We start from the raw sequence: 127051 nt of genomic DNA, 5'->3' as shown, positions 1-127051 counted from the left end.
GTGGTCATTAAATTGTTCTTTCTGTAACACCCATCCAGCAACACGATTTGCTGATTTCCGATAAAAGCGCAGTCAGTCGGGCCGACCGGCGCTGTTAGAGAAAAGTAAACAGTTGCTTCGCAGGAGACTTCTACTTTTCAGTTGCACTAACGCTGTTGCAACTGTGACTCAGTGATGACATTCTACCATCTGCGCTCCCATTAGGTTTTGGAAATGTGACAGTGGCACAGAACCTTAACTCCTTCACTGCCATTCCCGAATTCATTCGGGAATTGAAATTATAACGTAGAGCGCCATTCCCAAATTTGTTCGGGTTTGGTTTGTTGTTGCAGAGGGATGCCGATAAAGCGCTGGTCAGACCTCTGGCAATGTTTTTCCCTCACATAAGGAGGTAGCATTTGCCTTTTGTACACTTGCACCTCATATTACTCCGGACCCATATAATTTGGGAATTAATCCTTTTTTTCTGATGAGAGAAGGAAGTCTAAGGTTTCTTACGCGATATTGAATGTTTATGTCGTCCTAAAACCTACTATTTTGTGGGTCCTGCAATTTGAGTGAAAATGACAAAAACCCTGGCACTGGGGTGAACACATTTTTGCACATTGTCTGGCAGTGAATGACTTAAAGATTCTCCGAGCAGGCAGGAAAAAAAGGTCAAGAAAAGCGTACTAGAACATCTGAACTTTATTTGGGATTCTTTAAAGCACGTCAAATAGTTGCAGATGTGCACTTAGTCTAATTGGACACGAGTTGAAATATGATTTCTTAATTCTGACGGCTATCGTCACAATCCTGTATAATAGGAGGGTGTGCACACATGTGCAACCACAGTGGTTTATTTTTTCTAACTCATTCACTGCTATTGACAAATCTATTCGAGAATTGTAAATATGACATAGAGCCCAAGTTTGTCCCAAATTTGTTTGGGTTTTGTTTTTTCTTGTTTGGGTGCCGATAAAGCGCTGGCCATAGCCTCTGGCAATGTTTTTTTTTTTCATTTCCACAAGGGGACAGCATTTCCCTTTTGTCCATTTTAGCCGTTTGTTCCAGCTTCTGCTTTTGTTAAAGCGCTATATAAGCCAATATGTATGTATTGCATTGTATTTTGGACAGCTGCCCTCATTTCAAGCTCATATAACTCAAGACCCATATAATTTAGGAATTAACTACTTTTTTCTGATGAAAGAAGAGTGTGTGGTTGGTTGCTAACACTGCATGACTGCAAAGTGTCCTTGAGAGTTTTGAAAGGCGCTTAGAAATTAAATGTATTATTATTATTATTGTCGTTGGCTACAAACAGTTGAGAACAATTGGATTTGAGCCAAAATGGTCTTTGTAAGATCGGATCACAATGTTTTTTTTTTTTTTCCCCGTATAAAAGTAGTCGTACGCCATACATTATTTGAAATGATTTAAAAAATACAGGGAAAACATATAAGTTGACAGGTATGTAAGATGCACTACGTCAGTCAACTGTGCAGGTGCAGTGAAAGATACTTGACAGATTAACGATGGACAGTAAAACAGTAAAAACTGCACACTGAAAATCCCTTTCAGGACGTGAAACAGATCCTTATACAGGTGTACGTTCTTTTAGGCGAAATGTTGGACACCTACATATACCTGTGTGTATGCTGCGTGAAGAATTTGTCGACATTTTTTGATGTGTTCATGAGTATAAATGCGCTACTTTGTGGTTATAGTGGCACGTTAGAGTCAACAACACAGAACATCTGTCAATTGGAAACATCACAGGGGACATTTTTTGTGTGTCTGTGTGTGTGTGCGTCAACCCCCAAAGGTACGTCACAATTGGAGTGTGTGTTGAGAGACACGGGAAGGTCATCTCATGTCCACGGCTCAGTGTAACAGCGCCTGGAGAGCGTGCACGAGCAGCCAAGCACCAGCAGTCTCCCAAGGACAACAAAGTGCTTATCCATCAGGAAAAAAAAGGTGGTGGCTTTTCTCTTATGTGAACACACACACATTTCTTTTTCAATGGTTTTGTGAGGTCCGGATAACTCCAGATAAAGAGTGAGGACCACCGTTGCTGAAAAGTTTAGAGAAGAACTAGTGTTACATTTGAACACTAAATGTCACCCCATTTCCCACTTCAACTTCTTTAAAAACAAAGCAATAAAAAGTTTACTTGAAACTGAAATCACAGCAGGAGTGAGGTTCCTGAATGGCTACATTCAAAGTCCTCACCCCTGTAGTGAATTTGGTTAAATATCATTTTACTTTTCGTGATATGAACGTTTTCCTCTCATTAAATACGCACACACACACACACACACACACACACACACACACACACACACACACACACACACACACACACACACGCACGCACGCACACATAAAGACACACAGCGAGTAAAAAGTGTGTGTATCCAAGTGAAATGAAAATACACACCAAAAATCATTTTGGGTGAATTTGTGAGGACCTCTCTGAAACTTTAACATGCATATATAGACCCGTAGAATGAAAAACTTGTGAGGACCGGCCAAAATGTCCTCACTTGTCAAAAATGCCCTCACTACGTATGGTATAAAATGTTAGTGGTCCTCGCAAGATTAGTCATACAAACACACGCACACACACACACACACACACACTATAATTTTAAAACTGTTGGGGTCGATTTACATTGCATGGTAGAAGTGACTCAAGTGGCACAATTTAGATAAGATAAGGACGAAAAAGTACTGTATTTTCCGGTGTATAAGGCGCATCCAAAAGCCTTGATTTTCTTCAAAAGATGACACTGCACCTTATATGTAGGTGTGCCTGTAACTGGCGGGTATCATGTCATTGGTTGCCATGACAACAAAAAATTTATTTGGACTTGTTCTGTAAAAGTGTTTAATGTTTCTATGCGAACCTTTCTGTGTGTTTTTCTTAAAATCGTTTTCAATACTTTATTTATAATGTTTTGTCATTATCGCTTCCGTGTCATGTGTTTCGATAAAAGCGAGTAAGGCGAGACAGACGGAATGAGACTAATGCTAGAGAGACAGAAGCAGAGCAACTGCTTGAGAGAGAACGACAGTCGAAAGTCTACGTCAACGTTGATCTACTTTCGATTAATACGGTGCACACAATACGTTATTAATTTGCTTATTGACTGAATGTTTTGTCGAACTTATTGTAATGTTGTCATTTTAATGTCCTTTATAGTTTTCATGGTGTTCCAAATGTTTCACAATAAACGTTGTGACATCAGTACGAAGTGTCATCTTTGACCGGGGTAGATACAGTGCCTTATATGCTGCTAGAGATTAGACAGAATAAGAAGTTATCATATTTAAAAGTTTCATGCTGTTATATGCTTAGTACATGTGTAACTCGAATACACAAGTGAAGCATAGACAACCTGGGGTCAATCTGAGGTCAACAGACACAGCTTGTTAAACTGTCATCTTCATCTAGGAGATCGAGCCTTGGACAGAATTTAGGACTTGGGAAACTCCTTTATCACCGAAGCAATTAACAACCTGAAACTCCTTCACAGGAAGAGCTCATTAGCCAGGTTACAAATTCATCAGTTTATGGAAGAGACAATGTTTTAGCGCTTACAGCTGTTCGCACTTAGAATGCCCAGGGGCGTGGTATTCTAATCAAGAAAACTGTTTTAATCATGTAGCACTTAACTTTGCATATACTCTCAATAAATGACTTGGCAGAAGGCTGCAGAATTCAGGCGTCTGTCATGAATGGCTGAGTCTCCTGCCGGCAGTAAAGAATATTTCTGAGTCCGAGCCTTCATCCACAATGTCCGATCGAACATCTCTGACAAATGCGCAGTAATATTGAGCCACAACAGGTCTCGCAACAACTGTCATCCACCACCAACTCCATTGTCCCCCCCACAGAAGAAGATGTGCTTAACCCCAGCCTCTACTGTAGCACCTTATAATGTGGTATGTCACATAATAATAATAATAATAATAATACATTTTATTTTAAGCGCCTTTCAAAGCTCTCAAGGACACTACAGTCAAGCATAGGTACTCTAATAAATAAAATACAATCACAAAATAGAATACAAGAAATAAAATACAATTATAAACAGAAACAAGAGAAAGAGCTACACAGAAAATGCAATTTTGAATAGGTGGGTTTTGAGATGGGATTTGAAGGCGGGAAGAGAATCGATGTTACGAATGTTGGGAGGAAGTGAGTTCCAGAGTTTGGAGGCAGAGCAGCTGAAAGCTCTGTCCCCCATCGTGCTGAGACGGGCAGGGGGTGGGAAACCTTTTTCATTCATTAAAGGTGCGCCTTATAGCCCGGTGAGCCTTATACAGTAAAGTCTCGTTATATCGATATCGGATATATCGATAGTCCCGGTTATATCGATACTATTTCTATGCATGCACTGAGAAAATTACATGCAAACAGGGTCGGATATATTGATAGTCCCGGTTATATCGATATTTTTTCGGACTCCCTTGAATATCGATATAACGAGACTTTACTGTATCTTGAAAAAGTTTGAAATTACACTAGTCACTGGGTGTGCGCCTCATCCTCCGGTGCCACCTCATACACCGGAATATATGGTAAATGTTTTTCTTTGAGATACAGCTTGTGCTGCCTCCCCCCACAAAAAAAGCTTCCACCTGGACAGGAAGATGTGTTATGAGTTATAATGCTAGTAATGCTAATTCTTTTGTGTTTTCTTTTTAATGTTTCACAGTGGTTAACTTTCATATGTTCACTAGCTAGCAGATTGGTTTGGTATATATTAGCTGTCTATTGGCTAGCTATCTGTTGGGTATCTAATACCTAGCTGGCTCGTTTAATATCTATTTGAGTAACCTCCGGGGTGAGTGAACGCTGGCGCGTGTGGCTGCCGCTGCTCACCCGCAGAAAAACTGATCCTGTGAGTGTAAAGTGACCTTGAGAGTTTTGAAAGGCGCTTATAAATCTTTTATTATTATATGTACAAGGGATCTGTAACGTTTTGGTTTGGACTGCTGGCACAACCATTCAGGGTCGGGTCATTGTGTGTTTCACCCTGTCAGGTTTGTTTCGTCTTGTCATGTTTTACTCATGGTTTTGTTTGCTACTTTGTACCTTCCTGTTCTGATGACTTTGTTATTTGAGCTTTTGTTCCTGCTAACTTTATTTATTACAATTTGTCAAATACAGCCTGCTCCTACCTCCTGCCTGCATTTTTGGGGTCCACCACCATCTTGCAAATCGTGACAGAGTGGGGGTCAACCAGAACAGATCGTTTCAGGCCACTCTAATGATCAAATCAAATGTATGCCATCTAAGCCGGCCTTGTCCGGAAAAGCTTGCATACCTCTGAAGCTTGCATACCTCTGAGTTTAAATGATACATACCCAACATCCGTTGGACTCCACTTTTTAGTCGGGGATGCATTAAACACTCCCATCTGTTACTTAATTTCATTATCTCGTAGAAAAGGTTGTAATTCAGTGCAGAACCTCGTTTAGTACAGTAAGTGGAGCTCTCCATGGCCTCCAACCCTCTTCATTCTCTCCTCTGCCATCGGTGCATCAGCTGTTGTTTCTAATTAGAAAAACGGTGTGTTTCTTATTATCGCGAGATGCTCCGAGCCACGTGTGTGTATGTGTGTGTACGTGTGCGTTTGTGCGTGTGTGTGTGTGTGTGTGTATCCAGTAGCTGCCAAACGCACCTTTTGTCTTTGCTGTTTGTCTCTTGTGACCCCTCATTATAAAAGAACCTTGCCTTGCTCCTTTTCTGGTCATTCTCTATTTCTCTCTTTCCGCTTCTGCCTCGCTGTCACTCATTATCCAAAGGCTTGAAGCAACCAGTCAGCCATATGAATGAAAACGAAACCTGACGGCTCACACACCCGTTAACTTGTATAAGTACATATCGGCTTGGCTCTTTGCGCTTTCAACTTTGACCTCAACCTTTTTAACGGTGTCGCTAATTAACCAAGGCGCTAGTATCCCTCGATCGGCCATATGTCTTTCAACAGTAGCCAAAATGGAACTGTATAGTGCCACTTAGCAGTTTTTTTTTGACGACGATACTAGTGCAGCGTGTTCTACCGGAAACAAATTCCTTGTGTGTTCTACATACTTGGCAATAAAGATGATTCTGATTCTAATTCTGATGTGAACACCATCTCAGGATTGTAGCTTCGCTCTGCCTTTACACTTTTTGACTGCATGCTGCAAGTGGTTTTCAGGAAATAATCATTAACCCATTCACTGTCATTCACCAATTTAATCCGGAATTGAAAATATGACATAGAGCACCATAATTTGTTTGGGTTTTGTTTTTCCTTGTTTGGGTGCCGATAAAGCATTGGCCAGACTTCTGGCAATGTTTTTTCCTTCCACAAGGGGGCAGAATTTTCCTTTTGTCCATGTTTGCGCTTTGTTACAGCCTCAGCTGTTATTAAAGTGCTATATAAATCAATATGTATGTATTGTATTGTATTTTGTACATACGCCCCCATTTCAAGCTCAGATAACTCCAAACCCATATAATTTAGGAATTAACTCTTTTTTTCTGTTGAAAAAAGAGAGTCTAAGGTTTCTGATGCCTCATTGAATGTTTATGTAGTCCTAAAACTCAATATTCTGTGGGTCCTTGAATTTGAGTGACAATGACAAAAACCCTGGCACTGGAATGGACACCTTTTTGCACGTCTGGCAGGGAATGAGTTAAGAGTGGCCAGGGCATGACCAAATACTGTATTTGTGTTTGCAGTTTTACATTTCCGTTAGATTTGGACTATGTCCAATTGTCACCCATCTTCACTCATTCACTGCCAGACAATATGCCAAAATGTTCCCACTGCAGTGCCAGGGGTTTTGTCATTTTCACTTAAATTGCAGGAACCACAGAATTTTGAGTTTTAGAACTACATAAATATTCAATACAGCATAAGAAAACTATGACTCTCTTATTTCATCAGAAAAAAAATGAGTTAGTTCCAAAGTTGGATGGATCTAGAGTTGTCTCAGCTTGAAATGAGGGCGGCTGTACAAAAGGCAAATGCTGCCCCCTCGTGGGTGAGAAATCCATTGCCAGAGGTCTGACCAGTGCTTTATCGGCAGCCCCCACAAGAAAAACCAAAACCCAAACAAATTCGGGAATGGCGCTCTACTTCACACTTTTCAATTCCCGAATAGATTCGGGAATGGCAATGAATGAGTTAACTTAATGTGACTAAGTAATGAAACCTATTGAATTTAGTTGACTGTTTCCTAAATTTACACTGTCAGAGATATTTTCACAGAAATCAATCTCAATATACATTTTATGATAATTTTATGATTTTATAAGGCTGTACATGTGCTCCTTCGTGACTCCTGTTTGAAAATATCTGAGGATTCCCTAATTGTGGTTGACGTGGACCGAGATCAGAATGTCTTGGGGCTCCCTATCCCCCACCAGTCGGCCAATAAAGCGGCGCCATTGTTTGGTCATCAAAATGGGTTTTTGCCAACCGTGTCTTCAGGTCCCCCTCACGTCAAGGCCATAAATCAACCTTTGCCCAGATTTCGTACCCTGTTGCAGCATCCCTGCCCAAGCGGTTGTGTAAGGTCCAATCACTCTTTAATTCACTTTGTACTCTGACAGAATCACTCGAGCAAAACTACGATTCAATTTACGGCCGCATGGGTTAACGAGATGATATGTTTTATTAAACAAGCGAGTCAGCATTCCTCTTAAACGTCCTTCCTACAGCCATGACAAGGCAATAATTCACCTTCTCCGTCCCAGAGGTCCCAGTTCCGAAAGCGTGCCAATTAGACGCCTCAACTGGCACTTAATTGCCACTCGGAAAAGGCTGATGGGCCATTAATTAGCAGGACATTAACGAGACTGATTATTCATTAACAGCAAAGCATATTAGAACAGATAAGAGGCGATTGTAATGGACTCTATTGGCGGAGAGAAAAGCAGTGGTTGTCTTCAGTAGTATTAGGTGACCTTCTATGGCACTCAAGTCCAGTATAATAGTGTTAGCAGTGAGCAGTAGAGGGGCGGGGGGGGGGGGGGGCAGGTGGTACTTCATGGTACTTAATTTCTATGTTCTCTTTGTTAAGCCCATATTCCATCTCCTCAGATGAACATTGGCATTATAAAATAGTACTTGAGTGGAGTAGAATTGGAATCAAGGGAAGAAGCCGTTTGAATGTCTGCTTGATTTGGTACGCATGGTTCGAAAGTGCTTACCTGAAAGGAATAGCTGGAAGAGGTTGTGGGCAGGATGCGAGTCATTGCATTGGTTCTTGCAGTGTGCAAGTCTTTAACTCACTCACTGCCAGTCACGAATTTATTCGGGAATTGAAAATATGACGTAGAGCGCAATTGCTGAATTTGTTCGAGTTTTGGATTGTCTTGCTGGGGTGCCGATAAAGTGCTGGCCAGAACTCAGGAAATGTTTTGTCCCTTTCACAAGGGGGCAGCATTTCCCCTTTTTCCATGTTCGCGCTTTGTTCCAGCTTCAGCTGATGTTAAAGCGCTATATAAACCAATATGTATGTATTGCATTGTATTTTGTACAGCCACCCCCATTTCAAGCTCATATAACTCCAGACCCATATAACTTGGGAATTAACTATTTTTTTTTAATAAGAGAGTCTAAGGTTTTGTAACGCTGTATTCTTTGATGATGTAGTGCTAAAACTCAATACAGGTATCATCCGACTTACGAAACGAGTTCCGTTCCAACCAAACGGTCGTAAGTCAAAATGGTCGTAAGTTGAAATCCATTCAAAATGTTGATAGAATAGAGCCTCTAAGTCAAAATGACTCACAAACTCCCCCTCTTAAAATGTTAAAAATAGGGTCTGGAGGTCATGGTCATAAGTATGGGTGGTTGTAAATCGAGCAGGTCGTAAATCAGATGTTACCTGTATTCTGTGGGTCCTGGAATTCAAGAGACAATGACAAAAACGCTAGCACTGGATTGGACACATTTTGCACATCGTCTGGCAGTGAATGAGTTAAAGATTCTCATAGCAGGCAGGGAAAAAAGTCAAGAAACGCCTACTACAACATCTAAAATTTATTTGGGATTATTTCAAGCACTTTGGCTAAGGCAGGACCAAATATTTGTTTTTGCAGTTATAATAATAATAATAATAATAATAATAATAATAATAAATTTCATTTCCAAGTGCCTTTCAAAACTCTCAAGGTCACTTTACAGTCACAGGATATGTTTTTCTGTGGGTGAGCAGTGGCAGCCACACGCACCAGCGTTCACTCAACCTGGAAGTAACTTAAATAGATAGAAAGCTATCTAATATATAGCTAATAGCTAGCCAGCTAGATAGCTAGCCAGATAGATAGCTAACAGCTAACTAGATAGCCAATATATAGCCAGCTAGACAGATAGAAAATAGATGGCCAGCTAGATAGTAAATAGCGAGCTAGCTAGCTAGCTATATAGACAGCTGGACAGCCAGATAATACTTATAATTATACAGACATATATACAGAATAATACAGATAATTTAACTGTCTGATGCAGTTGGATATTGTCCCTATGGCGACTTAAATGGTGCACCACATGGAACCTATTATTGCCCTTTGGAACACTTGTCAGGAGTGACGCAGAGTTGTGAACTTTACATACGACACTACCTCACTTTACATTCAGAAATTACATGTATAGTCTGTTGTCAATTGTATGTTTTTTTTAGCCACGTTAGCCAACTATTAGTGCCTTGCATGCTGGGTCCGAGAGGACATTAATTTCATCTGTGCTGTATGTCATGTATATTAGCATATTTGACAATAAAGCTGACTTTGACTTGGACTTGAAGTAAAACAGTGAGCTACGTTTCTGATTGTCTTGATCTATGGTGGCCAGGCTGCTGTCAGTCTTCTGTAGAGCTTGTCCCAGCAATCATCTGTTCTAACACCTCCGACTCCTCATTTCACGCTTCATTTACCATCCCTATGCCCTCAAAACACCAACTGAGTGCATGTTTGTATGTGAGGTCATTGTTTCCACTCCTCGCAGTGTTATTACCAAACAAAATCAAAAGCCTTTGCTTATATAAGCTAAATGAGAGAGCATCTTGTATCTCAAAAGAAGCAGTGTTGTTCTGCAAGGACAATGACACCATTGTCCCAACACGGTGACACAGACAAATTTGTTTTACTTGCAAAGCCAATGCAATTACTTCTCTAATGCAGAGAGTGTTATACATTGTATTAGGATGTCTAGTTGTAGTTACTGGAGATACAGTAGCTCATAAAGCCTCCACAGCATCAATATGAACATTCTCTACGGTAAGACAATGGATTTTACTGCAAAGCCTCTTCATTTTCACTGCGCACACCAACTTATTTTTGCAATATATTGATAGAAACACGAGTTGAGATAAATTTTTATGGATGAAAATGGCTTGAAGGGGAAAAAAAAAACATAATAAATTCATCCCTTACCTGACTTTGTTTTGCTCATCCGAGACTGGAAATGACATTTATAGCAGAAACCAAACTGGCGAGACGAGTTGGCGGTAACCTATCTTGTGGACACACACACGTACACGCGCACAACCGATGACATAAATTCACTCATGACACGTAATACCTTTTAAGCACAGAAACATTGAGTTGCTTCTGCTGCAGAAGCTTTCAATATACACACACATACACACACGTACACAGGATAGTAGGTAAGTATGAATAGATGGTGTGTCTGTGAACAACGAGATTGGTTCTATCTTACATGGAGAAGATTACTGGGTCATGTCCATTCTGTTAAAAATCATGATGCCCAATGGCACCTTACATGCTATAGACAGATAGCTAATCGACGGACGGATGGATGGATGGATGGATGGATGGATGGATGGATGGATGGATGGATGGATGGATGGATGGATGGATGGATCGATCAATTGGTTGTTTTGGGTGGTTTGGGTGGATGGATGGATCGATGAATGGATGAATGCATGGAAGGGTGGTGGGGAGAGAGAGATAGAGAGATTGCTAGCTAGTTATCAGGCTAAATATGCTTGAGAGAGAGAGAGGGGGGGGGGGGGGGCACTAGCTAGTTAGCAAGCTGAAAATGCTTGAGAGAGAGAAAGAGAGCTAGAGAGAGAGGGGGGGAGAAAGAGAAAGAGCATTAGCTAGTTACCAGGCTAAATATGCTTGAGAGGGTGAGAAAGAGAGAGAGAGAGAGAGAGAGAGAGAGAGAGAGAGAGAGAGAGAGAGAGAGAGAGAGAGAGAGAGGTTTGCAGACTAAATATGCCCGAGCGAGAGCGCTAGCTAGTTAGCAGGTTAAATATTCTTGCTACCTACTTAGTGCTGCCTACTTAGCATGCTTGAGAAAGAGAGAGATGAGGGAGCGAGAGAGAGGGAGAGAAAGAGAAAGAGAGAGAAATAGAAAGAAAGAGAGAGAATGGGGAGAAAGAGAAGGACAGAGAGTGGAGACACCAAATGTGATGGTGTTGTTGAAGGACAATCGTTGTCTATCAACATGAAAAATTACTTTTCTGGCCTTTCTGCATGGCCACAAGTGAGCGTGCACACTCACGCGCAAAAGTCAACCTGTCTTATTGGATCTTGAATGGGATTAGCAGGGTTTTATCCCTTCATGTGTAATGATATGTGAAAGACTTGATTATAGCTATCTGATGACACTTTGCGAGTTGACCTCCAAAGCCCAACAATAACAACTGCTCACCTTTCACATTGACTTTACAGCTTGATTGAATCTGCAATTCCTCCTCACTCATTTTTTTATAAGGAATATGTGCTCACCAGCACAATTTGCAATGATGTCCAATTTACCCATTAATGACCCGTTTGGAACAATACATTAAGAAAGCAAATAATGGTGCTCCACCAAGGTGCTTATGCGGGTTTTATCTGGGTACTCCGTGGTACGACTGTTTATTGAATATTCCTGTTTTCGTACGCATGCTGTGCGATTGGCTGGCAACTAGTTTAGGTCATACCTCAGATAATGGATGGATGGGTGGTTGGATGGGTGGATGGATATATATCAGGTCAGTATCTACTAGTTTGTGGATGAAATATATTGTTGTTAGCTATCTATTAGCTAGCTAGCTAGCTAGCTTTCTGTCTATATGAGTTACATATTATTGTTTTTATTATTAGCTATCTATTAGCTCGCTAGCTTTCTGTCTATTTGAGTTGCATATTATTGTTGCTATCTATTATGTAGCTAACTAGTTTTCTATCTATTTTAGTTACTTCCGGGTTGAGTGAACGCTAGCGCGTGTGGCTGCCGCTGCTCGCCCACTGAAAAACTGATCCTGTGACTGTAAAGTGACCTTGAGTGTTTTGAAAGGTGCTTAGCAATGTATTATTATTATTATTATTATTATTATTATTATTATTATTGTTATTATTATTGTATCTACTAGTTTGTGGATGACTTTTATTGTTGTTAGCTATCTATTAGCTAGCTAGCTTTCTATCTAGATGAGTTACGTATTATTGTTACTTTTCTTAGCTATCTATTGGCTAGATAGCTAGCTTTCTATCTAAGTTATGTACTATTGGTATTATTATTAGCTCTCTATTAACTAGATAACTAGTTTTCAATCTATTTGAGTTACTTCCGGGTTCAGTGAACACGCTGGCGCGTGTGGATGTCGCTGCTCACCGACAGAAAAACTGATCCTGTGACTGTAAAGTGACCTTGAGAGTGGTTTACAAATTATGGACACAATTTGTCCGGAGACGTCGGTTGTCCTTTAATTGTATCTTTCTTTGAGTTGTAAAGTGTCCTTGGGTGCTTTGAAAGGCAATTACATGTATTATTATTATTATTATTATTATTATTATTATTATTATTATTATTATTATTATATTATATTATATTATATTATATTATATTATATTATATTGACAGCTTCTTCCCCCAAGCCATTAACTCTTTGAACTCTTTCAACTCTTTCAACAGTAGCCAAAATGGAACTGTATAGTGCCACTTAGCAGTTTTATTATTATTATATATGTATTGCATTGTATTTTTTGACAGACACCCCCATTTCAATCTCAGTAAACTCCAGACACATATAATTTAGGAATGAACGTTTTTTTCTGATGAAAGAAGAGAGTCTAATGTTTCTAAAGCTGTATTGAATGTTTATGTAGTCCTAAAACTCAATATTCTGTGGGTTCTTGGAATTTGAGTGACAATGACAATAACCCTGGCAATGGAGTGGACTGTTGGTTGCAAACCGAACCATGACAGGCACAATTACAGTTTTCATTACCTTGACAAGGTGATTGGATAATGGCTGAAAAAAACCCGCCGTGTTATTTAAATTAGCCCCACTGTTATGTAACGGTGACCGTTTATGTACAGACACATTACAATAAGACAGAAAACTAAAAATTTACAGAAATATTGGATGAGCAGGCACTTCAAACTCTAAAACCAAGCACTTGAAAAGTCAATTTTCGACAACAATCCGTGCTGGATGTCAGCAAGGCCAAGTGAATAATCCGGCATTGCAACTGTAATTAAGAATAATATGCCCAGCTACATGTGAAAATAATCAGCTCCATGTTATACAAAGCCAAAGCAAAACCCCCTTACACTGTGTCAGCATTAGACAGCACAGACAGCATCTTCTCTCCCTCATTAGGCAACATAACGGTGACAAGAAAAGAGGGAAGACCGAGGAGCAAATGAGCAATGGAATCGCGCTCATTTGTATCATGTATCTCCCAAGACACATGTTCTCGACAATAAATTGTCCTCGACAAAAAATGATGAGAAGCTATTAGATTCGTAATGATGCTAGAAATATTACATTGTACAATAGCCTGCAAAATTGTGAATACAATTTCGTTGTCACTCACTTTTTTTATTTCTTGATATATCAACTTCAACAGTGGCATTTATATTGATTTTTCGGTAATACTGAGTGGTACTACAGCTGACAGTGACGTGCAGTTAGGGGAGGCAGGTGAGGCTGTGCCTCCTCGGCTGCAGAATAATAGAATTAGTGAGAGCAAGCTACAGTAAACAGTTAGCAAGTTAAGTGCAACCATCCAGTCATTTTTTGTGTTGCTTGGCCTTATTTTCAGAATGGAGGTGAAACAACGGTGAGGGAGTGAATCTCCTGGACAGCTTCTCAGCTTTTTGGCCCAGAAGGATCTCATTGAAACTATTCGTGAGGTGCCAAAGTTGCTCCTGCTCATGCTCACTGTTCCAGCTACTACAACATCAGTGGAGCGGTCATTCTCAGCACCGAAAACACTGCAAACATACAGTCGGAACAGGACTGATCAAGGACGACTTTCTTCACTGGCAGTGATCTCCATTGAGACAGAGAGACTTTTAAAACTGAAGAAAGACAAGGAAGGCTTCTACAAAAAAGTTATTGATGCTTTTCTTCAGAAGAAGCGGCGCATGGACTTCATTTACAAGTAAAGGTAACATGACAACGTTTTTTTAATTCTTTTTTCTGTGTATATAAAGAATGCTGACATGACATTTTAAACAAAACACGTGAACTGTTGCCAATCAAATGGTGAATAAGCTACTCTGTGGAGTTCATATGTTTGTAAATCTGACTGTGATGACGTCAGTGCCTCACCATCCATGAACCTCACCGCACGTCACTGCTACAGCATAAATTTGAACTATTACTGCCAATATGGTGATTTGCAGGTGTGACGAAAAAATGGCATCGGTGCCCGTGTGAATGTTGAATAAACGTATCTGTACCATCCCCTGGTGGTAATAAAGTGTAATTGCAAGGCTGAAAATTGCTATCAACACTGTTCAGCGGCTTCTCTGGTTACAATGCCGGAAGTTAAAATGCTCTATAAAGATAATAAAATAAAAGAATACTTACTTCGGTAGAAGTACAGAATCTGGTACAAATAGTCCTACAGTTTTATACACGTTAATTTAAGAAAAAAAATTGTCTTAAAAAAGTAAACAATATTAAATGTACCATCAATTATTAGATTAGATTAGCCTTTATTAGTCTCACAGTGGAGAAATTTACATTTCACAGTAGCAAAAACATAATAATACAGGACGTAAAAATATAGAATATGGTTCACATAGTACGACTGTTTCACACACCTTAAATTAAGACAAAATATATATTTAAAACAGTAAAAAAATAAATGTACCTTCAATTATTCGATTAGATTATCCTATATTTTTCTTTCGGTGGAGAAATTTACATTTCACAGCAGGGAAAAAAAATACATGGACGAAGTAAAAGTACAGAATCTGGTACAAATAGTACTACTGTTTAACACACTTTAAATTAAGAAAAAAAGATTTAAAATTGTAAAAAATATAAATTGTACCTTCAATTATTAAATTATATTATATTAGCCTTTATTTGTTTTACAGTGGAGAAATTTACTTTTCATTTTCACAGCACCAAAAATAAATACAGTATGAAATAAAAGTACAGAATCTGGTACAAATGTACAAATAGTACTACTGTTTCACACACCTCAAAGGACAACCGACGCCCCAGACAAGTTATGACCATAATTTGTAAAATCACTTGAAATGATTTATACTGAGCATATTTTACAAAGATTCCACCGCATATAGCTATATTTTACATTTTAAGACTCGCGCTCAATATTCAGGAAGTCTTGTTTTCGAGTTGGTGACGATTCCTGATGTGACGTCGCGTCAGGAACGCCCCTGACCGAGAAAAAGACACACAATGCATTTTGGGTACTTTGTTTGGTCTGAAAAATTTGTCTTGATGGCGAAATTAGAAGGAAAACACATCAGTAATGTGATGGTGAATCGTTGTGTGTTGCACCAAGACTACAATTTAATATTCGCTGACACAAATTCCCAGCAGACAAATCAGCGCATTTCCAACGGAGCTTGGGCGCCATCTTGCGCATTTTCTGGGACGCTACATTGGAGTCCTGACGGCTCGAATTGATACGGAAGGACTTCTTTAATCGATTGCAAACATTTATGCTTTCCTCTTCAGAACAATTTGAATCCTATTCATAACTGGCTGCGTAACATGAAAGCATCTTCTCTGAATATGAAGTATTATGGGGACCTGGGAAGGGAATATTCTCATTTTAATGGTTTCATATGGGAAATTAATTTTTGGGATACACACTTTTCGCCTTACACATTCTGTCTGGGAACCAATTAAGTTCGTAAGCCAAAGTATCACTGTGCGCTTTCTCTTCCTTATAGTATATATATATATATATATATATATGATGAGTATAGTTTTTGCTTTTTTTTTTTTGAATGTCGCTGTGCCGATGACCATTTTGTGTTTGGGATCCTTTTACTGAGTGAGTTGCTTGTTCTGTAGCCACAAAGGGACATAAGTCTTCTTGTGCCGGTCCCAATCCCGGATAAATACAGAGGGTTGTGTCAGGAAGGCCATCAGACGTAAAAGCTCGGCCAAAACAAACATGCGGATCAAACCTCTGAAGATGGAGGACACTGATTTTTCCTTGAAGGGAAAAGCCGAAAGGAAAAGAAAAACAGTATTTGTATACTGACAATTGCTCTTAAAAATAAATTTCATAGTTGTGATTATAGTTAGAGAAAGTAGAACTTCACTGTGTGACATTGAGAACTGTTCTTCATAATGACCTCTCTTGGGTAATAAACAGTATATATACAACACATTTAAAAAATCGGTTATGATGCAGCGCAATTGCACATCATTGCAAATTCCTCCGCGATTCTAATTCATCTGCTGTAATTTGTTAGCCACAAACCCCCAACGCAGCAACCTTAAAATGTGAACGCACGCATAGACGTGCTATTGGGTGGCAACCTGTCTCGCTCCTCATTAATCACCATGTTGAGGTTTTGATGCCACAGCAGGAACGAAAGTGCTGCTGGAACGTGAACAGATGTACTAGAGTGCCGCCATCAGCTTGGCTTGAGGGCTCACGGCAAAAAAAAAGACAATGACCACTGCTGCTGACAACTAATATTTCAAATTCATTAACTATGAGTCCAATAGGAGTCCCAAATGCTATAAAGTGTTGGTTTAGGGTGTACAATATACAAAACTAGATTGTTGGTGACTTTGTTAAATATTAACTAACTACAGTGATACCTCGGCTTCCGAACTTAATTGGTTCCCAGACAGTGTGGAAGGCGAAAAGTGTGTATCCCAAAAATTAATTTCCCATAGGAAACCATTAAAATGAGAATAATCAAAAAACAAAACATTGTTGTGAAGTATAAAGGATTTTTATTATTAAATTTTATATAAATCAACGAAGTACGTACCTACCACAAATCCTCCCTTGCTTAATTTATCATAAATATCCCTTGCTGAAGATTTTGCTCCAGTTGTCGTTTTGCACGAAGCAGGCTTCTGATTGGCCAAGCGAACGTTCGTTTGCCTTTTTGCATACTCAGCACGGCAGCCAATAAGAAGCCTGTTTCGCGTTTCGGACTATGCCGTGACTGTAAAGTGTACTTGAGAGTTTTGAAAGGCGCTTAGAAAGAGCAGTCCACGTGGCTTGTAGCTGTTTGCTTGTATGTTTGCTTTATTGAATAAAACAAACATTTGATTTGAAAAAAATATTTTTTTTTCTTGAAGAAGTTGCCAAGACATTTTGAAAGTTTTACGCCCAGCGTAAAAGTTGTACGCCCCGGGCCTCCGGGCAGACGTTATTTCAAACACTGCTATTAACCACATTTTTTATCTGTCTCACATAGCTCTGGTGAATGCACTGACAAAGCCTGCTCGGATGAGAAACAAAACATCTTCTCAGATGACCACAACAGTCCACTTGATGCCAATTCCATGGACGGACGATATAATGACCTGGAGGTGTGAAAATATTCACAGTCACATAAGGAATAAACCACTCTTAAAGGACAACCGACACCTCCGGACAACTTGTGTCCATAATTAGTAAAATCACTTCAAATGACTCCTAATAAGTGTATATTACAAGGCTATATTTTACGTTTTAAGACTCAAGTATAGTGCATATTCAGGAAGTCTTGTTTTTGAGTCGGTGACGATTCCTGACGTGATGTCACGTCAGGAACGCCCCTGACCGAGAAAGCGACACACAATGCATTTTGGGTACTTTGTTTGGTCTGAAACCTTCATGTTGATCCGTGTTAGAAGGAAAACCCAAATAATGCGAATCGTTGTGTGTTGCACCAATACTACTATTTGATACTAGTTGACAAAAATTCCCAGCAGATAAATCAGCCCATTTCCAACGGAGCTTGGGCACCATCTTGTGCATTTTCTGGGACGCTACATTGGAGTCCTGACAGCTCGAATTGATATGGAAGGACTTCTTTAATCGATTGCAAACATTTATGCTTTCTTCTTCAGAACTATTTGAATCATATTCATAACTGGATGAGTAACAAGAAAGCATCTTCTCCGAATCTGAATTGTTTTGATTCTAGAGCAAGGCAAGACGTCCTGGCGTGACGTCACGTACAAGGGGGCGGGGCCTTCTGAAACTCTCCATCTGCGTGGTCATTTTGAAGTAGTTTTGGGACACTTTAACTCATTTTTATTGGTGTTTTGCATTTTAGATGTTATAGATGTTTTAAAACGTTTTTCTGATGTCAGTTAGGAAACAAAAAAATGGTGTCGGATGTCCTTTAAAGCAGGTAAATGCGGAAAAACAAGCTAAAAAAACTCCTTTCCTCTTTTCCTTTCTGTGCTATTCACACACTTTATCACTCCTCTCGTTGGTCCTTTCTTAACCATCTTGGCTGTTTCCAAAAGCGTCCATTTACGACTTTGCTGTCAGGGTACGATACAGGTTGCCTTCCGTAGAGCCAGGTAGCCTGTGACGACATCCGTCGGGAGGAGGCGAATGTAGGAGAACTCTTCCGTGGATGTGAAGCGAAGTTTGGTCTGTGGGTCAGTGTAATTTGCCTATCAAAAAATGCAAAATAATATGTCATGTTTTTTCTAGGCTTAACTCACTCATTAATGAAAGTTACTCACGGGGAGTCCGGAGATGTCGGAGTATTTTTTGGATGGCTTCAGAGAGGGAGGAGCATCAATGCTGTAGTCTGTAAATATGGAAGGTAACAAACTTGATAAATTAATCGACAAACACGTCTTTTTTAATCAGTTGCGTAATTCACTGAACTCATTTTCACAGTGTTGAGGCCAAAATAGCCTCAACCAGCAGAGGGGCTCTTGATTCTGTCTCAGATACGTTTCCTTTCAAATATTGTATATTCTACTTATGCAGTGAATCTTAAACTGTGCTTAGCAAAATAACATTAAATACAATTTTAATGCACAGTTAAAAAATGTTGGTGTGCGTTGAAAGGTTTGAATGTGATCAAACAAGTCTGCGATGAACCATAATGACTCCAAAGCATCCTCAAAGTGCAATATTCTGGACTGCGCAATAGTATTACTATTACTTATTTGTGTGTTCAACATACTTGGCCAATGAAGTTGATTCTGATTCTGATCCCATGACCTTTTGGATCCGATTTGAATCAAGGCCTTATTGACTGGTGTTCAACGTGTTGAATACGTCTGTGTAAGCTCTCAGTCGTACAGGAGTGGTCCATCGATGAGAAGGTTTCTTCAGCCGTCATCTGTACAAAAGTGACTTTTGTACAGATGACGGCTGAAGAAACCTTCTCATCAACGTGTTGAATAATTAGTTTTTGTTTTGTTTTTTTGACTTCAAGATGGAGTGGCTGCCTTTCCAGCAGCTCCTGTGTTTTGTATTAAGTTTTTCTACTTCTTTCTTTCCTTTCCTCTTCCTTTCATAACTTTGCTGCTGTGTTACTTCCGGCAAGAGTGTACGCTGGCGCGAATGGCTGCCGCTGCTCACCCACACAAAAACAAAAGACGTTCTTATGCCGTGACTGTAAAGCATGGGTCTCAAACTCCGGTCCTCGAGGGACGCTTTCCTGCTTGTTTTTAATCTCTTCCTGCTGCAAATGATCAGCTCATCAGCAAGCCACGCAGAGGCCTGATAACAGCCTCGGTCATTTCAATCAAGTGTGTTGCAGCAGGGAAAGCGGCCCTCGAGGACCGGAGTTTGAAACCCATGCTGTAAAGTATCCTTGACAGTTTTGAATCAGAATTAGAAAACCTTTATTCATCCCACAATGGGGAAATTTGGAAAGGTGCTTAGAAATAAAATGTATTTTGTTATTATTATTATTAATAATAATAATAATATGTTTTCAGATCTGACTGTGCCGACAAGCAGTTGGTGCGTACATTCGTTTTGGACCGTAGTAAGGAACAAACATTCTCTTATTTGGGGGCTATTTTTATCAGGGCGTTTGTCAACTGTGTAGTTGTGTTCACGGTGCTCTGTGGGTGTTACTCTCTTATGTATGTTATTTATCTGGCTATCTAGATAGCAATCTAGCTGTGTACCTAGCTGACTACCTAGCTATCCATTTGCTGTCTATTAGCTAGACAGCTGGCTATCCAGCTGGGTACCTAGCTGGCTACCTAGCTTGCTACCTATCTAGTTATCTATTTGCTGTCTGTTGGCTAGCTAGCTGGCTGTCTGTTGGCTAGCTAACTAACTATTTATTAGCTAGCTAGCTTTCTATCTATTTGAGTTATTCCGGGTTGAGTGAACGCTGGCGTGTGTGGCTGCCGCTGCTCACCCATAGAAAAAAACTCATCCTGTGACTGTAAAGTGACCTTGAGAGTTTTGAAAGGCGCTTATAAATGAAATGTATTATTATTATTATTATTATTATAAAATATATGGAGTGTGAATTTACAGTATTATAAATATCACTATATGCAGAAATACCATAAAAAGTCCACATGTGTATCTGTTAAATAAGAGATTCATTTACAGTTTGGGTCATCAGGTTTCCAGGGTAAAGTCCGTTCCAAAACCGTAATTTGTTTGAGATTCTTCCAGGTTCTGTTCTTTTTGCCCGCTGCTGCTCCGCCAATCCCAGAGTGCTACCAAAATAGAGAGGAAACATTAACATTGTAAAATGAAGCCACACAAAAATCACACGGCTAGTTAATGACAACATCACACTCACTCACCATAAATGAGGGATCTTTAAACGGTGGTGGCTTGGCAGTGCTTTCTGTGCTGGTGCTGATGCTTGTTAATGGCGAGCTGTCTACCAGTCCAAACGTCTTCATGTCAGTAATAACTTCTCCTGCTGACATCTGATTGGAAAACAGAAAATTGTGGCTGTGAAATGTAAATGTATCCACTGTGAGACTAGTAAAGGGTAAACTAATCTAATCTAAAATGTGATGAGAGTTTCAGGTAAAAAGAGAGTCTGGGCATTGATTCACATGAAATTGTCAAAACAATTCGAATAGTTATTGGTCACTTTCGCTGTGTGTCCAGCTTAATTTAAGTATCACGTGAACAAACCCATCACATTTTGACTGAATTTTTCGCGAGAAGGGACATGTTTTATTTTTGTCTGATAAGCTATTTAAAAAATGCTCATGCAGTATATCAAAGTTAATGCGTTAAGCACCGCGCTGTGTATTTGAAAAATGAAACAACTTGACAGAACACCATAGACTTAGAAGCTGGTTTGTTCCTACCTGATTCTGCGTGAGTTGTGTCATTATAATAGGGGCTTTCTTTTTCTTGGTGCCACCGCTCGGCGGTTGAGCGGCAGACACCGCCGGGCTCCCGGGACGTTTCTTCCCCCGCAGAGAAGTAGGACCGGTGGCCAAATGATGGCTCTTGATTGTAATAGGGAGCTGAGATGCCATGTGTTGCGATACAGTCGGCTGAAATGCGGCGTTTTAACCCGGAGATGAAGATTAGCATTAGCATTAACGACCCAACAAACGGACGGACATGCGTCACCCGGATGTTGATACATTTTACTTCCCATGAAACGCATGTGGAGATTCGATTTTTGTTATATACGTACAGGTATAGTAATTTATTATTGTTAACTTAATTTTTCGGATAACCAGACAATTAACAAATATACTATTTATTCAAGTCATATAAAGAAAATAGTAAGTGATATTTGTGGTGGTACAATTGAATATAATTTAAAGGACAACCGACCCATTTTTTTAGTTTCCTAACTGACATCAGAAAAACGTTTTATAACATCTAAAATACTCAAAATGTGCAGGCTGGTATTTTTAGTCAAACGCAAAACACCAATAAAAATTACTTAAAGTTGCCCAAAACTGCCACGAATGAGCTAAAAACTGGAGAGACTGCGAAAGTCCGCACCCATGTTCGTGACGTCTCGTCGGGAAACTCCTTCACACACTGCCTTGCTCCAGAATCAAAACAATGGCTTCAGAGAGTTCAGATTCAGAAAAGATCATTTCTTGTTACTCATGCAGTTATGAATATGATTCAAATAGTTCTGAAGAGGAAAGCATAAGGGTTTGCGATCGATTAAAGAAGTCGAGGAAAGCATCGAAGAAATGTATTTAAGCACAAAAGTGAAATATCTGCAATTCCGTCCTAAAAAAATTATAAGAATACATTGTCACTTACCCCAAGGCATGCTCATTTACTCCAGTGCATGCAACCCTGTTACCGTAACCTTTTTTTGGATGGTACAAACACAATTAAATTGAAGTTGATGCTTTGTATTTAACATAAATTAAAAACAGAACAAAATGATTAGCAAGTTATGTTCAATCTATATTTAATTGAAATAGATTACTAACATAAGTCATTTACTGTTCTAACCTCTAAATAGCGGCTCTAAATAGCATGATACCAGTAATTGTTTTAGTAAATACCTAATACACATTCCCAATATGCTGCGACAGATTGTTGAACCTTTAAAAAAAAATATTGAAAACCTTGTTGATGAATATTGCAAAGAGCAGACATTTATCAGGAGCCGCCTGATTATTTTTTGCTATGTACTGCTGCCATCTACAGGATTGTATAACAGCATAAACACACACTGTCACATTTGTCAAAAATAATATTCTTTAAATTCAGTTTGGCTGATTCTGAAGGAATTCTTAAATATTATTTCTCTTCCACCAAAGATGTAGTAGATTTATAAATGACATTTCCAGCTAAAAAAATCACTGAACAAGGATGCAACGTTTGATGGCGCGTTTGTTATCTTTGCTCTGTGAGTGCACCCTCAATAAATAATACAAAAGGACACCTGGTGTCTTCTTGTAACCGCGCTGATAAAAGCTTCTCTGTAATTTGCAACCAATTTAGCTCCCATTTACACTCATTTGTAAATGTTACCTGCAGGACAAGTGCGCGGTACAGCAAGCTATGGATATTTTTAGGGGGGGGGCCTGTAAAACATTAAATGAGACAAGTTGATAAATTTTAAAAGAGCCATACCTTAATTGCATTTCCTCCAGTCGTGCTTATTGGTTTGAGTAGGAGACGGCGCCTTAGAGCAATATGCGGGCCACCTCTTGTCAATCTGGTCACTGGTAGTCCGCGAAGGCCTGTAAGGCCTTCTCTGCTGGCCAAAAAAAAGCTTCCTTTCATTGCCCTTCCCCTATTGCGCTGCTTCCAGACATGTATTTTTGTATTTAAGCATTTAACCAATCACATTTCAGCCATCATTTGTTATCAGGGTCAGAAAACTACCTGGACGCCTTCACAATCAGTTCTGCAGGCCCTGGAGCATAAAAAATATATATATGTAGTTGAAACTATTGCTTTAGCCAAACTGATTTCGAGTTAGCAAACAAACGTCTGCTTGCAGGTGCTGGAAACATCAGATTTTTCGCCAACTATGATTAGCTAGTCGCTATCCAAACATAGTATCACTAGCCACTAGTGATAAGAGCATACTGGCCAGAGCTAGCACACTGTATCTGTAGCGAGCTGCATGAGCAAATATTTTTTTGTGTTGATTTATCTCTATAAGCCTGCACTTGGGAAATGACCTGTCAAAATTCCAACTCCGCAGTTCGATGAACCATCACTTCCAAATTTAACACATCTTAAAGTGCTGTAAGAGCCTTTAACTGGGGGCTACTGGTGTCATTTGTATAAGTAAAAATACAGAAGAAAAAACCACAATTACTTTGAAGTTGCATGCAAATTGTGAATTCAAAGACATGTTGTCCTATTCATTTTTTAACGTGCTGCTGATGTCACTATGAATTATAAATGATGAATCGTTGGGCACAATTGAAAAACAAATGCTCATGCAATATGGATGTTGTTGAACTTTGACATGATATTGCAGATGTGTGTTATACAACAGAGACGGTGAGAAACAAACCTGCCATGATTGACTTGATCCTTATACCTTATGCATATACACAGTACAAGGCTAAAATCCTACGTCAAGTAATCCCAGTCGGCAAAGAGCATTAGGTGAGGATCAGTTCAAACAATCCCTTCCATATTACTGCGGCTAGACGACACTTGACAGTTTTAACTTTCACCGAATGCCATTCTAAGCTTCCCGTTGATCTTGTTCTTACAAAAGAAAGTCTTCAAAACAGAGTGACATACAACTCAGGCTGTTACAGATTCATTTAATAGCGCATTATCTAAAAGGTTTATAGCTTTTTCATGCTCCAGTGACTCAGGAGGGCAAACATCTAAGCTTGGCCCTAAAGCCACTTATTGATCTGTTTGCTGGCTGGTGCTGGATGCATGTCGATGTTTATAATGGGAATGGATAGCTCACACGCATGTCTGCGCATGGAGGCAGATAGCTTTCATTGAAATGTCAAGAGACTGTTTCAAATCTTTACCGCCCACCTCTATATAGGAGGCCTCTTTCTGATGCATAATTTTCATACTATGATCTTTTGGATGAACTGCAGTGTGAACTAGTCCTCGTTTAAAAAAGGGATTATGTACTTGTTTTGTTTTTGTATTTTTCTTTTCATAGGTTTGGGTCTGTTATTTCAAAACAAAAATACCAGTGATGGTATGTTGTGATTACCTAGAAATGTTGTAGAATTGATCATTTTAAAATGTGAACATTGACAAATTTATTTATGAAATGAAATGGTGTTTATATCAGTGGCGGAATGTCGAGGCCTGCAAAGCCTTTTCTGCTTGCCTAAAATATCTAAATCACAGACTGATGTTTACTATATTTTGTCCATGAATTCTTATTAGCTGATTCAATGCCATTCACAAAATTATTAGGGAATTGAAAATATGACATAGAGCGCCATTCCCGAATTTGTTCGGTTTTTTTTTCATGGCCTCTGGCAATGTATTTTCCCTTCCACGAGGGGGCAGCGTTTCCCCTTTTTTCCATATTAGCACTTTGTTCCAGCTTCAGCTGTTAAAGCGCCATATAAACCAATATGTATGTATTGCATTGAATTTTGGACAGCTACCCTCATTTCAAGCTCATATAACTCCAGACCCATATATAATAATAATAATAATAATAATACAGTACATTTCATTTATTAGCGCCTTTCAAACCTCTCAAGGTCACTTTACATTCACAGGATAAGTTTTTTTTCTGTGGGTGAGCAGCGGCAGCTACATGCGCCAGCGTTCACTCAACCCCGAAGTAACTCAAATAGATAGAAAGCTAGCTAGCTAACTAATGGAAAGCAAATAAATAGCGAATAGATAGCCAGCCAGCTAGACAGCTATCCATCTAGCTAATGGATAGCCAATAAATAGCTAATAGATAGCCAGATAGCCAACAGCCATTGGATGAACCATTATGTGTCTCAAAATTGAGTAATTTACATTTTAGGAATTACTGTAACTTTTTTTTTTTCTGGGGAAAAAGGGAGTCTCATGTTTCTAATGCTATATTGAATGTTTATGTACTGTAGTCTTAAAACTCAATATGCTGAGGCTCTTGGAATTTGAGTAAAAATCACAAGAACCCTGGCACTAGAGTGGACATATTTTGCATGTCTGGCAGTGAATGAGTTCCGAAAGATCAGATTAGCAAAAACTGCAAATAGTATTGCAATTTTATGAGGTTATTATTGATGCTTCGCCAATCATTTTCTGTGTTGTGTGAAAGAGCGACTTCTGACCTCATATCCTGAATCCATACGTTGATTATAAGAACTTGAACAGTTTAATGACAGTACTTATTCACAAAGTTACAGTAATTATTTTCTGGCTACCTGTACCCTCTAGTACAGTCCAAGACGTGTAGTAAATCACACCACACTTTTTTAGAGTGGCAGCTGTGGATTGATTCAGACGTAGCACGACTGAAAGCCTACGAGTGACATGCACAGCCCGTCACTGGTTGATATTCACCTATTTTATAAATATTGTGAGAAATCAATAAGATGATCAGTGCATTCACATTTCTTACTAACACTAATATCATTTAAGGAAAAATAATATTTCCGAAGCGTAACTCAAACTGGTAGGCCATGAAATGAATCAGTACCGCCAGAAGTGGCTCTCATTCATACCGTGTATAAGGATCAAATCAATCATGAAAGATTTGTTTCTTGCCATCTGGGTTGTAAAACACAGGCCAAAAAAAAAACCAATAACATTTATTATTCTTTGGTATACTTTCAAATCAAGAGCAAGATTTGTCCTTTTGAATTAGGATGACAACAAGAAAATGGTCCCGGTGCAAACATCTCACTACAGGAAACATTCTAAGCAGTCCCGAGTGCTGCTTTTCCACAGGTAATAAAGTAAGCTGACAAAAAGGCTGCGCCAGGAGTCAGGATGTTTGACACTCCCCAGTCGGGTGAACTGCTCATCATAAACACTTCATCTTCTTTGTGAAGGTGAAGCAAAGCCAGTTTTCCTCTAATAACTCTTTTATTATGTTTTTGTTTCCTTTTTGATAAAGCATTTTTAAAGCTCCAATAGCTGTCTGGTAAGCCTCCAGCACAAGCTGGGTGGGTTTTTATGAGGTTCGCGGCTTGTAGACTGTCATTCGTAAAGAAAAAAAAATGTTGAAATATGTGAAAAAGAACAATAATATTTAAAGGGAAGTTTTCAGTGTTAAAAGTGGTTTGCAAGATTCCAATGTAGCCTCGTGTCATTTATCACTCCCTTAAGTCACTGACCAAAGAGAAGGTTTCTTCTTCTTTATTTATTTGTCTGCGTATTTATTTATTTATTAGTTTATTTATTTGATTTATTTGTTTGTTTGTTGGTTAGTTAGTTTGTTTGTTTTACTTGGGTACAATTTGATCCGATACAGCAAAAATAATGGGCCGCCGACATTAAGAGGGAAGATATCCAACACGAACTAAACTCAGTTAAAATGTCCACTCAAGCGGACGGTTCACCCAATAGGTGCCATTGTTGCAGCAAAACCAGAATGGAATGAACCATGTTGAAACTTGGGCATTGTAACTCGACAAATCAACTCTGGAAAATGGATTTATATTAAATATTATCTAAAAGAAAGAAATTACATTTGTGAAATATGTTACATCTTGAAGAACACTGACTATGTTTATATTTCATTTTTAACAGTGGCAGGCCGTGCATGTCACACCTAGGCCTTCAATACTGCTACCTATGAATCAATCCACAGCTGCCACTGTAAAAACGTGTGGTGTGATTCACTACACACCCTGTACTGTGCTAGAGGGTACAGTGAGTCAGGAAATACTGATATTAAACTGGTCCAGTTTTTTCCATAAACGTGTGGATTATATGGGGTCAGAAGTCGTTCTTTCACACCAGGTCAGAAGTCGCTCTTTCACACCACGGAGAAGATGCTTGGCGAAGGATTGTGATGCATCAATAATTTGCTAGTCCGACCTTTCTTAATGATGTCCAACTTTTCTTGAAAAGTCAATCTTGAAAATGCAGTCAACAGTATATCTCCAATCAAATGCATTTCTTCTCCTCCTTCAGCCATGCATTGTGGGTTGACAAATCCGTTATTAAATCAACACAATATATTTGCTCATGCAGCTCGCAACTGATACAGTGTGCTAGCTGTGGTCAGTATGCACTTGTCACTTGCCGCGAGTGATAAGAGCAGTTTTCGCAAACTATGACATAGACCAGCGCCTGCAAGAAAGCGCTGGTATCCCTTTTGGGTTGCCAACTCGAAATCTGATTAGTTAAAGTAACAGTTTGATCAACACATTTGACGCGACAGGGCCCGCCGAACTAATTGTGAAGGCGTTCAGGTAGATTTCTAACCCTGGTAACAAGTGATGGCTGAAATGTGATTGGTTAAATGCTTAAATGCGTAAACACACGTCTGGGAGTAGCGCAACAGTAGAAAAGTAATGAAAGGAAGCCGAAAGACAATTTGGAATTATGTATTAAGAATTCATGGACAAAATAAAATGAATCAGTCTGTGATTCAGATACTTTTAGGCGAGCAGAGAAGGCTTTACAGCCCTTCACGGTCCGCCACTTTTTTGTATATGAACATGATTAAGAGGCTCAATTTGATTTCTTCCGGGTTGGTGGGGGGTTGTGAGGGGAACAATGATGCTGGATCTTGCGTTGGTTCCGCACATCATCATCACCAGCAGCAGCGATTTCGTTTATTTTCCCTTCCTTCCCTCACAAGGAACCGGCCAGCTCCCAGGCCACCGTGAGGGACGGCCCTCAGTCAGTCGTGGACTCCTCTTTTTCCTCTCACTCTGCCTCTCTCTCTCGCTATATCTCTCGCCCCCCCACTTTACCCCCTCACCCCTTGCTCGCCCGTCCGTCTCCCCCTCCATGGATGTCCCACCTCGTTACGGCTCTCGACGACCGACGCCGCCCGTGTAAATGTGCGTGACGACCCACGCCTTACGTTAAGCTTCTTTTTTTTCATGCGGTAACCGGTTGGTGTTCTACAGCAGAGAGGAGGAGGAGGAGCGCGCGCCCCCCTAGTCGTTAGCCGGAGAAGCTAACCGTGCTAGCTAACTTTAGCCGCGACACTTGGCACCCTTGTCGGGGAGTTTTGTGCCTTGCACGCTAACCTGGAGCGGGCTTGGGATGCCCCGTCACTTTTTTTAAATACAGGTAAGTGAGCAGTATTTATTTTCACTTCCGCGACCTTGCCGCTGCTCTTGCCACATCAAACATGCGCCCGGCGAACGTGATATATGTTCGTTGTCGAGGACGAGCGCTTATGGCAGCGGGCTTCTTATTGACAGAAGCACTGGAGTTAACGTCGGGAGGATGCGACCATCCTTAAAATGTAAATTGTCACTTTCCGTGAGTGGTATTGAGCCTGCATTTCCCGTGAGTCGACACTGAGGTTAAAAGAAAAAAACGATTTATCATGGCACATTCATTCTGGCATATCGCATACCATTTTGCTGTACCGAGGACAGTTTTATCATTGCACCACAGCCTCTATGAATGAGTATTTTGTGTACTATAGATTTGGTCTGTACCACTATCTGTAAATCTATACTGAGGGTAGATGATACAATCAGTTGACTACCCCTGTTCTCAACTTAATTACATTTCAGCAACAGCCACTTGGTGATTTTTATACTGTTTTGCGTGAAGAGAGAAGCCATTTAACAATGTTGACAGTCATGGGAAAATGGATTCCTCATCGTTGCAAATGAAAATGACAACATGTCATGTTCCTTAAAGCAGTGGTTCATAACCACTTAACCTCATGCACTTTTAGTCAAAGTATGAATCACTCATGCATGTAGATGATTCTCTAAGAATAGGATTTAACAGAACTAATTCTGTATGGAAAATCATTATACTTAGTAAAACTTTGTCAAATACCATTTTGAACGATTTAGCCATTGTCCTCTGTTGTGTCCGGAAAGGCATCCGACGTAAAAGCTTGGCCAAAACAAACGTGCGAAATAAACCTCTGAGATGGAGGACAGGGATTCGCTGTGGTGACTTTTGAAGGGTAAAGCCGAAAGGAAAAGAAGAAGACATTGTCTTCTGACACCACGGAGGTTGACCTATTAGGACATCCGCCCAACAGTTAACAGGTGCATTCGGCTCTCCCTGAGCAATGATGTTGTGATGTCGTTCCTCTAATCGACAGGCATAACCAATCAAACCGAAAGTAATGCTTACATTGAGCCTAAAATCAGTTTGTCATCTCTCGAGTCAAATGCTCAGCTGCTACTTTCAGAGCTACAGACCTCTCCCAATGTTAAGGATTTTACTGCGTGAATGTACGTGACTAAAACCTCATTCCACGGAGCATTGAAAGCTGCTGACTTAGAGGCCTGTGCTCCTCAGTTGGCGACGCCGTGATAATACGGTTTCATAAACTTGAGGAGGTGGGGCTGTTATGGCGGCGTCACCACTAGCTAACATAGCGACCCCTTACATCAAAACACCATGAGTAAAAAGTCCAAGCTTAGATGAATTGATGGACGTTCTTCTGTAATTCTACTTATGTCATAATATGATCACACAGCACAACATTAGTACTGCAGCACTGTGGTGAGTGAGATGGCCGCTTCAAATGTGAATATGCATCTTGGATTAACATTTTTTCTGTTGCAAAGTACTGCACTTCAAATGGGCGCTATGCGCAAAATAAAGGTCAAATAGTGTGAATACACCAAAACTTAATTTAAGCAATTTCTCCAAGGCTGTTAACAGAACCGTTAAGGGTGGAGCTTATCAATACTGCAGTTTTAAAAGAATTCAGTCTCTGGGCCAGTTTGGTGTAAGAGCTCAGTTCCCATCCTTAGCTACGCAGACACTTAGTTGGCGAAACTGCCTTAAAACAACAATGCCCAACCACTGTGCTATATTTAGCACATCAGTTTACTGTAAATTATCTTATGATGGGCCGCAAGATTCAATACTACATCCATGTAGTTGGTCCTAAAATTGTTTTCTGGATTTTAAGGTGCGCCTTCAACGAATTACATATTTAAAAACATTTTCCATACATACGGTGCACCGCATTATAAGGGGCACTTTCAATGAATGACATATTTTAAAATGTTTTCCATACATAAAGTGGATTATGACGCGCATGGTCATCTTATTTTTTTCTTTGTTAGGTGTGCCTTATAGTGCAGAAAATACGCTAATTTACTTTAATTACAAGTCCAAGATGGCGCCCGAGTAGGCAGCCTCAGCAAGTGCTCTCATGAGCCTTGCTTTTTTTGGTTGTTTTTGTCTTGTTTTGTGTTTTCTTTTGTCACTTTGTGTTGTTGTGCATCGTGTGGAACGCATACAGATTGTTTTTCAGCATTTTTGACCACGACATTCATCAAGGAGGAGACTGTGCTGAGCGGTTGCGCCTTTTCGGCAGCATGAATATGCCAGTACTGTTTTTGAATGGGAGGAATGTCGGAGCCATTCGACTGCCATCGCTGGACACCAAAGGGGCCATTGTGCTTTTTTGCGCCTGTAATGGGCAGCATCTTCACAGCCCCGCTTTGTTTAGCGGAAAGGTCAGTGCTGTTGGACAGTCTGCGGCTGGATGGATGTATGGCTTGAGGAACCCGCGATAAGAAGAAAGGAGCGTCAGCGCAGAGCGCCGATGTGTATGTGGAACTGTTGTGGCTTGGAATTGAAGCAGATTTATGTGGAACAGGAGATGTGAGACACTCTGTTTTCGTCAATGGATGCTACAGCTGCGTGTTTGCTTTCAACATTTAGCTTGTAGTCGACGTACACATTCCACCATGATGTCCCTGATCCACTGGTGGAAAGACGCTTTGATCCTCTCCTCTTTCATCTAGAACTGCTTCATGTCATCACAAAGAGGGTACAGCAAGTCCTGAAGAATGAATGTCTCTCTGTGTCTTTGTTTTGTCATATTGTCTCTATGCTGTCATATTATTTGTTATTTAGTTTTTTTTGTTCTTTTGACTTCAAGATGGCGCCCCGAGAGTGGCTGCCTTTCCAGCAGCTCATGTATTTTGTTTTTCTACTTCCATTCCTTTCATCACTTTGCTGCTGTAAAATGTAAATTTCTCCACTGTGGGACTAATAAAGGCAAATCCAATCCAATCCAATTAACACACAGCATCAGCGAGAGTGACATCAGGAACAGTTACTGGTCTTGAAATGAGTTTTTTGCAGTACCTCACATAAGTGAGTATACAGTTTCATTGGACAGCACATAATTATTGTTTTTTATTATCTGCATTCGCTCTGTTTTGTTTTTGTAAAAATCTGCGTTCGCTCTGTTTTTCAGAGCGCCCGAAACTTATGTGACAGCACGACTACCCGATTTAAGGAGGAAAGTATTCTTCTTTTTCTTTCGGCTTTTCCCTTCAAGGGGTCGCCACAGCAAATCAGTGTCCTCCATCTTTAGAGGTTTGATCCGCATGTTTGTTTTGGCCAAGCTTTTACGTTGGATGCCCTTCCTGACACAACCCTCTGTAGTTATCCGGGCTTGGGATCGGCACAAGAAGACTTATGTCCCTTTGTGGCTACAGAACAAGCAACTCACACAAGGAGGAAATGATTCATGTTCTTTATTTCAAGGCCATAGTAGATTCGACAGTGTGTTTCCTGTGCTGTGTGCGTGTTGAAAGTGTGTTCGGGCCTCAGCACATTCTCATGCTTCTGTTGTTGTTGCTTTTTTTCCTAAATCAGTCGTTTTGAACCAGTGTGACGCCAGAGATCATTTGGGTGCTGCAGGAGATGATTCAATTTCACTTCATTTGTTTATTACAAGTCTGTCTTTGTTCATTTATCTATATCGGCGATTTATTGTGACAGAGAGGGGCAGAGTGGCCATTTCTATGGAACATTAGTTTGTTTCTCTTTTTTTCTCCCCGAATAATAGGTGGCAGTCTTGGGCATGACTTTCCCCTTAACTCATTCACTGCTATACAATATGCAAAATGTGTCCACTCCAGTCCCAGGGTTTTTGTCATCTTCACTCAAATGGCAAGACCCACAGAATATTGAGTTTTAGGACTGCATAAACTTTCAATGGAGCTGAAGAAAACCTTAATAATAATAATAATAATAATTTCATTTATAAGCGGCTTTCAAAACTCTCACGGTCACTTTTCAATCACAGGATAAGTTTTTCTGTGCGTGAGAAGCGGTAGCCACACGCCCCAGCGTTCACTCAACCCAAAAGTAACTCAAATACATAGAAAGCTAGCCAGCCAACAGCTAGCCAATAGACAGCCAGCTAATAGATATCAAATAGATAGCCAGCTAGACAGCGAGCCATATAACTAATAGATAGCTATCCAGACTCTATTCTGTCATCAGAAGAAGAGGTAATTGCTAAGTTTGTATGTGTCTGGAGGTATCTGAGCTTGAAATGGGGGCGGCTGTACAAAATAAAATACACTCCATACATATTGATTTATATGGCGATTTAACAACAGCTGAAGCTGTAACAAAGCGATAACATGGAAAAAAGGCAAATGCTGCCCCCTTGTTCAATGGAGCGTAAGAAACCTTAGACACTCGTCAGGAAAAAAAGAGTTAATTCCGAAGTTATATATGTCTGGAGGTATCTGAGCTTAAAATGGGGACAGCTGTACAAAAGGCAAAATCTGCCCCCTCATGGGAGGGAAAAACATTGCTAGAGGTCTGACCAGTGCTTTATAGGCACCCCCCGCAAGAAAACAAAAAGCACATTTTAGAATGGCGCTCCATGTCATGCTTTTCAATTCTCGAATAAATTCGGGAATGGCAGCGAATGAGTTCATCTGTATCGGTGGAGCGAAATATGAGCAACGTCAATGTGTACATCTGAGCAAAGTTTTGTCATCCACTTCATCCAAGTTTTGTTCCATCTGTTGTGGCTTTGAGCTTGTCAGGAGCAATAGTTTGATTCTGGCACGTTTCTCTGGAGGGAGACAGCGAAATCGGCATTCTCGGCACTTTATGTGCTAGCGACGCTTGCTTTGGGATTGGGTTTCCACAGCCACCTGCAGCTAGCAGCACAGGAATGCCATTGTTCCAAACTTTGGGACTATAGCGGGATCAGAGCTATTTGCACGCACATAGTCGCACACACACAAATTCAAGAACACACACTTTGTTGCGACTGTAAGCTTCAGACTTGTTGGGGGGTAAATAAAAGATACAACAAGTGGCTGGAAATCAAATAAACTGTTTCTTGCTGTATGATTGATCATTTTTTGTAAAGTGTCCTTTTTTGAAAGGCGCTTGGAAATGAAATGTATTATTATTATTATTATTATTATTATTTTAGACATTTAAACAGCTTCTTCCCCCAAGCCATTAACTCTTTGAACTCTTTCAACAGTAGCCAAAATGGGGGGCCACTTAGCAGTTTTTTTGACCACGATACTAGTGCAGCGTGTTCTACCGGAAACAAATTCCTTGTGTGTTCTACATACTTGGCAATAAAGATGATTCTGATTCTGATTTAGACAAGGCAATTACGTGAAAGCCGTTTGGCTGTGCTTGTGTTTTTTTTTATTTCGTGTCAGTTTTAGTTGTGTTTGTTATATTTTATTGTTGTAGTCAACAACAACAAAAAATCTCTGACAAGTGAGTACAATATTTATTTATTTTCGCCCTATTTACCTCGACTAGTTCTGACATCAAAGTACCGTATTTTCCGGAGTATAAGGCACACCCAAAAGCCTTGATTATCTTCAAAAGATGACCCTGCCCTTATACGCAGGTGCGCCTTATACGTGAAGTATAATATTGAGCCACAACAGGTCTCGCAGGTCAAGCCACTCACTCCATCTCCCCCTTTGGAAGAAGTAGTGCGTAACCCCACCCTCTATTGCAACGCCTTATGATGTACTATGCCTTATAATTGGTAAAGTTTTATATAATTATATATTATATTTGGAAAACTTCATTCATTGAATGTGCGCCTTATAGTCCAATGTGCCTTATATATGGAAATAGTTGGAAAATACACCATTCATTGGGTGCAGCTTATACTCTGGTGCGCCTTATACACCGGAAAATCCGGAAATGTTTATTTTAGGAGGGTGGGCCTATGTATTGCTTTTTGCATACACACACCCATAATTGAGAATTAAGATTGTACAGTAAATGTCTATTCATCCTTGAATGTCTTGTCTTGACCCTCAGTCCAGGGGGCCGGGCCGTTATCGCTTTAACGTTGCCCTTTGGTACCTGACAAATCACAGTTCCATGATAAGAAATTCATAAAGCTTTGATTTGAACTAGTACAAATGCCATTGATTGATTGGTAATTAATCATAGTCATTTTATTTATTTATGTATTAATTTTATTTTTACAGGTGACATTCTTAAGTGTTTATATGGTACAGAGGAAATCTTAATTATACGATATGCGCAAATTACATTTCAGTTTATCAAATGAATGGTTTAAAGACCTGAAATTTTATAGACCGACGAAAAAAACACCACCACAGTGGCTTGTATCTGCAGTACTCACAGGAAATATGATAGGCCAAATTTGAACTCCTCTCTCATAGTGCGCAAACAACATGCCGGTGCAGAAGGAGGTGAAAAATGTTGGAGACCTTGTCACAACCTTGTTTGACTGATTAAAGAGCAACATTCATCACTTTTTATTTGTTTAGATGATTGGAAAGTGTGTGCCTGTAGCAAGCTTAAGCAAATAATGTGATTACATTGTCAGTGGAATAATTGTTGGCTTTGGATTTCCCCATTTGTCACTTTGTAATTAAAAAAGGGAAGTGTGACTCAATCGTTGGAACTTTTTTATGTGTTTAGCAAAATGGGAACTATGTGATACAATACATATTGATTTATATAGCTTATTTAACAACAGCTAAAGCTGTAACAAAGTGCTTAACATGGTCAGCTATCATAATAAAGCGGTCACAAATATAGTAGAAAGCACTAGGGAGTGAAACCAAGATCAAGTCGGAATCATGTTGAGTCAAATGGCAAAGATTACAGGTGAGTTTTGAGGCGGGTTTCAAAGATGGGCAGCGAGGGGGGGCTCGCCGAATGTTCCGTTTCAGGTCATTCCAGAGAGTGGGACCAGCAATCGAAGATGTTGAGCCTCCATTTAGTTTTTCGCACATCTACTGATGTCTGGTCAGCACACCTGAAGCATTGGGATGGTGTGTAGGGGTTGAGGAATGAGGCTGTTTAATGATTTGAAGACAAATAATAAGATCTTGAAAATAACTAAAATGTATACGGACCCAGTGAAGGGATGCCAGAGTAGGAGTCTCTTATGAGTATCAGTCAAGAAGCGAGCAGCAGCATTCTGGACCAGCTGGAGACGCTTCATGGAGGATTGTCTGACTCCAAAGTAAAGCACATTACAGTAATGAAGCCGAGATGTGACAAAGGCATGAATTACTGCTTCAAGGTGCACATAGACACAGTCAACGTGCATAATATACTTGTCATCAAAGTAATTGAATACTTTGCCATAAAGAACAGATAGTAGCATATCGTCTCCTGTGACTGTAAAGTGACCTTGAGAGTTTTGAAAGGCGCTTATAAATGAAATGTATTATTATTATTATTATTAATATTTCTTTCCCAAAAATGGTTGAATACGCTTGATACTAGCTGTTTTTAGTAACTCCTGTAAAATCTGTACTTATTTAGAGAAAGAACAATAATGTTACACTAGTCTCAGGTGTAATTTATTTGTACAACTGTCGGAAGGCAAAAATGGAGGGAAGTGGTGCAGCTATGGAAGGCAAAATTCTAACACCTCCCCAATGCATCTAGTGTGATTTTGTTCACAGAGTACCTACATTGGAGGTGCCTTGCATGCAGTATAGGAAGAAGGGCCCCTTTTCCCACAGAAGGGGAAAAAAATAAGTTTGAATATTGCTCTTCAATCTGGTGACGGTGCTTGTGCGCCCTGGCCATTAACTCATTCACTGGCAGACGATGTGCAAATATGTGTCCACTCCAGTGCCAGGGTTTTTGTCATTTTCACTCAAATTTCTAGACCCACAGTAGATTAACTTTTAGGACTACATAAACATTTAATGCAGCGTTAGAAACCTTAGACTCTTTCTGTCTGAAAGTTTATTTTGTCATCTGCAATGAAAGTGGGGGCGGTTGTACAAAAGGTAAATGTTGCAACATCGTGGGGGGGAAAAATTGCCGGAAGTCTGACCGTAGCTAGAAATGCACCCCCCAAAGAAAAAAACATAGCGAGTAATTAATTGCAGAACAGCGTCTAAACCTGTCATTGATACCGGAACAATGACAAAGGACAAAAACAGACTTTGGGATCGGGTTCATTGTTCGGCCACTGATGTTTAGTCATAAAATGTTTGGAACAGCAACGTGCGTGTGTGTGTGTGTGTGTGTGTGTGTGTGTGTGTGTGTGTGTGTGTGTGTGTGTCTCTGTGTGTGTTGTTTAATGAACTATGAGAACTGCATGTGATCCATGGGGATTGCTTTGATGCTCTTGCAATTATGTGCTAAAAAAGAATCAAGCCCTTTATTACGATGACTAATTGGCATTATGTTAGCGTTGCGTGGCATGCATCCCGTTTGTAGCGTGTGTGTACTTCTGGAAAAGTAGCGACAAAAAAGGGTTATTTGTGGTGTGTAGACTTGGCGTGAGAGTGGCCTTCGCAAGCTCTTGAGCTTGATCAGATAGTGGAACCATAAGGGTTGATCGTCTGATGAAGAGGAAAAAAAACATGCGGAAAAGATGGTGGCGAAAGATTGCTATCAACACCATTTAGTGCCAGCGTGTGTCGTTGTTCGCGTGTACGCCTGAAGTATTATTTGTACAGTATGTTTGTTTGCACACGTGTGTGTGAGTGTGTGTCCTCTGGTTTTCCTCTGAGTCACGTCAGGGCTACGGTTGCGTAAAAGTGGGTCAGCCAATGCCACCAGAGAGCATTTCCAGCTCCCTGTTTTTGGCTGAATCTCACTAAAGGCCAATATCAACATTTACCCCGCGAGTTATTTGTGCACACAGGCTGCTCATCACTATATGGTGTTTTGTTTATGCGTGTACAGTTTGCGCATGTGTATGTGCTATGATGCACTATTTTTGTTCCCCTCATTCAGTGATTGTGTCTCTGGTTACTCATTTGTTCTTTGAGACCTCAAGGGAGGTGTTACGGGAATTACCATTGTCTTAAAACCATAGACGGTCAAGGTAGAACTTGCCAAATGATAAGGAAAATGATGTCATTTTTTTCTCATCGAGTTGGAGATTTTCAAATCTTACCCTCAATTTACAGTATTTTCTGCAGTATAAAGCACACCTAAAAACAGATTTTTTCAAAAGCTGACCATGCGCCTCATAATCCGGTGTGCGTTATATATGGAAAATGTTTTAAAATATGCCATTCATTGAATGTGCCCCTTATAATAATGTGTGTGGTGTACCTTGTGTATGGAAAATCTTTTTAAATACAGCGATACCTCCGCTGACGAACACTTCAGCTCACGAACTATTCGCCTCACGATCATTAAATTCGCGAGCATATAGTCTCGGCTGACAAACTAGTTTTCGGCGGACGAACCAAACCACACGGTCGAACAGCGCCACGGTGGCTGGCGGAGTAGTTTTCGTCACCCCCTTTCTTTGAGTGCGGACATGGTTTGTTATTGAGTGTATGATGAGATTAGAGATATCTGTGACAGCGTACTTTTGCTATTATGGGACCGAAAAAGACTCCACCACAGGCTAGTGTTAAGCCGAAGAAGAAACGAAAGAAAATTACGGTCGAGCAGAAGAAGGACATCATCGAAAAACACGAATGAGGTGTGCGTTTGTGTGACTTAGCGTCCCAGTACCATTACGCTAAGTCGACCATTGCTACCATCCTTTTGAACAAGGAAGCTATTAAGAGCGTGTGTGTGGCTATGGGTGTTTCTGTGTTGTCTAAGCCAGTGGTCCCCAACCTTTTTTGCGCCATAGACCGGTTTAATGTCAGACAATATTTTCACGGACCGGTGGATAAAGAAACTTTCCAAAGACGTTTGTTTTTTACTCATTTTGCTAGCTTACGGTGGTCTAATTTTAGCGGTATGTATCATGTGAACTAGATAAGCATTTTGACGTGTGTCAAGAGTAAGTCATAGACGGATGTAATCTGGTAATTTTTCATTTTATGTAAATTGACCCACGGGGTTGGGGACCGCTGGTCTAAGCAACGGTCTCAGGCAATAGAAGAGGTTGAAAGCTTCTGTTCATTTGATTTAACAAAAAACAGCTAGCAGGGGACAGTGTGAGTGATGGTATTATCGCAGAGAAAGCACAGCAACTCATCAACCATCACAAAGGTAAATAAAACGACTTTATTATCCTATACCGTTTATTTTTTTAATTACAATACTATACCACATTTATTATACATAAAATAAGGTATATTTTGTGTAGTTTTAAGGCTTATTTAGTAGAAATCTATGTTTTATGGGGACCTGGGAACGGATTATTCTCATTTTAATGGTTTCTTATGGGAAATAATTGTTCGGAAGACAAACTTTTCACCTTACACACACTTTCTGGGAACCAATTATGTTCGTGAGCTGAGGTATCACTGTATGTCATTTGTTGAAGGTGCGCCTTATATTCCAGAAAATACGGTACTTTGTTTTCCTTACTTCGTAAGAACTTCAATGTGAACATGATTAACAGAAGAGACGAGGACACTCACGGTATGAATCACCAAATCTTTTTGCTGACCAGTTCCACGTAAAGACATATTTTGATGAACAAACTTGTTGTTTTCTGTCTGGCCAGCGTCCAAGTGGTCAAACGCCCTTCGCACGCTGCTGTGATAGCGTGACAGGTCGGCAATAAAAACAAAGACAAAGGCATTGATCCACTGCCAATCTGAGCTTTATTGACAAACTGATTAACAGTTGAATTAAATGCACATTAACCGGCTAAATATTGATGGCAGCCCACTTTTCAGGTCGCCACCGATCCATGCACAGCCCCATTGTTCGCTGGCTATTTCATTTGCTTACGATATCATCCGATGAGTGATAACTTGATTTCTTTTCCTCCCCATGACTTCATTGTAGAGGACTACGCATTACAGAGTATGACGCTGCAGGCAGCGAATGGAACATTTGAAGAGTGGGAACTAACGTGGACAACAGCTGCCTTGCGTCACACCCAATAACACTTTCCAGTCACATCCACTTTTCCCGCTTTGTGTATCGTTCAAGTGCATCTGTACATTGCTCGCAGCATCTGTTTAATTCTGGAGATAGCACACTAAAATCACGGTTTCAATCAGCACCCTTTTGACCCACTCGTCACGGCACAGTATGTAGAAATGTTCCGTTTTCTGGGAGAAACTGCAGTGTGACGCATACTTTTACACAGATGTCTCTGTTTACCTTGAATGGTCCTGGGCCCTTTTAAATAGCTCTCATTGGCACGGAGGTCGTCATTTATTTCCTAGGCACACCCATTCCCAACCACTTTTTGTCTAATCCGCCCACAGTGCACACCAGGAATTGTGATTTGACTGAATGTAATAACTTGAAAGTGGATTATTTTTATGGTTATCCCATTTTTTTGTAGAATTTTTCAATCAAATCAAAAATAAAAAGTTGTGTTAAAATATGTTCTGTAATTCATTTTAATTCATCTTTACCGTTACTTTGTGGTTTACGCAACAGATTTGGTATTTAACGCTGCTGTATTGAAACCTCTGCGGTCTCTATTTCCTCTGATTTGGAACTATTGACCTAGGGCTCAATTTAGGAAACAAAGTGTTGTAACCAAAGTGCTCACATAAATCTTCAAATTGAATGCAACTTGCCACAGGATAATGATTCACGGCCTCACCTGGTTACAACACTGGAAATAAACAGACTGCTCTGCAATGTACAAAAGTGTTTGTAAATGGCATGTATTTAATATCAGTTATTAAAGCAATGTTTCTCTCTTAAATTTTAAAAAGCAAACCTATTTTCAATGATGTCAACCAGAATAGAGCTGAAAGGTCTTGGGGCTTTAAGGTATGACACCAGAAAGCATGACACCAAGAAGCAAAAAGGCCTGAATCATATGACAGTGGGCCATCATTGGCAAACAGGGCACACCCACAAATAAATGTGTCCAAACGTTTGACGTATGTTGTCAATATGTTCTTATTTCAATTTATTCGTAACTAATTCGCCGCCATTCCCGAATTTATTCGGGAATTGAAAAGTGTGACGTGGAGCGCCATTCTTGAATTTGTTTGGGTTTTGGTTTTTCTTGCAGGGGGTGCAGATAAAGCACTGGTCATACCTCTGGCACTGATTTTCCCTTCCACAAGGGGCAGCATTTCCCTTTTTTGCATGTTAGCGCTTTGTTCCAGCTTCAGCTGTTGTTAAAGCGCTGTACAAATCAATTTGTATGTATTGTATTGTATTGTATTTTGTCAACCGCCCCATTTCAAGCTCAGATAACTCCAGACCCATATAACTTAGGAATTAAATGGTTTTTTTTCTGAAGGAAGAAGAGAGTATAAGGTTTCTTATGCTGAATTGGATGTTTATGTCGTTCTAAAACTCAATATTCAGTGGATCCTGCAGTTTGAGTGAAAATGACAAAAACCCTGGCACTGAAGTAGACACATTTTTGCACATGCCTGGCAGTGAATGAGCTAATCAGACACAGCATTTAAGGCCTAGTTATTTTTCATCTATTGTAACAGCAGTCCGTTGGTCGACTGGTTGGCACGTCAACCAATTCAGGGTGGCCCCCGCTAACTGCCCGAACACGACTGAAATAGGCTCCCTTGTGTGAATAAGCAGGTCAAAAAATGGATGGATGGATCTATTGCAACTGCAAAAGTCCTGACTGATGTTGTTTTCAGGCATTAAAGGAGGAACAGTGTGTGTAGCCGATCCAGATTACAAATCATGAGCACGATGAAGATAAACATTGGCCAGCACATGAATACGGTGTTGATTTCATATATGTAGCAAGCCTTGACTGATTGAGTTATTGGATGGATACAGTACTTCAGAGCCAACTCTTTAAAGGGCAGTGCTCCAGTTTGTCAAGCAAGGGCCAATGTCAAGGCCAGTGTCAAGAGTGCCGCCCGGGGCTGTATCGAAACTCACTTGTCGGCAGCAGTAGGACTTCTTTCAGTGTGGCAAGACTTAACAAACACACTCTGCTGCTTATCTGCACAGAAGCTAAATCTCAAAAAAAGCCCAAGGAGGATTTATTGAGATTTGGCTCTCAACTCTCACTTTCAACCTGAAAACCAATCTCGGTCGATGGATTTTAAACAGTCTGCTCACTTTTACCTTTATTCCATCTTTCCCAAATTGTATCATATGCTTTCTCAGTTTCCACAGCTGAACTAAACGTCCTGGATGTCATTCAAAATAGAGGTCATCGGTGCTGAGTTTATTGACGGGAACTTACTGTTTTTGTTCCTGAACATTTGATGAGATATTTCCAATCCGTTTGCTTCAACCCTGCTTAAACACTTCAATAAATTATTGCCAAATGCCTGTTGGAATACATCACGGTTGCCTTCAGTCACCGTCCTTGCTGATTTTTTTTGGCCTTAAAATTTCGACCATTGTGGGACGATTAAAGGCTTTCTGATTCTGATTCTTTGTAAAATAATTTAATTGAAAAAAAATATCTAGCTATGCGACCTCATACAGCTAAAACACTCAATTTGCCCAGCAAGGAGAAAGTGCATCCCCTTTGTTTACCTCTCCCAGGGTGATTCTAATTAGGCTTTGTAAACCCAAACAAATACTTTCTACTGTATAACCACTGTCCTCCAAGGTGCACGAGAGAGGCTTTTTAGATCCTCTTGTGTCTTTTTGTATCTTTAATCGGTTCCATTTGCCCGTGCTTTAAACAGTATATGTCAGCAGGATACTCGCATAAAGGAAACAGAGAAGGGGAGTGAATGAGAGTAGAGGAAAGCCTCCCCCGCTGTGGCAGCCGTGTGCTTTAAGCCACGCTCTCCTTGTCCAAATTTCAACTCTCCCTGTTGGGCCCTCGTTGGGCTTGTATTCATCTGTGGCTCTTATCTGCGAGCAGGCAGCTTCCCCGAGTGTGAGACTTTGCTTGAGTGGGCCGGTTGTGGTCCAGTCACACTGATAGCCGTATCAACTGTTACTTGAAGCTGATGGCTTACTAAACAGCAACAGCATTGTTTTTTTTTTGTGTGTGTGCGCGAGCATGCGTGTGCACTGAGTCATCAAACCCTGCAAAGTTTCAAATGCAGTCATTCCTTTGTTATAGCAATCAACCCTAAGTTTCCTCTAGTAGTGGTTCTCAACTTTGTTGGTAGTACTGAACCCCTTAACTCATTCACTGCCTGACAATGTGCAAAAATGTGTCCACTCCAGTGCCAAGGTTTTTGTCATTTTCACTCATATTGCAAAGAATATAGAGTATTAGGACGTCATAAACATTTGATTAGGCGTAAGAAATCTTAGTGTATCTTCATTCATCAGAAGAAAAGAGATAATTCCTAAATTATATAGGTCTGGAGTTATCTGAGCTGAAACTCAGATAACTGTGTGACTTAGCGTCCCACTACCAGGATCACCATTGCTACGTGTGGCTAAGGGTGTTTCTGTGTTGTCTAAGCAACGGTCTCAGGCAATAGAAGAGGTTGAAAAACTTCTGTTGATTTGGAATACCGAAAAGCAGCTAGCAGGTGACAGTGTGAGTGAGGGTATTATCGCCGAGAAAGCACAGAACTTCACTCGGTTATTATCAAGAGGCAACTACTCCAACGACCATTACAAAGGTAAATAAAACGACTTTATTATATAGTACAGATTATTTCTTTAATTACAATACAATAGCACATTTATTATACAAAAATAAGGTATATTTGAGTTGTTTTAAGCCTTATTTAGTCGAAAATTATGTTTTATGGGGACCTGGGAACGGATTTTTCTCATTTTTAATGGTTTCTTGTGGGAAATAAATATTCAGCAGACGAACTTTTCGTCTTACACACACTTTCTGGGAACCAATTAAGTTCGTGAGCTGAGGTATCACTGTAGTTTGTTTATTGCTGATTCCAAAGTCATATTGTATCGTTGAACAGTAGTTACGTAGTGTGTGCCACGGTAATATTGATCTCACGACCGTACTGCTTGAATGGATTATTGAAGATGTGCTGCTATCAAAGGGAACTTGCATGCATAACTCTTTGGCCTGTGATTGATTCTGCATTTTGCGACTGCTAATAGCCTATTGACTGTGAGATTTCTTTGCACGGTCGCTTAAATCGGATCATTTGAACTGGCCCGGCAGTGTAAGCGGGCATCAATGCAGACAGTTTAGGTTACATAACCATGCTTGACTCCCATAGACAGAGCGATACTGTAACATTTCTGCATTAGATGTGATGAGATGAAAAATGTTGGCCCCTGAAAGAACACAAGTGGCATTTGGAGCGCCTTTGAACTTAATATTACACAATGCTGTAGTGACTCAGCACACTCCAACCAGCAGTTTTTTTTCATGAAATGGGGTATGCAGCGCTTGACTGCTCGCATCTCAGATTGCCTTCCCTCGGGATATCGTGGTATTTTAAGTGTGGTTTTCTGACTGCTTTTGGAATGGATACTATCCCACCAACACATGACAACATCAGAGTATAAATACTTTGATTGTTCATCAACCTGGTTCAACACAATTACTTTTTTTGGTCATACATTTATAATGTCATCTTTCATCTGAATTAAGATCCCAGTATAAAACCAGAAGTCTGAATGGGAGAATCAATATGCCTTGGAGGAGTACAGATCTTGTGAAGATCCTGTGAATAAATTGTCTTTCATACTTACCTTCTACTGTATTTAACTAATTCACCGCCATCCCCAAATTTATTTGGGAATTGAAAATTCCGCTTTGTTCAGCGGAAATGTCGGTGCTGTTGGACAGTCTGCGGCTGGATGGATGCATGATTTGAGGAGCCCGCGATAAGAAGAAAGGAGCGTCAGCGCAGAGCGCCGATGCGGATGTGGGGCTGTCGCGGCTTGGAATTGAAGCGGATTTATGTGGGACAGGAGATGTGAGACAATCTATTTTCGTCAATGACAATGACAAAACCCTGGCACTAAAGTGGACGCATTTTTACACGTCTGGCAGTGAATGCGTGAAGAAAAAAACCCAAGCAACAACACAATCAAAAATTGACTCATATTTTACAAAAAATAAACTGCTTTCATATTTTGTTCTATTTTACTGTATTGTTGTTTATGCACATTATATTTTGCTATCTTCTAACTTGTTTTGTTATATATGGTGACACCTTATATATTTATACAGCACATGCGTAACATCATGCATTTCTTACACCTTCATACAGCTCATGCAATATCGTAAATTCCCACATAAGGAAATTCTGTTATAAGGAAAATTTTGGTACCGCAAATGCGATTCCTTATGAGACACTACTTCCTGTACATGAAGAATAGACTTGGACAAAAATAAAACACAAATAGCCTCTCTCTCTTTTTTTAAATGGTTGCATGTTCTGATTAAAGAAGAGAGTCTAAGATTTCTAACGCTGTATTGAATATTTGTGGTGTCCTGCCATCTTAAAGGGCAGCAACTGTAATGATATGAGCAAATCGTTTTTGCATGTTCTACTAGTGATGCCTGGCCTTAAATCAAAGGAGCATGCGCGCTGCTGCAAGTCAGTCTGATGAGAGCCTACGAGAGCCACACATGTCAATTGCCTTCTCCCTCCAACCAACACAGCCGTCCTAATAAAGAACCTCAACTCTATCCAGAAGTAATATCATTTACCAAACCCGCTTACACAAAGCAACACATGGTGTCAGAATTGGTCTGGAAGACAAGAGGACGATAAAAGGACTTGGAATGGAAGATTCCACGGAGGAAAGACTTTGAGCACAACCCACGGCAGGAAACAGCAGAAATGTAAGCTTTACGTCCACCCACAGCTCCGCAGCTAACAGGTAACGTGGCTGAAAATTGGAAGAGATTTAAGCAACGTTTTGAACTGTATTTGTCTGCAATTGGAGCTGATGAAAGCCATTCAAAGATGAAAGCATCCATGTTTTTGCACGTTGTGGGAGAGGAAGCTCTAGAGGTCTACAATAACTTCACATTTGATGCTGAGGATGACAAGATGAAGCTTTCAAAAATAATAGAAAAGTTTGAAGCTTACTGCATTCCGAAACGCAACATGACGTTTGAAAGGCACAGATTCTTCACATGTACAGACAGTTGGAGAAACTATTGACCAATATGCAAGTGAGCTGAGAAACAGATCAAAGACATGTGAGTTCGGTGGATTAACAGAATCACTGATTAAAGACAGAATGGTGTGTGGCATTACTGATAATAAACTGAGAGAAAGGCTACTCAGAGAATCAGATCTGGACCTGGAAAAAGCCTTAGCACTGTGTAGAGCCGCTGAGACTGTTAAGTCACAGGCTGAGTCCAAGATGGCGTATGGATCGTATGGAACGGATACGGATTGTTTTTCAGCGTTTTTGACCACGACATTCATCAAGGAGGAGGCTGTGCTGAGCGGTTGCGCCTTTTCGGCAGCATGAATATGCCAGTACTGTTTTTGAAAGGGAGGAATGTCGGTGCCATTCGACTGTCATCGCTGGACAGCTCTGGGGCCATTGTGGTTTTTGCGCCTGTAATGGGCAGCATCTTCACAGCCCCGCTTTGTTCAGTGGAAGGTCGGTGCTGTTGGACAGTGCGGCTGGATGGATACATGGCTTGAGGATCCCGCGATAAGAAGGAAGGAGCGTCAGCGCAGAGCGCCGATGCGTATATGGAACTGTCGCGGGATGGAATTGAAGCTGATTTATGGGGGACAGGAGATGTGAGACAATCTCTTTTCGTCAATGGATGCTACAGCTGCGTGTTTGCTTTCAACATTTAGCTTGTAGTCGACGTGCACATTCCACCATAATGTCCCTGATCCACTGGTGAAGAGACGCTTTGATCCTCTCCTCTTTCATCTGGAACTGCTTTACGTAACAAAGAGGGCACAGAAAGTGTGAATGAATGAATGAATGTCTCTCTGTGTCTTTGTGTTGTCATGTTATTTGTTATTTAGTTTTTTTTGTTCTTTTGACTTCAAGACGGTGAAGTCTTGAAGTTTATCACAAAACAATCAACATGATATATGAGCACTTGGAAGGAGTTGATACCTCGATGGATGACATCATTTACCGAACCCCCTTACACAAAGCAACACACACACAGCAACCATAACGTAAATTTCGCTGTTTTGCTCACACTTTCATCTCGGGAATATTTCCACCATGTTATCTTATGTTGCTCCATATGTTCTGATGCTGATTACCAAAACAGACGCCGAAATCATCATCCCTTCTGCTGCTTCTCTCACATGCTGTCTTCAGACAAGAACGGCCCGGTTTGCTTATCTTAACCGGATGTCAAATGAGTTTGTCATGTGACTGGAGGGATTCGCTGTGATGGGTGATGTAACATCCTCATGGCAACATTTGTCATTTCAAGCAATGAAATATATATATATATTATATATATATATATATATATATATATATATATATATATATATATATATATATTATATATATATATATATATATATTGGGGGTCTAGCGAAGGCGCTTTGCACACTTTTATTTCACCAAACGTGTTTACAATGTTTGTTTTGGACAAGCTGGAAAAAGAAAAAATTAAGTTCAAGAGTGTCACTTCTGCTTATACATATGAAAACGTCTTCCATTGCACTGAATTGCATGAAATGTTATTTTGAATCGCAAACTCTGTCCTTAATTGGAAATGTTACCGGGAGCGTTGGGCTCACAGCTTGGGGCAGTGGAAACTCTTGATCCTATTAACGCAACAACAGAGGAGAAATAGTAGCATGAATAAATTTCGAGTGAACTGGAACATCAGTACTGACACTAGAGGTGACCATTTAGGACAATGTACATTATTGATTGCCATAATCAACCATCTTGAATCTAACTGACAATAATAGGAATTATATTCTTGCGCTGTGTTGTTTGGAGCTGACCTGTTAAAAAAATATAAAAGTGAGATATGAATCTATTGTGTATTAGGGCATGATTTGATCAGTGGATCTTTTCAATCTTGTGAACATTTCTATCAATGGTGAGGAAATTACTTAGTTTATTTCAAATCTTGTGTTCTTGTGACAATTATTTTCTGACAGCTGTAAATGCACTTCAAGGCAAATGTTGTATTCGGCAGATAAAAATGCACGTGCAGCTGAATGTGTACCACAAACTGACAGTTGTGAGGTGGGCTGTCGGGGTGACGGAGGAATTCAAGGTGGAGGTGGATCTCCACCAAGGGTCAGCTCTGAGCCCCTTCTTATTCGCTATTGTGATGGACAGGCTGACAGACGATGTTAGACAAGAATCTCCTTGGTCCATGATGTTTTCAGATGACATTGTGATCTGTAGCGAGAGCAGGGAACAGGTAGGGGAATAACTAGAGATGTGAAAGTATGCCCGGGAAAGGAAGATCAGTCGTAGCAAGACGGAATGTATGTGTGTGATTGAGAGGGATCTAAGTACAAGAGTGATGATACAGGGAGAAGAGATAAAGAAGGTGGAGGATTTTAAGTACTTGAGGTCAACTGTCCAGAGCAATGGAGAGTGTGCAAAAGAGGTGAATAAATATTTCCAGGCAGCCTGGAACGGCTGAAGAAAAATGGCAGGTGTGATAGAAGGGTTTCAGCTAGGATGAAAGGAAAAGTGTATAAAATGGCGGTGAGACCAGCCATAATGTTTGGACTGGAGACAGTGCCACTGAAGAAAAGACAGTAAGCAGAGCTGGAGGTAGCGGAGATGAAGATGTTGAGATTTTCTTTGGGAGTGACCAGGTTGGATAGGATCAGGAATGAGTATATCGAAGGGACAACTCATATTAGATGCTTTGGAGAGAAAGTCAGAGAGGCCAGAATGAGATGGTTTGGACATGTTCAGAGGACAGAGAGTGACTGTATCGGGAGAAGGATGCTGAGTCTTGAACTGCCAGGCAGGAGACAGAGAAGAAGACCAAAGTGGAGGTTCATGGATGTTGTCAAAGAGGACATGAAGGTACCTGGTGTGAGAGAAGAGGATGCACAAAACCGAGTTCGATGGAGGATCATTGGATCCATTACTACGTAGGCCTATCCTGACATACACCCAATTAATTGAGTGCATTTCATCCAGGACAGTGAAGCCTACAGAACCAAATATAGTCTTTCCTCCTTTGGCAAGGGTGAGAGTGCGATGACATGGACGAAGCTTGGCATTGGGCCAAGTCTACGCAGTACGAGAAGTCAGAGCACGCAGTCAGAAGTGGTCTAGTGGCCTGCTGCTCTTTGTCCTGTATTTTCAACCCTACGTCAACAGGAAACGGTTATCTCTCTCTCCGTTACTCCTTCCCTGCAGCGGTCATTTTGGGTCTGTCTTGGTCATTGTTTGTTCCTCTTCCTTTCCTCGCCTCCCCCATGCGAGCACATAGAATATGCACAATACAGAACCTCTGTGATGCACCCACAAATTGAAACCGGCGGTCGAAATTGCAATGCGAGAAACTAAATATTGTATATACAGTAAAGTCTCGTTATATCGATATCGGATATATCGATAGTCCCGGTTATATCGATACTATTTCTATGCACGCACAGAGAAAATTACATGCAAACAGGTTCGGATATATCGATAGTCCCGGTTATATCGATATTTTTTCGGACTCCCTTGAATATCGATATAACGAGACTTTACTGTATGTGTGTGTATATATATATATATATATATATATATATATATATATATATATATATATATATATATATATATATATATATATATATATATATATATATATATTGGGGGTCTAGCGAAGGCGCTTTGCACACTTTTATTTCACCAAACGTGTTTACAATGTTTGTTTTGGACAAGCTGGAAAAAGAAAAATTTAAGTTCAAGAGTGTCACTTCTGCTTATACATATAAAAACGTCTTCCATTGCACTGAATTGCATGAAATGTTATTTTGAATCGCAAACTCTGTCCTTAATTGGAAATGTTACCGGGAGCGTTGGGCTCACAGCTTGGGGCAGTGGAAACTCTTGATCCTATTAACGCAACAACAGAGGAGAAATAGTAGCATGAATAAATTTCGAGTGAACTGGAACATCAGTACTGACACTAGAGGTGACCATTTAGGACAATGTACATTATTGATTGCCATAATCAACCATCTTGAATCTAACTGACAATAATAGGAATTATATTCTTGCGCTGTGTTGTTTTGGAGCTGACCTGTTAAAAAAATATAAAAGTGAGATATGAATCTATTGTGTATTAGGGCATGATTTGATCAGTGGATCTTTTCAATCTTGTGAACATTTCTATCAATGGTGAGGAAATTACTTAGTTTATTTCAAATCTTGTGTTCTTGTGACAATTATTTTCTGACAGCTGTAAATGCACTTCAAGGCAAATGTTGTATTCGGCAGATAAAAATGCACGTGCAGCTGAATGTGTACCACAAACTGACAGTTGTGAGGTGGGCTGTCGGGGTGACGGAGGAATTCAAGGTGGAGGTGGATCTCCACCAAGGGTCAGCTCTGAGCCCCTTCTTATTCGCTATTGTGATGGACAGGCTGACAGACGATGTTAGACAAGAATCTCCTTGGTCCATGATGTTTTCAGATGACATTGTGATCTGTAGCGAGAGCAGGGAACAGGTAGGGGAATAACTAGAGATGTGAAAGTATGCCCGGGAAAGGAAGATCAGTCGTAGCAAGACGGAATGTATGTGTGTGAATGAGAGGGATCTAAGTACAAGAGTGATGATACAGGGAGAAGAGATAAAGAAGGTGGAGGATTTTAAGTACTTGAGGTCAACTGTCCAGAGCAATGGAGAGTGTGCAAAAGAGATGAAGAAATATTTCCAGGCAGCCTGGAACGGCTGAAGAAAAATGGCAGGTGTGATAGAAGGGTTTCAGCTAGGATGAAAGGAAAAGTGTATAAAATGGCGGTGAGACCAGCCATAATGTTTGGACTGCAGACAGTGCCACTGAAGAAAAGACAGTAAGCAGAGCTGGAGGTAGCGGAGATGAAGATGTTGAGATTTTCTTTGGGAGTGACCAGGTTGGATAGGATCAGGAATGAGTATATCGAAGGGACAACTCATATTAGATGCTTTGGAGAGAAAGTCAGAGAGGCCAGAATGAGATGGTTTGGACATGTTCAGAGGACAGAGAGTGACTGTATCGGGAGAAGGATGCTGAGTCTTGAACTGCCAGGCAGGAGACAGAGAAGAAGACCAAAGTGGAGGTTCATGGAGGTTGTCAAAGAGGAGATGAAAGTACCTGGTGTGAGAGAAGAGGATGCACAAAACCGAGTTCGATGGAGGATCATTGGATCCATTACTACGTAGGCCTATCCTGACATACACCCAATTAATTGAGTGCATTTCATCCAGGACAGTGAAGCCTACAGAACCAAATATAGTCTTTCCTCCTTTGGCAAGGGTGAGAGTGCGATGACATGGACGAAGCTTGGCATTGGGCCAAGTCTACGCAGTACGAGAAGTCAGAGCACGCAGTCAGAAGTGGTCTAGTGGCCTGCTGCTCTTTGTCCTGTATTTTCAACCCTACGTCAACAGGAAACGGTTATCTCTCTCTCCGTTACTCCTTCCCTGCAGCGGTCATTTTGGGTCTGTCTTGGTCATTGTTTGTTCCTCTTCCTTTCCTCGCCTCCCCCATGCGAGCACATAGAATATGCACAATAAATAACATCTCCCACACGTTCCAATGCACGTCACCTACAGAGAAGCACACCAGGTTGTGGCCCTTTTCATCCAGTAACAGTGAGTCAAAGTAGCACCGCAAAGCATGGTCGAGCATCACATTTTACGCTATTCCTCAAATTCCACTTTTTCTATATCCCTCCAGAACTGTCAAGTTCTCGTTACACTTACCTCTAATATATTTGGTGTCATTTATATACATAGATATACTTTTTTTTTTTACCCTTCACCGCTCTCTTATTGCATAGAGTTTGTGTTCTAGAGAGTTCATCTCCTGTTGGCAGCATGCCCTGGTCGTCCTTTCACACGTCAGTAAAGCGGCAACTTGAATGCGGAGGCCCGTATTAAAGAGGCACGGCCACATGACACTTTGTTGTTGTGAATACAAATATGATGTGTGATGTCTCACACTGTTACAGCGTATGTTACACATAGAATCACATAACACTTAGAAAAACCCAGACACAAAACACTCATACGCACATCAGGGTAGTTACTAAACTCGGGCAAGATCCCGTGGCCCTTTCTTTCAGTTCTGTCCAAATTAGTTGTTTCTCTGTTTGTAAAGGGTCCCACGGGACACAACCACCCAAGATATAATCCATGTATAGTATTCTATTTTATTTGATGTGTTTTAAAGATTTTGTTCATGTCAATGCTTTTGGGGTCATCACTAATATGAACCACTGTCACCGTTTGCTAGCTCGACTTAAACTGCCCGATAGACAAGGAGTCACCACAGTCTTGTAACTGAGCTACTTCTAGGCTACGAAAGGGCTATGAGTTTAATACCCACATAATGTATTTTTTTTCTGGAATACCAAAGGTATTATGACACACTAGGTTATTATTATTCAGGGGTGTCAGTCATTTTTTTTTACTGCTGGTCACATTGTAGTAACTGTTTGCTTTCGAGGGCCATTATGAATTTGGGGAAGACATGTTTAACCCATTCACTGCCAGACAATGTGCAAAAATGTGTCCAGTCCAGTGTCAGGGTGTTTGTCATTTTCACTCAAATTGTTTTAGGAGTACCTAAACATTCATTGCAACGTAAGAAACCTTAGACACACTTCTTTCATCAGAAAAAAATAGTTAATTCCTTAGTTATATGGGACTGGAGTTATCTGACCTTGAAATGGGGGTGAGGGCAAATGCTGTCCCCTCATAGGAGGGAAAAACAGAAGTCTGACCAGCGCTTTATCTGCACCCTCCCGCAATACAAACCAAAACCCGAACAAATTCGGGAATGCCAGTGAATGAGTGAATCCCCTCCACATATTACATATAGAGCGCACAATAAATTTATGACTAGCTAGTTTTTCAAATCTGAAGTCAAGAATAATGATTGTGATTTTGGTTTACATACGACAATTCGAAATTTTGGTTTGGACCTTTGCAGGCATCCTGGCACTTGACATGCCTGATTTGTTTTTACGGGCCGAATGAAATGATGTGGCGGGCCAGATTTGGCCCCCGGTCCTTGACACTGTCAAAGTCAAGGACCGGGGGACAAATCTGTTATTGATATTCATTAATGTGGAGACATTCATCTTGTTCATGATTTCTCTGAACAATTCAGAATCATTAATATCAAAATGCAACTGTCTGTCTGCAAAGAGATGGCAGGATGAGGCTCTACAACAGGGGTGTCAAAGTGGGCCGGACCATTAAAATGATACCATACATGCTATAAATAATCAAAATATCATGTATTTCATGAGTTTTGGTGTATTCTGCCATGGTATTCCTCATCAGGCTAATACCAGCATTAGCGTGTGGCTTGTCGGGACATACAAGTTCAGCTGCCTTCAACATGCATCATTTAACAAAGTTGCTGTAGGAATACGGCTATGATGCTAATGCTATTTGGCTAGCAATTAGATAGTTGGATTTTACACTGAATTATATACTATTAGCTGGCCATTAGCTGTCTAGCTGGCTGGCTGTTAGCTGGTTAGCTCTTGGCTATCTGGCTATCTATTAGCTATTTATTAGCTAACTAGCTTTCCATCTATTTGAGTTACTTCCGGGTTGAGTGAAAACTGGCGCGTATGGCTGCCGCTGCTCACCCAACGTATCCTGTGACTGGAAAGTGACCTTGAGAGTTTTGAAAGGGGCTTATGAAATGAAATGTATTATTATTATTATTATTATTTTACTGCTGCTTCACTGACTTCTCGGCTCTGCCTGAAAGTTGACTGCTGTTTTCTCAGAACTGCCGGCAATTCATCCAACTTGGCTCTTCTCAGTTGTCCTTGCAAGCACTCATACTTTTCTCTGTCATGAGTCTGACATTTTGGCTAATGAGGGTGTTGAAACCACGGTTGAAAAAAAACCACCACAGTTTTTCTTCTACGTTGATCGAAACAGCACCACTCTGCCCCCTAGTGGAAAAATCATTGAATTGCATCTCATTAAAATATGAATTCCATGTTGTTTGTGCATTTCTTCCACTTTTAACTGATCTTGCGGGCCTGATCAAATCTCCTTGGGGGCCGGTTGCGGCCCGTGGGACGTATGTTTGACACCACTTCTCTACAAGTTCACCTTCATCCTTGGCATCACTAATAGTGATTGCATCTAAACATTCTAGCTGCACAAGTCAGTTCAGCGAAATATTTTTCAGGTTAGTTTAGTCACCGAAATGCGTATATTTTTTTCATCTCAGTCCCAGATGCTTTAGCCTGCTAGGCAGCCAGTTAAATCCAGATGGGCCGTTTAGGTCTCATTACACTGGAAGAAACCCTCTGCTCTGCCATTATGTTTTTGCATTATTATCTTATCATGTTTACAGCATTTGTGTGCTTATCCTCATCGCGTGTCTCCCTTTTTTTGTTATTTTCCTGCATGTCGCACACTATTGCAGTCTTGGACTGACAGATCTTGCGCTGTAGTTTGATCTGCAGTGCGTGTCTGATGGGTATTTATAGAGGTGCTTGCTTGTCATGCTTCAGATTTGCACACGGGTGACTAAAAATGTATATCATCCTTTGTGGAGGCCTAAACCGTGTAAGACAAAATCAAAAGATGTGCAATTGGGATTCAGTTAGGAGGGGACAGACAGACACAGACAGACGCCTTTGGTGTCATTGCAGCACAGCCCACCAATATATCTGGCAGGAAGAGATTTATGATATCATGCTTCTTGTGGTATAACATCCAGGACGGCAATATAATGCCCCGGTAGGCCAGAATGATCACTTGGATTTAAAGTAGGCCAAGAACTAGATTGAACGCTCGCACGCATGCCTGCCGATGCCCACTCTGACTCACTCTCATCTACGGTCTCTCTGGATTTTTCAAAAATAGACATTAAATCCGATGAAATGAGCAGCACTGAGTTGTCAATCTCTCGGGTGCGCCATCTGCGTCACATCAAGACACTGTGTTTATGCGTGACCTTCGGGTCTACTTACAAGGACAACTGCTGATTGATTTCTGATAATCTAGATATGAACACCGGTTGTTAATGATTGACGTTTGCAGACGTTTCAAGGTCCACTTTCCATTCGCCGAATGATGATACAATTCCACTGATAAGGGAAGTGTCGCAGCAAATATGCGTTGCAACACTGGCAGTTGAAGAGTTGACAGTTCAGAGTATTCTGAAAGCACGACCAGGAAATCTGTTTCAGGTTGTAGGGTAGGGCATCTTCACTCTGGTCTTCCTGTGTATGTCGTGACTTTACATCCCTTGAGGGGAAAATTGAGAATTTTGGACTTTTTCCTGGCTTTGTACAGTGATTCTTTTTAATACACTGATCGGGACGTGGACTTATTTCTGAATATTGTCATATTTTGTGTCATTTTTTATTTTTAAAATCATTTTTTTGTAATTTACGGTGATTTATGTAGCTCACCAAATGACTGAGACTCGTCCAATGAACCTAAACTGGACGGTCAGCATTCATACTCCCTTAGTTGCCCCAAACCTGTTGAACAAGTTCTGTTCTTAAACCGCGAACGCTATATAGGCAAAACCCATTTCTATGAGCACATTGTTCCTCTTGTAGTCACTTATAATTGTCATTCTTTGCAATCCTTGTTGTGTGCCTCGCATATGTAAAAAGAACTACCACTCCATTCCTTTCCACATTTTCTGTGCAGCTACAAAACACGCTGCCTGTGTTTCATCCTGTGTGTTTCTGTCTGGTTTCCTCCAGGAGCATGTTGGCGTGACACAAAAAGGACGAAGTGGGATCTCTGACGCTCTGCCTTCTTCACCGGTGGAGCCCCTTTGCATCTGACCAGAGGCCGCCTGGACAGGTATGAGCCAGTGGGAGACTTGATACCGGTCGATCGCACCTTTGATAACTCAGCCATTTACAAAGTAAATCCTGTTCAGACAGTGTCTGGAAGTGTGGCAAAGCTGGCAAAGAACAGCTGACACACTGACAAAACTGCTGCTTCAAACATTCTCCTTTGCTCGTGATGTGACTTAATTTGGAAGTATATTGATGAGAGAGACCTGTTAGCGCAAGATGTGGCTGTCGGTGTAATTTGGGAACATACATATCATTTTTCTCTTTTAACTCATTCGCATTTATTTGTTAATTGAAAAGTGTGATGTGGAGCACCATTCCCGAATTTGTTCGGGTTTAGTTTTTTCTTGCGGGGGGTGCCGGTAAAGCGCTGGTCAGACCTACGGCAATGTTTTTCCCTGCTACGAGGGGGCAGGATTTGCCTTTTGTCAATGTTAGCGTTTTGTCACAGCTTCAGCTGTTGTTAAAGCGCTATATAAATCAATATATGTATTGTATTTTGTACAGCCACCCCCATTTCAAGCTCAGATAACTCCTGAACAATATAACTTGGGAGTTATTATTATTATTATTTTTTTTTCGATGAAAGAAGAGGGTCTAAGGTTTCTTGTGCTGAATTGAATATTTATGTAGTCCTAAAACTCAATAGTCTGTGGGTCCTGCAATTTGAGTGAAAATGACAAAATCTCTGGCACTGGAGTGGACTCATTTTTGCAGATCGTCTGGCAGTGAATGAGTTAATCATGACGGGAAGATAGAGGAACAATCACAGTGTTGCAGTGTTATGCATTCCAGGAAGAATAGTACGGCCCTGGATGTGTGTAGCCATTTGTCGGTAATCTGTATCGACTTTGGCTGGGAACATCTAACTGATGAGAGTATTTAATTCCTCTTTGTGCCCATGCCAAGCTTTAAATTGCTAATCAATTTTAGCTGGTTTTTCGCTTTTGCCGCACTTTCTTTCATTGTTTATTTTTTGTGTCTGACTCTCATTATCTTTGCTGTGGATACATTTTAAAAATACTGTTTTACTTCGCAACCTTTTATTGACATTTTAATATTCTTTAATAGTCTCATATTTTATAGTGATATGAAATGGAAAAACATTGGCGATTAAAAAGCAGCAAATACATCTAACTTTGCTGAAATGTCACTTAGCATACATACAACCATCCATTCATCTTCCGGACCGCTTTATCCTCACAATGGTCGCGGTGGGTGCTGGAGCCTATCCCAGCTGTCTTTGGGCATGACGCGAGAATTGGTTGCCATCCAATCACAGGGCACACAGAGATAAAAACACTCACACCTCGGGAAAAATTTTGAGTGTTCAATCGGCCTGCCGTGCATGTTTTTGGAACGTGGGACGAAAGAGGTGGACTCGGAGAAAACCCCCACAGGCCCACTGGAGAACATGCAAACATGAGAACATGCAAACACCGTGCAGTTACGAACCTCGTAACTGCACGGTGAGGTCGACACGCTAACCACCGGACCACCCGGGGGGGGGGGGGGGGGGGGGGGTACCGTCATTAAGCATGTTTGTCAAAATAACTGTTTCAAATTTGTGTTACAACATCATATACGTTATTTATTATTTCTGTTTTATATTTCAAGCAAAAGTGCAAGTTACCGTATTTTCACGACCATGTGGCACACCATATTCAGAAGCGCGGTGTCAGTTCCGGGCGCTATTTCTCGATTTCACACATACACAATATGCACTGCGGGCATGGTAAAGCGTACGTATGGTCGCTTAAAAAATTAATTAGTATGCATACACGCTAGCATGTTTTCTTATACTATAGTGTTGTACTTGAATAAGATATTTAACAATGTACTCATATATACTATATACATATATACAATATACTCACATTTTTATTTCATCAATCATCGGGTAAAAGGAGAATCTCAAGTCAAATTCTCCATTAAGTGGAGAAACATTAAGCCCAAGGTGTCAAACTCATTTTTGTTATGAATTTGGGGAAGCCATCAGAATGTTTAATTCCCTCCACATACTACGTACAGAGTACACAACTAATTATATAACTAACTAGTTTTCAAATCTGAAGTCGAAAATAATGACTGTTATCACGGATGAAAATGTTTCTTCAGCCGTAATTTGTACTTCTTTGACGGTGTCGGACGTTTGGCTCCTCATTCGAAGAGCTGCGTCAGTGAACTAAAGTTGTGCTGGTAACTCTGGCCCTATGTAGATATCCCTAATGGACAGAGGTGGCCGTGCCAGATTCTGCTGTGATCGGTCCCTGCTCTAAGGTTGGGGGCGCAGTAGACTACCCCCTGAAGCTAATCTATTTACTTCATTTGTTCGGTTGGATTACTTCTAATGTTTTATGCCTGGCTCTGATTGCCCCATTACCACTGGTATCACCTCATTAGCATGACTAAGCCTACATGGTGACCAAAGAAGTCTGCTGTAACCTGTTATTGTGGTTTACATGGAACAGTTTGAAATTTGGGTTTGGACTTTAGCAAGCATCATGCAAGTTTGATTTGCTTTCACAGGCCGAATAAACTGTTGTGGCAGGCCAGATTTGGCCCCCGGGCCTTGACTTTAACACTTGTATATTAAGCCATCCAATGTCTAAACATGAATTTTCTTCTCCTTGCCTTCCTTTCCTTCTTTTTTCTTTGCTTCCTTATTAGCCTACGAGTTATGTTGCTGTTGAAGACCGTGGCCTGGTTATGAGGTGACCACGGCACCTTTGGCCTGTCCGTCCGTCTGTGTTAATCCGCATCTATGTTTGAATGTGAACCTCTGGGCCATTTTGTTTTGTTTGACTTCCTTAATATTAGCCTGCACCTTGTTCTGCTCCAGTTGAGGCGCCACGCCAGTTCAATGAACACTCCCATCCGTGTTGTCTTGGAAACTGTCGAGTTCATGGCTCCCGCATGACCTGGGGACTACATGTTGACTGACTTTGCTCCTTTTTCAGCGCATCGCCATTCTACAGTCATGGCGTTTATAACATCACAGTGCGCCCCTTTCATTGGAGCTTGCACATACAGACACCGTCTTTCCGTTTCCGTTTCTTCATTTCATTTACTTACAGGACATGAATATTGCATCTGCTGAAGGGCGCTTCCTCCCTCGCAGTCATATAATTATGAAGAAACTAACGCTCCGCATCCTCTCCTTGTGCAACATCTGAAGCAGGCTTAAGTCAGCAGAGAAGAGGAGTGGATTGGAACCGACAGGGGAGGGCGCAAAGGGGAAATTGTACACAAGGAGACACGTAACGATGGCAACCGCTTTCGAAAACATGTGAGGTGGCTGAGGGTTAAATGCAGATGCTCGGGATGGGGATGTGAAACACGGATAGAGTGATGATGACACGTTAATGGAGAAGGAAGACGGAGCACAGACCTGTGTGCTTAATAGGACAGAACGGCTGGCTTTTAAATTAGGCATGAAAGAGACTCGGAGGGGACCACCATAAACTATACTGACATACGTTTACAAATACAACGCGGAATACTCACAAAATCCTGTTCTGTACAAATGGTGCTCCGTTTGTTTCCCCTTTATCACCGCGCCAATTGGTACAGCAACAGTTTCTTGACGAACTATTGGCATTTTTTTCCTTCATGTCATGGGTTGGCTCTTACTTTTGAACACAAGAACATTGAAGCAGCTGTTGGTCATTCTTATCATCTTCACATTAGCAGCTATTTCCAATCTTTATCTGATGGCCGTCAACTCGGCTAGACTTGAACAATATTTTTTTTTGCAGAAACTCAGCATGATAAATGTTAACGTAGCTTTTTTAAAAATCTATTTGTTTGTTGATCTGTTTATTTGTTTAATTTATTTATTTGTTCATTTTTTTAAATTTGTTTTCATTTTGTGTGTATTTGTTTCATTATTTATTTGCTTGTTTAATTTTTAGCTGTTCACTTATTTTGTCTTTGTTTTTTTGTTTATGAATGTATTTATTTATTGAATGTATTTGTTGGTTTATTTACTTTTTGTTTATTTTTTATTTTTTATGTGCCTATTTGTTTATATATTTGTTCATTTATGTATTTGTTTGTTTGATTCAATTATTTGTTTGTTTGTTTATCTGTTTTTATCTGTTGTCTTTGTTTATGTATTTATTTAATTTATTTGTTGGTTTGTTTACTTTATGCTTATTTTTTTAATTTTATGTATTTATTTTTTATTTGTTTATGTGTCTATTTTTTGTCTTTATTTAATTCATTTGCTTGTTTGATTTATTTGTTTGTTTATTTTTATCTGTCTACCTAGTTTGTCGTATTTTATTTTTATTTTTATTTTTTATTTCTTTGTGTCAATTTGTTTGTTTGTTTTTTGTTTTATTTATTTATTCGTTGCTTATTTTATCAGTTCACTTATTTTGTCTTTGTTTATGCATATTTTTTTATTTAATGTATTTGTTTGTTTATTTTTTTTAATCTTAATTATTTATTTGTTTATGTATCTACTTGTTTGGATTCATTTAAATAATGAGTTTTATACAGTAAAGTCTCGTTATATCGATATCGGATATATCGATAGTCCCGGTTATATTGATACTATTTCTATGCACGCACGCACGGAGAAAATTACATGCAAACAGGGTCGGATATATCGATAGTCCCAGTTATATCGATATTTTTTCGGACTCCCTTCAATATCGATATAACGAGACTTTACTGTATTTTATTTATTCATTTATTTATTTATTTATTTATTTATGTGTTTGTTTTTTTGCTTATGTTTTTATGTATTTGTTTGTTTATTTTATGCTGCTAGTTTGATGGCACATCAATCAAAATACATGTAAGTGTTTTGATGATAGGGTGGAGACTCGTCAGTGTCATACTTGAAGTATGGCCACTTGCCCCCCAGTCTGACGCACACAGAACGACTTTATGACACCATGTCGATGTGAAATAGTAACATTGCGGCAAACGTCTCTAGCTTCTCGCTCTACACATCTATGAACGCATGCACTTACAAATCCAAGTACCGTGAGACCTCAACTTACGAACTTTTTTTTTTCCCATAGGAAACCATTAAAATGGGAATAATCCGTTCCCGGGTTTCCGTAAAATATACTTAAAACTACACACAGCATACCTTATTCTATGTAAAATAAATGTGCTATTGTATTGTAATGAAAGAAATACACCGAATTGTATCATAAAGTCACTTTATTTACATTTGTGATGGTCATTTATGGCTTGATGGAATGGCTTTGGAGGTCGAAGGTAAAAGGGAATTGCTGTTTGGAAAGAGAGGCGCATTACATGAGGACTGTAATTAAAGAAATAAACTGTGCTGTAAAATAAATTTTTATTTACCTTTTTGATGGTCGTTGATGGCTTATGGAAGGACAGTCACCTTCCATAAGGACTGTTGGTAACTTAACGTCTGGTGCTGTTCGGTCGTGTGCTTCCGCCGAAGATCACTCCGCCAGCCGTGGTGGGTGTGTATTATGAAAATAGTGCTTATTATAAGGTTTAATTTTCATAAATTTGACGTTTGTAAGACGAAAAGTTTGTAAGTTAAGGTGTTTGTAATTTGAGGTCTCACTGTATACACTCACAATCCAATATTTGGCCCTGGCGGCAGAACAAGCAGATCTTCACTCTCTCATTCTGCTTTGCATGGCACTTTGTGGCACCGCAATCCTATCAGGCGGAATTTAGAAACGCCGCTCTGCAGTTCTACATCTTCCCAAGCTTAAGTAAGCGAGGCCAAGTTAGCTCCGCACAAAACACCTTTTTTGTCTTGCGGCGACGAGAGAGAAATCGGTGTGGCTAAATTAATTTCCTTCCTTCTGCTTGTGCTGCTGTAACCTAAGGGATGACTGAGGCAAGGAGTCATTTGGAGTGGAGGAGATGGCGCTTGCAAGAGAGGCGGAAAGGAGAGCAGAGGAATTTTAATGTGGCTCTGTCTGTCTGTCGCTGCCTGCCAAAGAAAAGCAATTACTGTCACAGCTTCTCTCACGCCGCTTTGAGAATGTTTATGTTGTGTGTTTGTGCGTGCGCTTGTGATGGTGCTTGAGCGCGCAGGGATTTTCCGTGTTGCATGTACAAATGGCAAATTGGCTTATACCCACCAGGTTATTTAGGAACTGGTGGAGAGCTCTCCCCACCTTGTGTATTGAAAGCTCTGCCTTGTTACTATAAAACATTCATTTCATCACACAAGTGGCGTGTGTGCAACGCTGGCAGCCGAATTGTCACTTGAGTTTTAAGCATCTTCGGTTTGAAAACGTTTTGAAAATGGGTCAAATGTACATTTATTTGGGATGCACTTCTGTGGTATATGTGCCTTGTACAGTAGTCATGTTTTTAGTTTGACATCTTATGCACAGACTCAAATAAATACTATATTTTCCGCTGTATAAGGCACACCCAAAAGCCTTGATTTTCTTCAAAAAATTACCCTGCGCCTTATATACCGGCGTGCCTTATATGTGAAGTCATATTGAGCGACAACAAGTCTGGCAACTACTGTCAGCACCCACCAACTCCATTTCCCCCTGTAGAAGAAGTATTGCGTAACCGTAGTCTTTACTCTAGAGCCTTATCATGTGGTGTGTCTTACATTTGGAAAACTTTGATATTGTTATATTATATTTGGAAAGCTTGTTTCATTCATTGAAGGTGCACCTTATAGTCCGGTCCGCCTTATATATGGAAAAAGTTTGAAAATCCACCGTTCATTGGGCGTGCACCTTATTCTACCGTATGCGTTATACACCGGAAAATACAGTAATTGATGTTCCCCATGTAAACAAAATACAAAATTTTGTCTAAAGTCAAACTATTAAGTGGTAGAGCTTTTATTGTCGGCACATGCTTTGCGCAAATGTTGACTTTTAAGAACACAATTATTACAATTTGCGATACATTGAAGCGAAGAGCGTATTTCAAGTGCCTGGAAGCAGTTGGGGAGCGAGTGTGTTGCACTGCTCAAGGACTCTCCATCCTTGAGGAGCCGTACAAATCGGAGGATATCAAACCAGGGTGATTTCGTCACACAGATCAGGGAAACTTCAGAATCAGAATCAGAATACCTTTATTCGTCCCGCAATGGGGAAATTTGCAGTCCACAGCAGCAATTGAAGAGGGATGGGTTTGGGGTGGGAGTGAAAGGATAGAAAACAAGATATTCTAAGCATAACAAAATAAAAATGTCAACTGTATACTGTGCAAATGTAGATGTGCAAAAACCGTTCTATAAACAAGACTGTACATAGTGCAGAATCAAGAATGCATTTAGATATATTGCAACAACCCATATTTACAAGTGTCCAGTTTTTTTTTTTTTCACATGTGATCATTGGGAATTGTGAAGCCTGACAGCAGTCGGTAGGAACGAGCGGTGGTACCTCTCCTTCTTGCAGCGCGGGTGTAATAGTCTCTGGCTAAAGGAGCTACCCAGAGCTGTCAGGATGGGCAGGAGGGGGTGGGAGGGGCTGTCCGTTATAGCTTTTAGTTTAGCTAGCGTCCGTCTGTTGCCCACCTCCTCTAGAGAGTCCAGCGAGCAGCCCACGACAGAACTGGCCCGCTTGACAAAGCGCTCCAGTCTTTTTCTGTCCCGGGTGGTGATGCTGCCTGACCAGCAGACAATGCCATAGTGGATGGCTGATGCCACCACAGAGTCATAGAAAGTCTTTAGGAGTGACCCCTGAACTCCAAAAGACCTCAGTTTCCTGAGGAGGAAGAGGCGACTCTGTCCCTTTTTGATGTGGGCATCCGTGTTTGTTGTCCAGTCCAGTTTATTGTTGAGAGTAACACCCAGGTACTTGTAGGAGGTCACCCTCTCAATGTCCGAACCCTGGATGTTCAATGGTGCAGGTGAGGATTGTTTCCTGCAGAAGTCCACCACCAGCTCCTTGGTTTTCCCGGTGTTGATCTGGAGGTGATTCTGCTGGCACCAGTCCACAAAGTCCTTTGTCAGTCCCCTGTACTCCCTATCGTCTCCCTCTGTAATGAGGCCGACAATAGCTGAGTCGTCAGAGAACTTCTGAAGGTGGCAGGTTGGGGTGTTGTAATTGAAGTCTGAGGTGTGGAGGGTGAAGAGGAATGGAGCCAGGACTGTTCCCTGCGGCGCTCCGGTGCTGCAGAGAAGCCTGCCCGACTCACAGTTCTTTACTCTCACGTACTGTGGCCTGTTTGTGAGGTAATCTGTAATCCAGGATGTGAGGTGATGGTCGACTCCGGCATGCCGCAGCTTGTCCCCCAGTAGACTTGGCTGGATGGTGTTGAAGGCACTGGAGAAATCTTGATCTTGATCTCTGATGCAGTCTTGCTTGTATTCTGAGGAATTTAAGTATCATATTTTTCAATGTATAAGGCGCACCCCCAATGAATGGTGTCTTTTCAAACCTTTTCCATGTAACTTATTTTCCGGTGTGTAAGGCACACGCAAAAGCCTTGATTTTCTTCAAAAGATGACCCTGCGCCTTTTACGCAGGGGTGCCTTATGTGTGAAGTAATATTGTGCCACAACACGTCTCGCAACTACTGTTAGCAGCCACTCACTCCATTTCCCCCTTGTAGAAGTCGTGCGTCACCCCAGCCTCTACTGTAGCACATTATAATGTGGTCTGCCTTATATTTGTAAAACTTGTATGTATATTTCTGTATTATATTTGGAAAACGTTTTTCATTTATTGAAGGTGTGCCCAATAGTCAAGTGAGCCTTATATATATGGGGAAAAATTGAAATGGCACCATTCATTGGGGTTGCACCTTTTACACCGCAAAATACAGTATAATGCGCACCTGAATGAAAAAGGTTTTTCAAATACAGTAAAGTCTCGTTATATCGATATCGGATATATCGATAGTCCCGGTTATATCGATACTATTTCTATGCACGCACGGAGAAAATTACATGCAAACAGGGTCGGATATATCGATAGTCCCGGTTATATCGATATTTTTTCGGACTCCCTTGAATATCGATATAACGAGACTTTACTGTATGATGTATAAATATATCAAGGTTTTCCAAATATAATATATCAAAGTTTTCCAAATATATGGCACACCACATTAAAAGGCGCTACAGTAAAGGGGTAAATGGAATCGTGGTTGCTGACAGTCATTGCGAGACCTGTTGTGGCTTAATATGACTTCACTTATAAGGCGCACCTGTGTATAAGGCGCAGGGTCATTTCTTTGAAGAAAATCAAGGGTGTGCCTTTACACTGGAAAATACAGTCGTGTTACTTGGACGTGTGACTAAAAAGAGTCATCATAATGGGCTCCCCCAAACAATCTCGCTTTAGAGCAAGCAATGATGGTCCAAATGACCGCCATTGCCTTATATTGAGTGTTCCATGGAAAAAACGCAGCCATCGTTTGCAAAAGTTAAAATAGTGATTAAGTACAATTAGCGGAAACTTTTTTTAATGGGACCAACAAGCCCGCTTATGAATGGCAAATCAAGCATGCTGACAGAAGGACAAACGGCGGTGCTGAGAAGATGAGCTGCGGGAGGGCTTGCCTGCAGAAAATAGACACACGAACTAAACAAAAATAAATGAAAAGAAACGCAATCAGTGACTGCTTCATCGAACTCACGCACTCACCCTCCGTCGTAAACCGCTACTTTTTTTCTGTCTTTCCCTCAGGTGACGTTACCAGGATGCGGAGGTTCGCCTACTGCAAAGTGGTCCTGGCCACCTCTCTGGTGTGGGTGATGCTGGACATGTTCATCCTGCTCTACTTCAGCGAATGCAACAAGTGTGACGACAGGAAAGAGCGAGGGCTGCCTGGTAGAGAGGGTGAATATTCATGTCTCACGCATCGCCCAATGGTGAAATCATCACATACGCTCACTCAATCACTCCTTTGCTTGCGTCTTCCACAGACGCCCTGGCGAGACCGCGGGACGGTCCCGGGGAGGGAGGCAAGCCTGTGGTGATCCCAAAGGAGAACCAGGAGAAGATGAAGGAGATGTTTAAGATCAACCAGTTTAACCTCATGGCCTCCGAGATGATTGCCCTCAATCGTTCGTTACCTGACGTCCGGCTCGAAGGGTGAGCATCCTCTCCATCACAATTACACAATGTCGCGTTAGGCAAATGCTCATTCACTCATTCACTGCCACACAAACTCATTCACTGCATCCCGAATTTATTCGGGAATCGAAAAGCATGACGTGGAGCGCCATTTCCGAATTTGTTCGAGTTTTGGTTTTTCTTGCAGGGCGGGTGCTGATAAAGCGCTGGTCAGACCTCTGGCAATATCCCCCCCCCCCCCACGAGGGTGCCACATTTGCCTTTTGTACAGCTGTCCCCATTTCAAGCTTCGATAACTCAAGATCCTTATAACTTAGACTCTCTTCTTTCATCACAAAAAAAGAGTTTCTTACGCTGAATTGAATTTTATGTAGTCCTAAAACTTAGTATTCTGTGGGTGCTGCAATTTGAGTGAAAATGACAAAAGTACTGGCACTGGAGGAAATGCATTTTTGCACATCGTATGGCAGTGAATGAGTTAAGTACTTGTGTTCATATTTGGTCACGTAATAGTCGTAACGACAGATCCTTGATGTTGTGTTATGAAAATGCATTTGACTTGTGGTCTCCATACACGAGAGAAACATGAATGGAGAAATAATGAGAGCTTTTGGTTGGAATATTGACAGGCCGGCAAGGGTACTCACTCACACACACACACACATACTCAAAAGACGACAGAAAGAAAACATTGATCCGTGAAATGTGTTGGAGTCTTTGAACCAGACTTGATTACTAGCTTGGTTTTCCCTCAGCCTCCTCACCATCTACCTACTTTTCCAATTAGGAGATAAGACCAAGTCAATATCGACACCGTGCAGGCTTGCATGTGTGGCAAACCAATGACTGAATTTTATCATAGGTCACCATTAGCTCAAACTACAGAGCGTGAAGACACTGGTGGTGGTTTTTTGATTATTTTTTTTGTTGGCAGGGACATTCAGAGTGAAAGAAATGAGAGGGGATTGGTCATTTTGACGTTTGTCCTGTGTGTGTGGTGTGCGCTTTTAACCGACTCGTATGTGGTGGTGCTCATGTGTAACCAAATCTACCATGTGAACATTTTCCATGACTTGTTTGACCTTTTTTTACAATCTGACTGGATTTTTTTTAACACAGCAATGTTTTCATATACATTATTTTCCATGTAGGGGGCTAACCTTGGCGGACATTATTTACATGTAACAGCAATTCATTTTTAATTTCAAGGAGCAATTCTGTGCTTCACATTGTATTTTTTATTTTAATTTCAGCTATCTTAAGCATGCGTTTTGGTGTTTTGAAACATGCATATCAAAATTGAAAATTTCAATTGAATATTCACTTAAATTCACTTTTTTAACACTAATTATTTTTTGTAACAGTTCAACAGAAGTAATCGTTTTTTTGTTGATTGTCATCATTTTAGAATGTTTTTTGAAAATGTAGAAAATCACAATTTTAGAAAATGTAGGGTCTCTTTCAGTCAATTGCTTATATACTAATTTACTGTTCCGAATTAAGCTTCTAGATGGTAGCACTTAGCACACACAGTTAGCAGCGCTACTGCCAAATGTATTAACTCATTCGCTGCCATTCCCGAATTTATTCGGGAATTAAAAAGTGTGACGTTGAGCGCCATACCCAAATTCGTTCTGGTTTTGGTTTTTCTTCCAGGGGCTGCCGATAAAGCGCTGCTAAGACCTCTGGCAATGTTTTCCCTTCCACGAAGGGGCAGCATTTGCCTTCTGCCCATGTTAGTGCTTTGTTACAGCTTAAGCTGTTGTTAAAGCGCTATGTAAATCATTATGTATGTATTGTATTGTATTTTGTACAGCCGCCCCATTTCAATCTCAGATAACTTCAGACGCATATAATTTAGGAATTAACTCTTTTTTTCTGATGGAAGAAGAGAATCTAAGGTTTCTTACGCTGAATTTAATGTTTATGTATTCCTAAAACTCAATATTCTGTGGGTCCTGCAATTTGAGTGAAAATGACAAAAACCCTGGCACTGGAGTGGACACATTTTTGCACATCGTCTGGCAGTGAATGAGTTAATTCTACATGCGGGACAGACATTATTGATTTTATGACAGAGGCTGCGGGCCGTATTTTAGACATGTCTGTTTTAATGTATTAAATACTTTTTTTTTAATAATAATGTTAAAAATAATACTGTTTTATTATACTGAATTATACTGTCTTACATTAAAACATCACTGGACTTTGTGGCTGAGAAGAATCATAAAGTGTTAGAGTGCCGATTTTGAGCATGCTCCCGGATTTATAGAATGATTGCAAAAATGTGCTGACTTATCCTTGAATATCAGTATGTGCACACGTGACCTCCATTTGGTTTTTGACCTAGATTGTGTGCCAGACGCATGGCCACCAGGGTCTCTTTCTCCAACAGTATCACCCAATGAAATGTGATTTTTCTCCAAATTATATTTGCCAATCTAATATTATCATTGTGATTTTGACTTCCCCTTTCTTCTTTATGAGTCATTTTATTATTTCCTCTATCTTCTTTGTCAAGATTCGTACAACGTAAAATCGTTTTCCCCCGCTAAAACGATTATAAAATGTTTAATCTGTAAAGCTAGGGCTAAAAACATCCTGCACTTTTTGCTGATGAATTTTGCAAATCTTAGCCTTTACATACGGGCACATTTCAAAAATTGATTTAATACATGTGTTGTGTGTTCTTTTTCTAGGTGCAAGAACAAGTTGTATCCTGACAATCTGCCCCGAACGAGTGTGGTGATTGTCTTTCACAACGAGGCATGGAGTACGTTGCTGCGGACCGTCCACTCTGTCATCGACCGCTCTCCACACACGCTCCTAGAGGAGATTGTTCTGGTAGATGATGCCAGTGAGCGAGGTATGCACACAAACGTCACACACACACACACACACACACACACACACACACACACACACACTTTCATATATTTTCATTTTGGCCTCGTTTCTATTTCTCAAAAGTTTTTTTTTTCATCAGGTTTGTATGGTCAACATCGATAGTGTGTTATGCACCATTCCAACCCGTGCAATACTGTTTATCCCTGTTTGCTGGCGGGGATTAAGTTCTTTAATTCGTCAATTGCAGGGATTACACTCGACTATTATGCCCGGGCATCAGCACAGCCCCATTACATCCAGAAGGTTAGGTGTGAGCCAAAGGTGTTTGTGGTGTCTGCAGCTTTTAAGACAACCACACATGTGTCCTGTTTGATCTGTCTGGATCAAGGAGGAAGGGATCGTCTGTAATCCAGAACCTGGAGTTTGCGCGTGTCAAGATTTGCAAATTGGTGGTGATGGTGGACCCCTAAAAAGCAGGCAGAAGGGAGGAGCAGGGTGTATTTGCCAAATTGTATTAAATATCGTCGGCAATAATTAAAATCTCAAACAACAAAATCATCTGAAAAAAAGGTCCAAAGTATCAAGCAAAACCATGAGTAAAACATGACAAGACAAAACAAACCTGTCAGTGTGAAACAAACAATGACCTGACCCTGAATGGTCGTGCCGGATGTCGTTTTAACTGCCACTGATTAAAACGACTAACACCTGTGCAGCTGTAGGCGGGACCTGACATCACCACCCGTTGGTCGCAAATGTGTGTATTCGTGGATCAATGTGGGCCTACGGATTTGTATAATTGATTTATTTATTGTTTATTTTTGTTGCTTTAATTAGTTATCATGTAGGATGTATTTCTTTATTTCTATTTATTTTGTATGTATCTCTAGTCTCGGCCCTTCCAGTGCTCTGAACAAAGCCAAAAATTTTTGTCACAGGCCGCGATGACTGAAACTACGTAAAGAAGTCAAGAATAACGTTTTATTCACCGATTGTTTAATTCATTGTTATGAGAGGTGTGATCCCCCCAAAAAATTCAATCCATCCATTTTCCAGACCACTTTATCCTCATTAGGGTTACGGGATTTCCTGGCGCCTGTCCCAGTTGTCTTTGGGCACTAGGCGGCAGACACCCTGAAACGGTTACCAACCAATCTTAGGAAAACGGTGGTGTGTCCAACAACCATCCTCGGCACAATTTAGAGTGTTCAATCACTTTGCCATGTGTGTTTTTGGATTAATGTTCCACGTAGCTTTTCCAAAGCTTATATTCTTTAAATTGAACGTCATCATCATATCCAGGAACTTTTTTGTTTTGTTTTGTTTTAGTTCACGCTCATGTTCTTGAACAAGTCTTGTACTCCTTTTGATGAAATGTTTTTATGCACGGCAGTGTTCGGGGAAGTGGCTGCGGGTAGAGAACAAAATGCGTCATAGTTCATGAGTTACTTGAGCATCTCTTGGAAATCCTCGGGAGGTTCAAATGTTCATTTTAAAACACAAATCTTAAGCAGCATTCATGGTATTGTCAGTGTTTGAAATACCGTCTGCCCGGTAGCCCGGGGCGTACAACTTTTACGTCGAGCGTACAACTTTCAAAACGAAAAAAGAAGCGTTTTTTTTTTTCAAATCAAACGTCTGCTTTATTCAATAAAGCCACAATAAACGCTACAAGCCACACTGATTCCTCTTTCTCAGCAGCTTTCAAAACTGTCAAGTACACTTTTCAGTCAGGGTGTAGTCCGAAGCACGAAACAGGCTTCTGATTGGCTGCCGGTATGCAAATTGCCAAACGAACGTTCGTTTGTCAATTTGCATACTCTGCACCGGCAGCCAATCAGAAGCCTGCTTTGGACTACACCCTGACTGTAAAGTGTACTTCAGAGTTTTGAAAGCCGCTGAGAAAGAGGAGTCCACGTAGCTTTGAACAGGCAACACAACGCAAACGTTGCATTGTGCACCATGACGACAAACGACAACTGAAGCAAAATCTTCAGCAAGCGATATTTACCATAAATTGGGCAAGGGAGCATTTGTGGTTGTTACTTCCTTAATTAAAAAAAAACCTTTATACTTTGCAACGATATTTTTATTTTTTTTGGCGATTAGACGTCTTTTGTGTTTTAAGTTGTGAAAAATGGGGCTGGCAACTTTCTGGCCAGGCCGGAAACTTTTCAGAGTTGTCTGCCCGGGTGTCCACTAACTTTTTGTCATGAGTTTCAGACACTGGTATTGCTTGTGATGCTTTTGGGATCAAAATAAACCAACGTTTTTTTTAAGGCTCAAAATTGGCTGTTTCCTGTACTATACTGTAAATGAGCGAAAGCGGTATTACCCTGAACAGATATCATAGATATCTGCAACTACTCTGCTTTATTTCTCAGGAAAAATAGCATTTTGTTTTCAAGTACTCACCGTCAGTCTCTTATATCCAATACCAGATTTGCAAGTACAGGTATACATTTCTTTCATCTACGAAATGTGATTAAGAACCTATAACAAGGGTGTCAAACTCATTTTTTGCCACGGTCCACATTGTAGTTACAGTTTCCTCCCAGGGGCTGTTATGAATTTGGCAAAACCATGAGAATGTTTAATCCCCTCCACACATTACATATAGAGTTCATGGGACAATTTGAAATTTTGGTTCAAACTTTAGTAAGCATCATGAAATTTCACAAGACTGATTTGCTTTCGCGGGCCAAAGAAATTGATGTAGAGGGCCAGATTTGGCCCCCGGGTCTTGACTTTGACACCTGTGACCTATAAAATGGTTCTAAAAGTGCTTTCATCTTTCATTCTTGTGTGCATTAGATTTCCTAAAGCGACCATTGGAGCAATATGTCCGGAAGTTGGAGATCCCCGTGCGAGTGGTGAGGATGGATCAGAGATCTGGACTCATTCGTGCTCGCCTCAAGGGAGCGTCCATCTCGACAGGGCAGGTTAGTCAACTCACTGTGCGCTCATGAGTGACTTGTTGAACTGAGCAGCCAATCGCTGACACAATCTGGAAATCTGCACTTTTTAACTCATTCACTGCCATTCCCGAATTCATTCGGGAATTGAAAAGCATGACGTAGAGCACCATTCCCAAATTTGTTTGGGGTTTGATTTTTCTTCCGGGGGGTGCCAATAAAGCGCTGGTCAGACCTCGGGCCATGTTTTTCCCTTCCAAAAGGTGGAAGCATTTGCTTTTTGTCTATGTTAGCGCTTTGTTACAGTTTCAGCTGTTGTTAAAGCGCTATATATACGTATTGTATTGTATTTTGTACAGCCGCCCCCATTTCAAGCTCAGATAACTCCAGACCCATATATAACTTAGGAATTAACTCTTTTTTTCTGATGAAAGAAGAGAGTCTAAGGTTTTGTACGCTGAATTGAATGTTTATGTAGTCCTAAAACTCAATATCCTGTGAGTCCTGGAATTTCAGTGAAAATGACAAAAACCCTGGCACTGGAGTGGACACATTTTTGCGCATGGTCTGGCAGTGAATGAGTTAAATTATTTTATGATTTTACTTTATTTCTTTGGTAGGTGATAACTTTTCTGGATGCTCACTGCGAATGTACGACAGGCTGGCTGGAGCCGCTGCTCGCTCGCATCAAACAAGACAAGTATGCAAGCTTATCCTCATCTTGATTATCTGGCTGATGGGTCACGCTTTGTTTGCCACCTCATGCCAGCACTTGCACAAAAAGGTCATGACGATTGTTTTCCTGCGCCATAGGAAAACGGTGGTGTGTCCAATCATCGATGTGATCAGCGACGACACCTTTGAGTATATGGCGGGTTCCGACATGACGTACGGAGGCTTCAATTGGAAACTCAACTTCCGCTGGTACCCGGTGCCCCAGAGAGAAATGGACCGTCGCAAAGGAGACCGCACGCTTCCTGTCAGGTGGGGATAGCGCCCAACGCTTTTCTTCAACATGTTGTGCGCCTTTGGATATCTGCGTTTTGGGAGTTGAACTGGGAAAGCGACTGCTGCGGGAAGCCACGGTGACTCAAGTGTTGTTGTGGGTTTTCACAGCTACTGATTTTTCGCTAAGTCTTTGGGCAGGAACGATAAATGACAAAGTGTTAAAATGATTCAGCCATAAAAAATATAGAATGGAAAGAATAGTTGGAAAATTATATTTTACCTGGTGAATAACTTGAACCAGGTGGTATCAAACTAATTTTTTTGCTGCAGGCTACATTGTAGTTATGGTTTCCTCTAAGCAGCCGTTATGAATTTGAGTCATAACAAATTAAAGAATAAAGTAAAGTCTCGTTATATCGATATTCAAGTGAGTCCGAAAAATATCGATATAACCGGGACTATCGATATATCCGACCCTGTTTGCATGTAATTTTCTCCGTGCGTGCATAGAAATAGTATCGATATAACCGGGACTATCGATATATCCGATATCGATATAACGAGACTTTACTGTAACTAGTTTTCAAATTTTCAGTAAAAAATAATTGATGTTTACATGGGACAATTTTAAATTTCGGTTCGGACTAGAGCAAGCATGATGGAATTTCACAAGTTTGATTTGCTCTCGCGGGCCGAATAAAATGATGCGGAGGGCCAGATTTGGCCCCCGGGCCTTGACTTTGACACGTGCGACTTAAATCAATATTAATATTCCTGCATTGTCAAATCAAAATGCTCTTTTTGATTTTCAGTCATGATGGTAGTGACCTTAACTCATACAATGTGCAAATATGTGTCCACTCCCTTCCACTCCACACAAAACATTGCTAGAGGTCAAACCAGCGCAAATATGACACTCCACGTCATATTTTCAATTCCCAAATAAATTTGTGAATTGCAGTGAATGAGTTTCTGCACCGTTACTTAAAAAAAAGCATTTTTTTTTTAATTAGTTAAATTAGTTTTTAAATAGTGCTATAAATATAATCCAGCACATCAAGTTTTTTTTTCAAAAATAAAGAAAGTTATTTTCACATTCATTGATACGTAGATAGATATTTTTTTCAGTCCCAGGGGGCAAATTATATAAATAGAGTAAATCTCACATTAATTGAATGACATTGCAAAGTCAGCTCCAAAATCACAAAAAAAAAACTAAATAAAAAAATAACATCCATTTAAATTCTCCAATCTCCTTGTTTTGCTCCTTATTAGATTTTCATCTGTGATGATTAAGCGTTCGGTCAAGCCAGAATTATTTTTTTTCTGCCGTATTTTATTTTCAAAATAAAACAACAGCACACCAATATTTTTTTTTTTTTTTTTTTTTTTTTCACAAGACGGCGTCTTTTGTTTAAGTGAACCTGAAGAAATAAGTCACAGCGGCAAGAAAGGGAATTATTTTTAGAAGTGGAAAGCACCGTTTTGAAATGCAGGAAATAGCTCTTCTATCTAACACAACATGGAAAGCGAGGGGGAGTCTATACATCCTACAGACTGAAATAGTGTTCATATTCCCTTCAACTTAATGCTATTTGTAAATATTTTTTCCATCTTCTTTTATTTTGACAATACTTGCCTTTTTTCATACTGTTCTATATCTCTGCTTGTTTTTGAGGACAATCAGTTTGCCTGCTGTGACATAAAAAAAACATTGAAAATGAACCACTGGTGTTCTTTTTACAGAACTCCCACCATGGCAGGAGGCTTGTTTTCTATCGACAGAGATTATTTCCAAGAGATCGGCACTTATGACGCCGGCATGGACATATGGGGTGGAGAGAACCTGGAAATCTCCTTCCGAGTGAGTGGTCACACCCGCAGCCGTGATACATGAGTGCTTTCTTCCACACACGACACTCCCGAGGCCTCTGCGTCATTGCGAGTAACCCGCATGCTCCCGTCACCCTAGTGACCTTCCACTGCGTGTGTCTCGGTCACAGATCTGGCAGTGCGGCGGAACCCTGGAAATCGTCACATGCTCGCACGTGGGTCACGTGTTCCGAAAGGCGACGCCTTACACGTTTCCTGGGGGAACGGGACAGATCATCAATAAAAACAACAGACGCTTGGCTGAAGTCTGGATGGATGAATTTAAAAATTTCTTCTACATTATTTCCCCCGGTGAGCACCTGAGAGTGTGTGTGTGTGTGTGTGTGTGTGTGTGTGTGTGTGTGTGTGTGTGTGTGTGTGTGTGTGTGTGTGTGTGTGTGTGTGTGTGTGTGTGTGTGTGTGTGTGTGTGTGTGTGTGATACTGTGTGATCTAGCCATTAAAGCAGGGGTGTCAAACTCATTTTTTGCTGCCGGCCACATTGTTGTTATGGTTTCCTCTTGGGGGCCATTTTGAATTTAAGGAAGCCATTAGAATGTTTCATCCCTCCACAAATTACATACAGAAAGCACCAAAAATCAATGAATAACTAGTTAATGTGGTTTACATGGGACAATTTAAAATTTTGGTTTGGACTTGACATGCTTGATTTGCTTTTGTGGGCCGAATAAAATGATGTGGGGGACCAGATTTGGCCCCCGGGCCACAACTTTGACTGGGATGGCCCCTTTGTTTGGCACTGGGGCAGGGAGTAATTTCATGCTGAGGAGCAGCAATTAACTTATGCAGACACATGCACGTGCACACACACACACACACACACACACACACACACACACACACACACACACACACACACACACACACACACACACACACACAGACACAGACACAACCAGTAAAGACATGCAACGTACCTCAGAGAATACATAGATTTTATGCCAACTTTGAGCGTCACTGCTAGTAGATTCATCATGCAGTCAATTCAACCATCCTGACGAAATAATTTGGTGTGTGTGTCTTCAGGTGTGACCAAAGTGGATTACGGTGACATCACGTCTCGCACAGTTCTCAGACAGAAGCTTCAATGTAAACCTTTCAGTTGGTACTTGGAAAACGTCTATCCCGACTCGCAGATTCCCCGCCACTATTACTCCTTGGGAGAGGTATGCACTCAACTCAAACGACACAGACAAGCACCATCACAAAAACTTTGTGCATTTGTGATGATCTACACATTCACTGCCAGACGATGTGTCCACTCCAGTGCCAGGGTTTTTGTCATTTTCACTCAACTTGTCGGACCAAAAGAACATTGAGTTTTAGGACTACATAAACATTCAATTCAGCGTAAGAAACCTTAGATTCTCTTCTTTCATCAGAAAAAAAGAGTTAATTCCTAAATTATATACGTCTGGAGTAATCTGAGCTTGAAATGGTGGCTGTGCAAAATACAACAAAGTACATATTGATTTATTGAGCGCTTTAACAGCTCAAGCTGTAACAAGGTCAAAAGGCACATGCTGCCTCCTTATGGAAATGAAAAACATTGCCAGACCAGCGCTTGATCGGCACCACTGCAAGAAAAACCTAAACTAATTCGAGCTTCGTGCTCATGCTTCACGTCATGCGTTTCAATTCCAGAATAAATTCAGGAATGGCAGTGAATGAGTTAATGGTTGCATGATTTTTTTTCCCCCCATCAACAGATCCGAAATGTGGAGACGAACCAATGTCTGGACAACATGGCCCGCAAAGAGAACGAGAAGGTTGGGATTTTCAACTGTCATGGCATGGGTGGCAACCAGGTAAAACTTTCCCCAAAACGAGATGCTTGAAACTATTGATTATTCAAAGCTTACAAAAAGTTTTCAATGTACCGAAGACATCATCCTAAGCAGCTTTTTTTTTTTGTTGCGTTGTAATTGTTTTTGTTGTTGGTGGTGGTGTTCCTTGCAGGTGTTCTCCTACACAGCCAATAAGGAGATCAGAACAGACGACTTGTGTCTGGACGTGTCCAAATTAAATGGACCTGTCGTGATGCTCAAGTGTCACCATCTCAAAGGCAACCAGCTGTGGGAGTACGACCCCGTGGTGAGTGACAATTTTTGGCACCACCGTCATCAAACACAAACATCAAAAACGTCCCAAATCCAAACCTATTGGATTGGATTATACTTTATTAGTCTTGCAGTGGAGAAATTTACATTTCACAGCAGCAAAGTGATGGAAGTAAAAGGAAAGGAAAGGAAGAAATAGGGAAAAAAAAATATATACATATTGTTTTTCTTTGAAAAACGAGTCTGGTTATTTTTCCATAAATGTATTTATTAATTGTTGCTTTTTGTCAGATTCAAGTTACCGTATTTTTCAGTGTATAAGGCGCATCGGAGTATAAGGCGCAGCCCCAATGAATGGTGCATTTTTAAATTTGTCCATATATAAGGCGCACTGGACTATAAGGCGCAACTTCAATGAATGACAAAAAAACTCCAAATATAATATATAAATGTATGATAGTTTAGTTTAGTGCTACAGTCGAGGCTGGGGTTACGCACTACTTCATCTATAGGGGGAAATGGAGTCGGTCGCTGCTGACAGTAGTTGCAAGCCTGTTGTGGCTCAATAGGAGTTCACATATAAGGCACACCTGCGTATAAGGCGCAGGGTCATGTTTTGAAGAAATTCAAAGCCTTTGGGTGCGCCATATACACTGGAAAATAGGGTATTTCTGTGACCACTGGGCGGGGTGTTCCCTTCATCAATCGAGCCTTACCAAAAATGTTGTCCATGTGCACGTTGCCGTTTTGTATCATATTGAGAATGGTTATGCCTTTTGGAATCAAGACGGCGATCATCAATTATTTCCGAAGCAGGTGCTAACATTGTACTAAATCGAAGAGATCAATGAAAAGGTTTCGTCAACCGTCAGCTGTACTTCTCTGAAGGTGTTGAACGTTTCGCTTCTTATCCAAGAGGCTTCGTCAGCGAACTAAAATTTTGCTGGTAGTGCTGGCCCTATATAGCCCTCTGCTATAATCAGAATCAGAATCATCTTTATTGCCGAGTACTTAGAACACAAAGGGAATTTGTCTCCGGTAGAACACACTGCACTAGTATCATCAAAAAAAATGGAGAAAAATGGAGGCACTATACAGTTCTATTTGGGGTCATGTTTAGAGAGTTAATGGCGACAGGGGGAATAAGCTATTTAAATGTCTGCTGGATTTGGTGCGCATGGATCAGTAGCGCCTTCCTGAGGGGAATAGCTGGAAAAGGTGGTGGGCAGGGTGCGGAGGGTCCAGTAAGTCCTTGCTCTAAGGTTGGGGGGAGCGGAGGGCCATTTTCTGAGGCTACACTGATTACTTCTATTGTCCTGACTGATTATGGTCTACGACTGGCCTGATTGCCCCATTTGCTCTGGTATCACCTCATCAGCATAACTAAGCCTAGGTGGTAACGATCTCAGTGTTGTAAGCACGAACCAAATTAAACCTCACACCACCATGGCGATTTAGTGAAGGATTTTGCTGTTTTATGAAAATAGCTTCTTTTACTCCCCTTTCATACCATCTATTTGCTTTTGCTAAGATTTTAACTTCATCAAATGAGTGGTTGCTAGCTTTTAGGCGCATATGTACTGCAGACATAAATTGGAGAGAATGCTAAAATAATTTTGTGTCTATGTATGTGTGTTTTACAGAAGCTGAGTCTCGTGCACGTCAACAGCAACCAATGTTTGGACAAAGCCAGCGAGGAGGACAGTCAAGTGCCCAGCGTCAGAGACTGCACGCATTCGCGTTCGCAGCAATGGCTGCTACGCAACGTCACACTCCCCGAAGTCTTCTGATGGCTCACAAACACGGAGCAAGCGGACCATGAGAAGCCATCAGGTGGAACGTTTATCTTTCAAAAAAAAAAACAACAACAACAACAAAACTAGAAGTGGTCCATCTGGATGTGAGAGGACAACACCTGGGATGGTACGACGTCAAGGAACAGTGTCGCAATCCTCAGAAGGAGGTAAAAGACTCCCAACCAGGGGGATGCCGGATGTTCTCAGCGTGTGACTGATAGCTCACCTGTCACATCATCGTGTAACGTTTACTGACTGCCTCTTTGTTACGGAGTGTCTGCACTTAATTTGCGTGTGTGTGTGTGTGTGTGTGTGTGTGTGTGTGTGTGTGTGTGTGTGTGCGTGTGTGTGTGTGTGTGTGTGTGTGTGTGTGTGTGTGTGTGTGTGTGTGTGTGTGCGTGCGTGCGTGCGTGTGTGTGTGTGTGTGTGTGTGCGTGTGTGCGTGTGTGTGTGTGTGTGTGTGTGTGTACGTGTGTGTGTGCGTGTTATATGTTTTTTTCTCTTTTATTTAATTCAGTCATGGATTGTGAAGAGCTCCTATGAAGACCATTCCCCGTTGTGTGCCTCCTCACAGTATGTCTCCCTCTAGTGTCTTCGCCTTGTCTTTACACCCTGCAGACATTTTGAGGTTGGGCGGCGACAGAGAAGATTAATAACAATTGTGATATCATACCTTTTTCTATGTCCTGTTTTCATCTAGAGCATTCAAGTCTTCATTGCCCAATCTGGCAAGTTTCCTGCCGTCAGTGTACTTCCTGTACATCAAGAGTGTCAAAGTCATTTTTTTGCCGCGGGCCGCGTTGTCGTTGCGGTTTCCTCTCGAGGGCCGTTATGAATTTGGGGAAGTCGTTAGAGTGTTAAATCCCCTCCACATATGACATATAGAGCGCACAACAAACTAATGAATAGCTCGTTTTCAAATCCAAAATGACTGTTATCGCAGTTTACAATTTGAAATTTGAGTTCAGACTTTAGCCATAATGGAATTTCACAACTTTGATATGCTTTCGTGGGCCCAATACAATAATAATAATAATACATTTCATTTCTAAGCACCTTTCAAAACTCTCAAAGTCACAGTTACGGGATATGTTTTTCTGCGGGTGAGCAGCAGCAGCCACACGCGCCACTGTTCACTCAACCCAGAATAACTCAAAGAAATAGAAAGCTAGCTAAATAGCTAGCCAATAGATAGCTATCTAATATGTTTCCTGACTCGAATAGCTAGCTAGCTATCTAGATAGCTAATAGATAGCCAGCTAGCCAGAGTATTGAGTATTTACTATTTTGACGATTTTTGACTGATTGTTTTTATTGGAAACCGTAATTTTCATTAATGAACCGTAACGTAGAATGGGATGATGAAAAACGTACTTATTACGGCAAAACCAGAGTAGTTGTCAGGTATCCACACACACAAAAAAACAGACAAAAACTGATCTTATACTGCCTGTGCTGTGACAGGCCCGATTTGGCCCGCGGACCTTGACTTTGACACCCGTGCTGCATATCATTTAAAAATACAGATTACAATTTAATGACAGAAAATCCAAAAGAGGTTTAGAAACCCTGTTTTAAAGCAACACTCCAGTTTAGCGTGAGTGACAAGCTCCTTCTCTCTTAGTTGGGAGCCAAATTTACTATTTTTTTTTTTTTTTTTTTCTGTGGCTTCTCCACAAAGCCTGCTGGGGATCACTGAGTCATTTAAAGTTAAAAGAAAAACATCTTGCATATCATCAACCTCTTAAAATAATGGTCAAAGTTCCTTTTTGACAAAATTGTTTGTTTGTTTTTTTGCCTAAACTCAACAAAAATGTGTCCACTCCAATGCCATGGTTTTTGTCATTTTCACTCAAATTGCAGGACCTACAGAATATTGAGTTGTAGGACTACATAAACATATTGTATTGTATTGATAGAAACCTTAAACTCTCTTCTTTCATCAGAAAAAAAGTTCTTAAATTATATGGGTCTGGAGTTATCTGATCTTGAAATGAGGGCGGCTGTCCAAAATACAATACTTACAAATTGATTCATATCGTGCTTTAACAACAGCTGAAGCTGTAACAAAGCACTAAAATGGAAAATAGGGTAATACCGCCCCCTTGTAGAAAAAAAAAAAAAAAACATTGCCAGAGGCCATGGCTTGCGCATTATCTGCACCCAAGCATGAAAAAGCAAATCCCGAACAAATTCGGGAATGGCGCTAAACGTCATATTTTCAATTCCTGAATAAATTCGAGAATGGCAGTGAATGAGTTAAGCACCTCCTCAGGATGCTGACCACATCTGCTAAAAATCATCGACATATTTTGTTAAACAGATCGCTCAATTTTACCCCACATGCATTTGATAATCATTCATTCCCGAAGAAATGACCACCCATTATTTTAGTTAGGTTACGATACCGTATCATATTTTACCCCGGTTTTACATCATATCTCATTTAGTTCAGCACGAATGGCCATCATTATTCATGTGTTTTACATATCTGTGTCTGTGTAAGCTCTCAGTCGTGCAGGAATGGTCCATCGATGAAAAGGTTTCTTCAGCCGTCATCTGTAGAAATTTGAAGGTGTCGGACGTTTCGCCTCGAGGCGAAACGTCTGACACCTTCAAAGAAGTACAGATGACGGCTGAAGAAACCTTTTCATCGATTTACATATCTGTGTTGTCATCAAGCAGTGTTTAGAATCTCTCACCCCTGCCGTACTCCCTAATTACTCATCACGAGGGATTTGGACGTAGTTAGCGATCATGTTCGCTAAAACTGCGACAGTCTGCGGCAAAACGAATGTTTGATAAACATTCACATACGGCGATCCGAGTATGTCGGGCTTTTTTTTTTTTAAGTAGAGTGTCTAAAAATGAGTCAGGATGGAACGAAATGACATTCACTGTGGTTGAAATTTAGATTTACGTATTTTCATAATAGACTAAAAATTGACTGTATCAGTAACGGTCATTGTTAGTACAGGACCGCATTCTTCGAGCAACCTCCCCACAGCAACAATATTAGATTTTTTTTTGTAGGGGTGCACTTTTGAGTACACTGTACGAAAAATAAAAATCATATGGAGTGATTAGGGAGTCGGGAATGATGATTCCCAACAGTGAACAATCGTTTACACTTTGGAAGAATCATCTTCGCGACTGTGACATGGCCAAGGGGGCGTTTTGTGTGTAGATTGTGCAGTGATACCTTGGCTTACGAACTTGATTGGTACCCAGACAGAGTGTGTAAGGCGAAAAGTGTGTATCCCAAAAATTAATTTCCCTTAGGAAACCATTATAATGAGAATAGTCCGTTCCCAGGTCCACATAAAACATAAATGTCTACTTTCTAATTTTATAAGCCTTAACACTACACAAATATACCTTATTTTATGTATAATAAATGTGCTATTGTATTATAATTAAAGAAATAAACTGTACTTATAATAATAAAGTCGTTTTATTTACCTTTGTGATGGTCATTGATGGCTTGATGGAATGGAGTGGCTGGTTTCCGCTGAATTAAACACTTGATAAGGAACGTAACCTTCTTCTTTCACCATCTTGAGGAATGATCTCTTGGAGGTGCTTTCTCTGCGATAATTTTACCTTGTTCCTCATCAGTTGTTGTCTGTTTAGCAGGGTTGATAGCTTTTTGCATCAAGTGTACAGATGGCTTGTGCGGGTTGTTTGTGGGATATTTTAACTTTGCAGTCTGCACTCTGCCTTTCATCAAAGTTGAAACTCTCACTGTCTTCTGCCTGTCTCTAATGTTTAGACCACCCCCCTCACTGCTGCGTACTTGACCAATCACATGGCTTTAACTGAAGACTGGGGGTGGGGAATAGAGGACAAAAACTATCGGCTGCCATTTTGTTGTTGGAAGAACGGGCTCGTTCGCGAACGACACATCGCTCATTGAGGGCAGCTCCTTGTACGAAAAAAGTTTGTATGCCAAGATAAAGTTCGTATGCCAATGTAAAATGTTCATAAATTCATAAAACCGAAAAGATTGTAAGCCAAGGGGTTCGTAAACTGAGGTATCTCTGTACTGAAATGTGCTTACACATGCAACTTTTTTTTTTACAGTGATGGCATCCAAATATACGAAATAAAAATGAAGGTATTTACACGACCTGTCACGGACAACCATCACCTACGAGTCTGTCGTTTCTTAGTCTTGATTTTACAGTGAAAATGTTCTGACAACGGCTCAACTTTTCTTATTTTTTGCCGAACAGACATGCATTCAGTATACATACGCTTATCACGTGTCATTTCTAAGCACTGAAAAATAATGGATGTGCTCTGTTACAGGGGCATTTCCCTTAAACATCTATCTGGTCCCTCAAAGGATTGACAACGTAATGCGCTGAATTATTCATCAGTCAAAAAAAATAAATAAAAAAAATACAGAAAAATCTTTTGTTTCCCATTGCCGTTAAATATTGTATGATTATTCTGTTTGTGTGCTTCCTCTGCATTCTGAATAATGTATTATTTTTTTTATCCTCCCACAGTTTTCTTATCAAACATTCCACAGCTAAAACGTGCGCTTAAAAACGGGGACAATGAAATATACATTTAACAGTCAGTCACATTTGCTGCCATAAAGACAAGCATTAAGCATCAGGTTAATTAAAACGTGTGGTTAAATCCAGACGGTTGCGTCATGTTTTACTGGATTAAATGTAAAAAAAAAAGAATGGAAAGTTCTCGTGAACCTCAAGTATGAGAAGAAAGTAAAAATAGTTTTATAACATCTGCATCTTAAATGCATTTAGGCGCACGTAAAGCTATCTTTGATTAACTCATTCACTGCTAGACGATGTGCAAATACGTGTCCACGCCAGTGCCAGGGTTTTTGTCATTCTCACTAAAATTGCAGGACACACAGAATATTGAGTTTTAGAACTACATAAACATTCAGGGTAGGGGTTATGGTTAGGGCTAGGGTTAGGGTCAGGGTTAGGTTGGATTGGATTTGCCTTTATTAGTCTCGCAGTAGATAAATTTACATTTCACAGCAGCAAAGTGATGAAAGGAATGAAAGTAGAAAAACAAAATACATGAGCTGCTGGAAAGGCAGCCACTCTCGCGGCGCCATCTTGAAGTCAAAAGAACAAAAAAAACTAAATAACAAATAATATGACAGCATAGAGACAATATGACAAAACAAAGACACAGACATTCATTCTTCAGGACTTGCTGTACCCTCTTTGTGATGACATGAAGCAGTTCTAGATGAAAGAGGAGAGGATCAAAGCGTCTTTCCACCAGTGTATCAGGGACATCATGGTGGAATGTGCACGTCGACTACAAGCTAAATGTTGAAAGCAAACACGCAGCTGTAGCATCCATTGACCAAAAGAGATTGTCTCACATCTCCTGTTCCACATAAATCTGCTTCAATTCCAAGCCGCAACAGTTCCATATACGCATCGGCGCTCTGCGCTGACGCTCCTTTCTTCTTATCGCGGGTTCCTCAAGCCATGCATCCATCCAGCCGCAGACTGTCCAACAGCACTGACCTTTCCGCTAAACAAAGCGGGGCTGTGAAGATGCTGCCCATTACAGGCGCAAAAAAGCACAATGGCCCCTTTGGTGTCCAGCGATGGCAGTCGAATGGCTCCGACATTCCTCCCATTCAAAAACAGTACTGGCATATTAATGCTGCCGAAAAGGCGCAACCGCTCAGCACAGTCTCCTCCTTGATGAATGTCGTGGTCAAAAATGCTGAAAAACAATCCGTATCCGTTCCACACGATGCACAACAACACAAAGTGACAAAAGAAAACACAAAACAAGACAAAAACAACCAAAAAAAGCAAGGCTCATGAGAGCACTTGCTGAGGCTGCCTACTCGGGCGCCATCTTGGACTTCTTTTTCTTTCTTTTTGAGGGGTTAGGGTTGGGGTTAGGGTTTAGGGTCAGGATTAGCGTGAGGCCTTCGGGGTTGGGGGGTTAGGGTTAGCGTTTCGGGTTGGGGTAAGGGTTAGGGGTTACGGGTTAGGGTTGTGGTTAGGGTTCAGGTTAGGGGGTATGTTTACGGGTTAGGGGTTAAGGTTAGGGCTAGGGTTTGGCGTTAGGGGTCAGGGTTCAGAGTTGAGGTTAGGGATTAGGGTTTGACGTTAGGGGTCAGGGTTCAGAGTTGAGGTTACAGTTAGGGGGTTATAGGGTTAGTGGTTAGGTTTAGGGGTTTAGGTTTAGGGGGTTCGGGTTTTGAGATTAGGGGATTAGGGTTTATTGTTAGTGTTTAAATTAGGGATTAGGGTGAGCGTAAAAGGTTTGGGTTTAGGATTGGGTTAGGGTTAGTGTTTAGGGTTGGGTTACGGTAAGAGTTAGGGTTGGGTTAGAGGTTAGGGTGTTGGGTTAGCGTTTAGGGTTAGTGTTTGGGTTAGGGGTTTGAATTAGGGTTACGGTTCGAGTTAGGGTATAGGGGTAGGCTATGGTTAGGGATTGGATTAGGGTCGGGTTAGGGTTTGGGTAAGGTTAAAGTTTAGGGTTACCGTTTGAACCTTGCTCTCATCTTTCATCACTTTGCTGCTGTGAAATGTACATTTCTCCACTGTGAGACTAATAAAGGCATATCCAATCCAATCCATCAGAAAAAAAGTTATTTCCTTAATTATGAGTCTGGACTCATCTGAGCTAGAAATGGCAGCTGTACAAAACGCAAATGCTGCCCTCTCGTGAAAGCAAAACATTGTCAAAGGTCTGACCAGCGCTTTTTCGGCACCCCCCCCCAAGAAAAAAACAAAACCCGAACAAATTCCGGAATGACCCTCGATGTCATATTTTCAATTCCCGAATTAATATATTAATACTATAATATTAATTATTCCATGTTAATAAAAAAAATCACAGCTCAGATCATGGGTACTTCTCATAGTGATATTTTATTAGGCAGTACTGAGCTATTCTTTGGAGAAAAACAGCAAGGTAGCAAAAAAAAACTAGACTTATGTCATCATCATACATCATACAAAATAAAATCAATCACGCATCTCTGAAGTTCACACAGCAAAGCAATAAGCACGACAGAACCAGAAAAGTGCCTGTGTGGTAAAAACAAGTAAATAAGCCTGATGAAATAGGTCCGTCATCGGCAGAACTATAGTAGACAACTCTGGGGTTTTCATTTTGCAGGAGGAAAAGTTGAAGAAAAGAAATCAAGCGTATACTGTACATTTTTATTAAAGTGAGAGCTCTTGTTTTTTTTTTTTTGTGTTTATTGTGCAAACGCAATGCTACTTTGGTGGACATGTGAGTGGGGTTGCAAAATATCAGTGATACCACATCAACGATTCAGGGTTAAAAAAGGGAAAAAAAAACATTTTCTATGCGTTGTCAATGCACAATAAAAAAAAACATGGATTTCCATATTTGAAAAGCCCTTATAAATGAAACGTATTGTTATCATTCGTATTATTATTACTCTGAATCCACTTAAAAACAAATTTCAATTGTCTGTAAATAGCACCAGATGGCGTAAGCATTTTTATTATAATAATAATCATAATACATTTCATTTACAAGCGCCTTTCAAAACTCTCAAGGTCACTTTACAGTCACAGGATAAATTTTGCAGTGGGTGAGCAGTGGCAGCCACACGCGCCAGCGTTCACTCAACCCTGAAGTACCTCAAATAGATAGAAAGCTAGCTAGCTAATAGATAGCTAATAATAATAATCATAATACATTTCATTTATAAGCGCCTTTCAATACTCTCAAGGCCAATTTAGTTACAAGTTAGATAGATAGCTATATGTCTAGCTATCTACTAGCTATCTATATAGTTAATAATAATACATTTCATCTAAAATCGCCTTTCAAAACTCAAGATCCCTTTACAGTCACAGGATAAGTTAGACAGCTATCTAACGATCCCATGTTTTTATTTATGTATCTTTGGAAACGGTCAAGATTGAAGGAGTGTTGGAAAATAACAGCTATTAGTTGCATTAGTTAACTCATATTAACTAATGAATTATTTTCTCAGTAATTGTAATCCAAATACCCAAAACTTGTCCAAATGATATTTCCAAAAGTAACCAACGTTTGTTGTCCTTGGCACCCTTACACACGTGGCCAAATCCCCCCCGCCCCTAAAAATAAATAAATAAAATGCCATCAGTCTTTCTAAAAAAGTTGTAGTCCATTGCGATGTGAGCAGACCACCTCGCACTGTCAAGCTGGCATGATATAAAATAATAATAATAATAATAATATTTTGGCAACAAGACGATGTGGTCCATATCATCTTTTTGATTGACAGGTGCAACATGCACCTTCTTGCTCCGAGCGATGCTGCAGCAAAGCATCATGAGGGAGCGACTGTGAGGCCACCTTTCCCTGTGGCGTCGGTGGCATCTCGCCTGACCAGCGGAGCTGCATGTGGAGGAGCCGTCAAACTGGGTGACGTTTACTACTCACTACTTTTCTTCACGACCGAAGGCGTTGACTCAGAGAAAGCCCTGGAGAGGAACATAAATGTCAAAAGTTGTCAAAAGAATGCATTTCTGTATTTATTTTGGTGTCAGTTTCCGTGGCAATGGCGACCTGTTGCCAGGCTGGGGCCAACCGGCCTGGATGGGTGTCGGGGCGCTTGAATTGGGGCTCATCAGCATGGCGCTGTAGATGTTGGCCGCCACCACCAGGATGCACAGCAAGATGGGCCCAATGATGGCGCCCTCCAGACCCAGGTAGTAGGCGCCGCCCGCCACCGCTAATCCGGTCAGGTAGGGGTGACCACCCCTGAAACCACACACACATACATCAAACTTAGAGGACAACCGACACCTCCGGACACGTTTGGTTTGGACACAATTGGTTTGATTCTGGAGCAAGGCAGTGTGTGACCCATAGTGACGTCACAAACAAGGGGGCGGGACTTTCTGGATCTCCCCAGTTTCTGGCTCATTTTAGGGCAGTTTTGGGACACGTTAAAGGACAACCGACGTCACTTTTTTGTTAACTGACAGAAAAACGTTTTATAGCATCTAAAATACCCAAAACATGCAGTATGATATTTTTATTCAAATGCAAAACACCAATAAAAATGACTTAAAGTGTCCAAAATCTGCAAAAAATTGAGCTGCGAATTGGGCATTTTCAGAAAGTCCCGCCCCCAGTTCGTGACATCACGCCAAGATGCCTTGCATTGCTGGAGAATCAAAACAATGGCTTCAGATTCGCAGAATATGCTTTCTTGTTACACATCCAGTTATGAATATGATTCAAATAGTTCTGAAGAGGAAAGCATACATGTTTGCAATCGATTAAAGAATTTATTCCGTGCCATTATGAGGCAACATTGAGGGGAAATGTCTCACCGAAAAAGAGGCACAAAATGGCGACCTCCTGTGGCCACCTCCGTTTCCACAGGCTGGTAAATTCCTTATATGGAGCTTGGACGCCCTCTTCTGGCGGCTTTTGGGTGCAACACGAGGTCCTCAGACCAAACAAGTACAGCGTGATGGAAGGACCGCTACAATGCGGCTTTTTTTCGGTCAGGGGCGTTCCAGGGGGCGTTAGTGACATCACGTACGGACTCGTCACCAACTCAAAAACAAGACTTCCTGAATACTCAGCACAAGTCTTAAAATGTAAAATATAGCTATATGCGGTGGAATCTTATTAAAGTATGCTCAGTAGAAGTCATTTGAAGACATTTTACAAATTATGGACACAACTTGTCCGGAGACGTCGGTTGTCCTTTAAGTGTTTATTTTGTGTGTTTACAGTTGAACAAGGTAATCGACCTTGTTATATTGAGAATAGGAACATTAATATGTGAACAATGTGCTATTGGTGTCAAAGTCAAGGCCTGGGGGCCAAATCTGGCCCACCACATCATTTTATTCGGCCCATGAAAGCAAATCCAACTTGTGAAATTCCATGATGCTTGCTAGTCTGAACTAACGTTTCAAATTGTCACATGTAAACTACAGTCTTTATTTTTTACTTCAAAAACTACTTATTCATTAATTTATTGTGCACTCTATATGTAATATGTGGAGGGGATGAAAATGGCTGATTCTAATGGCTTCCCCAAATTCATAAAGCCCCCTGAGAGGAAACCGTAACTTCAATGTGGCCCGTGGCAAAAAAATGACTTTGACACCTTTGCTTTAGAATTATTAGTTAATATTGTTATTAATTTGCACTATTATGAGTGTTAGTATATTGTGAGTGTACAGTTATTATTTGTTTTGAGAGTGAATGGAGTTCTTCTGACGAAATGAGACAATTCCATTAGTGTATAGAATGTGATTGTGCAGGTGTTCCGACTGTATTTTTCAGTGTATAAGCCGCACCGGAGTATAAGGCACAACCCCAATGCATGGTGTATTGTCAAGCTTTTTCCAAATATAAGGCACACCGGTGTAAAGGTGCATCTTCAATGAATGAAAACGGTTTTCCAAATATAATATATAAGTATATGAAAGTTGCCCAAATATAAGGCACACCACATTATAAGGCGCTACAGTCGAGGCTGAGGTTACGCACTACAGGGGGAAATGGAGTCAGTGGCTGGTGACAGTAGTTGCCAGACCTGTTGTGGCTCCATATGACTTCACATATACGGCGCACCTGGGTATAAGAGGAAAATCTTGGCTTTTGGGTGCGCCTTATACAGCAGAAAATACGGTAATTAAGGGACCAGTGTTTTGAGTTACACACCCAGAGATGTCCGAGTAGATGGCGGTGTCGACGAAGTAGGTTGGCAGCAGATGGCAGACAAGCAGCAACGCGGCCTTCACGCCTTCGCCTTGCGCCAGCCACAGGTCACACACGGCGGGTACAGCGGCCCAATATGTACCAAGGAAGGGCACTGCGCCCAAGATGGCGGCCAGGGCTTTGAACGAGGAAACCAAAAAATAAAAAGGAATAATGTGCGAGCTTGATGAAAAACTGACTTATTTGGCGGGAAGCTCACCAGAAGGAATGAAAACTACGTTGATGCCAAAAATGGTGTGAGTGAGCCAAGTGTACAGGCCGTAGAAGGCGGCCATCTTGAGAGAGGCATCAAACACGCCTCTGTGCAAACACAGACATTACCGCTAGCTATTTCAAACGCAGACGATACGGTATGAAAGTACCTGATCATAATAATAATAATAATTATTATTATTAGTAGTAGTAGTAGTAGTAGTAGTAGTAGTAGTATTATTATATTAGATTGTTACTATTATTATTAGTAGTAGTAGTAGTAGTAGAGGTAGTTGTAGTAGAACTAGTACTGTTATTATTATTATTAGTAGTAGGAGGAGTATTACTGTATTATTATGCTGATTATTATATTATAATTAGCAACCTTATACATGAGTGACCATTACACCCCACCATAATACTACTACTACTAATAATAATAATTACTATTATTAGTGGTGCTCTGTTATTTTTATTATTAGTAGTAGTAGTAGTAGTTGCAGGAGTAGTCATAGTACAGTTGTATTATTACTATTATTATAATCGTTTTTATTATTATTATTCAACCTTTTATTATTTATTATTATTACTATTATTATTGTTTGCAACTTTACACATGAGTGACCATAATACCCCTCCATAATACAATAATTAATAATAATTATTATAGATAATTTATTATTATTATTATTGTTAATTATTATTTATTTGTAATTATTTCAAATACTATTCATTATTAATTGTTATGAATTATTATTAACTATTATTCTCATTGCTATTATTCTTATTCTTATTGCTATTATTATTATTATTGTCCTTTTATTACTGAGTAAGCTACCTGATGGCCTCCTCCACAGATTGCCCGATGATGTTGGATGAGGGTCCTGGCTGCGAAAGAGGGGTCAGACTGATGACCCACTTGACGGGTTTGTAATACTCCCCGCTGGAGCTCAGCAGGTAGAAGAGGGTGGTCAAGAAGATCACCTGAGATGACATATCATATCTACTCATTTTTTTTCTTTATAATACAGGAAGCGGGAGGAAGAGGATAAAGAAGGTCCCTCCCCTGCTTACCAGACTGAGGACAAAATTGAGCAGAGCTGTGCCACTGTGAAACACGACGGTGAGGAGTGTGGTAGTGGTGGTGATGAGGAGGCCAACGTTCCTGCTCATCACGACCCAAAGGGACTCCAGGATCTGAAAGAGAACATCAACTTTGAAAAACATTTCGAATTTTAGAATCAACTCAGATTTGGCTGTAAAATAAATAAAAATAAATGAACACCACTTTACTTACAGACCAGAGCGTCTCAATATTCTCTTGCAGAAAGGAGGCGACGTCCTTCCAGTCCAGAATGTCCCCCAACCAGCTGTTTGCTCTCTGAATATTCAACTTGGTACCACGAGAGCGACCCGAGTGGGTCACATTCTACAAACAGGTTCAGTCATTTCACAAAAAGCAAATCCTTTTCAAGAAACAAGCCGCCCAAAATCCGTTGATACCTTCACAAACCACGAGTGGTAGAGTCGGTCCCAAAGCTCCAGAACTTGCTTCTCAATCACATCCGTGTGGTTCACTTTGTCCCCCAGCATCTTGTGAAGCTGCGCGCGCACACGAAAAAATATACGGCCAAGTTATAATTTGGAAAATTTAGATAAACCAAGCCATCTTTCTGATGTACCCCTGGTACAAGCACCAACATGCATAAACCAACAGGACGTAGATATTTTAATGAGTGGCCTTTCAATGAACTGATAGATTTGTAACCTGGCTAATGATATCTTCCTGTGCAGGAATATACCAACTACTCCCTTCCGCCGTGGGTTGGACAGTTTAACAAGTTGTGTCTGTTCGCCTCAGATTGACCCCAGATTCTCTGTGCTCCATTGTGAATACTGGCCTTGTAGTCACACGTGTTTGGCCAACGAAGCATACAACAGAATGAAATCTCATGAGTAATTCAATTTTAGATCAACACAAACAAATAAGAGTTGGATAAGTACGGCAATCATTGCTTTCCTCTCAAATGCCAGAGAGGAAAAAAAAAACAATATTTTCAATGTGCTTGTAACTCATTCATTACTATTCCCAAATTTATTCGGGTATTGAAAATATGACGTGGAGCGCCATTCACATATTTGTTCAGGTTTTGGGGTTTTCTTGCGCAGTGGTGCCGATAAAGCGCCGGTCAGACTTCTGGCAATGGTTTTCCCTCCCACGAGGGAGTAGTATTTTGCCTTATGTCCATATTTATTACACCTTCAGCTGTTGCTAAGGCGCTATATACAGGTAACATCCGAGTTAGGACTGGGTTCCGTCTGGACGAAACAGTTGTAAGTCAAGCGGCCGTAAATCGAAAAGCATTCAAAATGGCTGACGCGAGGATCACGTGATCATAACAAATGACGACACGCTGGCATCTCCTACACGACAGGATAGTATATGATGACAATCTGTTGTTTTTAAAGGAAAACCAACGTCTCCGAACAAGTTGTGTCCATAATTTGTAAAATGTCTTCAAATGACTTCGACAGAGCACATTTTACAAAGATTCCACGGCATATAGCAATATTGTATGTTTTAAGACTCGCGCTGAATATTCCAGAAGTCTTGTTTTTGAGTTGGTGACTGTGAGGAGTCCTCACCCTACGTCACTGAAGGAACGCCCCTGACCGAAAAAAGGACACATTGTAGCAGTCCTTCCATCACGTCAATGCAGTTTGCTGTACTTTGGTCTGAAAACGTCGTGTAGGACCAAAAGGAGGCAGAAGAGGGTGACAAAGCTCCATGTAAGGAATTATTCAGCCTGTGGAAACGGGCTGATTAATTCCTTACACGGCTTTGTCGCCATTTTCTGCCTTTTTTGGGTGCGACATTTCCCACCCCTGATGCCTCAAAATGACACGGAATAAATTCTTTAATCGATTGCAAACATGTATGTTTTCTTCTTCAGAACTATTTGAATCATATTCATAACTGGATGAGTAACAAGAAAGCATATTCTCCGAATCTGAAGCCATTGTTTTGATTCTCCAGCAATGCAAGACGTCTTGGCGTAACGTCACGAACTGGGGCCGGGACTTTCTGAAAATGCCCAATTCGCAGCTCAATTTTTTGCAGATTTTAGACACTAAGTCATTTTTATTGGTGTTTTGCATTTGACTAAAAATATCATACTGCGTGTTTTGGGTATTTTAGATGCTATAAAACGTTTTTCTGATGTCAGTTCTCCGCTAACGACTCTGCATCGGTGTGGAATGGCCTGAAAGCAATAACAAATTATCGTTTACCTTCCCCCCCAAGCAGTGTACAACAATGGTATGGCTGATGAGTTAAATACATACTTTTGCCGATTTGAAAAGGACACCACCATTTCCCCGGTCTGCCCACCATTACCAGAAACTACCGTATCTCCGCCCTCTGCCCTACAGATCCACGAACTGGACGTTAGACGGCTCTTCAAGCAGCAAAAGATCAAGAAAGCTGCAGGACCTGACAGAGTGTCCCCCTCCTGCCTGAGAGTCTGCGCTGACCAGCTGGCTCCGGTCTTCACACAAATCTTCAACAGATCCCTGGAGCAGTGTGAAGTCCCATCCTGCTTCAAACAGTCTACTATCGTCCAAGTTCCAAAGAAACCAGCACCCTCGGGATTGAACGACTATAGACCCGTCGCTCTGACGTCTGTGGTCATGAAGTCCTTTGAACGCCTCGTGCTGAACCACCTAAAGAACATCACCGGACCTCTGCTAGGTCCTCTTCAGTTTGCCTACCGGGCAAACAGGTCTGTGGAGGATGCGGTCAACATCGGACTGCACCACATCCTCGACCACCTTGACAACACAGGAACCTACGCAAGGATCCTGTTTGTGGACTACAGCTCTGCGTTCAATACCATCATCCCAGAACTCCTCATCCCCAAACTTCTCCAGCTTGGTGTGTCCCCCACGATCTGCCAGTGGACCCTCAGCTTCCTGACAGGACGGACACAACAGGTCAGACTGGGAAATATATCATCCACAACACGAACCACGAGCACTGGAGCCCCGCAGGGATGCGTCCTCTCTCCATTGCTCTTCTCTCTCTACACGAACGACTGCACCTCAACGCACCCAGCTGTCAAATTCATAAAGTTCGCAGACGACACCACGGTCATCGGTCTCATCAAAGACGGCGACGAGTCTGCGTACCGATAACAAGTGGAGCAGCTGGAGCTCTGGTGCAGCCGTCACAACCTGGAGCTGAACACGCTCAAGACAGTTGAGATGATGGTGGACTTCAGGAAACATCCATCACCACAGCTACCCCTCACACTATCCAACTGCCTGGTGTCAACCGTTGAGACCTTCAAGTTCCTGGGAATCACAGTCTCCCAGGACATGAAGTGGGAGGTCAACACCAACTCTATCCTGAAAAAGGCCCAACAGAGAATGTACTTCCTGAGGCTGCTAAAGAAGCATGGCCTGCCACAGGAGGTGCTGCAACATTTCTACACGGCTGTCATCGAATCCGTCCTGTGTTCTTCCATCACCGTTTGGTTCGGGGCCGCCACAAAAATGGACAAAATCCGACTTCAACGGACAGTTAGGACGGCGGAAAAAATCATTGGCACCGCCCTACCCACTCTCGAGGACTTGTACACTGCAAGAATCCAAACTAGGGCGCGGAACATCCTACTGGACCCTCCGCACCCTGCCCACCACCTTTTCCAGCTACTCCCCTCAGGCAGGCGCTACCGATCCATGCGCACCAAATCCAGCAGACATTTAAACAGCTTCTTCCCCCAAGCCATTAACTCTTTGAACTCTTTCAACAGTAGCCAAAATGGAACTGTATAGTGCCACTTAGCAGTTTTTTTGACAACGATACTAGTGCAGCGTGTTCTACCGGAAACAAATTCCTTGTGTGTCCTACATACTTGGCAATAAAGATGATTCTGATTCTGATTCTGATCTGATGTCCTTTAAGCAACGTTTTCTATTGAATACTATTATATACAAAAATGCTGACAGTTCATTTATAAATCTTGTAACTTTTAGTGTCATTTTAGTCATTTTATACTTTGTATCTTTATTACTGTGTCGGCGCACACGCTTTCTGCTGACCCAATACGCATGGCTTCCCACACATGCGAGCTTTCCAAAAATCGCTCTCCCTGCTAACCGAGAAGCCAGAAGAGGTCACCTGTATCAAAGAGGCGGCGGCACCGCCCGTGAGCCCAACGCAGTGTTTGCGTTGCGGCGAGCCCACCCGCTCCGCCTCGGTGTCGGTGGACACCCCTCCCTCGCCCCGATTGTCATATGTATGTATTGTATTTTGTACAGCCGGCCCCATTTCAAGCTCAAAAAACTCCAGACCATTCTAACTTAGGAATTAACTCGTTTTTTTCTGATGAACGAGGAGAGTCTAAGATTTCTTACGCTGCATTGAATGTTTATGTAGTCCGAAAACTCAATATTATGTGGGTCCTGCAATTTGATTGAAAATGAAAAAAAATGTGTCCACTGGAGTGGACACATTTTTGCACGTCTGGCATTGAATGAGTTAAGCAAAACAACCTTTTTAAAATAATTTCTGTAGTGTGTGTGCGGCATGAACTGTGATTGCTTCATGTTCAACATTACCATTAAATAAATCTAATTTAACGCTCGGTAGCATTGGTCTCAGTCCTGGTCATTTACAGAATTGTGGATAAAAAGGCTACATTTCATGCCCACATCACAGCCAAAATAATAATAACATTAATAATAAAGTTATTATTAATAATAATAATAACAATAATAATATCAATAATAATAAATAATGATAAATAATAAAAAATAATAAAAAAAAAAATAAAAAAAAAATACATGAGTGTGATTAAACACTGTGCAAATCTACTGTACATGAAAGTCAAGTAATGCTTACTTTTTGCGTTATCCACTCTCTCCCATGCTCATAAACATTTGTGGCAGCTGAATTCACAGCCTTCTGGATCACGCGAGCTTCTGGGAGCAAGCTGTCCAGGAGAGGAAAAATCAAAGAAAGATGGTCTCTCTCTCTCTTTCTCTCTCTCTCGCTCTCTCTCGAATCTGAAAGAACAAGATGGCTGCCTTACTTTGCCCACTCTGGGTGGTTGGAGACCGTCTCGTTGATGAGATTTCCGGTGACGTCAATGATGTGAGCGCTTTCATGGTGAACCTGGATGCATTCGACCAACACAATAGCACTTGTGATGAAGAGATAGAAATATGTAAATCCATTTTACTCATTCACTGCCAGACGATGTGCAAAGATGTATCCACTCCAGTGCACGGGTTTTTGTCATTTTCACCCGAATTGCAGGACCCACAGAATATTCAGTTTTAGGGCGACATAAACATTCAATTAAGCATAAGAAACCTTAGATTCTCTTCTTTAATTAGAAAAAAATAGTTAATTCCTAAGTTATATATGTCTGGAGTTATCTGATCTTGAAATAGGTACAAAATACATGCTTTTCAATTCCTGAATAAATTGGGGAATGGCAGTGAATGAGTTAAAAAGAAAAAAAGATAAGAAAAAGACCATGGCTGTGAGGAGCAACCCCATAAGGAGGGTCCCAGCGACCAAGAGGATGATGATGAAGATGCTGATGATTTTATCCAAAGAGCGTTCCAGCCACACCACCATCTGCGTGGAGGACACAGAAGCAAAGGAAAGTCAATAATAAGCAAGGCGGGATGTATAACGGTTCAAAACACAAAGACACATGTCCTTCCAAGATGGCTGCCTTGTTTTTTTTAAGTCAACTGAAAATTCACACTGTTCAAGGAGGCAAAATTACATACATTAAAAAAATTAACAATAAAAAGCAAAACCAAACCACACGCGCAGACAGGGGCTTCCAACACAATGTGCAAGAAACAAAACTTTTTTTAAAAGGTGTAAAGCCAAAATTTGCATTCAGTCATGACACACATTTGCTATTTGTGCGTACAGATGCTTCCCAACTTACAACATTCAGGTTACAACCAACAGTAGATAGGAATTGTTTTGTAGTAACACATGTAGTATTCTCTCCACTAGTACATGTACATATTTTTATTGAGCATATATTTTATCAAATGTTTATTTTTAAGTACAAACCAATACAGGTTAGTAATACAAGCCTTAAACATACTGATATAAACCTTAAAAACATACTCATATCAGCCTTAAATATACATTCCATACAAAATATAGCACTGAAGCAACTTACGAATGAATTCACCTTACGAACGACCGTTCGGAACATATTGCGTTTGTAAGTTGAGGAGCGTCTGTGCATACACATATTTTATATATCAATGTACAAGTTTCATCTCGGGTTTGAATGGCCTTGCATTTACATTTTGTTATTTATACTCTCTGGTCTCTCAAAAAGGGCAAGTCAAGTAAAATAAATGCACTGAACAATATTATATACTATGCGCACTGACTAATCAAACAACAACAACACTGTTTTTTATTGTTATTAAAAGTTTATAAATTCAATGTTTTGCAGTTTTTTGCAGGCTCTCTCCTGTCAAAAATGAAGTGAAAACTTCACTAAGGCAAAGTCACATGGTTGCGTCATATCTAGGGTGCCAAACTCATTTTTTTTGTAATGGGCCACAGCGGAATTATGACTTCCCATGACTTTCAAAGTGCTTTACATACATTTAATTAACGCATTTGCTACGCTGAACGGGTTCATATGAACACAGATAAATTCATTTTCAAATGCATTCATGTTGTTTCTTTCCACATTAACTATTGTTAATTATATATAATTGTATTCCTGTTATTATATACCCCATTTGAACCTATTGGATACTGTGGTGATTTTATTTTGATTTTCCTTTTAATTAATTTATCTGTGTTCATATGAACACACTCGGCGTAAATGGGTTAAAGTCAGTAACCCGTAATTGGGAGTGGCAATCAAGACTTCGAAGGCTCTTTTTTTGATAGAGACTATTTCAGTTCAACTTTCAGCATTTTGTGAAATAAGTTGGAAAAAAAAGACTACACTCGGTTAAATTAACTAATTCACTGCCAGACGATGTGCAAAAAAATGTGTCCATACCAGTGCCAGGGTTTTTGTCATTTTCACTCAAATTCCAGGACCCACAGAATTTTGAGTTTTAGAACTACATAAACATTCAATACAGCGTAAGAAACCTTAGGTGGTCTTCTTTCTTCAGAAGAAAATAGTTAATTCCTAAGCTATATGGGGCTGGAGTTATCTGAGCTTAAAATGGGGGCAGCTGTACAAAATACAATACAATACAATACATACATATTGATTTGTATAGCAATTTAAAAACAGCGGAAGTGCTAACATGGGAAAAAGGCAAATGCTGCTCCCTTGTGGAAGGGGAAAAACATTGCCAGAGGTCTGCCGAGCGCTTTATTGGCACCCCCGCAAGACAAACCAAAACCTGAACAAATTCAGGAATGGCGCTCCAAGTCATATTTTCAATTCCTGAATAAATTTGGGAATGGCAGTGAATGGGTTAAGGTCTGCATAAATCATAAGCGATCAAAGCAAAAAAAAAAAACATCACAGATAAAATGCAGAAGCAGCAGTGGGACCCCCTACTTTCACCTCAAAATGGGAAGGTTAAAAAAAACATCCCATCAACTTTTCCTACATCTTCCCGTGATGACAAACTAAAATTCTAAAAGCTGCAACTCAAGAGGACAAGCATTTCGACGAGAGAAGGTCATGAAAAAGTGATTTTTTTTTTAAGCCAGTCCAAGCAATTGACTCACACACATCAATATTTGATGGTCTTTTTCCCTCTTTTGTTCATCCACACGCACACTTAGGTGACGGTTTCACTCATCCCCCAAGTCATTACCTGCTTGTTTAGCCAATGCCACAGCTTGGAGAGGAGACAAAGACACAGTGGGAAGATTGTTATTGGAAAAAAATTGTGGAGGAGCCAGCGTACAACCCCCCCCCCCCCCCCCCCCCCATCTCCCCCCTCGCCCCTGGTGCAACATAACAAAACGTTTGTGTTCAAATGCAGGCATGTGACAAGCAAGGTGTCAAGTACAGCGTGACTGGTGGGCTGGTGATTTTTAACCATAAGTATGCCAGTGTGATCCTCGAAAAAAAAATTGGACTTGAATAGTGTACTCAAATAGTGGCCACGGGTTTGTGGGAAAAAAAGCCCCAATGCAGACATTAATTGCACCTCAGAATGAGCTGCATTTTTGAAAGTAACCAAAACGAAAACGACAAGTGAAAGTGATAATGAGAAGTCATTTGATGTTGGACAGAACAATCATCTGTGACACAATCAACAAAAAAAAAAAAAAAACAAGTGAGTAACGAAAGTCTGCAAGAGGCCACTATTTGAGAAGAAACACTTAACCGAATGAAACGTGACAAAACAGAAAATTACACAATAGTGTGGTCTGCATGTGATCATACACTCTCACATGTTGGCACTTTCCCCCTCAATAAATGTGGTTAAAATAAATAAATAAACAACTAAATAAATGAACGAATAAATACATAAATGAATGGATGAATGAATGAATGAATGAATGAATAAATAAATATGGAAAATGGAAATTAATGAAAATGGATGAAAACTGGATGATCAATAAATAAATGAATGGATGAAAACTGGATGAATGAATAAATAAATGGATAAAAACTGGGTGGATGAATAAATAAATATATGAATAAATAAAAAAAAAATAATAATAAATAAACGTGTAAATACATAAAATAACCAACAAAATAAATACATGTTTAAGTGAATAAATGAATTAATAACTCAATGGATCGGTGAATGGATGAATAAAGACAAATTAATAAATAACTAAAAACTGGACGGATAAATAAGTAAATAGACGGATAAATAAATAAAAGTGAATAAATGAATAAAGAAAGAAACAAATGACCAAATAAACACAAAAATAAATAAATAAATGTGTAAGTACATAAAATAACCAATCAAATAAATAAATAAATACGTCAACAAATGAATGAATAAATAAATAAATACATAAATAAATAAATAAATAAATAAATAAATAAATAAATATGGAAAATGGAAATTAATGAAAATGGATGAAAACTGGACGATCAATAAATAAATGAATGGATGAAAACTGGATGAATGAATAAATAAATGGATAAAAACTGGGCGGATGAATAAATAAATATACAAATAAATAAATAAATAAACGTGTAAATACATAAAATAACCAACAAAATAAATAAATACATGTTTAAGTGAATAAATGAATTAATAACTCAATGGATCGGTGAATGAATGAATAAATAAAGACAAATTAATAAATAACTAGTAAATAGACGGATAAATAAATAAATGAATAAATAAATAAAATTGAATAAATGAATAAAGAAAGAAACAAATGACCAAATAAACACAAAAATAAATAAATAAATACATGTGTAAGTACATAAAATAACCAATCAAATAAATAAATACGTCAACAAATGAATGAATGAATGAATGAATGAATGAATGAATGGACGGACGGATGGATGAACGAAATAAATAAATAGATGTATAAGTGGAGGGCCCGGTAGTCAAGTGCTTAGCACACCGGCTTCACAGTGCAGAGGTGGCCGGTTCGCGTCCCGGTCCGGCCTCCCTGTGTGGAGTTTGCATGTTATCCCGGGACCCGAGTGGGTTTTGTCCGGGTCCTCCGGTTTCCTCCCACATTCCAAAAACATGCATGGCAGACAGATTGAAGACTCCAAATTGGACCTAGGTGTGAGTGTGAGAGTGACTGTTGTTTGTGTGCCCTGCGATTAGCTGGCAACCAATTCAGGGTGTCCGCCGCCTTGTGCCCGAAGACAGCTGGGACCCTAATGAGGAATAATCGGTACGGAAAATGGATGGATGGATGGATGTATAAATGAATTAATGAATACATAAATAACCAACCAAATAAATAAATACATAACCAAATCAGTAGGTAATTAACCAAATACATACCCAAGTAAATAAATGAATAAATAAATAACTATTTAAATGTAATTTTAGTTAAATTTAACTATTTAAATAGATGCCTGAATGAATGAACGAACAAACGAATGAATAGGTAATAAATTAAATAAATACATCTGTCAAGGAACAAGGAAAAATGATGTCCACATGGAACCGGATTTTCAAGTGAAAGACAAAGATTCCCAAATCTAATTTTGAGCAGAGTTTCCAAAGTGCAGGCAGTACACGGACACCCAAATCACTGAACAAACGTACAAACGTTACCTTTGTGTCAACGCGCAGTAAAAACTGTGCCAAGCCTTTGATGGGACCGGGCAGCAGAGCCTCTTCTCGTTCCCGCCCAAACTTCTCCAGCATGGCCCACCACGAGCTCATCGTCCTCGCTGCAAAACTCTTCAGGCCAAAATGGACCACCGCCTTCTTCATGACCCACACTGCGTATCAACACAGGTGTGAGGCGTACATTGGAGATGCAAATGAGAGGAACGTCGGGGTGCACGTTACCGGCTACGGGGATGGGAAGGAGCTGCAGGACCCACAAGTTGAGCCAGATCTGGACCAGGACAATGGCCCAGGCCAAGAGGATGAAGTAAATGTCGCTGGCCTTGCGGGAAGACTTCTTCTGGAAAAGAGCCGTCGGTCCTCTTCGAGAGCTCTGAGTGAACGCTGGGGTGGCAGGGAGGTTGTCCACTGAGTCGCTGGCGCCATCTTGTGAAGAAAAATGGCAACTTGTCACACTCTCAAGAGGATTTCGAGAAACCCTTGGTCCATGAGTGACTTTTCAACATTTCATCATCATCCATCCATTTCATTTCTAAGCGCCTTTCAAAACTCTCAAGGTCACTTTACAGTCACATGATCAGTTTTTCTGTGGGTGAGCAGCAGCAGCCACACGCGCCAGCATTCACTCAACCCAGAATAACTCAAATAGATGAAGTTAGCTAGCTAGCTAATAGATAATTAATAGCTAGCTAGCTTTATTGCTAATAGAATGAATTAATGTGGTCACATTCCTCATGGAAAATCTTCAAGCAAAAGTCTTAAGTATATTATTTGTTGTATTGTCCTCCCAAAAAAACATCAATAAAGAAAAATGTAATCACAACTCAATAAAAATCAGGATTTTGTCATGTCAAAAAAAGAGAGATAAATCATTTCCCAAGTTTTATTGGCATCAATAATAATAATAATAATAAATATGACCATATTATGATTTATAAGTGCCTTGCACGCTGAGTAATTTTATCTGTGCTGGATGTCATGCATACGAGTATATTTCAAATGGATGGATGAGTAAATAAATAAATAAACAAGCGCAAGAATAAATAAACAGGCGAATAAACAAATGCTTGAATAATTAAGTAAACAAACAAATAAAAAATAGGTGAGTAAATAAATAAATAAATAAAAGAGTGTGTGAATAAATAAATGGGTGACTAAATAAATAAATAACGAATGAATAAATACATAGTAAATGGACAAATACATAAATGAGTAAATAAATAATAAATAAATAATAAATAATAAATAAATAATAAATAATAAATAATATATATATATATATATATATATATATATATATATATATATATATATATATATATATATATATATATATATATATATATATATATATATATATATATATATAATAGTAAATAAATAATTCGACTGCCATCGCTGGACACCAAAGGGGCCATTGTGCTTTTTTGCGCCTGTAATGGGCAGCATCTTCACAGCCCCGCTTTGTTTAGCGGGAAGGTCAGTGCTGTTGGACAGTCTGCGGCTAGATGGATGCATGGCTTGGGGAACCCGCGATAAGAAGAAAGGAGCGTCCGCGCAGAGCGCCGATGCGTATGTGGAACTATTGCGGCTTGGAATTGAAGCAGATTTATGTGGAACAGGAGATGTGAGACAATCTCTTTTCGTCAATGGATGCTACAGCTGCGTGTTTGCTTTCAACATTTAGCTTGTAGTCGACGTGCACATTCCACCATGATGTCCCTGATCCACTGGTGGAAAGACGCTTTGATCCTCTCCTCTTTCATCTAGAACTGCTTCATGTCATCACAAAGAGGGTACAGCAAGTCCTGAAGAATGAATGTCTCTCTGTGTCTTTGTTTTGTCATATTGTCTCTATGCTGTCATATTATTTGTTATTTAGTTTTTTTTTGTTGTTCTTTTGACTTCAAGACGGCGCCGCGAGAGTGGCTGCCTTTCCAACAGCACATGTATTTTGTTTTTCTACTTTCATTCCTTTCATCACTTTGCTGCTGTGAAATGTAAATTTCTCCACTGTGAGACTAATAAAGGCATATCCAATCCAATCCAAATAAATAAACGATTGCAAGAATAAATAAACAGGTGAATGATGAAATGGGTGAATAATTACAAAATTAAACAAATAAATAAATAAACAAACAAATAAATTGATAAATAAATAAATGTGCGACAATAAAATGTGTGCCTCACCTGTGGTTCTTCCTTCGCTGGGCTCAATTTTGGATTGCAGGCTTCCACAGGCAATGGCCATGTAAATCGTGTTAGCAGCAAACGACAACACTTGCCCAGGCAGCTCTCCTGGAGTGATCATATCACAACATCAGCAAATTAATTCCCCTCAAAATCTTTTCAAATATCATCAAATAATAGCGCTAGTAGTTTCTTTTGATCAATGAAGTCAAGTGACCGTGTCTGTCCTTGACCGTTGGCTCCAAAACACAACAATACCGTCATCAGGATTTTTTAGTTCGTGACACTAAGGACAACTCAAACACACCAAAAGCCATTTTTGAGTAGCCTCACCTGTGCCAGGGACGGGGGGCTTCTCTTTGGAGCCCACAATCAGCAACAGCACCACCACCACAAATAAAGGAACCCTCCACGAGCCCGTCAAAGACACTAAATCAAACAGAAATAATTACGAACTGATCGGGTAAGCACATTCACATGATTGTACTAAATCTATCATGTGAAATATTAAAAATCCTCGAGGGTCACACGGAATTCATCCAGTGGACTGAAAAATAAGAGCAGATTTTCTCATGTTACTTCCACTTACCGATGTAGAAAAGCAGAATGGTCCAGACAGGCAGGGCGGCGGATCTTAGGTAGCCCTCAGTGCGGGGACTCCATTTAAAGCAGACTGCCAACAAATAGCCCATGACCACTGTGCAAACCTATCGCCGCACAATAAATGATGTTTAACACACATGACTCAATGTTATCTTAGGTACATTCTTAAAAAAAAAAAAGAGTCGCAGCTTGGAATTGAAGCGGATTTACGTGGGACAGGAGATGTGTCCCACGCAATCTCTTTTGGTCAATGGATGCAACAGCGTGTTTGTTTTCAACATTTAGCATGTAGCAGACGTGCGCATTTCACCATGACGTCCCTGATTCACTGGTGAAAAGGACAGTTTGATACTCTCCTCTTTCATCTCGAACTGCTTTATACAAGAAAGAGGGTGCAGAAAGTGCCTAAGATTGAATATCTGTGTCTTTTGTGTTGTGTCATTATTTGTTAATTACAGTAAAGTCTTGTTATATCGATATTCTCGAGAGTCGGAAAAAATATCGATATAACCGGACTATCGATATATCCGATCCTGCGGGCATGTAAATTTTCTCCTTGCGTTCATAGAAATAGTATCGTAATACGCAGTACTATCGATATAACTGATATCGATATAACGAGACTTTACTGTAGTTTCTTTGTTGTTGTTGTTTTGACTTCAAAATGGCGCCGCATTTTATGTTTCTACTTCTTCCTTTCCTTTCCTCACTTTGCTGCTGTGAAATGTAAATTTCTCCACTGCAAGACTAATCAACACAAGAGGAAGTCTGAGATATGAAGCTCAAAACTGTGAGTCTACAAAAACATGCTATTCTATTTGCTCCATTTGGTGACAAGAGAATATGTGAGAGTTGTGGCGTGAAAACCCGTGGCTGCTTTCACCATAACTTGAGGAATTGAGGTTCCTGGTCGGGAAGAACATGGACGAAGGAGGTCATCAATGCCTTAAGGGAATCTATTTTGGAAATGTGCATGACATGAGAAAGTGTGTTGTAGTGATACCTCAGCTTACGAACGCTTTAGCTCATGAACTTTTTGCCTCACGAACATTAAATTCGCGAGAATATAATTTTGGCATACGAACTAGTATTCAGTGGATGGTGGTACTTTTGCTATTATGGGACCGAAAAATACCCCACCACAGGCTAATGTTAAGCCAAAGAGGACACAAAAGAAAATTACGGTCGAGCCGAAGAAGGAGATTATCGAAAAACACAAACGATGTGGGCGTTTGTGTGATTTAGCGTTCCACTACCAGTATGCTAAGCCGACCATTGGTATGTGTGGCTAAGGGTGTTTCTGTGTTGTCTAAGCAACGGTTTCAGGCAACAGAAGAGGTTGAAAAACTTCTGTTGATTTGGATTAACGAAAAGCAGCTAGCAGGGGACATGGTGAGTGAGGGTATTATCGCAGAGAAAGCACGGCAATTTCACTCAGATATCATCAAGAGGCAACTACATCAACAACCATCACAAAGGTAAATAAAACGACTTTATTATACATTAATTACAGTACAATAGCACATTTATTATACATAAAAAAAAGTATATTTTGTGTAGTTTTAAGGCTTATTTAGTTAGTAGAAAATTATGTTTTATGGGGACCTGGGAACGGATTATTCTAATTTTTAATGGTTTCTTATGGGAAATAAATGTTTGGCAGACAAACTTTTCATCTTACACACTTTCTGGGAACCAATTAAGTTTGTAAGATGAGGTATCACTGTACTTTGTTTTTTAAATCTACTCTGTGATTTGTAGATCGTGTATAATTTGAATCAGACAGCAAATGCTACATTTGTGCACCCAAGTATATAAACCCAAACTGTTCTGATTGGCCTCTTTTCACAACCACACCCAGTCTTTCATCATCAATAAAGAAAAGGAGGAAGGGTGGAGAGATGCAACTCAGCTGTCATTGTCAATCCACTCACCCAGACAGCGTGGAAATAGTCCAGCCCCGCCGCAATGAACCCCCAAAGGTGACCGAGGAGCACCTGCATGCCGACGACGCTCCAAGACACGTAGAGGACGTAAAACAGCGGCGCCCCGGCTCCAACGGCGAGAAGCAGAGGGAGCTTCTCCATCACCTGCCGCCCCATCAAGTCCACCGTGTGGTTCACGCACCACACGGGCACTAGCAAAGTTCCCACCACGATGGGCGTCCCGGTGTCCTGCAGGCCGCTGAGCCACGAGCGACCGAGACGGGCGAGGGAATACTTGAAAGGGTGGAGGAAGGTGCCGCACAACACTGCCCAGAGAAGCGGCCGGAGAAAAGCCTCCAGGATGAAGTACACCAGCACCGCCGCCCCGCAACAGATAGCCACGAAGATCATCGCCCCGGTGTTGTAGAAGGCCTGCTTGATATTTTTGTCGAACTTAAGCGACGACGGCTGGCTTAGCAATTGGCTAACCATCCCCACGGCCGGTTGGAAGCTTTCGGAGAACGACACAGAGGGGGCCCTTCTCGGGTAAGGGCTCGCCGGCGGGACACCGGCGGTGGGGTCCGGCGACGACAGGTCCTCGTCGGCCATATTTACCCCGAACTCGTCTGTTGTCACTTGCGACGCATGGAAGCCTAGCGTGTGACGTTTCAATGACGAAAGGCATCATGGGAAATGCCGTTTGTGAGAGTGATTCGTTTATCGTTTAGGGTTTTTTGAGAGGGAGTTTAAAACGCACAAAAAAGCATATATAGTTGTGATGACAGAATAAATGGTAACAAAACCCAACAGTGAAAAAATAAAAGGCACATATAATCTAAACAAAAACAGAATAGAGACAGATGTATTTGCCATTATATAATTCGATACTGTATTGTCACTCAGTATCCGGCTGTGTTAATTGGATGCCTGTGCCTGTCGCCACATCTATTCGATCATCAATTTACATTCAGTTTAGAGATTTATAATAATGTTGAATGTAGGTCTGGTATTCCAAACATTTGCAGAAAGAAGTGGTGGACATTGACTTACTAAGGACAAAACAATGTTGTCAAGTTTTATTGGAATTTTTCAGATTATATAGGTATCACTGTAGATAGTTCAGTATATTGATGTGAAAGGCATTACTATACAATTTTTAATCCCTGAAATTCATACCTCCATTCAGGATTAAAAATGTAGAATGACTCAAAAATTATGTTCGTTTTCTTTTTTTTTTAATTCGACATACCCAACCATCTAGAAATTGAACCACATACTCGAAATTATTGCAATTACTACTGTATCTCATCAGTATCTCTTACCAGGTTACCATTCATCAAGTTAAATGTAATAGGTGTGCATATAATACACACACACACACACACACACACACACACACACACACACACACACACACATATACAGTAAAGTCTCGTTATATCGATATTCAAGGGAGTCCGAAAAAATATCGATATAACCGGGACTATCGATATATCCGACCCTGTTTGCATGTAATTTTCTCCGTGCGTGCATAGAAATAGTATCGATATAACCGGGACTATCGATATATCCGATATCGATATAACGAGACTTTACTGTGTGTGTGCATATATATATATATATATATATATATATATATATATATATATATATATATATATATATATATATCTTCATTTAACCGAACTTGTCAGATCATTTAGCCTACAGTACAAACAAAATAAAGAAATAAAACAACACCTCAAATAAAATATTTTGTCACATCACTTTTCACATTTAACAACTTCCCCCCTCCACGAAAAAAGTGATAAAGTAAAAAAAATATATATTTTTTTAAAAAAAGATGCTCACTGTTATTGGTTCTTATTTTGTCCTTCAGTCAAGATAAAATGAGGCAGTAAATGATTGCAATCTGCTCTTTTTATGATCCGCACAACAATTATTACCAAACTCATGCTATGAATCTATTTACGGTCATGTGCAATCACGGAAAATAACTGCCCTTGTGCGAAACGTTTGTGTTACAAAGTACGTAGTTACTTTTGATTGGAAGCAGCGAATCACTCCCCAAAAGTATACTGTGTTGCACTACATAGATTTATTGTTTTTTTATGTTTAATATAGTGTGTGCTTTTCAAAGCACATACTTAAAACTTTTATTGCTACTACAACTCGTAACTTGTCCGTCCACCGCCGCCTTCATGGTGTTCCCATTAGCAAGTAGAAGGTGAGGGCTACTATCAGTAATAGGCAAAGGGGTGAATTGAAGGTCTGGTAGGCTGTGGAAGGCATGAAGATGTCCTCGTATTTGTAAATACTGACCATGCGGTCGCTTACCGGTGGACTGTCGATATCGTGTCTAGTGATGGAGCCTGGAAGACAAAAGACGACTATAAGGTGAGGCCAAAAACAAATCGCACCATAAAAAGCTCCAAACTCACCTTGTATGGCAGGCCCCCAGGCAAACAGGTAGTACCACGATAGGTGGAGGTCCACGAGCGTCTCGTCACGTGGCACGTAAAGCGGACGCTTGAAACGACAGGTCACGCGGTTGTTCTCAAAAATGCCTTCCTCGTCTCTGGCGGGGTTCCTTTTGATCTCTTTGGCCCACTGGCCTACGTTGTAGAAGTGATGGATGCGAACGCGGCCATTGTCGTCGTGGACGCAACCCATGACGTCATCGCCTCCCTGAGAAATGTGATCAGTTATTCGTGAGAAGACGAAGAAATGGTCAGTAAATGCTTGCAAGAGTATTTGAAATGTATTTGAGGTTTAATGGAGGTACTTAAAATAGTGGTAGGAGGTGTGCTGGCAGCCATTTAACTCATTCACTGCCAGACGTGCAAAAAATGTGTCCACTCCAGTGCCAGGGCTTTTGTCATTTTCACTCCAGGACCCACAGAATATTGAGTTTTAGGACCACATAAACATTCAATGCAGTGTAAGAAACCTTAGATGCTCTGCTTTCATCCATAAAAAGGTTAATTCCTAAGATATATGGGTCTGGAGTTATCCGAGCTTGAAATGGGGATGGCTTGACAAAATACAATACAATACATACATATTGATTTGTATAACGCTTTAACAACAGCTGAAGTTGTAACAAAGCGCTAACATGGACAAAAGGCAAATGTTGCCCCTTCGTGGGAGGGAAAACATTGCCAGAGGTCTGACAAGCGCTTTATCGGCACCCATGGCAAGAAAAACCAAAACCCAAATTTGGAAATAGTGCTCCACGTCATATTTTCAATTCAAGAATCAATTTGGGATGAGTTAACATGGACTCGAACATAAATGCAGTGATAACTCAGCTTACGAACTTAATTGGTTCCCAGAAAGCGTGTGTAAGGTGAAAGGTTAAGATGACAAACATTAATTTCCCATAAGAAACCATCAAAAATGAGAATAATCCACTCCCAGGTCCCCCAAAAACATAATTTTCTACTAAATAAGCCTTAAAACTACACAAAATAGACCTTATTTTATGTATAATAAATGCACTATTGTATTGTAATTAAAGAAATAAACTGTCCTGTATAATAAAGTCATTTAATTGACCTTTGTGATGGTCGTTGAAGTAGTTGCTTCTTGATGATATCCGAGTGAAGTTGCCGTGCTTTCCCGGCGATAATACCCTCACTCACACTGTCCCCTGCTAGCCACTTTTCGGCAATCTAAATCAACATAAGTTTTTCAAGCTCTTCTATTGCCTGAGACCGTTGCTTAGACAACACAGAAACACCCTTATCCACACATACCAATGGTCGGCTTAGCATACTGGTAGTGGGACGCTACGTCACACAAACGCACACCTCGTTGATGTTTTTTTGATAATCTCCTTCTTTAGTTCGACTGTAATTTTCTTTTGTGTCCTCTTTGGCTTAATATTAGCCTGTGGTGTGGTCTTTTTTGGTCCCATAATAGCAAAAGTACTCCTATTCGATAACAAACCAAGTCTGCAGTCAAAGAAAGGTGGTGACGAAAATTATCCCCACAGTGGCTGACGGACTAGTTTTTCCGTGCGGTTTGGTTCGTCCGCCAAAAACAAGTTTGTATGCCGAGATTATATTCTCGCGAATTTAATGTTCGTAAGGTGAAAAGTTTGTGAGCTAAAGTGTTCGTAAAATGAGGTATCACTGTACTCAACACAGCTCCATCACAGTTGTGAGGGTGTTTACACTTGTGCAACCACATTATCTCACTTGTCTATTTAACTTCACACATAATCCTTGTTAAAATACAATTTGAACACAAAACAATATTTTCTATGAATTATTCAGAAAGGTGCGGTGGATTCTTGCGTTGGCATAAAACCAGAAAGGCAAACAACTGATTGAACACATCCAAATTTAGACTGGAGGTGAGAAACTTTAATAAATCTCTTTTATTGGATTTGGATTGGATATGCCTTTATTCGTCTCACAGTGGAGAAATTTACATTTCACAGCAGCAAAGTGATGAAAGGAATGAAAGTAGAAAAACAAAATACATGAGCTGCTGGAATTGTGTTGCATAGTCTTAAAAAATAAAGAATGAAGATTTTTTTTTACATACAGTACATTTTTAAACCACCCACTTTGAGTTTTAAAATGTTCTATTTTATTCAAAAGAGTCAATGCAGTTATTAACTGCAATGGATACTTCAAATCAAAGTACAGTGATACCTTGGCTTACGAACTTAATTGGTTCCCAGACAGAATGTGTAAGGCGAAAAGTGTGTATCCCAAAAAGTTATTTCCCGTAGGAAACCATTAAAATGAGAATAATCCGCTCCAAGGGCCCAATAAAACATAATTTTCTACTTTCTAATTTTCTAAGCCTTAAAACTACACAAAATATACCTTATTTTATGTATAATAAATGTGCTGTGGTATTATAATTAAAGAAATAAACTGTACTATATAATAAAGTTGTTTTACTTACCTTTGTGATGGTCGATGGCTTGATGGAATCGAGTGGCCGGTTTCATCAGCATTAAACACTTGATGAGGAACGGAGCCTTCTTCTTTCTTTCTAACTTTACCTAGTTCCTCATAAATTGTGTTCTGTTTAGCTGGGGTGATAGCTTTTTGCATCAAGTGTTCAGATGGCTTGTGCGCGTTATTTGTGGAGCCTGATTGATGGGAATTTTAACCTTGCAGTCTACACTCTGCCTTTGAACTATCAAAGTTGAAATGAGTCCAAATGTCACTGTTTTCTATCCATTTTGTCTCTCTCTGTCGTCTGTCTGTCTCTTTGATGATTAAACCACCTCCCCTCACTGCTGCGTTCTTGACCAATCACGTGGCTTTAACCGAAGACTGAGGGTGGGGAATAGAGGACCAAAACAAGCTTGTTGCCTTTTTCTTTGAGGAGAACGGCTCGTGCGCGAACGACACATCACTCATTGTGGAAGCGCCGTGTGTATCCCGAAAAATAGTTTGTATGCCAAGGTAACATTTTCATAAATTTAACGTTCGTAAAGCGAAAAGTTCGTAAGCCAAGGGGTTTGTAAACCGAGGTATCACTGTAAAAAAACAAAAACTACATGGAAAATGAAAGCACCACGACACAAAAGCATCAGGAACTGATCTCAGAGCAGTAATAAAATCCATCTGCTCACCATTTTCTTGTCAGAAGAGAAACCTACAGCCACCCAGCCGTCAGTGTCGGCGCTCATTTCGTACTCCACATCTGTCCCGATGCGACGATAACTCAGGAAGTAGTCACATGTCTCCGCATCGCACCCAGGTTTTCCATACCTAAACACACAAAAAAAACCATCAAGTTACATGCTGTTTACATATTAAGAGGCGGTATGTCACGTGACAAATTAATTAAGAATGAAAACGGAAAAAAAAACAAGCTTGCTCTTACCTGATGCATCCTTTGGTCACACCACAGTCGCTCACTTTGATTTTGGCAAAAGGGTCCACTGGTGGCGCAGTGGGAAAAGGATAACCTGCAAATATGATCCCATAGAATTTTTTGTAACATTGTTATGACAACCAAAGTGTCCGTGTGAATGCGAGAGAGACATTTCAGACATTTCTCAAACGTATTGATGAATTTAATTGTACAGCAATAATACAAATAGAAAATAAGTGATGTAAGTAAGCTCCCTTTGGTGATGATTGCAAGAATCATTGCTTACAGTACATGTTAGTCGTATTTGACATTTACTGTACATTCAACATGTTTATAATTATGCTCAAATATATATTTCTTAAATAAATCCATGTAGGTATTTTATTTAACAATCATCCGCAAGGCATTTTAATTGAATTTGTCACTTCATCTCTTTGGAATGGCCTCCCGTTAACGGTAAGGCAAATAAACTCATTCTCTGTCCATGTTGAAAACTTATTTTTACACAATAACACAGTTTTAGGTTTTGGCTTTTGACTCCACATTAGCCTTGACATTGTTGTTGTGTTTTACTGTTTGTAAGTTATTAATTTGTCAAAGTCAAAGTCAGCTTTATTGTCAAATATGCTAATATGCATGACATACAGTAGATGAAATTACTGTCTTCTCTGACCCAGCGTGCAAGGCACTTATAATTTTTTTAACCAACATAATAAACACGAAAACGCCAATTTGCTTGAACTGACTTTGTTTTAATATGTCACATTTTGGCTTTATGTGGAGCATTTGGTATACAGCTGGGCTTGTAATTAAAGTGCTTGATAAAGTTTAATTAAATCATTATTTGTGAGTAGTTTTTTAATAATAATAATAATAATAATACATTTAATTTCTAAGCACCTTTCAAAACTCTCAAGGACACTTTACAGTAACGGGATAAGAACTTTTTGTGTGAGTGAGCAGCGGCAGCCATTCGCGACAGTGGATCAGGGACATCATGGTGGAATATGCATGTCTACTACAAGCTAAATGTTACATTTTTTTATAATACAGTGAAGATTTGGATTGTTTACTTACAGCTTTCAAAACAAACATGCGGATCAAACCTCTAAAGATGGAGGACACTGATTTGCTGTGGCGACCCCTTGAAGGGAAAAGCCGAAAGGAAAAGGAGAAGATTTCCAGCTTTCAGCAAAGGGGTTTCAAGGAAATATGACATTTAGCATTTAGGAATGACAGCCATTTAACAGTAAATCCACTTTTGGAAAATTGACTCACAAAAGGAATTCCCCATTGTTATTTTGAGATAAATTAATTTTCAATTTAATTTCACAAATATTGTGGTGATTGAACAGAAAGAATAAGAATAAGAATAAGAATAAGAATAAGAATAAGAATAAGAATAAGAATAAGAATAAGAATAAGAATAAGAAGACATTAAAATGGAACATTGTCAGCACTTCCTTCTTGCCATTTGTCCAAGTCCCTACGCCTTTTTATTTAGAGGCATGCAGAAACGGGGGTTGTAGCGGGGGGGGGGGGGGGGGGGTTTGGGGCCGGGGTCCAGGAGCTAGCCTGGGTGCTGAAAGACACGTTTTCTTCTATATACACGATTACACATTAACGTGAGTTTAGAGGTGATGGATGATACTCACCGTCATCAGACAGATGTCGAGATTCCAAGAACTCGGAGGCGAAGGTGCTATACGAGTCCTTGTGGTGCTCCTGACGGCTACCAGGCTCTCCGTGGTCCCCGTGGCCGGCCCGCAATGCTCCCTCGTCGGTTGGGCTCGGCGCGACCACCAGCCAGACATTGACGTGGATCAGCAGCGGCCATAGCCTAAAAATCATGGTCACCTTAGAAATGCACCAGAGTATAAAAGTGGTCATAAATCACAGCAGGGGCTCGTTTTTGTTGGAATTCCGTTGCATCTGTCCATTTTCGTCGTCGCTTCGTGGTCAATTGATGTTTATTAGCAGGATCACGCTCAATGGGGAGGGGAGTGGGGGAGACAGGGGGATGCCTGGCAGCTCAACTAAACGTAAATTAGCCAGATTTGTAATCTCGATGTCGAATTCACACACACAAATCGTACTGCAGTTCAAAATCACAATTCGCGATGTCCATTGGCGCTAATGCATATTTAGCTAATATTTTCGTAGCGTCTGAGGACATTGAGACGAAATGGTGTCGCCCACCCTCGCTGGGTGAAGCGTGGCCTCCAATGAGGAGGCGAAACGTCAGCGGACGACAATCAATATCACATTTTGGCAATATGCATGATTTTATAAAGGTAAATCCTTATCTCCCGAGCATGTTATTTATTTGTCTGTCTGCCTGCCTAACTGCCTGCCTGTCTGTCTGTCTACATTAAATGTAAATGTTTTTCCGCAATATTATAATTAAATTAGAGTGAATGTTTCATGTAGATGTTACTGTATATATTATATGTGATGTAATGTTCCGCATAATTATTTGCCCTTTGTACATGTATTTATTAAATATTGTTGTTAGTTATTTAATTTATTCATTTTTCTGTTTATTTATTTATGTATTTATTTTTGTGGTTTTTGTTTGTGTAATTATTTATTTTATTTATGAATTTATGTATCTTTGTTTTTGAATAGAGACAAGACATGCAAAATGTGTATTGCAGACTTCTGCAATACACATTTTGTATGACATTACATGTAGCTGTGTGCGCATTTTGGTGTACTGTAACAAATCGTCGATATCAAGGACATTTTCAATATAATGTAGTTCCAATCTACAACAAAGCAAATCACAATCATTATCAATATCGTGAAATGAACACCACTCTGACAATGTCATTCCAAACAGGTACAACAACATGCGGCTTTTTTGGTAAAAGGAGGAATTTTATGCGTGACCAATGAAATAACAAACGTGACTATTTTAAAAATACAACACATAAGAGGAAGTTCGAAATAATTAATGTTCATAGTACTCGCCTAAATGTCATGTGATTTGTTGGGATGGAAAGTACATAATGGATGGGAAAGTGGCACTCGTCCGTGGGGAAAAAAAATCACGATTTTAATACATAAATACTAGCATTAATATAAAATCTAAATATTTATAACAACACAAACACTAAAATTGTAAGACTAGATTAACAAATTGGAATTATTAATAAATATAATTATTTTATATTTGAGTTAGTGGTGTATTTGTTACTTCCGAGTTGAGTATGTGTGGGTATTTTTGTATCTAAAATGTAAACGTCATTTGTCTTGGTTGATGTTCAAAGTTTCTCCGCATGATGTCGGCAAAACTCCACCATTTCAAAAAGCAGACGTAAAGACTTCGCGTTACTTGTAACAACATACGTTAAAAAATACCAACAGTGATGTGTGTGTGTGTGTGTGTGTGTGTGTGTGTGTGTGTGTGTGTGTGTGTGTGTGTGTGTGTGTGTGTGTGTGTGTGTGTGTGTGTGTGTGTGTGTGTGTGTGTGTGTGTTTAAAAATGTACGAGCAAAATATTATGCTTTAAAAAATCATCAGATGACATTCTGAAGGTTTATTAAAAAGTTAGCTAGCATTTTGATTGATCAAAATCTATAAAGACAAAATCTTATTAAAGTCCAATTGACTGCCAAACATTATTTGGCACCTAACTCTCTTAATTTCCATTGGATTATGTATCCAACACACCCAATTAGTTAGTTTTATTTTGACGTTTTGCTTGGAAACAAAAAAAATCACACGAGGAAAAAGCACTGTCATAAGTATCACAGATAATAAAATATACTATATATGAATCTTGATCCAACATTAGTGGGTTATTAAATAATAATAAATGATTCCCAAATGTATAACATTGACAATAATTTGGGACACTGACTAAAATTAATTGTACTTTTATTTTAGCTTATACTTGTCACGTTTATTTAGAATAAAAATGTATGGAATTAGTTTGTTCCCCAAATTAAATTAATAAATCGAGGTATTAAATTTAAAGAATGTGTCAAACATACCTAATCATCGTAGTTTTGTTGCTTTTTAAAAATAAGGATAAAGACTTTATGTTACTTCCGGGTTGAGTGAACGCTGGTGCACGTGGCTGTGACTGTGTCCTTGAGAGTTTTGAAAGGCGCTTATAAATGAAATGTATGGTTTTATTATTATTATTATTAGATTATACAGTATGTATATTTTCTTGACAAAGAGTCTGCAGTTAAGCTCCTATCCTGTAGGTAGCGTTGTTGTCACACTGAAGTGACATTAAACAACGACTACAGGCACGTAGTTAACTAGAACTAATTTAACAATGCACCCCCCATAGACCCCCCACCCCCACCCCCCCCACACACACATAGCTATATGGTGCATGATTTTTCTGCCCAAATAATTATCATTATCATCTGACTCCACAGATACCAACTCACCAAACATATTATATGTTTACCATTCGATTATGTCTACTACGACCACCCACCCCTAGCCCTTTAAACACCGGACACCCAATTAACATTCTGTGTAAGGGCAATGCTTATAATGAGGAACTCCGGGCGAAGCAATCTTATCTTAATAGCCTTAAAGGGCCACTCATTAACACAACTGCTCATACACTTTTCCTTGCACATCACGTTGCAGTGAAGGGGTGCCAGAGAAAGAGAGAGAAAGAGAAAGACACAGAGAGAGAGAGAGAGAGAGAGAGACAAAATGAGGCGGTGATGATGGTGGTGGTGGTGGTGAGCTGGCCTGCTAAATGTCAGCTGTGTGTCTCCTGGGCCAGACAGACAACTCTGGGACAGGACAATAGCTTCAAGATCCATTTAAATACATGGGCTGCTTTGACTGGACGCCATCAGACGTCATCTGTTTGACCATCAGATCGCAAACCAAATATTTTTGACTTGGTGTTTCATTTCTGTGGTGCTGAAGATGATTTATGTCGTTCTATTCAAGTTCAAATCCAATTTATTTAGATCAAACCAGTTCCTATGCAGATTTATTTCTATTTCCACAGTCAAAAGTTGCTCGATATTTTCTTTGGAGCGATATAAAGTTGAATAATTAGCAACCACAATGAAATAAAAGACTGAAAAGACACAGCAGATGTTATATATAGAATAATAATTTTACGTTTTAAGACTCGCGCTGAATATTCAGGAAGTCTTGTTTTTGAGTTGGTGACGAGTCTGTACGTGACGTCACGAAAGGAACGCCCCTGACTGAAAAAAAGACGCATTGAAGCGGTCCTTCCATCACGTCAATGTATTTTGCTGTACTTGTTTGGTCTGGGGATCTCGTGTTACACCCAAAAGCGGCCAGAAGAGGACATCCAAGCTCCATATAAGGAATTTATCAGCCCGTGGAAACGGAGGTGGCTACAGGTGGTCACCATTTTGTGCCTCTTTTTCGGTGAGAAATTTCCCCTCAATGTTGCCTCATAATGGCATGGAATAAATTCTTTAATCGATTGTAAACATGTATGCTTTCCTCTTCAGAACTATTTGAATCATATTCACAATTGGACGAGTAACAAGAAAGCATATTCTCCGAATCTGAAGCCATTGTTTTGATTCTCCAGCAATGCAAGACGTCTTGGGGTGACACCACGAACATGGGGGCGGGACCTTCTGAAAGTGGCCACTTCCGGGTTCATTTTTTTTTTGCAGATTTTGGACACTTTAAGTCATTTTTATTGTTGTTTTGCATTTGACTAAAAATATCATACAGCGTGTTTTGGGTATTTTAGATGCTATAAAACGTTTTTCTGAAAAAGTGACGTCGGTTGTCCTTTAAGTCATATGCACTTGCATGCGTCCAGCAAAATGACTTCGATATGAAACCATGCCAGCGATAACATGAAGACTTGCACCTTTGTTTCGTCTATATTGCTCACGAGTATAAATGAGCATTGAGCATCAAACAGGAGCCAGAAAAGCTCACTTATTGACTCGCAAGTTATTTCCTTGGTCTCCTGCCAAGCCTTACAATAGTCATGAGGCAGGCCTGTGATCCAGCCGCAGGCCTTCCAAGCCTCAGGGCTTCATTTAGGATGTGTCAGGGCCCGCTTTCATCACGCACGACAATAAGCACTTTTGGCATGCCCCACCTTCAACCGCAGACACTTCAAAGCTCAGCATCTAAGCAAGGCGTACCTAGAAACGCTTATGAAAGTGATGCTTTGTTATAGGACAAAGGCTGCGACGTGTTTGTCCGCTTTTGCAGTTTGGAGAAGTTTCTCCACCGGGATCCGTGTGTGGGGGGAACGCTGAAAGCTTCCATCAGCAGTTGAATGTTTGCTTTGGTGATAAGGAAGGCACAGATGAAACGTCGATCATCACACGGTAAACATGCTCAAATGTGCTCATTCACGACCACGTTCACGTGCACACACGTATTTGACTACAAATCATCCCTGTATATCTTCTCATGGTAGAAGCTACTCCCAAAAATTAACCGGGAAACAATGTTCTCTTTGAAGTACAGAAATGACCATTTTAATGATGTCATCCTTTCACACATCTGTCTTACTGCCGAGTGTTTGTGCAGTAAACTAGAACTTATACAACTCGATTGGGAAAAAAATAAAAAAGAGAAGTAAAACAAAATAACTGGTACGGTGTGGTTGCAAAAATGTGCACACCCTCAGAATTAGAGATGTGGCTATATTTAGAATTAAGCAGATACAGTAAAGTCTCGTTATATCGATATCGGTTATATCGCTAGTACTGCTTATTACGATACTATTTCTATGAACACAAGGAGAAAATGTACATGCCCGCAGGATCGGATATATCGATAGTCCGGTTATATCGATATTTTTTCAGACTCCCGAGAATATCGATATAACGAGACTTTACTGTACATTCAAAGTCATGCTAAATGGTAGTTAGCGCATGCCGGCTAACAGGTTCTGATTAACTTCAAGGCTATTCCTGACATTTTTTTTTTTTTTGCTTTCGAGCACTTTTGGTGCAGGCAGTGATTGGTATTCGGAAGTGTTCCTAATTACCTCCATTTTGTTTTAGGCCCCAGTTTCAGCTGAAGTAAAACACCCCCGCACTTCACTGGATGTATGGAATTCTTTTGGTCAAGAGTCATGTTATATTGGCACCAAATATACTGATGGCCAAAAAAGTACAACCTTGGTGTCGAAGTTTTCAAAACCACACGCGGGGAGTGATTTGCTTCATCTGACCTTGGTATCTGGTGAATAATTGATATTTCTGAATACCAGCAAATAAATAAATCAATAAACAGCTAGCTATTTCTACAGCTAGCTACCTATTTATATAGATAGCTAGATAGACAGATAGCTAGAACAATAGCTAGACAGATAGCTATCTAGCTATCGAGCTAGCTAGATAGCTATATGAAGAACCAACGAACCAATGAACAAACAAATGAACGAATGAATGCATGAATTAATGAATAAATGGCAGTTTCGGGCTTCTGCAGACAAGCATAAACATAAAATGGAAACATTGAAACAAAATCAGCCTGGTTTGTGTTTCGTGTGTACGCAGCCTTCGGCTCACCAATCCCCCTGAATGAGGATATGCACTTTTCTCTTTATTTCTGCACTCAGTGTACCACATTTCACAGTATTCAGGTTATTGGAATACAGACAACAAGATGCATTGAATGACACAAAGTTGATTTCGAAGAAAAATATCCGATGTCAGTCTGAAGAAAAGCCTCGTTGTCTGTAATTTCTCCAACAAAGACTTGTCTCATCCACAAAGCAATCCAAGCCATAGCTATTTCCACCAGCACCAAGGGGAAGACAGGTGATGACGACCCTTCAGGGACCGTGGTTGACAGAAGCCACAGAAAAGAGAATTTTCATGGGGCCCAAAGTGGAATTTTTGTTCCACGAGGCCCCAAATTCCTGGCAGCGTCCCCAGTTAACACTTTAATGCAAAGCTTTGTGCAGCAAGTGTAAAGCTATGGACGATTAAATGTAAATTGTTACACAAAGCTTAATACAGGGCCAGTAATGTGCAGAAAATCTATCTTTTGTACAGTTTCTGACTCACAATCAGAATCATCTTTATTGGCCAAGTGTGGAAAACACATAAGGAATTTGTCTTCGGTAGAACACACTGCACTAGTATCATCACAGAAAAGTAATGACAAATAAGTATGGAGGACACTCATAAAGGCTAATCTAATCTAATTCCTTAATGTACGTGGTACCTCCCAGGAACAACTGAAACAATGTGCAGGGTATCAAGCAGAGCTAAAGTGATCAATGGTAGAACAAAATCTGCTCACAGTTGTACAGTTGGTGCAGGAAATCAGTGAAAAAGTGATCAGTCCCCATATTTGCAGTAAAACAAGTGTGCAATTATGCAGATGTCCTTGAGCGCCACAAAGCGTCTCGCGCTGGAGAATATATAGGTCAGTAACAGTGGTTCAAGTGGGTACAGAGCTAGGGCGATTATAACGGGATGCTGTTCCACAGGGTTAGGCAAAATTGCAAAGACGCACTATACAGTTAGATTGGAGTTACTGTTTGGAGAGTTTAAATGCTTCCTAGATTTGGTGCGTATAGATCGGTAGCGCCTGCCTGAGAGGAGTCGCTGGAAAAGGTGATGGGCAGGGTGCGAAGGGTTCAGTAGGATTTTCCATGCCCTTGTCTTGGTTCTTCCAGTGTGCAAGTCCTCAAAAGTGAGAAAGGCGGTGCCAATGATTCTTTTTCCGCCGTCCTAACTGTCCGTTGAAGTCGAATTTTGTCCATTTTTGAGGCGGAACCCGAACCGAACCACCACCATGCGTTAGCTAACACGGCCAGCTGTCTTAAAAGTCATGTTGTCACTGGACTTAACCATTAAGCTGATACACCGCTTTACCTCTCTCTCCATATAGACATGGTAAATGGCCAGGGGGCCTAAAGCAGTGATTATAGTGTCGAGAAGTGGGAGTTAGGGGGGGAGGGGGGCTTTCCGTCATTAGTCTGGTTAATCAGAGCATTGCTCTGGGTTAAGCTCCGCGGCCTCCAGAGACGGGCTGATGAGTAGATAGTCGTGGCCAGCCGACAGTGCTCAGGTCCGGGCCCCGGCAGCTCCTCTGGCCCCTGCCCACTCCAGACAGTAATCTATAACTTCCTCCTGGGGCACGGCGTCGGGGGCTCGGGCTGCTGGACAACACTGACACACGATGCATGGTAATAAGTCTCTCTCGCTCTGTCTCTCTGTCTCTCAATCTCTCTCTGTCTCTCTCACAACCCTTACTCCCTTAGTAGACTCTGTAAGCAGTGACCTTGGCCACATAACTGCTGTAATTCAACAACCAAGTGTTTAACTACTACTGTCCAAGGAAAGCACCAATAACCAACTCAGCACGAGTGTCTAATGACCACTGGGACAGTTGGTCATGCACACTCCTAAAACAAATTCCCAAGACAGAAGGGCCTCAGCTTAGCGCCGAGCCCTCCTGAGAGTCGCATCTAACATTGGTCGGGCTGGTCTCTCTCTCTCCGGGTGTCCCATGTGAGCTCATTAGCGCCGATCATAACCACTTCCTTGGACGGCGTTACGCGTGACGATGGATGGCGCTCTCCATCAGGACGTGCAGTTGCTCAGTGCGGGAATGCAGGTGTGTATTTGTGTTTAAAGAATGGGGAAGGTCAGAGAACACCCCCAACCTCTTTCCCCAAATGGTTCCCGAGCCTGGTGGGAGGCCGAGGGGTGGGGAGACTCTTGAGTGGAGGTATTCAGGTGATGGAGTGGACTACAAGTGACCCAGATGGAGGCAAGCATAAGTAAAGAGCAGCTTAAAGAAACCAGATTTTCCATTTTTTTGTTTGAAAAAGCTGCAAACACAGAACGGACCCCTGAGGAATACCTAAATGGGACGAGACAATAAAGAATCCCATCATCCTTATACTGAAAAGATCTGTCCATCTATTGCTTTTTTTCTCTATTCATAATCATCTTCTCATTACACCCTGTTGTCTCAATCAGACGCTTGGCAATGCGCACATTTTAACGCAACACCAATTATGTCAGTCACTCATGTAGCCCCTCAAGCCAAACATAACGCACGGGACATCTCCCGCTTACTCCCCATTTACCCATCTCTCCCTCCTGTCCATCACTCTCCCCTTTTTTGGGTATGAATCCCGAGAGAAATGTAACCTGTATCACCTCCTGTCTCGCAAACACTGTACACATACGCGCCTCCGTGTGTGTATGGATAACGACCATTAGCATATTCATGATTGTAGCCAGCCTCTTATTGTTCGCCCGCTCCATTAATCTTCATCTGCTGCCTGCCGAATGACAGCTCAATCTAACAGGATGTGAACGGGCACCGGTTATGCAAACGCAAACACACACACACACACACACACACACACACACACACACACACACACACACACACACACGCGCACACACACACACGCACACACACACACACACACACACACACACACACACGTTTTTACAACATGGTGAGGACAAGGTGTGCAAGAGATTTGCCCCATGGGAACCACACATGCACATACGCGCGCACACACACACACGCACACGCGCGCGCGCGCACACACACACACAAACACACACACACACACACACACAAACACACACGCACACAATGATTGACATCACCCAAAACCAGTGCACCTGTGGTTTCTGAGAACGTCCTGGGCCACAAGTGTGTAGGGTTCGAATCTATGTGGCCCCCAGCCCTCCCAAAACAAAGTACAGACACTCCCCTACTTACATTCGACTTACGAACAACGGTACATATGAAAATTTTTGTAACATATGTAGTATTCTTTCCAGTTGTACATGTACATATCTTTATAGAGTATATCTTTTGTTAAATGTTTATTTTTCAGTACAAACCAATATGTGTTACTTATACAAACCTTAAACATACTTGTATAAATCTTAAACATACATATATATTGTGTTATTTAGTTTTTTATTTACTTCAAGATGGCACCGGGAGAGTGGATGCCTTTCCAGTGGCTCTGGCATTTTGTTTTTCTACTTGTTTTTTTCCTTTCCTCATCCTGTCATAACTTTGCTGCTGAGTTACTTCCGGGTAGAGTGAACCCCGGCGCGAATGGCTTCCGCTGCTCACCCGCATACACAAAAAAAATGAAACAGTTATTTGTTTTGAGAGTGTTCTTATCCTATGACTGAAAAGTGTCCTTGAGAGTTTTGTAAGGCGATTAGAAATTAAATGTATTATTATTATTATTATTATTATTGTTATTATTATTATTTATGCATACAGAGGCTTCCCTACTTACTAACATTCGACGGTGTAGGTGTGTCAATGGTAGATACGAACATTTTTGTAGTAACATATGTAGTATTCTTTCCAGTAGTATATGTATTTATATTTTGATTGAGCATATATATTATTAAATGTGTATTTTTCAGTACAAACCAATACAGGTTATGTATAAAAGCCTTAAACATACATATATTAACATAGTTATACAAGCCTTAAACATACGTTCCATGCAAAATATAGCACTGTAGCAATTTACAAACAAATTCACCTTACGAACGACCGTTCGAAACGTATCTTGTTCGTAAGTTGGGGAGCATCTCTAAAAACAAACACAGACACCCGCACACCTCAAGCCGCCAACAACAACAACATGCATGGGCTGAATGGGACAAGAAGAATATAATGCTGTGCTAAACAGGTTCGGTGCGTGTGTGTGTGTGTGTGGGGGGGGGGGGGGGGTTGAAGGCAACGAGTGCTCTCAAATGTTAATGTGTTTGCTTAAAAGATGGTGTGACTGACTGATTTGCAGCAGATTACTGGGCAAAATGAGTGCTGGAAGCCAGCCAGGTTCAACAAGAGGTCTGTTCTCGCCTCACCCTTTGCCCAACCCCACCACCTTCTTCGGTATCACTCAGCCGCTCCAGGAATTGCAAACGCAGACAGGATGTACAGGTATCTCCGTGTGTACAGATTCCTGGATAAACACTTTGTGGTGATGCTGTGTTTTTGATTAGCGGAGGTGTGATGAGCAGATAATTGGATGCTACATCGAATTGCCAGATGTGCAAAAATGCGTCCACTCCAGTGCCAAGGTTTTTGTCATTGTCACTTGAATTCAGGACCCACAGAATATTGAGTTTTAGGACTACATAAATATTCAATACAGCGTTAGAAACCTTATACTCTCTTCTAAAAAAAAAAGAGTTAATCCCTAAATGATATGGGTCTGGGGTTATATGAGTTTGAAATGCGGGTGGCTGTCCAAAATACAATGCAATACATACATATTGGTTTATATAGCGCTTTAACAACAGCTGAAGCTGGAACAAAGCACTAACATGGAAAAAAGGGAAATGCTGCCCCCTTGTGGAAAAGAAAAAAAACATTGCCAGAGGCCATGGTCAGCGCTTTATCAGCACCCAAACATGACAAAACAAAACCAGAACAAATTCGGGAATGGCGTTCTTCGTCATATTTTGAATTCCCTAATACGTTCATGAATGGCAGTGAATGACTTAAAAATGTTTGTATTAAGTTCATCCTGTCTACTTGATATCTCCATTAAAACAGATTATTTTCTCACAGACAGTGTATTTTAGGTGTTCAATTACCTGACATGTTTCGGCGTGGAAGAGTGGCTGCCTTTACAACAGCTCCTGTATTTAGTGTTTCTATTTCTTCCTTCTCTTTCCTCTTACTTTCATCACTTTGCTGCTGTGAAAAGTACATTTCTCCACTGCTAGACTAATAAAGGCTAATCCAATCCTATAATGGTATTAAAAAAATCAGGTTCACGTTAAGGAGTAGGTTTGTATGGTGATTCATAACAGAAAATAAAGAACAAGAAAAGTGTACAGGAAAAATAAATATGTCCACAAAATAATAAATAGATAAAGAAAATTATAGGATTTTTTTTTCCTGGTCAAAATCATACTCTGTCCTAATTTGTGACAGATGTAAACAAGGACTTGCGTTGACCAAAAGTCCCAAATGTTAAATAATAAAGTGAACTTTGACACCATAATATCGAGAGATAAAACCTCACACATTAAAAAGAAAAAAAAAACATGCACACCGGAAGCATATCTTGTTGCAATGGACACACCAGAGTGTCCATTTCATTTACACTATGTTTGTCTATCGCCGTCTTTGTAAAATAACGATTTTTATGAATCAAGCGACTGTGATGTAAAGCCATATGATGGTTTCAACTACATCATACAAGCCAGAGCAGGTCATAATGTTTCTCCTTCCGAGGCCATAAAGCTTTTTTTGTAGAGGCTCCAAATAAAATACACCACTATCAGAGATCATAAATGGTTTATTGTGATATTTCACAGTGCATAGACTTTTATTTAACACCAGTAAATCATTCCTTTGCAGCGTGTTACCAAGACTTGTTTATTTTTTTCACGAGTAGAAAGGAGGCGTGCTTTATTGGCAGGAATTTAGTAGATTTTGATGTTTTACAGGGGTAGTAAAGTGTAATATATATATAAATTAAAAACATTTTGCGTTAAAAAAAAACATCTCTTAAAAGATGGGCTGTGAATACAAATAAAGATCAGGTTTTATTTTGGCACATGCCATCATTCAGGTTGTCATTCGGTTTATGTTGTGACACGTCTTCTGTGTTGCCAAAGTGACTTTTTGCATTCGTTTTGTTTTCAGGTATTTGGTCAGCATATAAAGCACAGGTGTCAAAGTCGAGGCCCGGGGGCCAAATCTGGCCCGTCACATCATTTTATCCGGACCGCAAAACCAAATTAGGCATGTCAAGTGCCATTACGCTTGCTAAAGTACCCACATTTTCAAATTGTCCTATGTAAACCCAATAAACGTCATTATTTTTTACTTGAAATTTGAAAACTTGTTATTCATTAATTTGTTGTGTGCTCGATATGCAATATGTGATGGAGATTAAAATTTTAATGGATTCCCCAAATTCATAACGGCCCCCAAGAGAAAACCGTAACTACAATGTGGCCCACGGTAAAAAATGAATTTGACACCCTTGATCTAAAGCATGCATTTAAAAAACAACAGTTTTCGAAACACCTTATACAACAAAGTAACTAAACTAAACATTTTGATATGCAACACAAGTGTAAAAATATGTTGTATGACCCCGTAAAGTGAGTTCAGTCATTCACTTCTATGTACCGTATTTTCTGCAGTAGAAGGCGCAACCCAAATGAATGGTTTATTTACAAACGTTTTCCATATATGTATAAGGTGCACCGGACTATAAGGCGCATCTTCAATAAATGAAAAATGTTTTCCCAGTATAATTCATAAATAAATATATGCCCCCCCCCAGAAAAAAATATATATAAATATATATATGTAAATACATAAAAGTTTTCCAACACACCCGAGTCATATACATTGAAGCCATTTTTGAGTACCATATTTTCCTGTGTATAAGGCGCACCGGAGTATAAGGCGCATCCCAATAATAATAATAATTATCATTATCATCATCATCATCATAATACATTTCATTAAAAAGCACCTTTCAAGGTCACTTTACAGTCACAGGATAAGTTTTTCTGTGGATGAGCAGCGGCAGCCACATGCGCCAGCGTTCACTCACCCCGGAAGTAACTCAAATAGATAGAAAGCTAGACAGCCAATAGATAGCTATTAGATAGTCATTAGATAGCTAGCCAAATAGCTAAATAGCTTTTGATAGCTAGCTAGACAGTTAACTAGATAGCTAATAGCTATCTAGCTAGATAGCTAATAGATAGCTAGCCAGCCAGCTAGACAGATAATAGATAGCTATTAGATAGTCATTAGATAGTCAATGAGTGGTGTATTTTCAAACTTTTTCCATATTTAAGGTGCACCGGACTACAACGTGCACCTTCAATAAATGAAAAAAAATATATCAAAATATAACATAAATATTTTAAGTTTTAATAATACAGTAAAGTCTCGTTATATCGATATCGGATATATCGATAGTCCCGGTTATATCGATACTATTTCTATGCACGCACGGAGAAAATGACATGCAAACAGGGTCGGATATATCGATAGTCCCGGTTATATCGATATTTTTTCGGACTCCCTTGAATATCGATATAACGAGACTTTACTGTATATGGCATGCCACATTATAAGGCACTAGAGTAGAGGCTGGGGTTACACACAACTTCTATGGGCGAATTGGAGTCTGTGGCTGCTGACAGTAGTTGCCAGACCTATTATGGCTCAAAATTGCTTTGCATATCAGGCGCACCTGCATATAAGGCGCAGGGTCATCTTTAAAAGAAAATCAAGGATATAGGGTGCCCCTTATACACCGTAAAATACGGTAATATTGAGCCACAACATGTCTCACAACTCCTGTCTACTGTAGCGCCTTATAATGTGGTGCGCCTTATATTTGGAAAGTTTGAAAATACAACATTCATTGGGGGTGCGCCTAATACCCCAGTGCGCCTTATACACCAGAAAACGCAGTCGACATTTTACATATTAGGTAGACAAACTTTCTCTGCAAACTAAGTCTACAATGTTGAAAGAAAAAACTCAAAGCTGATATGGAGGTGCCCGTCTGGCCTCCCACTGCCCTGTGGTGAGTTCCTCTTTCCAAGATCGCGGCACGTCTGAGTGACAGCGATAACCAGCACCTAGGTGCCACCGGCGCACCAATGTTTAATTAATTAATGAGACCGCAGGCTTGCTTTTTTAATTCCACCCACGCAGCGTTAGCATTGGAGGGGTGGGGGGGGCTGCATATGAGGTTGATAGGCCGGAACAGGCGTGAAGAAACCAGAAGACGTATGAGCGCCTCCGTGCTTCCGTATTTGTTGTGTTGACACTCTGGGGCTTGCTCTCCTTATTAGTATGAGACTATTAATTCTGCGTAGAGTATTTTTATTCTGACTTTTAATCACCTGTGATGATTGGGAGTTAATCATGGGCTAAATGAAGATGATGATGAGAACTACAAGGTGACTACATTAATTCTTGCTCTCACTTTAATAACCAGGTCATGAGGACTCATGTTCCAGAAAAAGACTAAACACCCCGCAAGTTAGTACAAAGGTGCTTATGGCAGCGCTCATGTTTCATTCTTAATAATGAGGTCGTCTTCTCAAGGGAAAATTTACATTATTGTATCATCTCCTCTAATAAATAGTAAATAACACAAACCCAGGTAGA

At 40.4% G+C, this 127051-nt stretch overlaps 4 protein-coding genes across 12 annotated transcripts; 1 reads left to right on the top strand and 3 right to left on the bottom strand.

Moving 5' to 3' along the window:
• Positions 1-17090: 17090 nt before the first annotated feature.
• Positions 17091-21944, bottom strand: ino80c (INO80 complex subunit C). 2 transcript variants are annotated; one of them, XM_088999564.1, is made up of 5 exons: positions 21505-21849; positions 20983-21111; positions 20781-20892; positions 18934-19001; positions 17091-18861 (listed from the first exon to the last, which is right to left on the bottom strand). In XM_088999564.1, the coding sequence occupies exons 1-5, from the start codon at positions 21676-21678 to the stop codon at positions 18730-18732; spliced, it is 615 nt and encodes a 204-aa protein (XP_088855690.1). In that variant the 5' UTR covers positions 21679-21849; the 3' UTR covers positions 17091-18729. The 2 variants fall into 2 exon arrangements, with proteins under 2 accessions (XP_088855690.1, XP_088855691.1); XM_088999565.1 differs by having other exon boundaries at positions 18722-18861; positions 18913-19001; positions 21505-21944.
• A 6456-nt stretch (positions 21945-28400) lies between these two features.
• galnt1 (UDP-N-acetyl-alpha-D-galactosamine:polypeptide N-acetylgalactosaminyltransferase 1) lies at positions 28401-78236 on the top strand. 4 transcript variants are annotated; one of them, XM_088999621.1, is made up of 15 exons: positions 28401-28590; positions 28663-28825; positions 55599-55701; positions 65321-65473; positions 65560-65728; positions 68410-68576; positions 71372-71499; positions 72093-72172; positions 72286-72456; positions 74167-74284; positions 74424-74604; positions 75338-75477; positions 76021-76119; positions 76271-76405; positions 78015-78236. In XM_088999621.1, exons 4-15 carry the CDS (start codon positions 65335-65337, stop codon positions 78159-78161), a joined length of 1674 nt encoding a protein of 557 aa, XP_088855747.1. In that variant the 5' UTR covers positions 28401-28590; positions 28663-28825; positions 55599-55701; positions 65321-65334; the 3' UTR covers positions 78162-78236. The 4 variants fall into 4 exon arrangements, with proteins under 4 accessions (XP_088855747.1, XP_088855746.1, XP_088855745.1 ...); XM_088999620.1 differs by having other exon boundaries at positions 28660-28825; XM_088999619.1 differs by having other exon boundaries at positions 28401-28825.
• Positions 78237-84759: 6523 nt separating this feature from the next.
• tmem245 (transmembrane protein 245) lies at positions 84760-105829 on the bottom strand. 5 transcript variants are annotated; one of them, XM_088999214.1, is made up of 18 exons: positions 105086-105822; positions 103138-103255; positions 102882-102977; positions 102549-102656; positions 100581-100784; positions 100341-100510; positions 97941-97964; positions 95641-95745; positions 95192-95274; positions 95002-95092; positions 90600-90698; positions 90394-90525; positions 90171-90293; positions 89935-90080; positions 89104-89204; positions 88848-89022; positions 86724-86918; positions 84760-86638 (listed from the first exon to the last, which is right to left on the bottom strand). In XM_088999214.1, the coding sequence occupies exons 1-18, from the start codon at positions 105683-105685 to the stop codon at positions 86590-86592; spliced, it is 2619 nt and encodes an 872-aa protein (XP_088855340.1). In that variant the 5' UTR covers positions 105686-105822; the 3' UTR covers positions 84760-86589. The 5 variants fall into 5 exon arrangements, 3 of the variants coding, with proteins under 3 accessions (XP_088855340.1, XP_088855341.1, XP_088855342.1); XM_088999215.1 differs by lacking the exon at positions 97941-97964 and having other exon boundaries at positions 84762-86638; positions 105086-105820; XM_088999216.1 differs by lacking the exons at positions 84760-86638; positions 86724-86918 and adding an exon at positions 86950-88757 and having other exon boundaries at positions 105086-105829.
• Positions 105830-106753: 924 nt separating this feature from the next.
• Positions 106754-113123, bottom strand: frrs1l (ferric chelate reductase 1 like). The gene is made up of 5 exons (XM_088999631.1): positions 112579-113123; positions 110933-111017; positions 110679-110817; positions 107518-107764; positions 106754-107448 (listed from the first exon to the last, which is right to left on the bottom strand). The coding sequence occupies exons 1-5, from the start codon at positions 112811-112813 to the stop codon at positions 107276-107278; spliced, it is 879 nt and encodes a 292-aa protein (XP_088855757.1). The 5' UTR covers positions 112814-113123; the 3' UTR covers positions 106754-107275.
• Between the last annotated feature and the right edge of the window lie 13928 nt (positions 113124-127051).

The sequence above is a fragment of the Hippocampus bargibanti genome, linkage group LG06, assembly GCF_051943395.1.
Source record: "Hippocampus bargibanti isolate YZ-2025 linkage group LG06, ASM5194339v1, whole genome shotgun sequence".
NCBI lineage: Eukaryota > Metazoa > Chordata > Actinopteri > Syngnathiformes > Syngnathidae > Hippocampus > Hippocampus bargibanti.
The sequence above is the reverse complement of the archived record's forward strand: the minus strand, read 5'-3'. Positions and strand labels throughout refer to the sequence as shown.

What these genes read in the sequence shown, in the direction of transcription:
- frrs1l (XM_088999631.1), bottom strand. Translation starts at nt 112,813, where the DNA reads ATGACCACTTTTATACTCTGGTGCATTTCTAAGGTGACCATGATTTTT. An exon ending in GTGACCAAAGGATGCATCAG is followed by an intron (nt 110,818 to 110,932) that starts GTAAGAGCAAGC and finishes TTGTGTGTTTAG; the next exon opens with GTATGGAAAACCTGGGTGCG. An exon ending in TCTCTTCTGACAAGAAAATG is followed by an intron (nt 107,765 to 110,678) that starts GTGAGCAGATGG and finishes CACATTTCTCAG; the next exon opens with GGAGGCGATGACGTCATGGG.
- galnt1 (XM_088999621.1), top strand. Translation starts at nt 65,335, where the DNA reads ATGCGGAGGTTCGCCTACTGCAAAGTGGTCCTGGCCACCTCTCTGGTG. An exon ending in CGTCCATCTCGACAGGGCAG is followed by an intron (nt 71,500 to 72,092) that starts GTTAGTCAACTC and finishes TTTCTTTGGTAG; the next exon opens with GTGATAACTTTTCTGGATGC. An exon ending in GCTCGCATCAAACAAGACAA is followed by an intron (nt 72,173 to 72,285) that starts GTATGCAAGCTT and finishes CCTGCGCCATAG; the next exon opens with GAAAACGGTGGTGTGTCCAA.
- tmem245 (XM_088999214.1), bottom strand. Translation starts at nt 105,685, where the DNA reads ATGGCCGACGAGGACCTGTCGTCGCCGGACCCCACCGCCGGTGTCCCG. An exon ending in TACTGCGCGTTGACACAAAG is followed by an intron (nt 97,965 to 100,340) that starts GTAACGTTTGTA and finishes CTCCTCTCCAAG; the next exon opens with CTGTGGCATTGGCTAAACAA. An exon ending in TCTGTGGAGGAGGCCATCAG is followed by an intron (nt 89,205 to 89,934) that starts GTAGCTTACTCA and finishes GTGTTTGCACAG; the next exon opens with AGGCGTGTTTGATGCCTCTC.
- ino80c (XM_088999564.1), bottom strand. Translation starts at nt 21,678, where the DNA reads ATGGCATCTCAGCTCCCTATTACAATCAAGAGCCATCATTTGGCCACC. An exon ending in GAAACCTGATGACCCAAACT is followed by an intron (nt 19,002 to 20,780) that starts GTAAATGAATCT and finishes CCATATTTACAG; the next exon opens with ACTACAGCATTGATGCTCCT. An exon ending in CCGACATCTCCGGACTCCCC is followed by an intron (nt 18,862 to 18,933) that starts GTGAGTAACTTT and finishes ATTTTTTGATAG; the next exon opens with GCAAATTACACTGACCCACA.